This window comes from Barbus barbus (genome assembly GCF_936440315.1).
Source record: "Barbus barbus genome assembly, chromosome: 1".
NCBI classification, from domain to species: Eukaryota; Metazoa; Chordata; class Actinopteri; order Cypriniformes; family Cyprinidae; genus Barbus; species Barbus barbus.
In genome coordinates, this window is record NC_136729.1 from 12,240,378 (window position 1) to 12,372,021 (window position 131,644).

The 131,644-nt window shown below is 37.4% G+C and overlaps 5 protein-coding genes across 14 annotated transcripts; 4 read left to right on the top strand and 1 right to left on the bottom strand.

Annotated features, from left to right (window-relative positions):
* Positions 1-3,365: 3,365 nt before the first annotated feature.
* LOC306870740 (B-cell CLL/lymphoma 6 member B protein-like) lies at positions 3,366-10,110 on the top strand. The gene is made up of 12 exons (XM_079418166.1): positions 3,366-3,483; positions 4,050-4,114; positions 4,398-4,620; positions 5,358-5,588; positions 6,035-6,181; positions 6,305-6,500; positions 6,951-7,174; positions 7,452-7,564; positions 7,649-7,789; positions 8,120-8,250; positions 8,475-8,612; positions 8,713-10,110. Exons 3-12 carry the CDS (start codon positions 4,406-4,408, stop codon positions 8,860-8,862), a joined length of 1,686 nt encoding a protein of 561 aa, XP_079274292.1. The 5' UTR covers positions 3,366-3,483; positions 4,050-4,114; positions 4,398-4,405; the 3' UTR covers positions 8,863-10,110.
* A 2,690-nt stretch (positions 10,111-12,800) lies between these two features.
* Positions 12,801-23,798, top strand: LOC306874379 (monocarboxylate transporter 13-like). Of its 6 annotated transcripts, none has more exons than XM_079424379.1 (7): positions 13,803-13,827; positions 16,540-16,590; positions 16,720-16,961; positions 17,068-17,211; positions 17,298-17,554; positions 19,160-19,685; positions 20,903-23,798. In XM_079424379.1, the coding sequence occupies exons 2-7, from the start codon at positions 16,544-16,546 to the stop codon at positions 21,157-21,159; spliced, it is 1,473 nt and encodes a 490-aa protein (XP_079280505.1). In that variant the 5' UTR covers positions 13,803-13,827; positions 16,540-16,543; the 3' UTR covers positions 21,160-23,798. The 6 variants fall into 6 exon arrangements, with proteins under 6 accessions (XP_079280504.1, XP_079280507.1, XP_079280505.1 ...); XM_079424380.1 differs by having other exon boundaries at positions 13,822-13,827; positions 16,540-16,603; XM_079424378.1 differs by lacking the exons at positions 13,803-13,827; positions 16,540-16,590 and adding an exon at positions 12,801-12,931.
* Positions 23,799-23,920: 122 nt separating this feature from the next.
* On the bottom strand, positions 23,921-43,485 carry LOC306868888 (arf-GAP with coiled-coil, ANK repeat and PH domain-containing protein 1-like). 2 transcript variants are annotated; one of them, XM_079415346.1, is made up of 23 exons: positions 42,645-43,485; positions 40,626-40,683; positions 39,708-39,827; positions 37,988-38,041; positions 37,790-37,848; positions 37,465-37,648; positions 37,079-37,123; positions 36,866-36,961; positions 34,743-34,817; positions 34,529-34,641; positions 33,923-33,974; positions 32,115-32,215; positions 31,776-31,887; positions 30,721-30,920; positions 30,576-30,645; positions 30,364-30,458; positions 30,089-30,282; positions 28,545-28,592; positions 28,275-28,447; positions 28,043-28,152; positions 27,042-27,152; positions 26,867-26,922; positions 23,921-25,222 (listed from the first exon to the last, which is right to left on the bottom strand). In XM_079415346.1, the coding sequence occupies exons 1-23, from the start codon at positions 42,695-42,697 to the stop codon at positions 25,128-25,130; spliced, it is 2,274 nt and encodes a 757-aa protein (XP_079271472.1). In that variant the 5' UTR covers positions 42,698-43,485; the 3' UTR covers positions 23,921-25,127. The 2 variants fall into 2 exon arrangements, with proteins under 2 accessions (XP_079271472.1, XP_079271471.1); XM_079415345.1 differs by lacking the exon at positions 23,921-25,222 and having other exon boundaries at positions 25,590-26,922.
* A 3,146-nt stretch (positions 43,486-46,631) lies between these two features.
* Positions 46,632-66,972, top strand: LOC306872136 (arf-GAP domain and FG repeat-containing protein 2-like). 3 transcript variants are annotated; one of them, XM_079420553.1, is made up of 14 exons: positions 46,632-47,481; positions 47,919-48,012; positions 50,006-50,121; positions 50,274-50,424; positions 51,243-51,369; positions 51,601-51,705; positions 53,101-53,133; positions 55,415-55,603; positions 55,768-55,855; positions 56,032-56,078; positions 56,459-56,542; positions 63,883-63,993; positions 64,200-64,270; positions 65,274-66,972. In XM_079420553.1, the coding sequence occupies exons 1-14, from the start codon at positions 47,315-47,317 to the stop codon at positions 65,319-65,321; spliced, it is 1,431 nt and encodes a 476-aa protein (XP_079276679.1). In that variant the 5' UTR covers positions 46,632-47,314; the 3' UTR covers positions 65,322-66,972. The 3 variants fall into 3 exon arrangements, 2 of the variants coding, with proteins under 2 accessions (XP_079276679.1, XP_079276680.1); XR_013784401.1 differs by having other exon boundaries at positions 46,811-47,481; positions 63,753-63,993; positions 65,274-66,408; XM_079420554.1 differs by lacking the exon at positions 63,883-63,993 and having other exon boundaries at positions 46,762-47,481; positions 65,274-66,873.
* A 571-nt stretch (positions 66,973-67,543) lies between these two features.
* LOC306862702 (insulin receptor substrate 1-B-like) lies at positions 67,544-117,702 on the top strand. 2 transcript variants are annotated; one of them, XM_079405621.1, is made up of 3 exons: positions 67,544-68,238; positions 83,037-86,420; positions 116,675-117,702. In XM_079405621.1, exons 1-3 carry the CDS (start codon positions 67,890-67,892, stop codon positions 116,680-116,682), a joined length of 3,741 nt encoding a protein of 1,246 aa, XP_079261747.1. In that variant the 5' UTR covers positions 67,544-67,889; the 3' UTR covers positions 116,683-117,702. The 2 variants fall into 2 exon arrangements, with proteins under 2 accessions (XP_079261747.1, XP_079261748.1); XM_079405622.1 differs by having other exon boundaries at positions 67,574-68,238; positions 83,037-86,414; positions 116,675-117,696.
* Positions 117,703-131,644: the final 13,942 nt, after the last annotated feature.

Consider the following 131,644-nt stretch of genomic DNA (forward strand, 5'->3'; position numbering starts at 1 on the left):
CATTTCACTTTAATTTAAGAAACTGACTGAAATTTGAGAAATTTCAAATCATTTGCATGTATTTGGTTTTAGTTATTTTCATTTGTAATTGATTTAGTTCTAATTTTAAGTACGTTATATATTAAACATTTTCTGAACAGTATAATAGATTCTACACATGACCAGTATATTATAGCCTACTAAAATATACTTCACATGTAACATCAAAATATTTATCTTTATTTTAATAAAATGATCTGAATGCTTGAGATGGTTGTGCTCATTCATTCACGAGCCATTATCTATCAGCAAGTGGCTTATTTGTAGTGTTTTAAATCATTCGTTTTCAATGCTGCAAGTTGATTTGGGTATCACAGCATTATAATGTCCATTGTTGAAAATGGATATTTGTTTTGAGATATGTTAAATATTACATTCAACAGTGTTATTAAAATTATTAGTGTTTCTAAATATGAATGTTCAATGATGGCTAGGCAATCAAAATAAAACAAAATTGAATTCTGGCCATACTAATATGTTATGCAATTTTAAGCCACTATTGCCTGGTGGACAATGAAAAAGTGAACTAAATTTAAATGATTAAATGTGAACAATATTTAGCTGTATTATTATTTTCTTAAAGTTTTGTACATTTTAAATTTTTTTTAATGGGTTGCCAAAAATTAAGCAAAAACAGTATGTTATATGAAATGTTATTACAATTTAAAAGAATTGTTATATTTTTAATCATTTGAGCATCTATTACTACAGTCTTCGGTGTTATTAAATTACTAGTGTTCTATTTTTTCTTTTTTTGTGCATGTAATGATCTCAAAGGTAATCTAAAAGTGTAAATGTCTATGCTCAATTAAATATCAGCTGATAGCAATAAACTAAAATAATCTATAGCCTTATACTGGCCAATAGCCATTGCAAGTTAAAGCAATCATTGCCTTGTGCATGAAAAAAAAAAAGGAAGGAAAAGAATCTGAACCATATTAAAGAGCAAAATTTCATATAGTCTTAATTGTCTGTGTCTTTATGCCCATTGGTAAGTTTTCCCTCCAAACTCTCCATGAACCGTGAGTGAAGAAGGTGAGGTAACTTTCCGCTTGTTTTTGAGCTACTGGAGACCTACACGGGCCCCCATATCCCCTGTCTCATTCTCCTGCCTGCTTTATTGACGGATGTCCTGCGCAGGCGTTTCATCCCCGTCTCTGGCTCTGTGTGTGTGTGTAATTGTGTGTGTCTCACAGGAAGCTTTAAGGGGGGGCTGTGGAGTGTGGTGGAGTGTGGGGGGGTGGGGGGGTGGGGGTTCCATAGTTCCTGCACATCTGCAGGCTGCATTTCGCTAGGTGTCGCTCAGTTGTTTTTCGGTCGTGAGAGAGGGATATCACCCATATCACTTTTTTTTTTTAACTCTCCTATTTCCTTCCGCTCATTGCCCATAGCAAGCTTCCAGAAGCGCACACACACACTCTCCTGTCACAGGAAGCCAGACAGAGGTTTCCGGCAACCCTTGAGAGAGGCAGGTGAGGCCTAATTTGGCTGTACCTGCTGACCTGGCTGCATTCACTGAGTTGCTTATCTTTGGTCTGAACTAAGGTCGTGCCCTTTGTTTAAGCCATGTTTACTGTGCAACCTGGTTCAATCAGTCCATTCTAAATTACTTTTAGGAAATTAACTCTCCAGACTCGTTTCAGATGGCCTACTTAGATTACTAATGTATCCTCAACGTACTGAAGTTGATTAAGTTGAGTTAAGTTTAGACTTTGGTGCAAAGTTTGTGCTATACAGTCATGGAGATATGGATATATTTTTTTGGCTAAGCATTTTCTAATTTACATTTGTGGATAAAATTATGTAAAAAGCTGTTAAAAGTTGAGACTAAAAAGTTGGAATTTTGTTGGATATAGCTGATATATAAATAAATGAATTTATTATTTTGTCATTACCCCTGTAATTAATTACTTTAAGTTGAATGTTTTAAAAAAATAATGATATTATTATATTTTCAGAATTCCAATATACAGAAATAATACTTTAATTTAGCAAGGATGCATTCAATTGATCAAGTGTCAGCAAAGACATTTACTTTGCTACAAAATTGTTGGGTCACACTTTATATTAGGTGGCCTTAACTACTATGTACTTACATCAAAAGATAAGTACAATGTACTTATTGTGGTCATATTGTATTGCAAAACACTTATGCTGCTATTGAGGTGGGATACAGGTTTGGTGGTATGGGTAGGTTTAAGGGTGGGATAAGGTGTAAGGGATGGGTCAACAGTGTAATTATAAATGTAATTAAAGATGTAACTACATATAGGTATTTTTAAAAATATAAGTACAATGTAAAAACATGTATGTACACAATAAGTGCATTGTATCAAATGGTATAATTTAAATGTAAGTACATAGTAGTTAAGGCCACCTAATATAAAGTGGGACCAATTGTTGAAATAAACGCTGTTTCTTTGAACTTCCTATTCATCAAAGAATCTTGATGAAAAAAAAAAATCACCATTTCAACAAAAGTATTAAACATTAAGTGACACTGAAGCCTGGAGTAATGATGCTGAAATTCAGCTTTGTTATCACATGAGTTTTTAGATATTTTAATATTTCACAATACACATTGTGCATATATTATGCACATTATAAATTTAGCTCTGACTATGGTTTTAAGTTTGCCAGATTAATTTAAAAATGTATTCTGCAGCATTAGATTGCACAGTTCTACTCAATCTTATTTTGCCTTGTCATCGCTCTCACTCCATAAAAGACAAGCTTGTCAGATGAATTCTTATGACAAAGTTGATGTATTTGCAAAAACTTCCTCTGAGATCGTTTCCCTTGTCCTGGACAGAGACTGGGTCATGCATGTTTGCTTTGGTTAGCTGAACTCCTGGACAGTGTTGACAGGACATCTGACCCATTGACAATGCTCATAAGCTCACGCAGGCCAACACACCCTACACACTCTAACACACAAACCTACATTCCCTGAATTCTTCAGTTCCACACAAACATTTGCAAAACGCACACAACATGCATAAAAAAGCACTCTATACCCACTTTCCTGTCATCATTAAACATAAAAGAGCTCTAATACACAACTATAAATACTGACACACGGGGGCCTGGAGCCTTTTCCCACTGAGCTTCCAGCGCGTGGGCAGCATAGGGGGATTTGGCTTCGTGTTTCTTTCCCCTGATCAGAGACCATCTAGATCCGGACCTCGGTCATTATAAGAAATGCTACAAAACTGACCCAGGAGCAGTGTGAAAAGGCAGCTTCTACTAACACAGGAAATAAACACCCTGACTGAATGAGACTTCCTGCACAGTGTTATAAAGGATACTCTCTCCTAGGTCAGACTGGTCAGTTTTTAGAGACACATTTGAGTGAGGGAGGTTAGAGCGTGTGTGTGCAGCTGGGATCAGAGTAGAGAAGCTGTAAGAACAGGGTGGTGTGTGTTCTCGTCCCTGCTGGTCGGGGTGAGTTTTCCCATTAAATCTTTTTTTATGCATTTTTATAGATGTTTTATTTTTAGCATATGAATTCACATTTCCATTCAGTTACTCATAAATGTGATGCTTTTTGATTGTTATGCTCAAACCACATGTAAAATGTGTCTTTGATGGATCCTTACTCAGCTAAAAAGGTGTTATGAATGAGGTTTCATCGTTTTTACGGGAGGAGGCCCTTTGCAGGCAAAATGCGATGAATGAATATATTTTTGTTATATTTTTGACTCTGAATTATTACAATGCATTTGCTAAAGGTGGTGTGGAATTTAGTAATTTTATGATTTTTTTTTTATAAAGATTTACTTAAATTTACTTTACCCATTAGACTTTCACTACTAACTGGACTAACGCAATACTCAGTGCATCACACTTATATTGTTTATGATATTTCAGTTTTGCAGAATACTTCTGACACCTGCAGATGTGAAGTTGTATCAATGATGTTGTTTAGAAAATGACATTTTATTTTAAAGTTGTTTTATTTGATGCATGCAAGTTAGAATTATTTATTTTCTTTGTTCTTTTGATGGCAGGTACGAGTAGGGAGCTGGCCTCCCCAAATATACACTTTTGAATCTCATTTCATCATCTTTGTCAGGTATTGTTTTCTTTGTCAGCATATTTTCTGAAAAAGCTTCACAGGACCATAATTAATTTGACTAGACCATATTGTTATTTAATTAACTTTTGGTTTATATTTTTAATATTTGATAAATATACAAATTAAAATAAAATTTTAAAAATACCTTTAAATATTAGTTGACTTTAGTTAAGTATATATATATATATATATATATAATTTTGTTAAATATACATATTAAATTATAATATTATTTATAAATACCAATGCATATTTTATTTATATATCCTTTATCCAACAGAAAAATTAATGCAAATGGAAGAGGGATACCGAAGCTCCTCTGAGCACGCTGCAGCCGCCCATGTGATGGAGGTGAAAGGCTACATTAAGGAGTTCACCCGTCACTCCAACGATGTGTTGCTGAACTTAAATGAACTGCGGCATCGGGACATCCTTACAGATGCCACGCTGCTTGTAGGCACTGCCAGGCTGCGTGCCCACTGCGCCGTGCTCATCGCATGCAGGTTGGTCAACAGGGAGTGCCATGATGTACAGTCATTCACTTTCTCCCACCCTCCCTCACGTCTTCTTTCCGGCCCCCCTCGGCCTGTTTTCCTGTTTGTGCCAAGATTTGTCTTTGTCTGAAGACATTAGCTCACTCCTGCATGAGATCATATTCTGCCTGCGGCACATCTTTTGTCTCACAAGTGTATTGTATCACAGTAAATGCAATTTTTTGTTTGTTTTTAGTCAGCTGAAACTTTGTTTCTTTGTTTGTCTTAAGATCTTTCACTGTTTCTACATTCAATTATTTTAAAATAAAAATACTAAGTAAGATAAGCCTTTTTTGCAGTGTGGATTACAAATTTTGTCTTGTTTCTATATAGTCCAAAAAATATCTAAAAATTTATAAGCAAAGTGACGTAAGATATTTAGTCTTGTTTCCAGGGGAAAAACTACATTATGTGCATTTTGCTTAAAATAAGTAAAATTATCTGCCAGTGGGGTAAGTAAAATATTCTTAACGAGTATTTTACTTATTTTAAGCAAAATGCACTTAGTTTAGTTTTTTCCCCTGGAAACAAGACTAAATATCTTACGTCATTTTGCTTATCTAGTAAATGCATCTTAATTTAAGGTTTTTTAGATAGTTGTGAGTCGAAACAAGACAAAAATAGGCTTACTAAGTAAGATAAGCCGTTTTTGCAGTGCATGTTTCGTTACCTTTTCTTGCACCTAAATAAACATGTGTTTTCCACAGTGGATTCTTCTACACTCTCTTCTCTCGTCGAGCGGCCGGTGCTGGCAGTGAGCAGGGGTTTTCTCTCACTCTGCCAGAGGGGCTGGACGCATGCAGCGTGTCCCTGCTGCTGGACTTCATGTACACCTCCTGCCTCCCTCTCACGCCCCGGACAGTATCTGGCGTGCTCGCCTCTGCTACCTATCTGCAGATGGAGCATGTCGCTGACACCTGCCGAGCATTTATTCACAGGTGAGAATGAAGACCAAGGCAGAGGAGGTAGCAGAACACTGCAGTCGAAAAAAAATGTCTGAACTTTGCCAGAAAACATTCCCTGTTATTTCTTAGAAAAAGGTACAAAGCTGTCACAGAGGCAGTAGCCTAAGATACAAAAGCTGAAAGGCACATCTTTGTATTTTATGTACCTCTACATCAGGGGTGTCAAACTCAGTTCCTGGAGGGCTGCAGCCCTGCAGAGTTTTGTTTCAACCCTACTCCAACACACAAACCATCTAGTTTTCAAATAAGCTTGAATGACTTAATTAGCTGGATCAGGTGTGTTTAATTAGGGTTGCACCCCTGCTCTAAATGGTACATATTAGTACTTTAAAATAAAATATTAGCAATTAAAGTGTCAGAACACCCAACTTCAACTTCACCCAACTGTACAGACTGAAAGTTTTTTCTTTTCTCTGCAGTGAAAGGATCTCTGTGAGTCCTTCTTTGATGGAGCCAGCCCCCAGAGCACCCCTCGGTGGAAGGTCACCACCTGCTCATCCCACCATCTTCTCCTCACCCTCCAGGCCTACCGCTGAGGCAGAAGATCCCATCCCAGACCGAGCCAGGTAAAAGGGTTATGGAGGGAAGGTCTAATAATAAGTATTTGAATTGCATTTGATGCTTCAACTGTATCCTATCTCAAAAAATTGTTATCAAAAAGGCATACAATTCATTGACTGTATCTACAGGGTTCCAAGTGAAAGCTTTGCCTCGCCAGATCTAGAAACTTGCCTGATTGCTATCCCCAAGTCTCAGACCCTAAAATTAGAGGAATCTTCTCCTGCAACCCCATCCACACCATCCCCAGACAGTCCTTCCCATTCCAGCGGGCAGCCCAACTCACCTGCTGAGTCCAGTGGCTGCAGTCTGTCTCCCCAGTTAAAGGTGTGTTTGTTTATATGAACTCTACCTTGCAAAAATTTGGGGCCAGTAAATTCTCAGTAATGACTTCTGAAGGATCATGTGACAAAGACTGGATTAATGGTTGCTGAAAATTTAGCTTTGCCATTTACATTTTAAAATAGATTAAAACAGTTATTTTAAATTGTAATAATATTTTCACAGCATTACCATTTTTCCTGTGTTTTTGATCAAATAAATGCAACCTTGCTGAGCATAAGAGACTACTTTAAAAAAAACTTAAAAAAACTTCTTACCAAACCCAAACTGTTAGAAAGGTAGTGTGTAGCAATATATGCAAATTGCTTTCAATCCATGGAGACTGCATTAAACATTTCAGAATTTGTTTTTCTTTATGCTTTAATGTAAATCTTCAATGTTTTGCTGAGCCTTAATAAATTAGTATTTACTAATTACAATATTTCCTCCTTACAGAAGCGATCTGAATCCAAGCCTGCTCCTGACCCAAAGGCCTGTAACTGGAAGAAGTACAAGTATATTGTCCTCAATCCTCTCTGTGCCACACCTATAAAGGAGGAGGGGCCTGAAGAGGAGCAGCAGCCGCAAAGCTATGCTTCTATTGACAACGATAGGATGGAAGTCTCATCTAAGACAACGAATAACATTTGGACAGGGGAGGAGCCTGGTCTGAATAATAGGTATGTTTTGGCCCTTTTCACTTAATTCAGGGCTGTCCAAACTCGGTCCTGGAGGGCCGGTGTCCTGCAGAGTTGAGCTCCAACTTGCATGGAAGCTTCTAGTATGCCTAGTAAGAGCTAAACTCTGCAGGACACCAGCCCTCCAGGACCGAGTTTGGACACCCCTGACTTAATTGATTAAAGAACTTCTGACGTAACTGTTTAATAATATATTGTTATTAAGGAATTAACAAAAATTTTCAATGTAATGTATTGACCATTGTTCTGTTTCCTCTAGGAAAACCTTGTCTCTTCCATATAACACATCACAGCAAAAAATATATTTTAGTCCCCATCATGTTGTGGACAGCAGTTTGCAGCCCCTGCCCCTTTCGATCAGTGAGGATAAAGGTGAGTGAACATCTCTTAGCTTTACTCTGAATAGATGTGCTACAAAAGTTCACAGACTGATCTTATCCTCTTCATTTTTAAAAGGTCTCTGCAGTCCTTATATTTGTACCCAAATTGCCAATCAGAGTCATTTACTGGGCCAACACTCAATCAAGTTTGAGAACCTCTCTACACAGCTCAGGTCCCCTGTAAATCAAGCCATAAACACAAAATCCTCCTGCTCAGGTGAGGCTGCTGACTCAACAGATAATGTTGGCTGAACTATGTGACCTACTTATATACAAATTAAGTTGTGGAATCTACTTCCAGTTGCGATATGTGAAGCAAGTCACTTAGTATTTTTAAATCTTACTTGATAACTTCTTTATTTTGTTTTTTATGTAGTTTCATGTATATGTTTGTATTATTGTTTTTATTATGTAAAGCACTTTGAGAAGGTTCTTTTAAAGGCATTATATGAAACATAATATATTGTAATTATACATTTAAATGTATTATTACTAGCTCTGACCTCTTTCTCATTCATTTCACTCTTTTATGCTTCCGCTGACTCAGGAGACAAGCCTTACCGCTGTAATGTGTGTGGAGCACAGTTCAACCGGCCTGCAAATTTAAAGACTCATTCCCGCATCCACTCTGGAGAAAAGCCCTACCGCTGCGACACATGCGGAGCCAGATTTGTCCAGGTACATCTGCACAGAATCGCATGTATCATTCTTATTTTCAAGCATTTAAAATATATTCTTGAGTATATGTAGGTGCAGAGGGTTTCTTATATATAATTATCACACATGCATACATATGTCAAAATAAATGTTGATTTATTGTCTTTTTCCTTTTTTATCTATCTTGTTGAAAAAGAGTTAAACTAAAATGATGTTCTTGTAAAATGTGTGTATGCGTGTTGTAGGTAGCTCACCTGCGTGCTCATGTTCTGATCCACACTGGGGAAAAGCCATACCCATGTAACACCTGTGGAACACGTTTCCGCCACCTGCAGACTCTGAAGAGCCACCTGCGTATCCACACTGGAGAGAAGCCTTACAGCGTCAGTTATATTTGAACAAATATGTATATATACAACTACATACCTCCATACTGCAAAATGATGTTGAAATCGCACTCTCTGCTCTAATCTTTTCTTCCAGTGTGAGAACTGTCACCTGCACTTCCGTCATAAGAGCCAGCTGAGGCTTCACCTGAGACAGAAACACGGCGCAATCACCAACACCAAGATCCGCTACAAGGTTCTGGCTGACCCGTACCAACCTGGACCCACCCTGCTACAAGCTTGCTAAGAGGCATGTCGAAACATCTCAGGCACTGTTGCTATATGCTCTTTCTGCAGATAGGTCAAGATCTAAACTGAAGATTTAGGCTGAAGATTGATGGATCTATAAAACAGTATTGTAAAGCGTTTAAAGAGGTGGAGTGCTGCCTTCGAGGACAGCTTGACTATAAATGTACCAATGAATGTAGTCTTCCAAGAATGCAGCACTCCTGCACTAGATGTGCTGACTACTATCTTTATTATTTGTTAAAATATTTTTATTTATTTTGATTTGCATTCTTTATTTTCCTCATGCTATTTAATCAGTTACTTTGTTGTCATATTGGCCACTTTTTCTGTGGCAGGAAAAATGGTTAAAATCATTGTCAAAAACTATATATGGCCCTATTCAGATGGTAATTGTTTCTCTTGGGGGATATAAGAGTATTATGACAAGATCCTAAACAATCATCATCCATATAGGGCTTGATGAAAACAAAGCATGTTATTTGAAAATACTTTAATAGATATGGAATTAAATGTAATTTGTTTTGTTTCTGTTTGCTGTTATGACAAAGATGGTTTGTGGCAAAGTGTGAAGGCATTTATTTGGAGTTCAGATTTGAGGTGCAAGTGCTGAATGAAGGTAAAAAATGATAGAATATATGGAATTCTGCAAGAAAGTGGGAAAGATAAGAAAGATAGATAGATAAAGAAGAAAGGAAGTGTAAAGAAGGAATTAAGCATGTTTGAGAGAACAGACATTTGTATGATTTTTGTTTTAATTAATATGATGTCATTTTATTTATTATTTTGTTTTGCCCAAAAGTATTGCTCTTATTTGTTCATAGATTTTTTTCTGGTGTTTGTACTATATTCTGTTTCCTATTTAAGAAGATAACAGAATAACCAGAATGTAAAAACTCAAATATAACCTCTTAGTTGTTTATTTACCAGTTATTCAGTATGTTAACGTACTAATTTAAAAGGCCTGGAGCCTATTTAAGTAATAAGAATAAAATTTGCAGAGGACTAGCCTCTCTGTGTATCGTCTTAATGATACTTATTTTTGAGAGACCATTTCATGATTTTAATGGTGTATTATAGTTGCTGAGAGTCCAAGCAGGTTGAGGACTCACACTAGCCAAACTAATATACATGTAAAGATTGATGATGATGATGAGGATAATGATGTCAACAATAATATGTTGTGCTTTTTTGCTGGACAAAGACAAGACCTATTTTCTATAAATTAAAGTTAAATTAATTTCTCATTAAATTGTGTGTGTGTGTTTATTTGTCTGCTAGTGTTGTTTTTAGTATTATGGTGATATTATTATAGTTTTTATTTTCTGTTTTAATTTTGAAGTGTTAGTAATTTTTTGTGTGTTGATTTTTAAAATGTGTTTATACAATTTTTATTCATTTTTATGTCAGCGAAACATAATAAAAATAAGAACCTTGGTCAGCTGTTCTCATACAATCCTAATTCTTTAAAATCACATGAAGAGTGGGAAAGTCTTTCACTTATGGAACTGTTAAACCTGAAAGTAGTAAATCAAGGTACTTAATAGTAAACTTAAATGTTTCAAATCTAAATTCAATGTCTGATTCCTGGAGCTCAGAAGAACAAAGAATTCACCTCTTAGCCCTTCCTTCCTCCGATTAGCTCACAACTTAGACCCGACTCAACCTAAAGTGTCTCAGCTTCTCTACGGGTGGTGCTGGAATAGGAACAATGGAGCAGCTGGCACCTGTTTCCGGCTTTAGACAAAAACTGGCCTCATGCACACACTACCTGTCTGTTCATACGTATGGAAGTTTTCCTCTTAGGTTGACTATAGGAGGAGCACCACCTGCTGTTTCTTATTTTATCAATGATCAAACATTGGAAATGCTCACAGATCACTGCTCTTGTGTGCTGACCTGTAGTTCTGAGGTTTAGTCCTGTTCCTGCTTTCATCTGCTCCTGAAGGCAAACATGTGGCATGTGGAGATCATTGTGTGGCATTTTAACTAGATCACAGCTCACAAAATTTTATACAGAATCAAACATCATGTTGATAGTTGTTTAGTTTGGTTCTGTATAAAACTTTGTGAGCTGTGATCTAGTTAAAATGCCACACAATGATCTCCACACATCCCATATACAGTTAGGTCCATATATATTTGGACGCTGACACAATTTTCATAATTTTGGCTCTATATTCCACCAGAATAGAATTAAAACGAAACAATCAAGATGAAATTGAAGTGCATATTTTAAGCTTTAATTCAAGAGGTTGAACAAATTATACCATAAAATGCTTAGCAATTACAACCATCTTTATACACAGGTTCAAATGTTATTGGACAAATAAAAAAATAAAATAAAACAATGTTAATTTTTTATATTTTGTTGAGAATCTTATGCAGGCAATGACCCACTAGAGACTGGGCTTCCTCCTTTGTGATGCTTTGCCAGGCCTTTGCTGAAGCTGACTTGTTGTTTGTTTGTGGGTCTTTCTGCCTTTAGTTTTGTCTTCAGCAAGTGAAATGCATGCTCAATCGGGTTGAGATCAGGAGATTGACTAGGCCAATGCAGAATATTCCACATTGCTTTTGATGTTTTGGGACATCATCCATTTGTACTATGAAGCGCCGCCCAATCAACTTTTCCATTTGGCTGAATCTGGGCAGACAGTATATCCCTATACACTTCAGAATTCTTCTGGCTGCTTCTGTTTTCTGTCACGTCACTAAACACCATTAACCCAGTGCCACTGGAAGCCATGCATGCTCTACTCCTCCATGTTTCACCAATTATGTTGTATGCTTTGGATCATGAGCTGGTCCAAGCCTTATCCATACTGTTTTCTTCCCGTCATTCTGGTACAGGTTGATCTTAAATTCAGCCATCCAATAAATGTTTTTTCCTGAAGTGGTCTGGCATTTTTAGATGTTTTTGTCAAAGTCTAATAGCCTTGTTTGCATCTTGTGGTGAACCCTCTATATTTGCTTTTATGAAGTCTTCTCTTGATTGTAGACTTTCACAGTGACATGCCTACCTCCTGGAGAGTGTTCTTCTCTTGGCTGGATGTTGTGAAATGGTTTTTCTCTGATCATCTACTACTGTTGTCCTCTGTGGACATCCAGGCCTTTTTATGTTGGTTAGCTCACCAGTGCGTTTTTTTTTCTCAGAATGTGCTAAACTGTTGATTTGATGTTCCTGCTATCTCTCTGATGGATTTGTTTTGTTTTTGAAGCCTAACAATAGTCTGTTTCACTTGAGAGATCCTTTGACCGCATAATGTGGGTTTAGAGCAACTGCATCCAAATGCAAATGGCACACTTAGAATCAACTCACCTTTTGCCTTCTTAACTGATGAAATAACGAAGGAATAGCCCACATCTGTCTATGAAATGGCTTTTGAGTCAACTGTCCAATACTTATGGTCCCTTAAAAAAAAGAAAGAAGGGGAAGTCCATATTAAAGAGCTGTAATTCCTTAACCTTTCCTCCAATTTTGATGAAAATACCCTCAAATTAAAGCTCAGAGTTCATTCATTATATAACTTGAATATGTTTTGGTCAACAGAAATTGTGCCTGTGTCCAAAAATATATACAAAGAGGTTGTCAAGAAGATGAGAGTAGCAATGAAGTGTTGGTGAGAAAATACTGTATACAAACATTAAAACACACACAAACTTTCAAATAAGTCTAAGGTGGTTTATCTTAGCCACCTAAGGGAGCGTAAACCAGATACCCACCAGACAGTACAATTTAGAAGAGTAAACAACTTTAGGCTGCTTTACGTGTTGTAAAAAATAAATAAAATAAAAAATAAAAATGCTTAACTTAATTTACCGCTAGTGGCCGCTGTGATCCCATAGTAGAATGTTAATAATCACAGACACTAGTTTTAATGTATGACAGCATGTTCAATGTGCTCTACGGATGCCTTGAACCTTAACATTGCACGCATAGTTTATAACTAACATACATTATATTATTGTAAACAAATGAAAACTGGCCAGCTCGTGAGCGCGCTCTAGATGCGGAGCTTTGCGGAAATGAAACCAGCACGTGCGAGAAACAGCCGCTTCAGCAGGAGCAGGTGAATAAGTAGAAAGTAGCCATCGACGATGTGCTTAACAATATATGTTGAATATCTATGTTTATTTGATTTGACCTAATGTTGACTCAACAGGAAAAAGCGTAAGCGGGTTATGGGTAAGTAATTACCAGGGTGTTCCAGACACATTACAAATGCATTTTCAAACTTATTTCATTTTGCTTCGAATATTTTATGGTATTTTCACAAATTCGGGGTCGTATATTGTATGTCATTCCATTTGTTCGTGTCATACTGTTTTGTCTAAAAGGCTTTAGTGTTTCATTTTACTACATTGTATCTGCTGACAGTGTTTGTGCGCTACATCCACGATAAAAAATAAAATAAAAATAGGCTATTCTCGTTTGTGGTGCTACTTAAATGCCATGAATGCATGACTAAATCGTGACATTGTCACTGTCATGTTACAGTGTGCTGAATATCATCAATGCAAGATAACGAGACAGGTTTGTTATTTGAACAACAAGACTGATCTCATGAATATGACTTAACTCACGCTCAGTAATAGGCGTCACGTGACCTAATTAATATTTATGAGCCATATGCATGATTTTCATTGGACGTATTTTTACGTCTGACCTTTTTTAACATTACCATATAATTGTTATTAATTCGGTGATCTAGTGTGTTGACCGGTATTTTAAAACTGAAATTTAACATGAAGCTACAAAAGAAAATATTTTAAATAATTAATTTACATCGTTTTCAAATGTGTACGAGCACAAATTAACATCTGAAAATATTTTCATAAGTCTTCAAATTTTATAGTATATTATAAGCACCTGTAAAAGCACATAGGTTGCGTAATGATGTGTTGCATGGACATGAGACGTCTGTTTCGTCCTAAAGGCAGACGAGATTGATAGAGAGGGCAAAAGGTAGGTGCATCATGCTAGTTTTTATTTTAGTAGTTATTATGTTTGCTATTCCTTTTGATTGTGCCTATTTATATGCGTATAGGTGCACATTCAACATTTAAAATCGAATGTTCTTGTTTGGTTGTGTCAAGAAAATTACAGTGTATACTCAACGTTTTAGTAGTTTTAATGAAACATGCTAAATTAAATATGTTAATAAAAATATTTTTAAAGTAATGAAGTATGAAGTATAATTAGTGGAGAAAATTATATTTAGGGCAGTTTGCATATTATTATTTTGTAAAATATTATTATTTTTTACAAGCAATACTTATCATTTAGGGAAAGGAGCATTCACAAAGTCCCCTGTATGAACAATTATAATTTGTTTGTTTGTGATGAAACATGGTCCTGCAAAATAATGTTTATCTTTCCATCTTTATTGCACACATCCCACAGATATAAAGTCCAGATATAAAATTAAAGCTTCTATCCACTAGCAAGTGGTGAGGTCAACAATATCCTTAATAGGCCTATATTAAAATGTTTTACAGTATAACTCTGGTATAGCATTATAATAATAAAGAAGAGCTTTTGAGGCAGCTGTACTTGAACATATAATTGGTATTTTAATATATAATTAGTTTTTCATATAAAGTAGTTCAGCAGGTTTTTTGGAGGCTTGTCATGTTACATTTACATTTAATCAGATTTTATCCGGTTTGTGATATTCTTCTTTATCAGCAGGTATTGATTTGTGGACTAGTCTCTCTGGAATAATTTTCTTTACCAATAGAGTCTAGAATTAGGCTATGGAGTTGTTTAGGTTACCATTAAATGTTTTAATTAATTTAATGTAAATATACAGCTTTTCTAATTTGCTAGAGACTAAAACTCAGCTGTCTGTGCATGAAAATACTGTTAAGGGTTAGTTTGGTTTGGGAATATAGCCTACATGTGCTGCCTGGTAGAATGTGTTTTAATACATTTATAACTAATAGGTTTTAATGCACTGCAAATGTTTTAATGCATTTGTTAATAGTACATCCTGTTTCTACCAATGTTTTGATGTTGAAGTTAGCTCATTCTGAGAAACAAAACAACTAATTTTGTTGATCACCCAGCGGTCATCCTGACCTGAGCAATCAGATTTTGATTGGCTCAAATTTTCAGACCATTGGTAATGACAGTTCAGAGTCCACCTCATGATCAACTCATGATCAACATTTTGTTTCAGGACTAAATTAAAGACTTTACTTCTTCAAAATAACATACAGGTATATGTGTGTGTGCTAGAGGAAATTAAAGCAGGATTAGAACTGACACCTGACTTAAATTAATATAAATCAGAATCAGAATCAGAATGAGCTTTATTGCCAGGTATGTTTGCACATACGAGGAATTTGTTTTAGTGACAGTAGCTCCACAGTGCGACTGAATGACAGCAACAGGACAGGACACAGATCATAAAAAAAATAATGTACAAATATACAAAAATGGACAATGTGCCAAATAGCACAAACACAATATACAAAATAGACAATTCAGTATGTACAGGTATGTTAGGTACAAATTTGAAATGTAATAATTATGTGTGTAAAATAAAATAAAAAGTATTATAGTGTTGTGTGTTTCATGTTTATTGTTAAGAGTTCAAGTGTTCATGAGATGGATTGCCTGAGGGAAGAATCTGTTCCTATGTCTGGCCGTTCTGGTGCTCAGAGCTCTGTAGCGTCGACCAGACGGTAACAGTTAAAAGAGGGAGTGTGCTGGATGTGAGGGGTCCAGAGTGATTTTACCAGCCCTTTTGCTCACTCTGGATGAGTACAGTTCTTTGAGAGTGGGGAGGGTTGTACCAATGATTCGCTCAGCAGTCCGGACTACCTTCTGTAGTCTTCTGAGGTCAGATTTGGTAGCTGAGCTGAACCAGACAGTTATTGAAGTGCAGAGGATTGATTCAATGATGGCGGAGTAGAACTGTTTCAGCAGCTCCTGTAAATAATCTTAGTTTTAGAATTTAAACTGGTAGCTGTTTAACAGCACTGTTACACCGAGTGAACAGATGTGTTTACTTTCAAGGTAATGTTAAAGAGACCATGAACGGTATGATAGAGACCAGTTATTTGTCAAGAAACCGAGCCCTCTGTAGTAAATGGGGTTAAAAAAAAAACCCTAGAAGCAACCTAATTACTTTTATTGTTTGTTTGAAGATCTTATAATGTTGTCTATGACACAGTTAAAGGTTATGGACATTTATTTACTCGCGCTTAGGCCATCCAAGATGTGGATGAGTTAATTTTTTTTATCAGAATAGATTTAGAGAAGTGTCATTACACCACATGTCTAAATAGCTAATACAAACATCCCAATAATACACGTGACTCCAGTCCATCAATTAATGTCTTGTAAAGCTAAAAGACAAAACAAATCTCTCAAGGCATTTTTTACTTAAAACCATTGCGCCCAGCTAAATACGAGTCCTCTATCCATAATATTGCTTTCTCCAGTGAAAAAAAAAAAAAACTTCTCTGAATCAGGAGAGAAATATGCACAGATCAAGGGGATAACAGGGGATAGACTTTTTCACTGAAGGAAGCGTTATTATGGATTATGCATTGGTATTTTGGCAGTACCAGACATTACATATCTCTTGATGGATTTGTTTCTTACAAACATACAGCTAATATGTTAGTTGATGGACTGGAGTCATGTGGATTGCTGTTTTTTTCTCAGCTGTATGCACTCTCATTCTGACGGCACCCATTCACTGCAAAGGATCCATTGGTGAGCAAGTGATGTAATGCAGAAGTTCTCCAAATCTGTTCATATTAAGAAACAAACTCATCTATATCTTACATGGCCTGAGTCAGTTTTCATTTTTGAGTGAACTATTCATTTAATCTGTCTCTTCAGTGCAATCATGGAAAAGCCCCAAAAGACACAGGAAGAGCAGCAGTCGTCCCCACAGATGGCGGCACCTGATGGGGGTTGGGGCTGGGTGGTGGTGGGGTCTCTTTTCGTGTCTTCTGCCCTGGTGTTCGGGCTCATCCGCAGTCTGGGCCTCTTTTTTGTGAAGTTTGTGCAGTACTTTGGTGAGAGTGCTCAGGCGGTGTCCTGGATAACATCCATTGGCTTGGCCGTGCAACAGCTAATGAGTAAGTTAATTCCTTCTTTTGTTCATGTCTATATCAACAAACACAACTGGGTAAAACAACACAGTTTGGCTTCAGCATTCAATTGATTACATATGCCTGCCTACAGGTCCAATAAGTGCAGCCGCATCTAATGTATATGGAGCTCGTCCGGTTGTTATGATGGGAGGATTCCTCTCAGGCCTGGGATTCATTCTGGCTTCCCAGGCAACATCTCTTTTACATCTTTACCTGACCATGGGATTCATTTCAGGTGGATGCTTTTGTAAATAGTGTCTTTAATTTCAACCAGTGTAAGGATCCTGATTCTTGTTTTTACTCTGTGTTTATCTCTGTTAGGTTTAGGTTGGGCGCTGATCTTCACCCCTACCGTTGCGTCAGTGATGCAGTACTTCACCTTGCGGAGATCTCTAGCCATGGGCCTGGGCTTCACAGGCGTTGGACTTGCCTCTTTTGCATTCTCTCCACTTTTTCAGTATCTAGTAGAAGCCTATACTTGGCGTGGGGCCTTGCTTATACTCGGAGGCCTCAGCTTCAACATGATTGCTTGTGGAGCTCTCATTCGGCCTCTTGGGAAACCAAAGGTTGTGGTGAAGGTATGTATTTTGATATATACAGTATACAGTAAATACTATATATATATATATATATATATATATATATATATATATAAAACGTCTCCATTTTTCTCAGTAAATACATTTCTAAAGGTGCTGTTGACTTGAAATTTTCACCAGATGTCGGTAACAACCCAAGTATTCCATACATACAAAGAAAACAAAGCAAATAAATTCAGAAATTAAGTTCTGAGTAATAAAGCGGAACAACACAGGGAAAAAGTATTGAACACATGAAGAAATGGAGGTGCAAAAAGGCATGGAAATTCAAGACACCAGCTGAAATCTATCAGTAATTAGAAAGCAATTATTGCCCCTAGTCATTGGATATTAATATTAGCTGGTTCAGTCCCAACACCTACAGTACCAGGATGATGAAGATGAAACAAGGGTGGACATTTCAGCAAAGACAATGATCCCAAACACAGCCAAGGAAACTCAGTCAGTTGGTTTCAGAAAAAAATAATAAAGCTGCTAGAATGGCCCAGCCAATCACCTGACTTGAATCCAATAGAAAATAAGAACTAAAGATCAGAGTTCATCGAAGAGGCCCACAGAACCTTCAAGATTTGAAGACTCTGTGGAAGAATGGACCAAAATCACACCTGAGCAACGCATACCACTAGTTTCTCCATACAGGAGGCCTTTTGAAGCTGTCATTGCCAACAAAGGCTTTTGTACAAAGTATTAAATTTCAGTAGTTAATTTTATTACACAGAACTTCTAAACTTATTTGTTTTGTTTTATTTGTATGTAATGATTACTTGGGTTATTACCGACATCTGGTGAAAATTTCATGTCGACAGCACCTTTAGAAATATATTTACTGGGAATAATGGTTACGTGTTCAATACTTATTTTACCCACTGTAAATAAATGCTGTTGTTTTGAACTTGCAGTTAGTTCCCCAAAAATATTAAGCAGAACAACTGTTTATCAACAAGCATGCAGAATTTTGCAATTAAATAGTGACAGTAAAACATTTATAATATCCTAAAATATATATTTCACATATATATTTCTATTCATCAAACAATCCTGAAAAAATGTATCATTGGTTTCCACAAAAATAGTAAGCAGCAAAGCTATTTTCAACATTGCTATTAATAAGAAATGTTTCTTGAGCATCAAATCAGCATGTTGGAATGACTTCTGAAGGATCATGTGACACTGAAGACTGGAGTAATGATGCAGAAAATTCAGCTTTGCCATCACAGGAATAAATTACATTTTAAATAGTTAAAATAGAAAACAGTTATTTAAAATTATATTAACATGTCACAACATACCTATTTCGATTTTTAATCAAATAAATGCATCTTTTCTGAGCATAAGAGACCTTTTTTCAAAAACTTATGGACCCCAAACTTTTGAACAGTATTTAATAAATAAGTATTTATAATATTTAAATTAATTAAAATATTAATTTATTTAACAATTGATGACTAATATATATATATATAATGATACAATTAAATACATTTATATTTCATCAAAATGTATGATAATGATTGTTCTGCAGTTTAACAGAATATAGGAGGCTTAATAACTATATTGGTTTGTTTCTTTTTGTGCTTTTCTCAGACTGAAAACTCGACCAAGCTCAACAAATGTTCTTCTTTGTTCTCCCGTATCTACGAGGGCTTTGACCTCTCTCTGCTTTCACACCAAGGCTTCCTCACTTATTCCGTGGCCATTACCTTATTCAATGCCGGCTACTTCATCCCTTACGTTCATCTGGTTGCCCACAGCCGTCACATTGGTTTCACTGAGTACCAGGCAGCCTTTATAATCTCTGTAACCGGTGTGGCAGACATCGTGGGCCGCGTAGCCTCCGGCTGGTTCTCGGACCTGGGCAAAATGCGGATGCAGCACATGCTGGTGGTGTGGACTGGGTTACTGGGGCTCTCTCTGATGCTCATTCCTGTTGCCGTGGTTTACTCAGGACTGTTGGTTGTCGGTGTGGTCTATGGGTACTGCGCAGGAGCGATGACGCCGCTGGCGTTCGCGGTGATGCCGGAGATCGTAGGCATGGAGCGAATGCTTGGAGCCCTTGGCCTTCTGCAGCTCATAGAGAGCGTTGGAGGGCTGCTGGGAGCACCACTGTCTGGTAGGAGCTCATGAGATCATCACAATAGTTTTATTTACTTACTTTACTTACTTTACTTTTGTCATTTAGCAGACGCTTTTGTCCAAAGCGACTTACAAATAAGAAAAAGTAACTAAAACTAAAAAGTTACAACTCTATATACTATCTACCCACATATTTAAAAAAAATAAAGAAATTAAATAAAATTGACACATGCATATAACAAAAACATTTCAATAATAAACATATCAATGTAATAAAAAGCTGCCGGTGTCCCTGCCCGGTGGAGTCGCGCGGTAGAGTCGATGGTCTTTACACTCTTTACTTTTTTACTTTTGTCATTTAGCAGACGCTTTTCTATTTAAAGGAAAAGTTCACCCAAAAATGAAAATTTGTTGAAAATGTAATCACTCTCAGGGCATCCAAGATGTAGATAAGTTTGTTTCTTCATCGGAACAAATTTGGAGAAATTAAGCATTGCATCACTTCCTCACCAATGGATCCTCTGCAGTGAATGGGTGCCGTCAGAGTGAGAGTTCAAACAGCTGATAAAAACATCACAATAATCCATAAGTAATCCACATGACTCCAATTTGTCTTGTGAAGTGAAAAGCTGCAGGTTTGTAGGAAACAAATCCAACATTTTAAACCAAAAAATGTTGCTTCCCACTAAAATATGAGTCCTCTATCCATAACATTGCTCTCTCCAGTGAAAAATTGTCTTGTTTGAATCATGAGATAAATATGCTCAGATCAAGTACTGTTTCAAGCAAAAACAGTTTTAAACAAATATGTTGGTAAATTTTGATGTGAGTGGACAACAGGGGATGGAATTTCTGGAGGAAGCATTATGGATTTTGGACTCATATATTAGCCAGAAAGTACGCTTTAAAGTTAAAATGCCTCAAAGATGGATTTATGAACACAGCTTTTCACTTCACAAAAAATTAATTGATGGAATGGAGTCATGTGGATTGCTTGTGGATTATTGTGATGTTTTTATCAGCTGTTTGGACTCTCATTCTGACGGCACCAATTCACTTCAGAGGATCCATTAGTGAGCAAGTGCTATAATGCTTAATTCCTCAAATCCGTTCCCATGAAGAAACAAACTCATCTACATCTTATATGGCCTGAGGATGGAACTATTCCTGTTAAAGGCCAACAAAATTGATTCTGATCTTTAGGTTTACAATCAGCATTAAAATTATTGTTCCATCTCCATTTTTTCCTCCCAGGCTGGCTGAGGGACTATACTGGGACATACACGGTATCTTTTATCGCTGCTGGAAGTTTCCTCGTGTTAGGTATGTTAGTTACAATGACTCTTCCCTATTTCTGGTCTTGTACAGCCCCTCCACCCCCATCACCTTCAAAGAAGTCGTCTCAAGATGAATCCATTGAAGATGGACTTCTCAAACAAACTCTGTCCTCAAATTCTGTACCTGAGATATCCTGTCCCTTGGATGATATACCCTACTCGGATATGGAGTAAAAGGTGTGTTGGAAGAGTGATGTTACACATCTAGTGAAAGAATGAGAAGAAATACCTCAGGAAATGATGCATCATACTAATTTAGGGAAAATATGATTTTTTAGAAGGATATTTTGCATTGTCAGACAGGACGTAGGCAACTATTGGCATTGGAATCACAAATTGTCTTGCACTGAATGGTTTTATACCTCATTTTGTAGTAAAACTTTTTGTGGGTAATTTCAGTTAGTGAAATGTCCCCCATGCCAAAAAAAAAGTGAAGTTAGCTATTAGTGCTTTTCACCTAATAACAAGACAATCAATTTGATGGAAGTTCTCGGGTTGTAAGAGAGTTTGAAAAGCAATAGTAAGTTTACAGCTCAAATTTCCAGTTGGCCTAGCTTGTATAAAGTTCAAAACAAGTCTGTCTTAACGTTAAATCTGGATTATTTAATCATTCCTTATATATACAAGTAGGCACACGTGTTTTTGGACATGCAACAAAAAAATGAGTGTCCTTCAAAAGTTGTATAACAGGACAATAGCAGCATAAATCCTTATCATGATGTAAATGCAATAAAGTAACTTTGCAGTTATCAAGACCAGCTTTTCTTCTTGATTACATAATAATGGCAATATATGGTTGCCACTGTCAGACACCACAGCTGCAGCTGTACAGTGTTGTTTTAGTATAATTTAGATATACTATTATAGTTTTTATATTTTCAGTTGTCATTCTATAGGTATCCTTACTGAAACTGCATCCATATCCTAATGTGGAGCTAATTTTTCTTAGACTTTCGAATTATGCAAAAAGTTTGCATCTGGAAAGCTGTCAGTATTCGTTTTAAAAAAGCCATTATTCTGCTTCCAATCTTTACAGTTGTACAAATAATTTTAGAGATACTTAGCTCTAGTATTTTTCTGTTCTGAAATCAAGATCTTTTTATTAAAAAATATTAGATTTAATTAAATTATTCATTTAAATCAAATTTTTATTTTTTTTAAATATTGTCATTGTTTTCCCTTGCTAATTCAAAATCACCATCAAATAAGGATTTGTGCTGATATTGTCCAAACACCCCACTTTGACTTGACCATTTAAAAAATGAATTGAGGGCACTGTATATTAAATACCATGGTATAACACTGCACCTTGGTACTGCCATATTACTATTTCTAAGAGTATGCTGGCAAAATACTATTTATTTTAAATGATTGTTTTTAATATATTGTTACAATTTTTGTATTTTTAAATTATTGTGACATACTTGATGATGCACAAATACAGCTTCAGGGTTTGGTGGAAAGACTGATGCTTGTGGTTTTTGTTAATCATAGTTACTGAGGAGCATTCTGTATTCATGGCTAGTAAAACATGAGAGCTGCTAGCAAGAGTTTTCTAGATTCCAAACAAGCTTTTAACTGCTTAGTCGTCATCACATATCTGTTGTCTCATCAAGCAAAAGCTAAAATTAAGGCAACGCGTTTTGCCAGTATGTTTGGTGCTGGAGGCTACTTTACAGTATAAAAAAAGCAGGAAGGCAAGCTAAATGCTAACACAATGCTAATCCTGTTCTGCTCCTCATGTAGAGCATTTTTCTTTCACTTTTTTTACACAACTTGCTGTACCTTACCTTGATTACAGCTGGACTGTTCTTGAGTTGCATATGGTGGAATACGATGATCACATGATGTTATTAATGTTACTAGCATTGTCGGAGGCATGGCATTTTAATGTTGTCCTTTCAGGGTCAAACTGGACCATGTGATTTGTGTATTACATTTGAAATATTGTATGATGGGAATCTTGCCCAACATGAAGGGCTTTTTCTGTGATCTTCAATATCACTGATCACTGACGTAAACAAATTCACTTAGAAATCATTGACCAAACATGTCACGCACCAAAGTCTTTGTTACACATTACATTCTTCAGCACCTTTTAGTTTTTATTTTAAATGTTTATTTCACTTAGTGCAAGAGCTTTACTGTGCACAAACTGGTGTAGGTTCATTTAAACCTTGTTAATTCTGTACTTTCCGCTGGAAAACCTTGAATACTAGTCACTAATGCTGTTTTAAAGATACACTTCTCATAAAACCAAACTTGTGAGCCTTAATCTTCTTAGACTGAGAGTCAATGAGCTCAGCTACAGCTAGACTTTGCTTTCTCATGTGAGAGGCCCTTATTGCTTTGAGATTAACAGCACTGCCTTTACACACAGTTGTCTTTAAATGCACTGTACTAATGCAATTATACATGCTCTTTAGCCTGTTGACCTCAATATGATTTCATTATAGTATCAGAACTGAGACTTGGATTAATTTGGATCAGTTAAGTCATATTCTAAGTTTATTAGCTTTGGAGTGCCATAGCAGGCATTTAACAATTTTTCATCTTCTGGTTCTTTGAACTTTATAGCTTTAGATCTACACTGTACAGATCACTTGATCTAATTAAAGATCAAATTAAAGGTCGGGTAGTTTTACCTTTTACTTTTAACCTGGTTACCAGTCCATGTCTTGTGCGTTATGTTTTAATTTTCCAAGAAGCGCACAGCATGGCAAGATGGGTTTTACTGAAACAGTACAGTATAAAACTGTTTTAGGTAGACAGATTTGTGTTTTAATGTGGTTAAATAAAAGGCTATTTCTGTTTTTATTGTACTATTGTTTTCTTGTTATATTTTATACACAGTTATTCCTAAGTTCTAATATTATGATCTTTTATGAAAAGTCATGGTATCATTTAAACTAAGATATTATGACAATATTTGTTTCAGAACTATTTGATTTAATAGAAAGTTCAAAAGAATAGTATTTATTTAAAATATAAATGGTAACACTTCACAATGTGTCATTTGTTAACATTAATGTATTAACTAACATGAACAATGCATTTATTACACTATTTATTAATCTTTGTTAATGTTAATGAAAATACAGTTCATTGTTTTTTCATGTTAGCTTACAGTGCTTTAACTAATGTGAACAAACACAACTTGTGATTTTAATTATGCATTAGTAAATGCTGAAATTAACATTTAAGATTAATAAATGCTGTATTGTTCATTCTTAGTTCATGTTTACTAACGTTAACTAATGAATCTTATTGTAAAGTGTTACCATATACATATTTTGTAACATGTCTTTACTGACACTTTTTGAACACTTTACTGTGCACTTGATGAGTAAAACTAATGAGGGAAAAAAATACAAAAATCTTACAGACCCCAAACTTTGATTGGTAGTGAACAGTAGTTTGTGTTAATTGTGTTTTAGGTTTTATAGCAAAATGCTCAAATGCAAGTCACAAGTCATGAATCATTTATTTACTTAGCTACACATTCTACCGTTTTCATGGTAATTCATTTATACATGTTGTTTAGAACATTGCATGCTCACAAAACACATTTGACCATTTTCAAACAGGTTTTGTTCTTATAAAAAGAGATACTAAAATTATAAAGAAAAAATGAAATTATACAGGGGAACCAAGAAAATAGTGATCTCTCACCCAAAGTAACAAGTACATTCAAGCTGCATTAACACTGTGGCTCACAACATGGTCAATAAAAAGAAGAAAAGCAACTTGTCCACTAAAAATCATCTGAATGAGGAAAAATTCATCGCCATCTAAATGAGAAACACTTAAGCGTCCATTCCACTTCTACAATCTGGCTTGTTGTCTTGCTTTCATACCATTTGGAATGTAAACTTGCTCAAATGATAAATTATTCAGCAACAGAACATCTGTTTAAAAAGAAATAACCAACAGGAAATGCCAAATGACTGATGACATCCTAAAGCCTAAACAGGGATAAATACGCAGAAACCTAGATGTTCAGACCCACACTCATGTACGCCAGACAAACCAAATGAAGCAGCATTTAATTTTGTCTACTGGAGTGTGTGTGTGTGTGTGTGTGTGTGTGTGTGTGTGTGTGTGTGTATTGGTGTATCATTGACAGCTAGTGGTCAGGTGGTTCATTTCATGTCAGCGCTACGGCGCTTAAGCTTCTCTGGGTTGTTGGAGGCCATTTGGGAGAAATCCCTGAAAATGTCATGATAGGTATCATCACCTGTAGGAGGAAAGAAATACAGAGATAAAAAATATTAGCTGAACAGTGTCTGGGGAATAAGCAGCACAACATATATGCAAAACATCAGGTTTTTTGTTGTTGCATCCTTTACATATTTGTTGCAAGATTCTCTGTTCACATGATCACATTTTACATCATATTCTGTATGAGAGTGGAAATTATACCCCTGTGTGTGGAAAGTGATTGAAACCTGGAGTCTAAAAGAGTTTAACAAGGTCTAAAAAGATGTTTAAATCAGCTTGTTGAGAACACTACCACCCAGAGGAAGAGCTTTGATTTGTTTTTATAATTGTACATAAGTGCAGCAGTTATGCATACATAAAAGCATAGGGAAGCAGTAAATTACCTGTAGCACACACTGCAAGCAGTAGACACCTGGCCACCCGTCTCAGGACATGCACATACACGTATGCACGCACGCACAAACAGATTTGTATACAGAGACACAGATGGACAAACTGCCTTAAACAAGCCCCACAGCTAAACAACAGATGCAAAAAGCATAAGCACCACAAGAAAGCACACCTGTAAACATCTGGCATTGCAATAAGAGTATCAGATTCAGAGTAACAGAATCCTACTGGAAAGCCAAATATTAAAAGTGATCATAACAAATGATCACCATGAACTGAACTTTAGACTGCATTTGCAGTTTGAAGTTTTGATTATATTTATGATGGTCAATTGTAAATGTGGGTTGAATGGTGAGGATACCCCAAACAATGCCAAATATCCATGCCTATCCCATAACAGCTGAATCATTTGCATTTTCTGAAGGAATTACTAGTGCTTGCAAGGCAACATCTTTAGATAAATGGTATTATTAGTTAAGACAATTTTGAGGGAGAGGAGGATAGATAGATAGAATAATAGACAATGATAGGACAATAGAACGTTAGAATGGTAGGTAGGTGGATGGCTATAGGTTATGTAAAAAAAAAGTGGGATCTATATGTGAAACAGTTCAAGTTGAATTATGTAATTGTAGCAAACTAAAGAAAAATTACAAGAAGAGAAATTTCAACATGCTGATGTCTTGCAAGCACTGTAACGACTGGCTGTGGAGTTTTATCCTTTACATTGTTAAACAAAGTTGTAATGGCAGATCAGGTCTGAATGGACATTAAATAAATCAAATGTAACTTGTTAGTGGAGCAGTACTCAGATTTTTCAAACATCTAAAGCCTAAAACAGACATAGAGAAACCACTATACATTCCACTTGAGGTGTTTCTAATAGCTCAACAAACCCCAGCCATACAGATTTGTAAATGCAAAATGTCACATTACTCATGCAAAACCATTCTCATACTACATACAAAACATTACCATAGGTACTAAAAGCACTGAACAAAAGTCTGCTTAATTTCTTGCTACTGATGCGTAGTGTTATCTATTAACATTCAGTGTTTCTATACATTTTAAAGTGCTTTATCAAAGTGCTCAAATCCACATACTGTCCTTTTCTTAAATTCTCTGTTAAGCTCAGTTTTCAATTTTAAATTTACTGTCGGTTAATTCTGGCCACCTGGTGCCCGACCACTGAGATGGTTCTTGATAGTTTGAAAGCTTTTCTTAGACCCAGTCCCACCCACACCACCAGAGCCCCGCCCTTCAGAATGACCTGATGGAGTGCCATCCATCTCCCGCATCTCCTTATTCATCTTGGCTATCCGGAGTCTAGGAGGAAAAGTACAGTGAATGATATGTTAATTGAGTTATTAGCAGGAAGCACCTCATCAAATGTACTGTAAGCTAATTAGTGTCCTTTTCAGCTGATACTCTTTAAGACTACTTACAGCGTGACGATGTCAGCATTGGCGTTATCTATGGCAATGCCGATTGGGTCCTTGTCATCAATGTCTTTTGCGTTGTAATCAGCTCCTCTCTTAAGAAACAGACACACCAACCTACAACAACACAGAGAAACGTTTGAGTAACACGACTGACAGTTCATGTATAACAGCAACACTGAGTATTGATACTGATTTGATTCAGTTCGTGATTCATTTTTTTATTCTGATTTTATATAGGTTTGATTCGATTCTGATTCATTTGGACATACAGTATAATGTCCAATTTGCTTGCATATGAAAAAAATTCTAAGGGACCTTCAAATTTGGTACATTACAAAATGATTGATTTTCAAAATTACTAACAGGACCTAAACTATGCAGTACATTTTCTATTATTTTCATTCTGTACTTTTAATAGATAATAATCAACAGCCAAAAACTGCTGTGTGGATACTAACTGAAGTAAAAATGAAATTGTACTACTTATGTATAACTGTCAATATAACAATATGTAAATTATTATTAAATTATGAACTGCAGTTAAAGAGTATAAAAAGTTTGTTTTATTACCCCCCCAAAAAACCTTTAAAAGAGTCACTCAATGAATCAGACTTCACTAGTAGTGCTATATTATAGTGCTTTTATGTCTCATATTCTATCAAATAAAAATTTAAGGTATGCATTTAATCTTCTTTAGGTTTTATTTTTTTTTAAGTCTTTTTATGATATACATAAATAACAGGGCCCAAACAGTGCAGTTCATTTCTATTTTGACATATACATATGATATTTTGCAGTGAGGCTTTAGATTCAACTGCAATATCATATATTCAACAGCAAGGTGCACCACTGCTGAAAAGTGTTGCAGGAAACACTGACAGAGAGTAAAAGATCAATCTTAGGATTTTAAGAATCAGTATCGCAATTGTTCAAATGAAGAACAATCTGAATTATTCAGAAAAACTACATTTTTTACCCAGCCCTAGTATCTAAGCCTGTGTTACCCTGTATGTCCCAGTATGGTAGCATGGTGTAGTGGCCCCCTCCCGTTTAAGTCCACCTGGTTAACATTAGCACCGTTCTGTAGGAGAAACTCACAGGCTGCCAAGGAATTCTGCAGAGAGAAATACACAGTAATTATTCACTGTAGCAATTATGCAATACACACTCAGATCATGAACAACGGATTCGTTCTCTTTCTCTCTCTCACACACACACACACACACACACACTTACAACCATAGCGGCTTGTATTAGTGGAGTTTTGCTGTCTTCAGCCACATTGACCCAGTTGACATCAGCGCCGTGCGCCAGAGCATCTGCCATGAGAGGGAAATGCTGCATTGCCGCAGATCGATACAGCAAAGCTCCGGGATGAAGACCACTCAGATCCTCCTCTTCATCATTCTCTGTACATAGACAGTGAGAGAGAGAGAGTGAGGAGGAGTTTGTATGGTCAAATGAATTTGTGAACATCATATCTGTGTGTGTGTGTGTGTGTGTAACCTTTATGAGAGCTGGAATTGGTCTTCATTATGTCACTTGGGTTCAGGCCTGTAGCGGAAACATCAAGCAACAGCCCACTGATTACATCAGTAGAAACTGGAAGAGACACTTATTTTCATTGTTTCAATGTACTAGTGTCTTCATGCTTGTTTGTGTGTCACAACGACAGTTACCACAGTTTTGCATTTGTTCCTATTTTTAATGAAATTTTCAGATTTACTGTATATTTCAGTTTGTTTATTATTTTTGATAGTGACCGTTTAGGTTTTATTTTATAGTCATATTTCTATTTAGTTTTCATATATTTTTAAGTGATAACAGTTAAGCAATCAGTCGGGGAAGCAACAAAACTTTATGAACTTTGTTTTTTTCCAGTCGTTTGTGACAAATACAGAGGTTACACTCACGTTTTCTATATTTATACTCACAATAGAAATTCCAGTGACCTTTTAAAATTTTATTAATTTCCATGATTTTTTTCCATTAACGTTTTTTAAAGACTGTACTAATTTCCATCATTATTTTTTTTTATTTCCATGACTTGCAGATTTTCCAAAGCTTAATGTCACTAATGCAGAATTAATTTACATTGAATTATTACCCAGCTGCATCTTCAGGATTTCAGTTGTATCATTTAAAAACAAAACCACAAGAGGATACAGTTTCACGAAACCGAACTTGACTCAGCATACTTGTGAACTCTTGACAGCAAGCTACATTAAAGTTTGTTTATAACAGAATGCAAGGTTCTCTCTGTGTGGTATAACTAGTGTCCATCTTTGTTATCAGTATCAGTAACTTTACTGGCATCTCATTGCCATCTGCATGTAGGATGTCTTCCCACACAGACACACAGGTCAGGTTATTCCATGTGACGAGTGCTTGAGGACTACTAAAACAGTTATTTGTGTTTAGTTCATTTTTCAACTACTATTTTTAGTTTAGTTGCACTTTAGTTTTTCATTTACTTTACATTGAAGGAATAATTAATAAATGACTCACGCTCTGGCCATCCATGATGTAGGATCAGAATAAATTTAGAGAATTTTAGCATTGTATCACTTGCATACCAGTGGATCCACAGCAGTGAATGGGTGCCGTCAGAATGAGAGTCCAAACAGCTGATAAAAACATCACAAGTAATCCACACCACTCCAGTCCATAAGTTAACTTCTTATGAAGCAAATATCTGCTTGGACTCTTATTCTGACAGCACCCATTCACTGCAGAGGATCCATTGGTAAGCAAGTGATATAATGCTACATTTCTCTAAATATGCTCTGGTGAAGAAACAAACTCTTCAACATCTTGAATGTTCTGAGGTTGATTAAATTTTCAGCAAATTTTCATTTTTGGGTGAACTATTCCTTTATTTTTTGTTATTTCAGTTTTTTTTTTTAACTCAATAGTTCCAATAATATACTATGTGTTTCTATGCTGAATTGTAGAGTATAAACAAAAGATAAATACAGTTTCTTGGGCGCATGACTGTGCATGTATACGTGTAAATTCTAGCATGTTTTTTGGCATGTGTGTCTGTGTACCCGTGAGTCGTGGCAGAGTGGATCGGTTGGGTTTGGGTTTGATGGCAGGGCGTGTGTTGGGTCTGTCCTGTGTGGTGGTTCTGTTCCGTCGGGCACTGGAGCGCCGCAGGACAGTTCCTCGACCAGTCTCCGGGAGCTTGTGGATGAATTTCTTCTCTACATATTTAGAACGAATCCAAGACTCCTTATCTTGTCTGAGAAAACAGTCATACACCGATTATATTTAATTATAAACATTTTTCTGTGATTACTATAATATATAACACTTACTGTACCTTGGACTGGAGGGGTGGGGCTTCTTGATTGTGATCTCATCAATGCGCGCCTCATAGATCTTGTTAATGGCTGTGTTTCCTAGCTCACACATTAGCTAGAAAGAGCAATATATACAAAAAGAGAGAATGTGTAAAAAAGGGTAACTAATCAAAGTGCAAATTTAAAAATTGTATCTAATATATGAACATATGAACATGACGTCCATGCTTACTTTGATGAGCTCTGGCTCCCATGAGTCGAGTGTCAGGGATCGTACCTTCGAGAAGTGGACACCTAAACTCCTGCAAACACAAAAACTGATTCAGATGCATGTTCATGTGATACATTATATAATTATGTGTATGCATGTGTGTTACCTGTGTATGCCAGAGCAGGTAATGCACAGCGTAATGCCCAGATTGATAGAGGCCCAGTCGGGTCCAGGCTCCCCGCAGTCACAGCACTGTCCGTTCCCTGAGATGGCCTGCACCTCCTCCAGAGCCTCCCGACCTGACGGTTCCGGCTCCCCTGCACTCAAACGCACACTTCCTGCAGACACTGAGCTACAGCGATCTCTCTGTTTAACACACACACACACACACAAACACACACATCCTTTTATAACACTCACATTTCCTTCATTAAAACACAGCATTTTAGCTAATTCTGCTTAATTCAACACACTTCTGGGCATGAGTGTGTAAATGGAAACTTATAAATTGCTTAATCTAAAAATAATAAATATTATTTATTACATAAACTTAAATATATTTGAAATAAAATTAAGCAAATCTAACATTAAATGCTGCACCTACTGTACCTCTCACTACAAAAATCATACAAATTTTTAAAAAATATTATTTTATATTACATTATATATAAAAGAATGAATATTCTTTAAAGAACAGGCAGCGTAATGTTGGGGTTTACAATAATTCACATTAATCAATATTAGTGTAATTTTAAAACTAAATTTAACATTTAAATTAAAAAGGTAAAATAAAAAAATAAGCAAAATATGTAATAGCTTTTCTCATAATAGTGTAGTTTGATTAATATTTTAGACAGTGGCAGGTCTACATTTACACTACAGGGCTTAAGGCACAAGTTCAATATTGTTATATGTGTGTGATTTATTTGCCCCACCTGTTTACATTCACTTAAGACAAATCAACTGTGCCGCCAAGATGCAAGGCATTCTGACCAAGAAGCACATTTGACCATAGCAAAAATATGATTATTTACAGAGCATCTAAATATGCATGTGAGTGCTGCAGACAGTACTAACAATACTGTAGAAAGATTGTTATCATTAAATTATTATTTATTTTAGTGTAGACTTGGCGCTTCTGACATACCTAGCCTGTAGTAATATAGTCTATGGTATCTCTACAGTTAGGTGTTCAGTTAAATGTGAATGTGCATGACATACAGGGCCAAGATTGTCATCTCTTCTGTCTTGGAATGCTGAGGCGATGCTGTTCTGGACAGCGCTGATCCAGCTTTGCTGCTGTCGCTCTGAATCAGCCTGTAATAAACAGCTCCTACACAAACACACACACACACAGATCCTGTTATTTGGAGCATGGGCGGGTTATGCACAGACTTGTCTAAATGCAGAATAACATATATACAGGACTGTTTACAGTCTAAATACAGCCAGAACCCAAACACAAGAACAGGAATCAGAAAAATGTTGCATGCTCAAAAATACACATACACATTATATTCCAGTTCTGACAGATTTGTGTACAGACACACAGAGACTCACTTGGAAGGAGAGACAACCTCAAAGCAGAATCGCCTGTCTTGTTCACTGAAGGGCTTCACTGTGCATAAACGCAAGTCCTCCACAACAACAGTGATCTGCTCCTGAAACAGAGAGACAGAGAGCTTGTTTAAATAAAATGTGGTCTGCATGTGCGGTGTACAGGTACATCTAAAAAAATTAGAATGTCATGAAAAAGGTCAATATTTTGTGTCACTCATTTCAGAAAGTGAAACCCATATATTATATATATTCATTACACACAGAGTGAAATATTTCAAGCCTTTATTTCTTGAAATTTTGATGATTATGGTTTTACAGATAATGAAAACCCAAAATTCAGTATCTCAGAAAATTAGAATATTACATAAGATCAATAAAAAAAGGATATTTTAAACAGAAATGTCAGGCTTCTGAAAAGTATGTTCATTTCTATGCACTCAATACTTGGTTGGGCCTCCTTTTGCATGAATTACTGCATCAATGCGGCGTGGCATGGAGGCAATCAGCCTGTGGCACTGCTCAGGTGTAATGGAAGCCCAGATTGCTTTGATAGCGGCCTTCAGGTCATCTGCATTGTTGGGTCTGGTGTCTCTCATCTTCCTCTTGACAATACTCCATAGATTCTCTATGGGGTTCAGGTCAGGCGAGTTTGCTGGCCAATCAAGCACAGTAACACCATGGTCATTGAACCAGCTTTTGGTACCTTTGGCAGTGTGGGCAGGTGCCAAGTCCTGCTGGATTTCCTGGTAGATGGCTGCATTGACTGTGGACTTCAGAAAACACAGTGGACCAACACCAGCAGATGGCATGGCAGCCCAAATCATCACTGACTGTGGAAACTTCACACTGGACTTCAAGCAACATGGATTCTGTGCCTCTCCACTCTTCCTCCAGACTCTGGGACCTTGATTTCCAAATGAAATGCAAAATTTACTTTCATCTGAAAAGAGGACTTTGGACCACTGAGCAACAGTCCAGTTCTTTTTCTCCACAGCCCAGGTAAGATGCTTCTGACGTTGTCTCTGGTTCAGAAGTGGCTTGGTAGCCCTTTTCCTGAAGACGTCTGAGCGTGGTGACTCTTGATGCACTGACTCCAGCTTCAATCCACTCCTTGTGAAGCTCTCACAAGTGTTTGAATCAGCTTCGCTTGACAGTATTCTCAAGCTTGCGGTCATCCCTGTTGCTTGTGCACCTTTTCCTACCCAAATTCTTCCTTCCAGTCAACTTTGCATTTAATATGCTTTGATACAGTACTCTGTGAACAGCCACTCCTTTCAGTAATGACCCTCTGTGGAGGGTGTCAATGATTAACTTCTGGATCATTGCCAAGTCAGCAGTCTTCTCCAATATTGTGGTTTCAAAGAACAAGAGATACCCGGACTTTATACTGTAGGGATGGGCATTAATTGAAACTCAAATGTAAATATTCTAATATTTTGAGATACTGATTTTTGACTTTCATGAGCTGTAAGCTCTGATCATCAAAATGAAAACAAACAAACTTTTGAAATGTTTTACTTTACATGTAATGAATCTAAAATATATGAAAGTTTCACTTTTTGAAATAAGTTACAAGAAAAAACTTTTTCACGATATTCAATTTTTTTTAGATGTACCTGTATAATGTCACCAAAAAAGAGAACAATTAAAACAGCCTCTCAATTCTCTATAAATTTCCAATTTTCCAACATTTCGTCTGTGGTTTGTGGGTGTGTAAATGCATCAGTATGTGTGTGTGTGAATCAATGTGTCATTACTGTTATTGGTTAATGCAACGTTATCCTTTTGTTAAACAATCTGATACTTACATTATGTTTCTTTTGGTAAACCAACTGGTTCTTCTGAATGGAGAACCAGCGCCTGCAGTATGAACACACACATAGACACACACATCATGGCAATGCGAGGTATTAATAATGCAGTCAGACATATGATTGTAATTCATCTCAGAACTCACAGACTCTGAAATCACACTCAATGAACAAATGTGCAAAATGGAAAGAGTCAGAAGAGCAAATGTATCTACTACAGGAAACCATCAGTGTAAAATATAAATGTAAACAAATACATAACTTTAAAACTGTATGCCAATAATGAATTCAATAAAATTGAAAAGAAAAATTGTTTTCAAATGGGCTAATTCAGTCACAAATAACTGCATGAAGAGAGACAGATAGAGAAACACTTGTAATTACTCAAAAAGTTGCATATAAAATTATTACTCATAAAATAAAACAATTGTCATTTATTACAGCTTTAAAAATATAGCTAAAGAAATAAATGAAAAATAAGTAAATTTCCTTAATTTTGTATTAATTTAGTTTTTTACTTCATCAATTCATGTATTAATGTTAATTATTTGTTTTACAATAATAATTTCTGTGATTGAATCACAAATTGCTGGAGTGCTGTACCTGCTCCATGTTTTGAAAGCATTGCTGGCTCTCTTGTACAGGTAGCCTTCCATCGCGATGCCGTTGGGTGCATCTGGGCTGAAGTCCATTATGGAGTCATCATATGACACATCCTAAAGACAGACACACAAATATATCTTCCCTTAGATGCATGTATAGTGTCTTTGTGTACAGATACAATGGTGTGTGTGTCTGAGAGAGAGAGTCTTACTACCTTTTTCTTGACAGCACCATGTCTCTGCTCCATATCCCTTTTCTCTCTTGCAGAATTCAGGACTAGTTGAGTATACTGGAGAAAGAGGAGAAAATGGCAATCATATTTTAAAGATCAGTATTGTATTTGTGTCTAAATCAAAGTCATACGGGTGATGTTCACACCACAGTAGGCCCAATTTCTGTGTGTGTGTGTGTGTGTGGATGAAGTGCAACAAGCAAAAGTCACAGTGACCTTTAAATTCTGGCCTGGGTCACTTTCTTATATGTAGAAATAAATCAGATTCTAATCAGATTTTTGCTTTGTGGAAAGTCAAGTTGGAATGAAGTTATTTGAATTTACATCAATCTAATTTTCATCATAACTGCATGCTTGATATGTCTTCAATGTGACCTATAAATAAAACTAATCATGAATTGAACTATTGAAGATTTGCACAGAAAGGTATGCAATAAATAAAATATACTTAAATTTTAAATAAATTTACATTCCAAAGTGTGTGTGTGTGTGTGTACTTTTTCAATTTACATTTGTTATATATATATATATATATATATATAATATATATATATACACATACACACACATATATATATATATATATATATATATATATATATATATATACTAATTACAAGTTTTATGTGTTACAATGGTAATTATCGCATGCAGTCAAGAAAACATAGCCTGTTTAGACAACTATCTTATATAAATTTACCAGGTTTGAGCTGAAAATCTGAATTGGGCATGTGAACATTATAGGATAGAAAATCCTGGAAAGATGGAAACTCTTTGAGACTGAGGTTTGGACCATTTAACTAGATCTCAGAATGGAAGTTTAATTGCATGTCATACAATTATAAACACATGCACGGAGGCTCAGTCTAAATCCCCACTGCTGTGTATAGTTATTATGTGACTTTTCCAGTCAAAAGTTGTGATGATAAGTCTGCTATAATTGTAGTCTATCTGGGGTACGGTGGGTTTTTGGACCACAGTTAGAGTGAAGAGTCAAAGTGCACGTGACTCAGGGCTGAACTGAATGAGGAAGGATGTAAGGCATGCTGGCACTTGCTCAACTTCCTGACCTATATCAAGGAGAGGTCATGAAGATCACCTCCACATTCGCTTGTTATCTTCCACGGACTTTCCTGTTCTCTCCCCCTCTCTTTTCCACTCCCTGTTGTCACTTCATCAAAACACCACATTTCCTCTTGTCTTGGTTCTCAAACACTAAATCTGTAAAAACACATCTTTATCGCAGCCAGCTCTGTATCCCAACAATGTTTCCATCTTCTCATTTTCAATCTGTATATGCTCTAAAGAACATCGCTACTATGAATAGGCTTTAGAGATCTCTCTTGACATTTGTCTTGCTAAGCTTTTCACCATTTCCTGTGCTTACAGGAAACTATGAGCAGGTTTTGTGGTTTTCGCAGGCCAGTAGAAGGTGAGTAAGTTTCCTGTCTAAAACTTACTACATTTCAACGTTATGCTCCTCAGTAACATCAAGTCATTACTTTGTCAAAACATTGTTGCATAAAAAATCTATCTTCAACAGCTTTTAAACATCAAATGAACACTTTTTGATCTTGTCGGTAGAATGAAAAGAACAAAGATATTAACAGATCTTAGAATTTGCATGTGACTTTTAAGTCCACAAACTGCAGTTGGTGTTTGTTTAAAAGTTTTGAGCTGTTTTTCAGGCAATTGTACAGTTCTGCAAGCACAAAAGTGTTTGCCAACACACACAATACCCGTGTGTGATACATACTGTTTCCTGTTGTTGCTCACTCTAGCAGAAAACTTCCTGTCATGATAGGCCATCATGTGATCTCTGAATGTACCATCACATTCCTGTCAGTAGACCTTCTGTCCTCTTTTTCAATTCAAACTTTACACTTCTGATTTTTTTACTTTACAAAATGATCAATTTGATATGTTTCCCCCTCAAAATAACACTTGCATTTGTCCTAATTGTCCTACTTCACACTTTTACTTTCCTTCCTCTTTTTTCAGTCATGTGTCCAAGCAGCTTTACATGATTTTGACATACATATTAGCTGATAGATAGATAGATAGATAGACGGTTGGACAGGTAGACTGACAGACACATTTCTTACCTCCTCACTCAGTTGCTTGCGGTAGCTTTCCAGTTCTGTGAGTGACTGGTAGCCTTGCTGGAAGAACAAAGCCTGGGCCTCCATAAGAGAAAGCATCTGACACACATTCACACAGAAGACAAACACACAAGCAGAGAGTGACTTTAAGTTACCATTCAGTCCTGATCATTACAATAAGATTCTCAATTATATATATTACATTATGACACATACCGCCATTAGAATTTCAGTCTTCTTCCTGGACTCAAAGACATTAATCTAAAGTTAGGAGGAAAGAGAATGCCAATAATATATCTTGGTATACAAAAAATACAGTTTGATTTTCATTGCATTAAATAATAAATCAAGTCTGCAAACAATTGGTATGTGATAACCAGAAAATGGCATAATACTGTTTTCTTTTTAATTTTGAACAATATCTGCAGTGTTGTTTTATAGTTTAAACCCTAATATATTTTTTGCATTTTTTGAAAAAGTGTGTTCAGATAAATGGCAGTTAGTTTGATACTGTAGTACAGTATGCAATGCAAAGATATTTATAGATTTAAATGTGACTCAAGTGTCCAAATAGATTCTTAGGCCACTGTATATGTTTGTACCTGCAGCACATAGTCCAGTGCCCCTGATCTGAAGGCTCTGCGTGCGTTCAGGAGGTTATTGCTGGCTTCTTCCACCTCATGCTGTTTTCCGCGTGGAGCCTGTGCGTTCCTGCTCAGCGCCGTCTCCAGGTTCTCACTGCTACGCTCAAACTCCTTCCGTACATCCTTAAAACGCTTCACATCCCTTCAGGAGAGAAGAAGTTAATAAAACGGTTCTTTCAGACGGGTCAGTAATAAATGGCAAATTTATGAGATTTATACAGAATAGAAGATTTGATACAGAAAATGTGCCTTAGTGAAGAGGCAGAGGAAGAAAACACCTTACTCTTTCACAAAATTCTGTAGCTTCAACTTCACAGACTTTTGTGTGGTTTCAATCACCTCCTGTGGGGAGAGGCAGAATTCATGGAATGGGATACATGCCAGAAGAAAAGTACAAACAGGAACAGGATCTCCAGAGAGATTGTTGACACACTGGTCACCAGTAGTAACAGTAAAAGTAAAAAGAAAGAACTTGACTCACCTCTTGAGCAGTGACAATGTCTGACAGCTTTTTAGAAAACTTTTCTAAACAATCCTGAAAGAAAGAAGCGCAGCCTCTATTAGGATTCTATTAACTTTCAATCATTTTCAACTCATATAACTACACTCCAATTTTATTTTCAATTCAGATTACACACAAGTATTTTTTGTTTTTAAAAAATGTCTCACACTTACCAAGGCTATATTTATTTGATCAAATTACAGGGAAAACAGTAATACTGTGAAATATTATTACAATTTAAAATAACTTTTCTATTGTAATATATTTTAAAATGTCATTTATTCCTGTGACGCAAAGATGAATTTTTATTCCAATCTTCAGTGTCACATGATACTTCAGAAATTCAGATTTTTTTAATTATAAATGTCTTTATTGTAAATTTAATGCATCCTTGCTGAACAAATGAATTTCTTTTTTTTTAAGTAATCTTACTGAACCCACACTTTTGAACAGTCATATATACAGCTATGGAAAAAATTAAGAGACCACTTGAAAATTCTCAGTTTCTCTGGATTTACAAGGTATAAGTTTGAGTAAAATGTTCCTATTTTTTTAGTCTATAAAGGTCTAATAACATTTCTTCCAAATTTTAAATACAAATATTATAATTTAGAGCATTCTTTTTCTTTTGCAGAAAATGACTGCAAAATAAAAATAAAATAAATCATTTGTTTCAACTTTCAATCAACTTTCATTTGTTGTGATTGAAAATCAGGGTTATTCCACCAAATGCTGATTTCTTAACTCTGAAGTTGAAACATTGTTATTGTGTTGTCTAAAAATGAATATAACATGTCTGAAAACATGGCATCTTTTTTGTTATTTGGTAACACTTTACAATAAGGTGTCATTTGTTAACATTAGCTAATGTATTAACTGAAATGAACAAACAATGAACAATACATTTATTACAGTATTTATTCATCTTTAATGTTAGTTAATAACAATACAATCATTAATTGTTAGTTCATGTTAGCACATTAACTAATGTTAACAAACACAACTTGTGATTTTAATAATGCATTAGTAAATGCAGAAATTAGCATTAACTAAGATTAATAAATGCTGTAGAAGTATTGTTTATTCTTAGTTCATGTTAACTAATGAACCTTATTGTAAAGTGTTACATGTTATTTTGACCAACTGTCATTTAATGCTCTAAATGACAACATTTTATTTAAAATTCAGAAGAAATGTCATAAGTAGTTTGCAGAATAAAACAAAAATGATGTTTTACTCAAACACATAGCTATAAATTGAAAATCCAGAGAATTTTCCAGTGGTCTCGTTATTTTTTTCCCATAGCTGTATGCTATATGTTTTCTTTTTTCATATTGTCTAGACACACATATGTTCTGTTCTGTTAGCACTTACATCAGTATTTTCAAATCTTTGTCTCAAATGCTTAACTCTTCCAACCTCTATCAGACCATCAAACATCTCCACATCCCATATTTTACACTAGACTGGTCATTTTTGTTGTTTCTCATATTGATCTGGAATCTACTGTACAGTCATATGTGTAATCATACAGTTCTGGAATTTACAATAATGTTGTATCACTTCCTTCTTATTTTGATGCTATTATGCGTGATCAAAAGTTCATTTACCGTCTCAGGTACCAGTTAGCCCACGTGGGTTTTGTGTACAGTAAGTAATGCTCATTTGAAATCCATTGCAGGTCTGTTGATACACTCACCCCCATGGTTCGGTCCTCAGAACAGTGGTATCCCAGCTCTTTGAGGCCATTTACAAAGCTCTTACTGTTCTGGCAATAGGCACGGCCTGCATCCAGCATAGTGTGGCACTGTTTCACCAACTACACAAACACAGGTTTTTTCCAGGACGTTAAATAATGTCATGTTATTCATAACATACGCATAAACCTCATGAAAACGTCAGAAACAAATTTTGTGAGCAATTGTTAAACAAATAATCATGAATAATGTGGTTTGAAACTGTCCAGTCTAATAAATTCAAGGGAAATTATCTTGAATTGTGGTTAAAAGCTTTTCAATTGGCAATTCCTCTTTGTAGTTCCTCTGCATAACACTATATCTCTTCACAAGCCCATAGAGCGGGAGACGCACGCCAGAAGAGAGGAACAATGACTTTTTTTCAATTTAGGGAATTGAGCATTGAAGGTCAAACATGTAAACCCTGCAGCAATGATATTTGGGTGTCTATTTTGTATTTATGGTGTGAGTCTAAATATGAGACTGTGTTCTGTTATGGTTTAAAACAGTAGCAGAGACTTTTTTTACATATTCTGAAGAAAACATGAGTGGGTGTGGTGCTTGAACATGCTGTGGACAAATAAACAGTGGCCCAAATCTCTAGATATGACATCAATATAAGCCTACAGGATTTTTTTTTTCACCTGTTATATGTTTTATCATTCACAAGGTGCAAGGTCATAAGTTTGAGCACTTAGAAAAGTAGTACTTCTTTCACTTTTCTCCTCAACAAGCCACACGTTTTGAGCTATCAATGATGTCCGTAGTAGAACGAGTTACATTCTGACATTTAAATCTAAGTGTTTGTGGTTTGTTCATAAGTATGAACATTAGTCAGAGTGATCCTGCACTTAATGATGAGTCTCTCAGCATTTCCTCACCTTCTCAAGTCTCGTCTCCAGCTCATTAACGTTGAACTCCACCTTCTCGATTTCTGCCCTGTTGAAACAAAGCACATGCTTTTTTTACACACACAACTGAAAAAAGAATGATATCCCATTTAACTTAACCTGTTAAAAACGCTACATTTGCTTGCACAAAACACAACCGAGTTAGTCAAGGGAACTATTATTATTTCATTCAGTAGGGCAGATGGCTGTGTGACTGTGTGCATATATATCTGTATTCAAATGTGGGTTGTATCAGTGACTCTTCGCTTATGTGTGACAGACTTTCTCAAAGAACACAGAGAAAATTAGCTCAGATCTTTGTGGTTTCCCGCGTTTTCACACATACAGTACAGACAGACAGAAATATGATGCTTATATTCTTCAACTCAAAATGTAATGTAATTATTAACACAGAAACAGTAGGCTAAATGAGGAATATAATATTACAAAAAATGCTCAAATAAATGGGCTTTTAAAAAAAAAAAAAAAAGTACCATACTATGTGTTATTTAAGTAAAGCCTGGAAAACACTATATGATTTTTGCTCCAATTTCAGTCTAGGTGAGTCAACGCTAGTTGCTGAAAGTCTGCAAAGCTGACCGATTTCACAGAAAATCGCATAGTGTGTAATGATCACAGACTCTGATTTTTTAGCTTCAGACAATGATTGTATCCAGTTGGAGAATATTAAGCATGTTTGAGATGTCGAGATATTTTTTAAACACATATTGCTTTCACTTATCATTATCTTCTAGCAAAGAGGACTGTGTGATTTTGTTGTGGTCGACATGATTTGAATTTGTGTGTCATGTAGTCTATGATGCCCAGTTTCTCTAACCATTAACAAAGTTGGCAAGTGTATAATGCCTAGTGTTTTAGAATCTGTAGTGCATTCCAGCCTTAATGTGAACTTCCATGTATGCGTATGCATCATAAACACACTTTTTTGTGCATAAATGTGTGTGTATTGAAGAAAAAGTTGTAGCTTCCGAAGCAATCCACCCCAAAAACACACTTCCTGTCTCCTGTTTATCATTTCAGTATCTCTCGTCTCACTTCCTGCGCCCCCACCACTACCAGGCCATCACTTAGCAACCGGAGGCAGCCACAGTCTGAAGTAAACTAGGCCTTGAATGTGTTCAAGCCAGTGACCTTCTTACACCTTCATGCAATCTTTCTTTTCAGTTGCTTTCTGTGTATGGAGGTCAAAATCAGCCATGCTCGGCTGTACGTTTGGTGTAGATGAGTTCCACATGTTCTGTATGTTTAGTTACAGACAAAAAAGGATCTTGTGTGTGTTTATGCAAGTAAATTTCTGAGTGGTGATGACCTAGTTTTTGAACTCATTACACCCTCTGAGTCTGTTCCCTCTGCAGCCACTAAAACATGGCACTCAAACTTTCCATTATGCTGCCCACTAAAATCTAAAGCCAAACCAGAGAAAGAAAGAAAGAAAGAAAGAAAGAAGTCGAATAGTGATTTTAAAACGTTTTACAATATCCTTTAAAGAAATTATTTTCTAGTCAATATATAATAGCATTATATATTCACGTAAATGGTAAAAAAGGCCATCAGAGTGAAAAATTCCCCTCCTACTGTCCACAGAGGCACTTAATCATCCTCCCATTCATTCCTTCTGTATGGAGTATGGACCAAAGCAAATTCTTTCCAGTGCTGTGCGCTACATTCGACGCTGATCTGAGATCAGTTTTAATCAAGCACGTCTGGGCTAAAACCATTAAGATGAACTCTTTGACCTGATCCTGGAACTGCTTGGAGAGAAACCTGCTACGTCCTCCCTTCTGCACATGACAGTGAAGTTTATCATTTTAATGTGGTGCACGTGACCAATCTTTAGTAAAATATCAATATTAATACATAATGTACAGTCGATATTATATTTATCATTTAGCACAATAAATCATTTTATTATATATTATTCTGCAATTAATTTGTGTTGCTAAATATTTTCAGTGATATATAAATATATATAAAAAAAGAGTAACTTACCTGAATCGCGGGGAGTCTTTCAGGCATTCTTCAAAATCCAGTTTGACAGTCATTTTGGTAAATACGAAGAATATAGTCGATGCGAAAAGTTCTTTTAATTCCTCACAGTTCTTTATGTGGTGCCCTACTAGAGTTCCTTTACGCTGTAAACACCCAACGCTGAGACCACTGACAACATCAGGATTCGCTTAGAAAAGATGAATTAAACCAGTCGTTTCCATTGGATGCTTTCGCTATAAATACCAGTCGGGTGTTGCCTTGTGAAAGCAAAAAGCATCTTTTCAAAACTAAACCCAAGTTTGTGTTTTCCGGTAATTCAAATGAACGACTAGTCACAGAAATAAAATAAAATAAAAATAATCCGTGACTAATATAAATATAAAAAGAACGAGTAGCTACTGGTATTACTAACTTTTCAAGAGCACGCTTTCATAACACTTTCCATTCTGCGCGTTTCATCCATTTATTATACGTCGATGTGTGCTTCGGCTCATCAAACGGCATGTCCGTGTATGTTTCCCTTGAGAGACTTTCGAGAGAACTTTTTTTCTCTCTTGAATTTGGCACAGTTGGTCCACCCCCCTTTGCGCGAGCGCAGTTTATTTCCGGGTTTCGGTGCACCGACAAACTAAAGCAGGCTGTTTTCAGGAGAGATTAACGTTTATTTAGTATGCTTCTAATGTTATTACTGATTATTTATGTTGTAGGTGGTCTTTTAAACAAATATCGTGTTTTAAGTATTTTGCTTTAGTCTTGTCTATAATTAATGTTTATTCCTCCACATCCCAGTTTCAGATGAAGGGTTTTTCAGGGAGTGTTCCCCACAGTTTCTAACATCACACAGTGGCGGAGCTAGACTTTTAAAACAGGGGTGGCAAAGGGGTGGCAAGGTATTATTTTGGGGGGTCAATATACAAAGTGTTCAATTACACTAAAAATTAATTATTTTCCACAAAATGTATACAGATTAATTAAAGTTGTTTATTTTCCAAAATTTCTTTCTTCTGCTGAACAGAAAGGAAGATATTTAGAAGAATGTCAGTAATCAGACAGTTTTAGATACCATTGACTATGGAAGTCAATGGTATCTAAAACTGTCTGATTACTGACATTCTTCTAAATATCTTCCTTTCTGTTCAGCAGAAGAAAGAAATTCATACAGGTTTGAAACAACATGAGGCTGAGTATATGATGACAGAATTTTCATTTTTTGGTAGAGTATCCCTTTAATGTTTTTTGTACATGGCTACTCTACCTACCACTTGGTCCTTTTGGTGCACATGTGATGCTTGAGCTGGGTATGGGGAGTTCAGTGCATTGTTCTTCTTTTTCTATTAGGTCTGGCTCACTGTCTTCCTCATCACTGGTAGAAATAACCGTCTCACTCTGGTCTTCTTCTGAATTTGAATTCATTATAAAATTATCATTGGATATTATACCATAATACTTTGCACAAAAATCATCACACAATCTGAATTTAAGACACAATTTACTGCCTCTGCTCACTGCTCTGACCTGCTGGTGATACACTGGGTTCTTGTGTGTCATCATCTTTCTATTCTTGACTTCCCTGTCCACCACCTACATATGGTTCACTACAACAGCTGACACTGGGATCTGTTTGGCCCTGATCTGCACCTGACTTTTGCTTCTTTAGAAAGAAGTTGGTGATATCGCTTTTTCTCTTCATTCTGCTGTCCCTATTCAAAGGAAAGCTTGGTTACACACCTCATGAAGAAACCAAAATTTGGAACAATTTGCTTGTTATTATTTACCATGAGTACACCATTACTACAAATACTAAAGTAATACATTACGACAAAATGTGAGTATATTGAGGTCTAGCCTATTTGACAACACAAGGAAAATTGCTTAAAGACGTCTAGACATGTTATGTTAAGTGCTAATAAATTGTATGTCTACACAAAGTTACTTCAGTACATCTCTACAGTCACATCTATTCAGGGATGCAAACACATGTATGGTCAAAAAAAGAGAGAGGTTATTGAAGCCCTCGCCCCGCGGCAAATATCCAGATACTTACATAATTGTGATGAATTTAATCCTTTGTAAGTTATCATTTTGCATTGTAAGATTACAGTTAACACCTTTAAATATTACATAAATGTATTATGTATTTTTATTAAACTTAGTGAGTATATAAATGAGCAGCAAAAAGTAATTCGAAAAAGTAAGCGATTGAGGGAGGGAGTGAGAGTGCGTTCGCGAGCGAGTGTGTGTGACTGTGTGTGTGTGCGCGCGAGAGTGAGTGAGTGTGTGTGTGTGTGTCTGTGTGTGTGTGTGAGAGAGAGAGAGTGCGTGTATGTGAGAGAGTGTATGTGCGAGTGTGTGTGTGTAGGCTATATGAGTGAGCTTGTGTATGTGCGAGTGAATGAGTGTGTGAGACAGCTCGCGATGACTGGTCGGAAAACAACGTGTAGTCTGACATGTTTCTTGTCCACGACGTGACAAAATTTTTAGGAGTCAAAATCGTGTAATCTGACACAGTGACAATCGTAACAGACAAAAAAAATCGATTCGAATCGTAAATCGAGTTTTTTATTTAAAAAATCGCAGATCTTCCTCGGTCCCGTGTGTGCTGCCGCGATGTTTTGGAGCCGTTTGGAGCACGAAAGAGCTGCGTGTCAGCTTAACCAATGAAAAGTGTAGCAGCAACAGCACGCTGCACGCTTGTGCGTGCTGTGTAAGGATGCATTCACGTCCGCTGGGAGATTTGAGAAATGTTCGTAAAAATCAAACAGTGTAATGTTTTCAGCGGGGTGGCAACAGGGGTGGCAAGGACTTCGTCTGGGGTGGCAATTGCCACCCCAACTAGCCCTCTGGCTCCGCCACTGACATCACATCTGCTTTTGTCACTAAATCTGCTAGCAGTTTATCTATACTTGTGCCGGTTAAACCTGTTGTTCCTAAGAAAGCCCCACCTGACACCAAAACCGAAACACAGGCAAAAGCTGCGAGTCTGAGTCAGAAATTAACATTTAAAATAATCCTATGCAGCAAGCGTATGCATATTACGTCTGACATAGGCTATGTAGGCTAAATTAAACCGTAACCTACACTGATCTCTCTCTCTCTCTCCCTGTCTATTGATGTAAACAAAATAATAGCAAGTCCTCTACTACAACTCATTTGACATATTTTAGCATAATAGTAAACTAATTTGTACAGAAACATAAAAAAACAGGGTTTTATTGAGGTACATTTACATTTCAAAGAGCTTTTTAAAGACCAAGTTAAACAACAACAACAATATATTGAAGGCAACACAACACGTCAATAGCTACTCTAAATGTAAATGTTTATGGAAATGAGTTTTAAAATTGTATAAAATTAGCAACATTTTTTTTAAAGTTAGAAAATACCACTTCCGACAGATTATGTTTTTACATTTTTCAATTACTTAATTAAAAAAGCCTTGAGTGTTCCCAACCACTAAAATATGGAAATAACTTTTACATCCTCCTGAACACCTTGCAAAAAGTGTTTTTTCCCTTAGTATCCTTGTCTAGTGCAGATTCTTAATCAAGATACATTTATATGAGAGGCAAAATGACATAAGAAGCCTTGTTTTCTGTGAAATTGATCAAATTAAGTAGGTTTATGATTAAAACAATAATAGTTCAAAGGGAAAACATATGTTCATACCTCATCGACATATATTTTTCTTGTTTTAAACTCACTTAATTTTGTTTAGTTTTTCAAGACTATTTAAGACCTGCAGAAACTCTGGGAAATACGGCAATTGTGGTGACTTCACAGATTACATTTCTGTTAAAGAATTACAGCTAAATCGGATGTTTGGTGAAAGCGCTACCTCTGCTGGTTGGTCGTCGCCACTGCAGTTCACGTATCCTGTGTTTTCACTCACTGCAAGCCCAGGAACCAGGCCAGCATTACATCAGTATAACTGCTGAGATTTCTCCTCTAATGTGATTTAACACAAGCATGTGTCAACAGGATGCACTCACTTCAAATCCATCTAAAGCGTGCGCCATTTGATCGCTACACTATTCTTTTTCAGTCGCGGTCCATGAGGGGCACTTCATGTAAAGAGTTAATAAACACACGAAGGACAGCATTTTTTATTTCAAGCGTCATACAGAAGGGCGTGATAAACCCTACCCGCATCCGAGATAAAATCTCACGTTGCTGGGTAACACTGGAAATAAATAAGCACATAATAATGCGCACGCAGCCATCATAAAGAAAACATTGTTAAGCAGATTAGTCCCCGCTGCGTTCATGCGCGCTCTCCAGAAGCTCAGAGATGCCTCCTTCGCCCTCGTCTATGCTTTCTGTTCGCAATCTCCCCAGAATCTGTGAGAGGAAAAACGGGTCTGAACGGTGTGATACGGAGAGGAATCAGCAGATTCTGCGCCCATAGGAGAAAAATGCAGCTATGAATAAATAAACAGGGCGGTTGTAAAACTCCGTGCGGATCTGCCAGTCGTGACACGGGAGACTACGCATGTAAGATCGTTTCATGTCAATTCAAGTAACGTTAAGTCAGCGCATGAGAAGACCTCCAGCCGCATAGTCGCTCTCAGGATGCGGGCGTGAGAAGAAACTACGGCGGGGGAATTAAAGTGCAAGGGGGGCGAGTGAACGTCTTGAGGGCCAGGGGGTGTACGCGACTGCAGGACACCAGCATGTCGAACCGAAAGCCCCGGGACAACCAGGAGATATGCGCCCGAAAGGTCCGACAGCTCGCCCAAACTGGAGTGAACAGGCACTGCTTCGAGTGCAGCCAGCCTGGGGTGACTTACATCGATATCACCGTGGGCTGCTTCGTATGCACCTCATGCTCTGGAATGCTGTGAGTGATAATGCATGTGATTATTACAGCATAGTGTCAAGATGTTTATGTTTTGTTCTGGCTATTCTTCTGCAAACGCTGGAATATACGTGGCTACAATGCAGCGCCGTCAGCGTGACTTGTGTTTACTCTCAAGACAGTTGGTAATTAACGTTACTACTTTGTCGTTTTCAGGCGTGTCCCAGTCTCGCAGGTTTGACATTCATATAAGCGTGTTTTCTGCATGCCAGCAAATTTCAGTATGCAACTGCACTCACGAACACTGAAGGGTTCCTTCATGGTTTTGTAATTTGCTTACTATCACGTTCACGGCCCTGTCACGTCCTGCACCGTTTATCTCACACGTTCCTACTGTTTGTGTTCATATAAATGCCAACCGGTTGAACGTTTCTTCCCAGTTTCGCGTTTAATAACCACGCAGTTTGTTTCTGTTTCAGGAGAGGGCTCAACCCGCCCCACAGAGTTAAGTCAATTTCCATGACAACCTTCTCCCAACAGGAAGTGGAGTTTTTGCAAAACCATGGCAACGAGGTGAGTGACAGGTCTACTAGTACATAAATGATGCTGTGCGAGTTTCTGAACGGGAGACAGCTGCTAACCAGTTGCCTTTTATTTTTGAGGTAATGTAGGCTGAATTCAATCTCTTTCTTTAATTGTTTTTTTTTTACAATTAAAATATTTTAAAGATTAATTTTTGGCATATTTGCCTTTTTATTATGATAAGAGAGTATATGAGACAGGAAGTGAAGTGGGAGAGGGAAAAGGGGGCACAGGATGGGAAAATGTCAGAGGCTATTAACGCCAACACATTTAAAATGTTTAATATAATTTAACGTAAAGTGGTAGTTTGTCCCATACCTTGCATTCCCCCTTTTTTACACACTTAATGCATGCACTTTTCCATAATAAAAAGAGTACATGCTTTTTGGCAAATTTGTATTGGTGTTGTGCAAAATCATATACCCTCCCTGGACCCCAAAGTAAATAAATTGATTTGATGCCTGATTTAAAAAAAAATACATTATTGCTAGTTAATATATGTCAAGTTAAGTTAATCATCAAAATATTTTAATTCATATTTTAAATTGTATATCATATACCATATTATATAATCAAAAACAAATGATCGTAATTATAGATAATTGCTTGGAAAAATGTCAGAATCAGAATATAGGGTTACCTTTGAATGAACGTTAATGGGGAAACTTTTTTTTCATAATGGTAAAAATTCCTGACCCCCGGACTAAAGAGTAAACCCAAAGCTCAAAATAAACATAGCACTGAACTGCTACTCTTGCAATGGATGCGTTTACATAGGAGTCTTGAGCAAACATTCAACACCGACTAACATTAAAAGGGAACCTTTTATATACATATACATATATAAAGATTATATAGTGCTAAAACTTAATAACAATATAACAATAGCCACAAAAAGTAAAAAAAAAAAATGTCTCATATCAACAACCTCATAAGTAACATACTCTAAATTCTATTAATAGAAAATACCACATGTGTAAGGGATGGACTTTCACAGTTTATTTTTGGCTGTATTTCTTAAGGTGGGTGTGTGTTCACTACTGTGTGTACACTTGGATGGGTTAAATGCAGAGCACAAATTCTGAGTATGGGTCACCATACTTGGCCACACACCACTTTCCTTTCCCCTTTTCCCCTAAATGGTGTGTGGGCACAGCATAATACATATAGATTTTTTTTTTTAGTACATAATATACTGCGGTTTTCCCATGAGCATGTGAGCAAATCTTGTGACACTGCTCTTTCACTCCCCAACCGACACACACATACTCACATTCACACCCTCGATTGGCACTACAGGATTCTTGCTCATTGCAGTTGAAGCCAACTCTGAATGTTCAGAGGGTGGGTGCCGTTGCTTGTATAACACTGGCAAAAAATTCATCTGACTCATTCCTCCTCTTACTGTCAGTAAAGCATTTTGAGTATGAGAAGGAACAGACAGGCACAGCACATATCAATGCTAGTGATGACATTGAAATGCATGATAAATGAAAACCACAAGACTAAATCGTTACTAATCCATACACAGATCACAAAGTGTAACTGAGCCTGATAAATTGCATCTAAGCTTATTCGATGCTAAAAATGTGTGCATTTGGACTCCTTTTTTGTCATTTATGTCACTGAGCATATGGGTCAAAGTCTAATTTGTTAAAGTACCTCAGAAACATTGTATTAGGATAGAGAGTTTCCTTGTAATGCAACAAAGAGTAGCAGTTTGAGGTTTACATTAATTATTAATGTTGAGTAATAATAAAGCTTTTAAAGTTAATTGCAAACACAACCACCAAGATGCAACATGCTTTCTAAGTAGTGCTGCACAATCTCAATTTTACATTAAAATGCTAGCAAATATCTCCTCTGAAGTCTCCAAGGAAGTACTCTGTGCTATATGACGATTAGCCTGTAACAGGCTGTAAAAACTTTGTTAATGAGGCTTTAAAAGGAGATTAACTATATTCTTGGTTTATGGGGTCGTTAGGTTGGAAGGAGGACCTGGCTCTGCATATTTGACCCCAAAACAGACGGCTGTTTTGACACACGTGACACACAGAAGCTGAAAGAGTTCTTGCAGGACAAATATGAGAGAAAGAAATGGTGAGTGAGAAGAAGTGTGGTCATAAAGGCAGTTTCAGTGTGGATCAAACTGAATGATCAATACATGCCCTAAACCATTCTGCTTTTTCTCCCTGCATTATCTTTTATCTAAAGTCAAAGAATGCGATACTAAGAAGTGTCTTTCTTTCCAGGCATTTCTCTAAAAGCAAGATCCGCAGGGATGTGAATGAGTCACCATGGGCTCCATGGGTTCAGGCTGTTCCAGCTCCACACGGACCCGCTCAGAATCAGCCTCCACCTGGACATCCTCTGAACCCCACAGCCCGGCCCACCCGTACACTGGTGAGGAAAACACGAGGAAAGCTCAGGAATAAAAAAAAAGAAAAGAAGATTTGATTAGACAAAAGAAAATGAGAGAGAAATTACAAAAAAAGTTCAATGTCTTATAAAATTTATTTTGTATATTGGTTTATTAAATTAGTATTATTATTATGATAAATGATCATTTAGCATAATACATAATTTTATTATTATTGTTATTATTAATATTACTATTATTATTAGACTAACAGAGCAAAAATATTGGTCATCAGTCCTTAATGTAATTTATTTTCCATTAATATTATGATCAATAATTATTATTATAAATGCAAATTACAAAGGATTTTAGAAGGAAAATAGATTATATAAATAGGTTTAGTGTCAGTAAAGTTCTAAAGCTGTAATGTTACTTTAAAGAGTTAATAATATAACAATAATGACAATTATCATTATTATTATTATTGACAGAAAATCATTAAATGATTTTACGAGGAAAAATAGAACATACAAATTGGCTTATTGACAGCTTTAAAACTACAATTTCACTTAAATTAACTAAATCATTATTGTTATAAATGTAAGAGAAATTTACATAAAATTATTTGACAAAGAAAATATAGTAAAACAGGCTTAGCATTTCACTTGTATGAGCTAGATCTAATAATGAACTAATATAAGCACATTTCTGAGGTATTGCTTGATTTGAACTGTGAGAGTGAGAGAGGGTTTTGGATGGAGCTGTCTAACATGCTTTCATCTCTGATCTGAAAAGCAGCCCTAAAATGTGTCACACCGAGGGTGCTGTTCTGATTTTTAATACTGTGTGTGTATTCCCACAGTCCCAGTCCCAGTCCCAGTTGTCAATATGGGACAGAGCTCCTGCTGTCTCCCCAGCTGATAGCCGTACTGAGGTTTTCACTGCCAGGCCAACTCGCTCACAGAGCTTCAGAGATCATCCCATTAAAGGTACAGCCTTCAAACTCTCTTCTCTACCCATCTGCTCTTCTTTCCTTTATTCAATCAGTTTTTCTTCCTCTTTTCCGGTCTTCTCTTCCCCTCCTTCTGTCTTGTCTACCTCCCTCCTCTCCTGATTATTAACATAGATGTACTGTACTGTGAGTCATCATTAGACTATGATTTATTCTTTTGAACTTTTATTTAAATGTTTAAATGTATGTTCCTCGCTCTCTATCTAAGACACATTGCTAAGTGGTGTGGAGAGACAGAGGCCAGGAACAATTTCTTCTGGAATGGGACACCAGAATCATCCCTCCTCCTTTCCAGCCCTTCCACGTCCTTCAGGTACAAAAACACAAACACACACACACACACACGTTTGTTTTTGTGAAAAGTGGGGGCATCCCATATAGGCGTAATGATTTTTATACTGTACAAACTGTATGTGCTATGGGCCTACACCTAAACTTATCCCTCACAGGAGACTGTGCATTTCTACTCCCCCCCCCCCCCCCCCCCCCCCACAACTCACTCTTTATGATTTATAAGTGTTTTGAAAAGTGGGGACATGGGGCAATGCCCTCATAAGTCACCTTCACCTTGTAATACCTATGTCATACCCATGTCATTCTACAAATCTATGTCCTCATTTGTCACAAAAACACACACACACACACACACACACACACACACATACACATACACACACACACACACACACAAACACACACACACACACACACACACACACACGTTTGTTTTTGTGAAAAGTGGGGGCATCCCATATAGGCGTAATGATTTTTATACTGTACAAACTGTATGTGCTATGGGCCTACACCTAAACTTATCCCTCACAGGAGACTGTGCATTTCTACTCCCCCCCCCCCACAACTCACTCTTTATGATTTATAAGTGTTTTGAAAAGTGGGGACATGGGGCAATGCCCTCATAAGTCACCTTCACCTTGTAATACCTATGTCATACCCATGTCATTCTACAAATCTATGTCCTCATTTGTCACAAAAACACACACACACACACACACACACACACACACATACACATACACACACACACACACACAAACACACACACACACACACACACACACACACAAACACACACACACACACACACACACACACACACAAAAACACACACACACACACACAAACACACACACACACACACACACACACACACACACACACACGTGGATTGTGTTTTTCACATGAAATACATTTCTGTAAGTATATAATGGGTCCAAAAAGTCCACATTGAAAATCTGAGGCATCTTTTTATTTAAACCTTGAAATAAATAGAATGTTTTAAACACTTAAAACAAAGAGTTTTGTTTTAAATGTTATGATTTAAAATTAAAAATAAGTTATGTAAAATTAAAAATAATATATTCAATATAATTCAGATTAGAAAGTAATATTTCTGTATTATTTATAAACCACTAAGCAACTCTAAGCAAATTTGTGACATTCAAGTAAATGAAATTCGTATGAAATTCATGTACTTTTTAGAGTTACTTTTCACTTAAAAATTGATAAAACTTTTTATATTAAATTAGAAAGAAGCACTTTAATCTACAGTCTCAAAATTATGGATTGCAATGTATATCTGCATTTCTGTAGTGTTTAAAAATTCATTGTCCCTCAAGTCTTTCTTCATTATTGAGCCATAACAGTTTCCTTTAATCTCATCTTCCTTTCCTTATCCTTTATTTCACAGCAAGTAGCACTTTCAAAAACAGCTTTACATTAGGTAAGTCGCTGAAATGATATATGTGATTATGAGTGATTGCACAGTGCAGACACTAGACAGCTATACCTCAGACCATCTGGCTGCAATGCTGAGTGAGCCAGCCATGACAAGCAAAAAGAAAAAGCATTCATTAGTGTGCAGATATAATGATTGTGCATATATGAGCATATCATAGAGAAAGAAACAGAAAGAGGCAGAGGAAAAGCTTGACGCTATGCAGAATTGAACCCCCATGGAATAATGCTGTTAACAAGAAACCAGTGGAAAGGCTATGGTTAAGATCAAGATCAAATGACCAAGCTAGTCTAAGTGTAGGATAAATACATTCAGGATGTCAGCAGTTTGTGGCCACAGTATTATATAAGACAGTACAGTGAAACAAGCTACAAAAGCTAAGAAGCTATTTTAAAAAACAGCTTAGCTCATCACCCAGTTCAGTACAGCTTCAGAGATGTTTCTCACTGCAGTGGCCTCAGACGGAGTTTCTAAATACCAGCAGTGCCATGCTAAAGTCACAGAATGATATTGAATGTGTCCTGCGCCCGTTCCAGCCAGCTACTTCAAAGCCCTACATCACAGCTCTGCCAGGTCAAGGAGAGACAATCTGTTCTTTGATAATGAAAAAGGCACAGGCTTTAAAGTAAAGGTATATTTAGAAAATCGCCCAGACCAGCGCCTGCTTTGTCTGTACTCACACATAACCTGTTGATGTGGAAGAATGTGTAGAATTATTTGTAGAATATACTGGAGTTTTAATATTATAGGTCACACTTTATTTTATACGGAAGCGTATTGCATTCACTTGAGGAAAAAAAATCTACTCTGTTTTTCTGAATTAACGAGTTAATTATCTCAGAATTACGAGATAATTTTTCATTTAAAAAAGTTTTTGCTCTGTTTTTCTGAATTAACGAGTTAATTATCTCAGAATTACGAGATAATTTTTCATTAAAAAAAAGTTTTTGCTCTGTTTTTCTGAATTAATGACTTAATTATCTCGTAATTCTGAGATAATTAAGTCATTAATTCAGAAAAACAGAGAAAAAACTTTGTTCATGAAAAATTATCTCGTAATTCTGAGATAATTAAGTCATTAATTCAGAAAAACAGAGCAAAAACTTTTTTTTCATTAAAAATTATCTCGTAATTCTGAGATAATTAACTCGTTAATTTAGAAAAACAGAGCAAAAACTTTTTTTTAATGAAAAATTATCTCGTAATTCTGAGATAATTAAGTCATTAATTCAGAAAAACAGAGCAAAAACTTTTTTTTTCATTAAAAATTATCTCGTAATTCTGAGATAATTAACTCGTTAATTCAGAAAAACAGAGTAGATTTTTTTTTTTCCTCAAGTGAATGCAATACGCTTCCGTAATTTTAAGGTCCAGTTCTTGCTATTAACAAACCATCAGCTACAAATTTTGCCTCAATAAACTACTAATTTGCTGCTTATTAATAATTAGTAAGTTAGTTGTTAAGTTTAGGTATTAGGTAGGATTAGGGATGTAGAATATGGTCATGTATCTATAAAGTAACATCAAAGGACTGACATGAGCCACATCTAGAGACTAGAATATCATAGAAACTCAGGGGTGAGACCTTTTGACTTGGGACGTAACAGTGAGCAACTACCTAGCAACCGCCCAGAATACTTTAACAACTACTGAATGATGCTTCTAGAACAAAAATAACCACATAGAAGCAGCATCACTCTAGCATTGTGTCACCGAGTTTTGCACTTGAATGTTGAAAATTTTTCATAAAATGTTTAAATATAGTATAGAATTGCCTGGGTGTCTGCCTTTTTCCTTTGAATCTGAACATGTGTATGTTTAAGATTTAGATACTTTTCAGAATGAATAGAGGTTACATTCTTAAATCGAAAAACATTTATGTCAATAATATTTTTTCATGCATTTCAAACAGTGTTATATACTAATATAGTATTTATTAAAATTTAGAATTAGCTGCTAGTTTTAGTCATTTTATTATGTGCTTTTGGCATTCTTATTATTATTGTTTTTAAGGATTTTTCTGTTAAAATTAATTGATTTTTTATTTCAGTTTGAGTTTTAGTCATTTTTGTGCTTTAACTTAAACTTTTATTTAAATGAGTTGCTAAAGCAACATTTCTCATGTTCATTAAAGTTTTTAATCTAATATTTATATTTTATTTAAACTTCATTTCAGAAAATTATTTTTAATAGTTTTAGGTAACATTAACACTGTCTTCAAAAGCATTTAGAGCACAATAACTGATGGCCTTTATGATTGGTTCAGGTCGCACTCTGTCAACTGGGGGTGGAGCTCCATTTAGAGCTTTCCCTAAATCGCTGAGTTTGGATTTTGGGGGTCTAAGCCACGCCCACAATACTCTAAGTTCTGCTGCTCCGCCCCCTGTCACTCAGGATAAGTATGCAGCCTTATCACAGCTTCATAAAGTGTTCTCAGACAACACACCTGTCACAGGTAAGAAAGAAGGTTCTGGGTATTATCTATGCTTTTTTTTAATAACATTATTAAGCCAATCCATAAGATAGTTCCAAACAAATTCTCAATATATCAAATAACCTTAAAGATTTTGTTTCTACATACACTATGTAGATTTGACCATCCCTTTTACACTTTTGTAGTCATTACAACAGCTCCCTCTGATGGACCGCCTCAGTATAGCACCTTCTTTAGTAACCGACTGGAATCCTCCAGTTCCATCCCTGCAAGGTAACACTATCAAAAAAATAGAAATTATTGCACATAAGCCAAAACTAATTAGAAAAGCAATATCTTCCAACCCACATTACTGTTAAGATGTGTGTTAACGGCTAAAGACATTTCTGTGAACTAGTGTATTTTCTTTTTCTCAGTTTTTCTCATTCAGTCTATTTTCTCTTTTTTAGCTCCCCAGGTGTTCCAGAGGCCACCTCTGGATCTCAAACTTTTGCAAGTGAGCAGTTCAGAGTAGTAGTTTATCTAGATAACCCACCCAGAACTGATTGTGATGTACAGTATAGGCACTGCCTTTCAGTTTTCAACTTTAACTTAAGTCTTTAAAGCAGTTATTTTTGAGTAAACAAGCAATATAGTAGATTGAAATATAGAGATTTTGAACTATCCCATTTCCCAGAGTTTTTCTAAACAGAACTGTAGCTTGGGTGTGACATGCATCTTAGAGCATGACCTCAAAAAATCTCTGAGATGGAAACATATGTAAATTCACAATAATTAAGTCAAAACAGGGATTGGATCCAAAGTACAATTTATGCTAATGAGAGACCTTCTGCAGTGTGTGACACATAACCGCAGTTTTTTCCCTCTCTGATTTAGATTTCCCAAACCCCTTCAATTCTACAGCCAGTTGCGGCCAGCACGTTCTGTCTCCCAGTAACCCCTTCAAAAGCACAGTCTCAGGTAAGAGATGCGCGTCCGTGTTCACTTCATAGTTTGACTTTTAGAAAACAGGAAGACTGCAATTCAGCCAGAGGTGGAAAGAGTACAAAAATATTTTACTCAAGTAAAAGTACCATTACATTAATTAAATTTTACTTAAGTACAAGTAAAAGTACCAGTCTAAAAATCTACTCAAGTAAAAGTAAAAAGTAGCTCATTTAAAATTTACTTAACTGTTACTTTTTAACAGTGGGAGGGACGCAAAAATGGGATAGGCCAAGGGTGTCAAACTCAGTTCCTGGAGGGCCACAGCCCTACAACAGTATAGATATATAACCCTAATTAAACACATCTGATCCAGCTAATCTAATCATTTAGGTTTATTTGAAAACTACATGGTATGTGTGTTGGAGCAGGGTTGGAACTAAACTCGGCAGGTCTGCAGCTCTCCAGGACTGAGTTTGACACCCATTGGATAGGCCTATAAATCTCAAACTAGTTGTTTTTAATTAAATTAATCAGTTATTTAGAATAATAAGACATTTGGGCTGTTACCAGGTAAATTAAATCAATATCAACAAAATTCATCTTTGCAGTGCAGAGGAAACACAGAAGCTTCATCTGAAGTGGCATTTAGATGTATTTACACACTGTTTAATGCAGGACATGAATGCATTTATGAGCGCTCATGAGCGCTCATGATATGAGTGCTCTCTCCACCCTCAATACCATGACTGAGGTGCCCTTGAGCAAGGCACCGAACCCCCAACTGCTCCCCGGGCGCCGCAGCATAAATGGCTGCCCACTGCTCCGGGTGTGTGTTCACGGTGTGTGTGTGTGTTCACTGCTGTGTGTGTGCACGTTGGATGGGTTAAATGCAGAGCACAAATTCCGAGTATGGGTCACCATACTTGGCAGTATGTCACTTCACTTCACTTTAACCTGCAGTAACAAATGCAGAAATAATGTTTTTATATATAAGACATGAAATGTTGAATTTACACGCAGGACGACACGCAGTGACAGATGAGAAGAGTGGCTTTTAACACCTGGCTGTTTTTACATTGTATAACGTCTATAATACACGAGCGTTTGTAGGATTATATATGGACAAATCATAGAAAACACATAATTAGTCAAATATAGAAAAATAAAAAATAGCATTAGTATGATGAACAACTTCTCAGCTATCATTTTTAACTACAGTAGGTAATTATTACCTTGCAAATTGGTTGTTTATTAGCACTTAAGCACATATTAATTCTGTATTCTTCATGACCATATTCTGCATCCCATAATCCTAAACTTAACAACTACAACGACTACCTTACAAGATATTAATAAGCAGTAAATGAAGAGTTTATGGAGGCAAAAGTCATAGTTAATAGTGAATATGTGTCATTCTAAAGTGTTAAAAATTAATTTAGGATACAAATGATTGGTTATTGTCCAGCAGTAATTAGTTATTTTCTTCTGTATGCCACTATTCCCTGTATGTAGATGTTTCAAACACTACTTTATTTGCTGTAGACAGAGGCAGAAGTGAATTCACAGTTGAGAGTGTATGAGGCAGAAGGTTTCAGTGAGGCTTCAGAGGTAAAGATTATTTAGAGCATTGTCTATGATAAGATATGTCTTTACCTTTTAACATAGACTAATCAGACTAATGTATAATAGAACAGAACAGAATAAAGAAGTATGTGAATGTGCAAGTATCCATTACTGTGTGCCATGTACTGTACATACAACACACACAAAATACAATCTGAAATATATAAATAATAGTACCCTTATAAGGACATCTTTGTAACTTATACTCAAAAAGGTGCATATTAGTACATTAGAGTACCAATATGTACAACTATGAAACGTTTTGGGGTAAATAAGGTACAAAGATGTGCTTTTAAGGGTACTGTCCCAGTGACAAGCTGTTGTATTTCTTTCTTTTTCTTTTTTCTATCTTTCTTTCCTTCTATTTTATAATCATACATAATAATATAATCATAAAGCATATTAAGCAAAAAGGTATGATTAAAAATAAAACCTGCCAATTAGACAAGGGTTAACTGAAAAAAAACAACAACAAAAAACACAGGTATAACACTAGACATCCCCCCCCCCACTTTTGAAATGATGGCTACGCCCCTGATCTGAACAGCACATCTTTATGCGTAAAGGAGCAACCGTATCTAAAGTGCTAGAAACAAGAGAGGCCATAGTTTCTGTTACATCATCAAGTTTTTCTGCACTGTTGGATATGCTGAGGAATTGAGATAAATCAGGAGGATTACTTACGAAGCAGTTCTTTGTGGTAGAGGTGATGGTTCTATCATATTTGTAAGAAGGTTGAATTTACAGTTTTAGCTATATGGAGTTTACACAAGACTAGATAATGATCTGAGATATCATCGCTTTGCTGCAGAATTTCAACACCATTAACATCAATTCCATATGACAGTATTAAATCTAGAGTATTATTTCTACAATGAGTAGGTCCTGACACGTGTTGTCTAACCCCAATAGAGTTCAGAATGTCTATGAATGCTGATCCTAATGCATCTTTTTCATTATCGACATGGATATTAAAATCACCAACAATTAAGACTTTATCTGCAGCCAGCACTAACTCTGATAGAAAATCAGCGAATTTTTTTAATAAAGTCTGCATGATGCCCTGGTGGCCTGTATACAGTAGCCAGTACAAACATCGCAGGGGATTTATTGTTTTCTCTAGATAATGTTATATGAAGCACCATAACTTCAAACGAGTTATACTTAAAGCCTGCCTTCTGTGAAATACTGAAAATGTTGCTATAAATTGTAGCAAAACCTCCCCCTTTGCCTTTTGGATGCGGCTCATTTTTATAACAGTAATCTTGGGGGGGTAGACTCGTTTAAAACAATGTATTCATCTGGTTTTAGCCAGATTTCTGTCAAACAAAGCACATCTAGTGATCAGTGATCATATCATTTACAAAAAGCGTTTTCGTGGAAAGGGACCTGATATTCAATAAGCCAAGCTTAATCATTTGTTTCTCTGTTATATGCATTTTTCATTTGTTGAACATCAATTAAGTTGTTACTCATAAATTGGTTTGGACGTTTTCTATATTTTCTAGCTCGGGGAACAGACACAGTCTCTATAGTGTGATATCTAGGTGAAAGAGTCTCTATGTGTTGAGAATTAACTGACTTCTGTGACGTGATGTGGCTAGCAGACGGTTGGTTTAGCCAGTCTGTCTGCTTCCTGACCTGGGCCCCAGTTAGTCAAGTACGAACTCTAAGACTATGTGCCATAGTTATTAATTTTTGCCCTTTAACATGTCTGATCTTCTGGAGCATAGATGGCTTTTGAGTTTATGTTTTATTCATTTCCATAAATCATGTACTGTGCTTTGAAAAAACGAGTGATTCTAAACCAGCAAGCCTCAAAATGGCTTAAAATGACAAAAACAAGAAAAGACTATTAAAATAAGCTAAAACCACTAATCTCTTTCTAGTTATACCGAAATATTTATATAGCTGTAACTCTTCCTTGGAGTCAAAAAGGTTGAGATCCTCTATTCAAGCCATTCCAGTGCACAAACTGAGATTTATATTAAATATTGCCAAAAGGCTGAAATATACTATTTTTATTTTATTAAATATATTGTATTTTATTATAGTGTATTTTATTTATTATTGTTTTTCCAATTCTCAATTGCTCAGAGACATTGAGACATGTTCTGTTTATTACCATAAACGTACGGTAAAAATAAATTCAGTGTTAATTGAAGTGCCGTCTATAGAGTGTGTTTTTTATTATTATAAATCAGAACATCCCTTGCTTCCTGTTTCAGATTTCTTCATCTATATGAGGACACAATGGTGAATGAATCCCAATAATTACTTTAATATTATTAACCTGTTGATTGCTAAAAAATAAAATTAGTTTATCTAAAGCCTTATACTTTATACTTTATAATTATCCCATTATTTAATTCATTAGCTGCAATAACTGTGTCATGGACAGGTCAAGCCAAATTACTCAAGAGTTGATGGTAGCCATTTGGTTTGGGTCATTTATGCTTCAAGAGCCGAGGATGTCATACCAAATGCTTCTTATTTCATCAAATGACAAAAACAGGTTTTGACATCCAAGAACTGTTTATTAGAAAATACTCCTCTGGCATGTTTCACTGCCATCCATTATTCATACGACCCTATAGTGATTATAAAAGCCATATGTCCTCTGGAGTTCAGTATGGAAATATAATCAGATGCATAATGCAATGTCTGTGATTAGAATCATACTGCATTTCTACCCAGTTGTCCTTCAGATTTCATTTTAAGACTCAAGCCACAGGGCGTTGACATTGTCAAATGAGATTGAGCTGTGTGACAAGCTCCTAAGGGCCCTTTACACTCCATGGATACAATTTGTTATTGATCTGTTTCTGATTCCATGTAAACCTTAAAAATTCATTATGTGCAACGCTATGAACAACACATACACTTTGCTTCAAAAACAGTTTAGATATAACCCTAATTAAACACTTCTTATCCAGCTGATCTAATCATTTAGGCTTATTTGAAAACTACATGGTATGTGAGGTAGAGCAGGGTTGGAACTAAACTCTGTGGCTGTTACCAGGCACATTAAATTAGTATCAACAAAATTCATCTTTGCAGTGCAGAGGAAACAGAAGCTTCATCTGAAGTGGCATTTAGATGTATTTACACACTGTTTAATGCAGGACATGAATGCATTTAATCTGCAGTTACAAATGCATAAATAATGATATATATTGCTATATAAGACATAAAATGTTGAATACTCATATTTGAAATTATTAAAAAAATTTAAATAAAAAAATCACGTAAATGAGAAATTAAAACCGCCAGTAGGTGGCAGCAAGTCACTGTTAATAAGTGAGTCATTGCGATTGAACCAAATCATTTAAACTGTTGATCCATTCAGGAACGACCGTCATTGCTCAGAGACGTAAAACTGTGCTGTGGCTGTGTTTGGGATTATTTTTGTTGTCGAAAAAACAGGCAACATGGTGTCTAAAATGCAAGTGTCTTAATTAACTTCTTGTTTATTGAACTGTTGTAAAAAATGTAATGATGCTGATTTTTGGAGAATAAATGGGCACTCTTCATGTGATATTGATTTACTATATGAAATTATATAAATATATACATTTACTGCCCCTATAGCTTCAATTTTGTGATCATTCTAAATGCATTTTAACAGACTGAAACACGCAGTGAAAGAACACACTAGTCTAATCTACCAGACTTCACAGCACTCTGTAGAAGTGTTTTATTTGGTTTGTGCAAAATACTGATAATGTCAAATCGCACATTGTTATAACAACAATTACGATATTAATATTGCACACCCTGCACCACTGTCTTTTTGGAAAATTTGTGCAAAACCTTTTGATAAACTGTAAAAGCTTCATTTTAACAACCAATGTTTTACGTGCTTGCAAAGGGTTTATGTCCAGATTTTATTAGCTGCTAGTTTGGTCTCCCTAGGCAAACAGCTTACATTGCATAATAGAGCATAAACATGGCCAGGTGTTCACTTCCTTTCCTTCGAGTTCAACTTCAGTAGAATACGACGGGGTTTGGTTTTCAGCTGGGTCTGCACCATAACCCCTGTCTTGTTTCTTGTGATTTTAGCACCAGTTTGTTCTCCTGCCCATTATTTACTGCAGTAGTTTCTAGGAAGCAATTTTTTTTTACTCAGTAATTAATGTGTTTTAAAATGTAGCGAAGTACAATACTTCAAACAAAATATACTTGAGTAAAAGTAAAATAACAGATTTGAAAAATTACTTTAAAAAGTAGAAGTACACAAAAAAGCTACTCAATTACAGTAGTGCGAGTAAATGTAATTTATTACTTTCCACCTCTGAATTCAGCACAATGCAGTTTTTGAAGTTTGATGTTATCAGCTCTTTTGGAAAGATAGGATAATTTTTTTTATCTTTAATATATCAAATAAAGTATGTTTATGGACTGAGATTATCTTAAAAACTGATTGTAAATAAATACATGCAATCCCTATAGTCTCTTGACCGCAGATTTACCAAGCCTTCATTTTATCAGTGACACATATGGACATTTCTCACTGAAAGGTCTATGCAGCCAAGAGTCAGCGTTAATCTGATTGTGGGACACAAGCCCATAGTTATGTCTTGTGAAGGATACTTTTTTACAGTGCTATAAATCTGACAGAGACTTGGTTTAAAAGGAACTTAATCCATAAAGCAATAATTGGATATGCTGGTGTTCCTGTGCGGAGCTATTGTTGCGGAACTACTTCTAATAAATCAAATAAAATGCTTACTCCCACAAATTCTGTAAACCTAGTGGTAGATCTCAAAGCCAGCAAAAACAGTGATGTCACCTGGTGAAATTCCAATGCAAAGAGAGTGGTCTGTTGGATTTATCGTTGGCTGAATTCCAAGTGTTAGAGGAAATAATACACTTTGTTTTTAGCAGTCTGCACATTTATCTTGATTTCCTGAACACTGAGTTCAACACTCTTTTCAAACATGCAAACTGTCTTTTACATCCAAAGTAAAACACAACGCTATATATATTGTCTGACTGTATATCTGCTGATCTACACATACATATAGGCATAAATAGACAGACAGACAGACGGACGGATAAATAGATGGATAGACTGATTGATCTGGATAGAAAGCAGCCATATCACCCTGTAGCCCAAGACTGGTTGCCCACTGAAGCTAAGCAGGTCAGTACCTGGATGGGAGACCTCCTGGGAAAACTAGGTTGCTGCTGGAAGAGGTGTTAGTGAGGCCAGCAGGGGTGCTTACTCTGTGGTCTGTGTGGGTCCTAGCGCCCCTGTATATGGGGACACTATACTGTAAAAAGCAAAGCACCGTCCTTCAGATGAGACGTTAAACCGAGGTCCTGACTCTCTGTGGTCATAAAAAATCCCATCAAAAATTTGCCCATCGGCCTCTGACCATCATGGCCTCCTAATCATCCCTATACACTGATTGGCTTCATCGCTGTCTCCTGTCCACCAATAAACTGGTGTGTGGTGGGTGTTCTGGTGCACTATGGCTGCCGTCGCATCATCCAGGTGGATGCTGCACACTGGTGGTGGATGAGGATATACCCCCCTTACTATTTAAAGCGCTTTGAGTGCCTAGAAAAGCGCTATATAAATGTAACAAATTCTTCTTATTATTGATTCAATCAGATGTCGGATGGATGGATGGATGGATGGATGGATGGACGGATGGACAGACGGACAGATAGATAGATAGATAGATTCACGTTTGTTGTATTTAACTGCAATGTTCAAAACATCATGTCTTTCTGACTGACAGATGATGCCTCCTCCTCCTCCTCAGCCGTCTTTCCTCAGTCTGTCTCTTTTCCTGCACCCACCACCCAAAGTGCTTTTTCACACCAACAGTCTAGTAACCAGGAAGCAAACGGTAAGTATAGCAAGCTTAAGTCTTTAAATCTGCTTAATGGCAGTGAAACCCGTGTTCTTAAAATAGTCCATTAATCAATTAAAAGAGTCAGTCAGGAATTAGGGCTTAAGAAGAGACTGCAGAGTGAAATCTCCAGATGACCGTGGAGAGAGGCTGTTTTGTTGACCTGAACTGAAATGTGTGCTATTTCTATCTTGTTGGCTTAGGTTTCAACTCATTTCCTGCCCCTGAGTCTGCCCCTAAAGTCCCACGACCAATGTCTGTCAACCCTTTTACTGTAAGCATGATCTTCTTTCTATGCTAAGATTAAATAAATGGAGTGTAGTAAATAACCCTGTTTAGTTTTTAGTTTCAACTGAATGACAGACTGTGTGCCTCATACAGTGCTGGGAAGTAATTGATTTTATGTAATCTAGATTACATAATCAGATTCCAAAACATCAATTACTTGTAATTAGATTACATTACGTTTGTCAGGTGGCTACAATTAAAATTGGGAGGCCACATAGCATAAATTAAATATTTTGTCTATTTTTATTGTTTTACTTTGTTTTTATTTTAAAATTATTTATTTCTGTTGATTTACAATTTTTAAGATTTAAAGGAATAGTTAACCCCAAAAATTGCAGAAAATTTACTAAACCTCTGGGCATCTAAGATGTAGATGAGTTTGTTTTTTCATCAGATTTGGAGAATTTTAGCATTACATCAATTCCTCACCAGTGAATCCTCTGCAGTGAATGGGTGCCATGAAAATAAGTGTTAACAGCCAATAAAAACATCACAATAATCCACAAGTAATCAACCTATCAATTAACTTCAAACTGTTGCTTCCAGCTAAAGTATGAGTCTTCTAATATTCTTTCTTTAATGAAAAAGTTGCCTCGCTAGAATCAGGAGAAAAATATGCAAAGAACAAGCACTGTTTACAAGCAAAAACAGTCAAAACAAATATGTCAGTGGATGTTGATGTAAGAGGAAAACGGGGGGGGACCTTTTCACTGGAGGAAGTGCTATTGTGGATTATGGGCACATATTTTGGCCAAAAGTGATGGTTTAATGATTAACATTTTAATGATGGATTTGTTTATTACAGACATGCAATTACTAATTATTAGCTTTTTATCAATTAACGAATCCCCTTCAGTTCCTTCACAAACCCTAGTTTGGGAAACCCTGCCTTCATGTGGTGTTTAACTAGCACTAGTCTTTTTATTTCTACAAGCACATAACATTATGTGTGTGTGAGGGGTTAAGAGTGTTTCTATGACTTTTCTTAGGGGAATGTTTACCCGAGTAGAGGAGCATCACTGAACCCTTTCATCTGAACCACCTCGGCCATGGAGAAAGGAGAGAGCGAGTGGAGCTTGTTTACTTTGCCATACCTACAGAAAACACCCAGCACTTCTGTGTGTGTCTTCATGTATGTTTAAAAGTGTGTGTGTGTGTTTGTGTTTGTTAGCAGATATTGTACATGTAACTATTTGTACACGCTTTGTTGTATGTGTGTGCGTGAGTGCGTGTGTTTGTACGTGCCCTTTTATACCAGATGCTATAAATTAAGCTTTGTGTGTGTGTGTGTTTGTGTGTACATTTGCGTGGGTTCTGCCTAATATCAGAGGGATTTTTCTGATAATAGGAGAACTTCAGATGAAAGGTGTTTATGAGAGCCATTAACACTCACAAACACACACACAAGCTGCTGCTTTGACCTTTCCACACAGAACTTCTCGTGCCAATATTGCCCTAACCTGAGTGCCCACTTACTTCACTCAATCACTGAGGTCGACACATTACAATAAAATAGTAGCTTCAGATCATCTCAGTAATGCATTTCTCCTCAGTGCCGATTTGGTTTAATTGATTCATATGCATGTTAAAAAGACGGCATAAACAAAACAGGCATTTCCTTCACTTCTCTGTCTGTGTATGTATGCCGGGCTTGTTTCTATTTATTTTGACGTCGACGTTTCATTTCAAACGTTAATAAGTATTTGTGTGTACATTGTCGAACTGCATGCGCTTCTCAAGCTGAGCAGGAAGCTGCTGAATGTACTGCAGTTTCAGTTATTATGAGGGAAAAATAAGTTTCTTGTATGGACCAAAAATTGTCTAATATCGTCAAGTTTTCTGTATGACGTAGAGATGGTTTCTTTTGCAAAAGGATTCATATAGAATGTCTTTGTATCGAGTTGTATCCATATGCATAAAGCTATCTATAACTGTTGTGCCAATGTGTATTCTGTGTGATGCAAATCAAACTGAATTTGCTGCTTTTGAAATTTAATGCAATATCTTTTTATGACAGCATCATTTATATTTTTCTGTGAAGATCATTATTGCATTTCGAATGTATTTGCACTCTATGATCATTAGGGCTTTCAACTGAAAATTAAAATGAAAAGTATAAATTTCACCTCACCTGACCTAGTCAAATTTTTATGACTGATAGACTGCAATGCTAAACTTAAATCTAAAACTTTTTTGTATATCTATCTATTCATTTATGCACTTCTAAATATTACTTTGGTGAAACACTGCAGCTTCTAAAAATGCACACATAGCCATATACATTTATGCATATAATTTGTATTAAATTTTGAATCTAATATCCAAAAATTCCTGTTCACGTTGTCAAATACCCAGCTGCAATGGACCAATTCATTCACCAGATGTCGCAAGTAATCCATCCAAAGTATTTAATCAAGAATTTGAAGATTTTTTTTATTTTATTTGATTTTATTTGACTTTTTAGAATTATGTTTTATAATGTAGACCTGCATTACTAACTTATTCATACTGTACAGCCAAACCCATTTTTTTCTCCTCACGTAAAGCCAAAAATATTTGGCATCTTCTGAATGTATTAAAGGATGATACAACAGTATTAGGTCTGCCTTATTTTGAAGTCGTTTGCCCATTGTTCTCCTCCTACTGTCACTCCTATATTTATCTGCAATAAATTAAGAGATATATGACGACAAGGGTAACAATGAACATTAATTGCTTCAAACTAACAAGTGTGTATTTTATGTAGGCTAACTGTAGTAGCCTACTTATTCTACTTGGTAGCCTACTTGTAGCCTACTTATTATTTTGCTTTAAAAATCCCTATAGAATTAAAAGGCAAACGAAATCTGTAAATTGGTGCAAACTTTAGCCTATGTTAATTCGAAAAATGATTAGACGCAAATTAATAAATACTATCATGCACTGAATATACTTAATAAAACGGATACTAATTAATACTATTGAGTACTAGTGTCTAAACAGTAAAAGATGCCCACTATCGAATTCCTTACTACTACTACTAACAAAACAGATACTAGTTTTTAAACAAATATATATTTGCCACCAAGAGCTAGTCTAACCTTTTAAAAAGTGAAATTTGTTTAAGGCAGTGTTGAGTCAAGACAGTCCAGAAGCGAATGAAATCCGATTCTAATCCGCAACCTCGTGCTCTACACAGCTTTAGCTCTCTCTCTCTCTCTCTCTCTCCCTCTCTCTCACACACACACACACACACACACACACACTACAGAAGACTGATGAGTGACAGAGCTTCACAGTAGCAGTGAGAGGAGGGTTGACGGGGAGCTGTCAGATGTACGCTACCGTAATGAGATTATTCAACTCCTAAAGCTTCTTCTAAATAGTAGTAGTTGCGCTGTTTCTCGCATGTGCTCGTTCTGCTCGACTCCAGCCAGGAAAAGCGCAGCGTTTAATGACATTATTTTTGGAAAAGAACTGATTGTTGGAACCTCTCTCGCCCTTTGCGCACATGACTTTTCTGAAGCAACAGAGGTGGACGGAGGTTACATTTGTTGTCGTTTAGTACTTCTAAGGGTTTAACTTTTTTTTTTCAACGTGCTTGAACAAAACAGACCCCTAGAGTCATGGAGAACCACACCGACTCGCAGAGCAGCACAGAAGACGTCCGTAAAAGCGGGTATCTCCGCAAGCAGAAATCCATGCACCGGCGGTACTTCGTGCTACGGACGGCTTCGGAGCGCGGCCCGGCCCGACTCGAATACTACGAGAGTGAGAAGAAATTTAGAGGTAAAGCGCCAGTGCCTAAAAAGGCTTTGGCGCTGGAGACGTGCTTCAACATCAACAAACGGGCCGACTCGAAGAATAAACACATGATAGTGCTCTACACGCGGGCTGAGAGTTTCGTGGTGGCGGCGGAGAACGAGACGGACCAGGAAGAATGGTACCAGGCGATGGTGGATCTTCAATGCAAGAGTAAGTCTGGCAAATAAAGCATCAAGCAATTGCAAAAGAGTGGTCAACTTAGGTGTTAAAGTGGCAAGCTTCGTTTAATTGCATATTGCATGTCATTCCCTCCAGTATAAAGCAATACGTTTGCAGCATGGGAAATTGTTGATCAGAGCACATCCACCGACTTTCTCATTGCATTAGTGCTGACTTTGGATCTTCAGCTGCTGGTGGTGTTGAAACAACAGTGTTTTTCTTTTTCTCCAGTAAAGTAGAAGGCCCCCAAGTTGGGCAGAGGGGCCTCCTTTGCTGTTGAAAAAGGGAACGGCTGTTACTGAAGTTCAACTGGCTTCTTATCCACGCAGCCACCCGAGCAAGTGTTAACATTTCCACCAATCTTTCTGTCAGGGCAATCGGCAATGCATGTCGTTCCACTTTCCATTTATATCTGTTAAATAATATTTAGAATATCCTCATGTTTAGGACAGATAGTGTGCAAATTATTCTGTTTTCAATCTGCTAAAATTTGGTTTAACTTTTCTAATTGCCAGTAATTTTCAATCTGTTGAGGTTCATCTCAGCAAACCAAATTGTTTGTTGATTGTCCTTGTGAAGTTAACTGAACGTCAAGGCGATTTAAACAAAACAAACTATTTTTGTGACATATACCCTGCTGAAAAAAACCCCCCAATAGAAACCATCCAGGAATTTGTAATAGTTTTACTGGGAATTGTATTAGTTTTAATGGAAACTGTAATGGACCTGTTGGTCTCTATTGGTAATAGGTCACCTTCTATTGGTGGCTTGTTAAAACCACTAAATCCTAATGGAACATGTCCCAAAACACACTACAGGATTTTTTAAAATGGTTTTAATGGTTAAAAGTTGATTTGTTTGTAATTGTATTTGTATTGGAAACCATTAGAATTTCTGTGATGTTTTTGTTCATCAGGGTAATGTATAATAAATTCTAAATAATGATATTAGTTAATGAAAAGTGTTGATTGCAACATTACATTTATGGTAGATTTGTTCACGTTGCATCAGATTTCTTTTTACACCCAATTTGCAGTTGAGCATTACAACCAATCACACACGTTTCTGTTGAGCTTATGAATGCAGTGGCCAATCAGAAACACTTTGATTCGTCTCTGCAGAGAACGCTGGAGTTGTTCAGTCAGTGCGTGAGGTCACTGTCTGAATTCTCTCATCATCATAAAACAACAAAGTACAGAACCGATGTAAGTAAAACATTCATTCTGCAGTGTAGACCGCTTCTGTACTAGACTGAAATTTTCTAATCCACAAGATGCAACAAACAAATTCATAAACGGTTCTTAGCTTGTTTTCTGCTGCCAGAATATGCCATGCTCTTCCCCTCACGGTAATTAAAGGGGACCCCTTTAACTGTCACGGTGCACACACGAGGGAGGAACAAGGAACACGGAGACGAGGACGTAAACTCAAATAACATGTCTTTAATGAAGACATCACGGCAAGGCAAGGCAGACACAGACAGGAACACCGGGGAGTAACGAGTAGACCAGACGAAAACTAACAGAACAGACAGGACTAATATACTCAGTTAAATCAGACAATTAAACAAACACGGCTAGACAAGAATTAACTAATGATCACATAAGACGAGGACAGGAAACAAACCAAATAAGGACACAAGAGCCAGGAACACATGACAAACACGACAGAGGACTGACATTAACTAAAGGGATCATAGTCTTCCCCACACCACAGTACAGCCAAAATAACTAATGCAAATACACAATACACACAACCCTGCAAATTTACAAGGTTTCTTTGTTGCAGTTTGATGCTACTGCAATGCTTTTTTTAATTCATTTATTTTGGCCCCTCTATGCCTATACAACTTCCGCATTTCTGTATTATTCTGCTGTGACACCTGTGCGGATAACACAACTAAATATTCTCTATTGATGCTTCATAAAAGCTGCTAATTAAATCACACAGACAATTTCTCTACATATTGTGCATTTCAAACGATATTGGATATTATATAACCCCACGCTCCTCTTAGAATAAACTGTGCTGGCGAAAGCCAGGTACACTTGCAAAGAGTAAACAGATGAAAAGGGCAGTGACCGTGACTCCTACAGCAATTACACAGCCCCGCATGTTCCTTGGCTCTGGGAGATACCACTAACATATCCAACAACCCTCACAAGCCAATATCAAGAGTCCAAGGTGCTATTACTGCCTTACACAATGAGTGCATAATGAAAGCACCAACCATATGTCATAACATATATACTTAATGTCTCATAGTACATATACACAGAAACATATGCAGATTCTGAAAAGGTTCTGTTTGCAACAAAAGAGTTGAATTTCATATATTTACTCTGAATGCAATGCAAAGCCTCTTTGAATTTACATGGGATAAAGACAGTAAGGCAGAATGTGTGTGTGTGTGTGTGTGTGTGTGTGTATTAAGGCACTTTGTGGTGGTGAGTAAAGGAGGTGACACTTTAAGATACGAGACTCCCTCCAGTTGACATCTATAAACCCCCTAACTGGATAACAAGCTAAACAAACCAGTCTACTGATTTGGCTGGTTAAACATTTTGACATCTGTCTTACCTCCATAGTTGCTTTCTGGTTGAGGTTGACCTTTTGATGAGATGGACAACTGTGAGATGACCTGTGGGAATGTTGTCCATAAGCACTTTTACACGTCTTAATGCATTTACTCCCAGTCTGTATTCTTTACAAGCATTACTAGCCATGATGATTGAGAATCTGTCCAACAGCAATTTGCCCCCTGCTGTTCAAATTACACTGGGGATGAAATTTCAGTTGCCGCTTTCATCTGCTTTGATTCATTCATTCGCTATTCATCATTGACTTATTCCTTTAAACATTTGTTTGCTTTACACTGATCTTTTTCATGTATTCTTTCATTCATTCTCTTGCATGCATCAGTTATCGACATATCGACATAACTTCACTAACCACTTAGGCGTTAGATATTGTATTTATTAAATTTAACAAGGCTTTTAAAATATGGATCTTTGCTTTGATGTTTACATACAACTGAGATTTAACTGGTAATTACAACCTTGGATATTTACAGAAAAGCACAAGAATTTTCACCCTGAACAACTATTGCATTGTGGCTAGGGAGTTAAGTGATGCAAACAGTTGCATATTTTCCCTTTGACTAAGGTTTTGGACTTGCAGCTGTCTATTTTGTTGGTATATTTTCGACTAACCACTTACTGAACACAGAGACCACAGTCATTAAAAGCATCAACAGTGGAAAGTTTTGAAAACAGTAAAGAACAATGCTGAACAATCTGGTCTAGGGGCTGAACTTAATGAAATATCCAAGCACATGTACATGCAGACAAAGCTAAATACAGTCGGTTTTAACTATTTTTTTCACATAAAGGAAGTGTTTAGAGGAGTGTTTATCAGATGGGCCAAATAAACATGCATTGCACTTTAAAGGTTTGGGGTTCAAAAAAGAAATATTAAGCAGCACAGCTGTTTTCAGTAATAATAGGAAATGGTTATTAAGCATCAAATCAGCATATTAGAATGATTTCTGAAGGATCATGTAACACTGAAGATAATTGATGCTCATTCAGGTTTTCCATTACAGGAATAAATTGCATTTTAAAATATATTAAAATATATATTTTTTATCAAATAAAATGTTGATCACGAGAGCCTCCCTTCAAAAGCATTAAAAAATCCTACCGACCTTAAAACCTTTTAAAGGTAATGTATACTTTATGTGAAAAAGAGGGTCCTGGGAAACCCACCTGCATTCCTGATGTTGTATGGATTTCTAATGCCAAATTCAATTGAACAAATAGCAAGCAGACTCGGCGCTGTGAGCAGATATTCGATGTTCTGTATTTGTACAGTTGAAAACAGCAGTAAGAAATTAGGTTGTAGGAACTGGTTTTCTCACCATTGGCACCACTGGACGCATATGGGCATTACTTGCAGGTGATACACACTGCACTATACAAGGTGTCTGGTGTTTTGAGATCAAATGTACCTTTCTGATCAAAAATAATAATTAAAAAGGCCTTTTAGTCAGTTAAATACTTGGTTTAGTTTGTTACAAAGATAAAGTCAAATCATGCATGTAGCCTATTCTGACTAAATATGAAAACAGAAATGACCTTTGTGAAATCAAACTAATCTTTCTTTTTACTTTGCACAGCACCTCACTACATTGCCGCTGCTGTTTCAAGGAAAACAGTGTGTTTGTGTATTAGTCTGTGTGTATTTGTACAGTATGTGGCTGTGATGCCAGTCTGGCTCATGGTCAATGCTCAAAGGTTAAACTTCCCTAAGCCTCACTCATCTCCTTAATGTGCTGGTAATTATTGTCTCTGTGAGATTTTGGACACACACACACACAGCCAACAGCAGTGAAAGCTTGTTCTATTTTAACTGCTAAATCTGATGTAATGAAGCAGATCACAGAGTTGCCTATACTACTGTTTGACCCCAATGTACTCCGTATTACAACTTAGCCTGTCCTTAAGTGCTGTTAAACATGACCAGATCCTGAAATGTAAGCCTGTGACAAAAATATCCTTTAGGCTCCTCCTTTAGTGCATATAAGTAAATTCACAGGACTAGCCCAGCAACAGCTTGCTTCTGACTGTATTATTAAGTTGCTTTGAATACAAACCTTAAGATTAAACCTAGTCCCAGACTAAAATGTAAATCTGAGCTGTTTCAGCTCAGACTTACATTTGTTTGTGCGTTTGTTAGTGCGTTTGTTTTGTCTTTCAGCTGAAAGAAACTTGCACTGACTGATCTTTAAAAAATATCAGTGCGTTTGTTTTGTCTCAAGATGCACATCAGTAATGTTTTTTCTAAGGCATGTTAATAAAAAATTACTTAAATTTCCTAATTGAACAATGGCCTAATCCTGGCTTAGTCTAAGCCCTGTCTGTGAAACCAGGCCAAAGTCTGCTAAATAAATACACTGTATTTAAGTAACACATATTTACATTATGATAATCATATTTACATTATGTAAATTTACATTAAAATTAAATACATATTTAGTAAGATTTTTTGGTCATTTCAGAATAAACAAAATATGAAAAAAAGAAAAAAACTATGTTTTATAATAATTCTAAGAATATTTGCCAGAATCTGTTAATCACAGTAGCGATGGTAACCACATGCAGCTCTATGCAACAGTGACAGTCAGTCATGCTGGTTTATGGTAAACATTTAAAATCAATGATACATAAGCCTAATAAGTACAGAGCGTTGAATGCAAATTAGCACAGAGATTAATATGTTAGCTATTTCAGCCTGTTTTCTCACATTATACACACCCTCACACATATGTTGTGCCAAAGTTGACTTAATTTTATTTCTTCCTGATTTACTTAGCTGTGTTGTGAAAATATGTCTATTGTTTTCTTTTATGGTTGACTTTTGAGAATTGTGAGTCAGAGAAAGATTGTTGCGTTCACTTGTTCAGGACTAGAGCAATATTTCTTAAATATACAATTCTAGACTGAGCCTAAAGAGAATGGATTAAGACATGGCAGCAGTAGTATGGTGGCAATCACTCAGCCGCTGAATCACCACTTAGCCTGAAAAGACTTCTGGGAAATCAATGATTGTAGTTCTCATGACTTAACAAATCAGTGCTTTCGTGGAAATCTGTTTCTTATTTTTATGTCTTGTTTTGAGTAAAAATGGCTTGTTTTTAAGGCTTTTTATCTCTAACTGGTAGTGGCACAGTTCACAGTGTACCAAACAGCACTATCATCGGCGTCATTTACAGTCCACAGTCTTTACAGTCTTTCTCAAACACAGAAAGGAACTTGCAGTAGGCTACTAAAATCACAAAATGTAATGAAAAATCCTCTGATTTACTGCTGAAATTCTGTTTTATTGAAATAAAGAGTTTAGGGTGGATAAGGACCCAAACAGCTAGACCACTGATTTATGCTTAATAATTACATTAGTTGCTTAAAAATGTACAGTGTGAATTTAGTTTCCAAATTGAATGTTATATAATGATTGACACATAATATACACAAACACTAGTCCATTTGTGTATTATCTTACTCGTGCCTGAGGGATACTGCGATGCCACCTTCGAGAGTTACACAAGCTCTCAGTATTTTTCAAATCTCTCACCTGTAATTAATAACTGTTGAATTACAGGTACGTCATCTTACAAACATTGGACGATTTTCCCTCACGATGTATTCATTTTGGAGCACATCATTGCTCACACAGCAGTACTTCAAAAAATACCATGACATGAAAAGTGACAGGAAGTCTGTGATTTCTGCACCATAGCGGCATCAAATGGAATCACAATCTGTCTGAGTGTTTGAGGGAACATAACACGAGTCTCCTCGTTGTTTTCAGTTCTGCTTGACATTCCAATGAGTTGAAATTCTGTGTTTAACTCGTACTTGTGTTTTATAACAAAATGAAAACATATACACTAAAAATATCAAGTTTTGATCAAACTGAGTTGGACCCTCACCACCAAACTTGACATTGTAAGTTCTTGCTGTTTATTAAGTAGCTCATACTAATTTACTAAAGTTAACTTAAGTTCTTATGCAATGTCAACTTTTTCTACATTTAATAGTAACCTTTAAAATAGAGTTTGCCTGACAAAATGGAAGTTGGATGTTTTACAATGTGTGCAAGAATTGGAATGGGCTTTTAAATGAAATCTGTTTAAGTAAGTGTGTGTGTTTGTGTTTGTGTATGCGCTCATTGGTCAGTATCAGCTACTGATGTGGACAGCAGACTCTTCCTCTCGCTTGTTACATCTTTCATCACTCCAACTCTGGTTTGGCAGAGCTAGAACCACTAATATGCTTCCATATGGCACTGAAACCAAAAACCACAAGCAGATCTGGAAACTTCATGATAATGCTGACCAGCAAAGGGTTCATCTGGGTTAACATGGCAGTGCCAGCATTTGTGTGTTTTTGTGTGTGTGCAGTGATAACAGAAAACACATGTGTGAAAGGAACTTAAAAGATAGTGTGTTTGTGGGTAGGGGACGCTTGTGCATTCCTGGTGGAAAAACTAGATAAACTATTCTAAAGGTTGCTGGGTCAAGCTTTTTTGTGAAGGTGACAAACTGTTGAGTCTTCTCAGTTTGATCAAGATCACTCCGTCCTCAGGAATCACGAAAAATATTTTCTTATGTAATATATAATTATATATTTTTGATGTGTAAATGTGTGAAGGAATAGTTTACCCAAAAATGGAAATTTGATGAAAATGTATTTACACTCAGGCTGACAGTCCTCTGTCGTGTGTGTCATGTGTTCCTGCCTCTTGTGCCCTTATTTGGTTTGTTTCCTGTCCTTGTCTGATGTAATCATTATTTATTCGTGTCTAGCCATGTTCGTTAAGTTACCTGTGTATTTATAGTCCTGTCTGTGCAATGTTATTTTGTCTGGTCTACTCGTTACTCCCCGGTGTTCCTGTCAGTGTCTGCCTTGCCTTGCCTTGATGTCCAGTAAAGTATGTCATTTGAGTTTACCTCCTCGTATGCGTGTTCCTTGTTCCTCCCTGCTGTGTGCACCGTGACACAGGCCATCCAGGACATAGATGAATTTGTTTCTTACATCAATTGCTCACCAATGGATCCTCTGCAGTGAATGGGTGCCATCGGAATAGAGTTCAAACAGATAAAAACATCACAGTAATCCACACGACTCCAGTCTAATTAACATCTTGTAAAGTAAAAATATGTGTGTTTGTAAAAAAACAAATTCATTGTTAAGATGTTTTTAATTTCAAACCATTGCTTCTGACTAAAACCCTCTATTTACAATATTGCTTTCTCCAGTAAAAAGTCGTCTTGTCTGAATCACGAGAGAAATATGCACAGATTAAGCACAAACAAAAACAGTTGGACATCACAAGGCGTTAATTTATGAACTGGAGTGGTGTGGATTGCTTGTGGATTATTGTGATGTTTTTATCAGCTGTTTGGACTCTCATTCTGACGGCACCCATTCACTGCAGAGGATCTGTTGGTGAACAAGTGATGTAAAGCTAAACTTCTCCAAATCTGTCCTGTTAAAGAAACACATCTACTATATATCTTGGATGGCTTGAGGGGTGAGTACATGTTCAGCAAATATTTTATTTTTGGGTGAACTATTCCCTTAATATTTACACTATGTTTTCGTGTAATTGCTTACAATTTGAAAATGTGGAAAATGTGTTTCTACAACAGAACTGCATAGCATTGTCTATTTAGTGGAATTTGTTTTGAACATTTCTGACTGTCTGTGCAGCTGACATGCTCTTGGCTAACACAGTAAAATTAATGCTGTTGCATGCTGCTCTGCTTTGTGACCCATTGAATAAACTTTATATTATTTATATATGTTTTTGATTAATGTAAGACTTGCAAATAACAAACAAAATACGTATGTAATTATTGTTTGGAATAGATGTTTTAGCTCTGTTTAATGCTTTTGTAAATGGTAAATAGTTTTGCATGAAGTTACTAGTATTCCCTTTGGTGAGTGTTCCGTAATGTTGGTAGAACAAAATGTTCTCAAGAGTTGAGCCACTATCTCACCATTGACACCCTAGGAAATATTTTGTGATTTGTGTCAAATTGTAAGTAAGAGTTATCTACATATAGAACGCATATTGAACTTAAAACCACAACAGCTGCTTGAACTTACACACTTAAGCTTGTTTGAGTTAGTATGCATTTAAATACATATCTTTAGCATCTTAAAGTGTTTCACAACCAAAACTGTAACTTAGATGTGACCTTGAAATTCTTTAGCGTTTATGTGCGAGTACTTCTGTTTGCTGAGGGCAAAGGCAGTAGGGGGAGACTTGAGACAGACAGGGACACTTGGCTGTGAGTGGCTCTCATACACACAGCTGTTTCTCTACTCTGCTGCATTCTGCTTATCTTTCAAAGCACCAGGAGAGAGAAAGATATGGACTGAACTTTGGCCCTAAAAAGGCCTTATTTTAAAACCCTTACTGTATGTGCTCACATGCACACAAATCTCAGTTGAATTGCTCTTTTGTTGAAGCGATTGTTCATATTACTGCCCTTACGAAAAATAAGTTTATTCAATTGTGCTATTAGTAAACTTCTTTTAAATTAAATATAGGAAAGTCTACTTTTAGATACCCAGGTGAAAATCAAGTACACTTCCATAATGTACTTAAAGTGCTCTTAACATACTATCTTTGTATTTAAAAAATGTATTTAGTTACCACTTGTAGTACACTTGAACCCATCTTTCATTTACTAGTACACTCAAGTGTACTACAAGTGGTAGCTAAATACATTTTTTAAATACAAAGATAGTATGTTAAAAGTGCAATTTAGTTCATATTCATGGTGTCTCAAAATAGCCCAGTTGAGTACACTTAGATGATCTTAAGTTTATCTTAAGAAGTACTAAATGATAATTTTTAGTATATTAAGTACAAAATTAGTGTGCAAAAAAAGAGCACTTTAAGTACATTATGGATGTGTTCTTGATTTTCACCTGGGTATAAATCATCAGATATAAAACAGCATCAAAACTGTGTAATGTTATGGAATAAAATGTTGACCAATGAAGAGGTAATAATAACTGTCGAGCTTTGGGGTGTTGATTTACTCCATCTACGTTTTGATTATCATTATAAATCCAATTCATAGTCTTTTGTTTTTCAGCTTTTTGTTCAAAATGTTATTTATTTTTAATTTATGAAAGTTACCCACATTCAAGTGTTTAAAAAAAAAGAATGCATGAAGCTAGAATAAAATGTTTTTGTTTACAGCAGATACCCTGTTCTTTCTGTTGACGTTTTTGTATGTTCAGATATTCATATAACAACATATATACAAATTAATACCTAAATTGGGACATAGTAGTATACTTAAAGTATGATGTAAAGTTCACTTAAAGAACTTACGAGTATACTTGCGGTATAAAACTACTAAACTAGTAGTTTACTGAGACTACACTTCAAAGTGTACTAAAAATGCTACAAGAATTTAATTAGTAAACTATCAGTATACCTATAAGTTCAACAAGCTACAAACTGGTTGTGTTTACTACTGTTATACTTAAAGTATATTTAAAAGTATACGTTTATATACTAGAAAATGGGCCAATTTAGTCCCAAGGATTATTGAAATAGTACACTTACAAGTATACTACTAGTACACTGATATTTGAATACTTACTACATAAAGTATACTTACAAATATACTTGAACTTTAATTAAGTATACTTAATAAAATAAACTTGAAGTTTACTACTTTTTGGTAAGGGTGGCTGTCACACCTCTTTAAGCAGTTAGCTGTTAAAAAGTTAAAACGAGTGTATCCAGTCAAAACTAATTTTATTTGCATAGCATAATGTATTCAAGTTGATGCAGTCATAATAAATAATACAATTCACTTGACTAAAACCAGTTCATTTAGATTTTCATGTTCATTATTCGGATTTTACGTCAACGTGTTTATTTATTTACAGACAGCTGCGATTTGTGCTGCGTCTACGCTTCAAAGCAACGCTTATGTAACAGTGCCTCTTCCCCTCAAATCCCCCGATCTCCCTCCATCCCGTCCCTCTGCTGGTGTAAGGTAACACGCATACCGCCAGCACGGCTATGCTGGCCTCCTCCTCCAAAACACAGAGTGAGTATGATGACGGCAGACTTAAGCTCAGATGGAGCCACAACATTGGATCAAATATGGTTTATGGTTCCAAACGAATCAAGATTAGAATTTTTTTTTACTAATAGCATATGATTAGATATGGATGTGGCCTCTAGCTGAATATAAGGTCATTTTGTTGGTTTGGTTTGTGCCATACACTGTGCCACAGCTGCAGTGATCTTGCCAGTCTTCACCGCATTGTTATTTGTGGCCTACTGTTTGTGTGTGTGCTGAACAATTATCAGTGTGTCAGTATCCATTCGGCCTGTTTGTCTATATCTAGATACCTGAAAGCAGATAGGTAATGTTTATTAAGCAAGAAAGGATTAAGCTTAAAGCTCCAGTAAACATAAACTATAACAGGCACGATACACACAGCAGGGAGGATCAAGGACACGGAGACGAGGACGTAAACTCAAACGATACTCTTTAATGTCGACATGGCAGGACAAGGCAAGGCAGACACCAACAGGAACACCGGGGAGTAACGAGTAGACCAGACGATAGCTCACAGCACAGACAGGACTTAAATACCAGGGATAATAAACGAGCATAAACTAATTACATTTAACAAGGACAGGAAACAAACCAAATATGGGCATGGAAACACAGGGAGCACGTGGAAACACAAGACACACACAACAGAGGTCTGACAGATAGTGTCTTTTTATCTGTGTTAGTGATTAAAATTACAGGACACTATATACAGTGTGTGTGTTTGTGAGTGTATTATATATATATATATATATATATATATTTATATAGTGCGCTTCTTATGTTTATGTGTGTATACACTACCATTCAAAAATTTGGGTTCATAGTTAATGAGAATTGGACCTTAAAGTAAAATCTTAACGCCTACAAACTTTTGAATGGCTATTTGTGTATGTTTGTGCATGTGTGTATGTGAGAAATACTGCCATAGCAGGAGAGATAGACCAGGACAGGAGGATAATTAAATGGCCATATTTAATCTGATCTAGAGCTAAGGTAGATGACCATCATGCAAAATCAGAGGGAAACCAAGGGCAGTGCAATTAGATTAAAATGATAAAAAGAATATTTGCCTTGTCTCCCTTTGTGTAAGAGCAAGGGTGAGTGTGTGTGAGGTTTGAAGGTGCTCTGAATATTTAGATACTGTAAGCTTGGTTGGTCTGTTTGACCATTGTTATGTATTTATAAAATAATTGACTTTTTTCTTTAAAAAATTTTCATCCCAAATTCTCGAATGGAAAAAGCAGTGTTTTCCAAGCACCACAGTCCCATTGTGTTATACTCCTTATAAGCTCAATTTACAAATGACTTCTAGTTATCTTTGCATATTAAGCCAAATTAAAGGGAAGCATTTTAACATTTAAGTTCATCTTTAACTGATTTAAAGATGCATTAAACGTATTAGCTATTTTTGGTTTTCCCATAAACACATGCTGACACAACTGTCTTTCTTCTCATGAAAGCTTTAGTAAAATGCTAATTTATGTATGAGCCTGCTGCCATGTTTTTTGAAGACATCACTATACTGTTTAGCAAGGCCCTCGTAATTTTAGATGTTCTGTGAAATGCTGTTCTCATGAGATCAGCAGCCAGTTGCTTCCTAGAATGGTGCGAGCATTCCCACCTATTCTGGCGCAGGATGCACAGTTGCTCAAAGTAGCTGTTAAAATGTTGATCGTGTTCATATGTGATTTATTTATCACAATATCAAAGAGAGGGATTTGATCGGAACGGAACGTAATGTTCAACAGATCAAAGGTACGTGGACCACAGCCAGCCTCAAGTGGTGGGTGGTTATGTTTAAATAAATTTGAAGCAAGTGCTGATTATGAACACCAAGCATTCTGTTAAAGGAGTCTTTGAAAGAACGAGGGGTGGCTGTTTAGCATGGTCTTATGTCAAGAAAAATCCATGCACTGAAGAAGAGACCCAAGACATATCTAGTAATATAATACAGACTTGCAGGTGAGCTCTTTTGATCTTGTCCAACTTGTAACCATCTAGCAATCACCCAAAACAATGTAGAATCCATCTAGAAATGACTGGACACTCAGAACAGAGTTTTTCAGAAAATCTCTTTATTTCAGTTACTATTATTACTATTACAGTTACTTCAATGCTCTCATTTTCTTGCTGTTCAAAAATTGTCCAAGAGCGTAGGACCGGCAAAGAGAGAACCTTGTTTGAATAGTCATTAAAAAGTCATGTGCGGCTTTGTCTATGACTCATCTAACGCAGGCTACCAGCCTCACTTAAGTTCACACAAGCATCCAGGGGGGCCCACATCACATAAAATCACACACACGTACAGTGGGGCAAACCACCTTTGAATGAAGCTGCTCATTCTTCAGTTTAAGTGAAAGAGCAGAAAAAATACACACAATTTTGTGACCACAACAGAAATATTCTGGAAAGAAGGTGTCCCTTCTTCCGCATGCTTGGTGTGCTTTTTGTGCATATGGTTGTAATTCTCTCATTTGTGTTGGAAGCATTGTGATGCTCAGATTCACAGCAAGATACTGGGTACAATGATGTGTTTTTGAGTGTGTATTTCCAAGCAATATGTACGCACACTCAAGAACTCACACATTTTCTAACATGCTCTTGTTTACTAGGACACTAACAATCTGACTATATTTAGTGTCATAAACACATAAATATGAATTATATAGTATTGGTATAGTAGTATTTAGTATTTTACATAGTATAGTAATGAGAAGTTCATCTTGCTCCAATATTTCCAGATGATAGTGGGGTGTTGACACAGTTGGTACAATTATCCAAACTGTTGGGAAGCAAATTTTAGCCTAGAGAGTTATGATGGAGGGGGGGGGGGGGGGGGGGGGGGGGGGGGGGGGGGATTTAAAGAACGAGTTCCTTCAGGATTGTGAGCATCTTGTGTGTTTTCACAGAACTGTTGGTTGTAGGACTTCGCCAGCTGTTGTGCTAATAGATAGTGAGAGAAAGAAAGCCTTTACTAATAGTGAACACCTCGTCAATCTGTCGTCTGATTTGCACACTGTAACTTTTTGTTGTTAACCAGGTACTTCATGCCTTACCTTTCAGATAACAAACAAAGGAATTGTTGAAATCTCATGTGGGTGAACACAGCCTGCCGAGAGGAAAGTTGATGAATTGAAGATGGCATGCTTTCTCAGTAGGAAAATTCAAGAAGTAACCAAGCTAATGGCCTCAATGTAAAGGTTTTTCTAAAGAAAATAAATGGGACTGGAGAAAGTTTGGCACTGCCAACCACATTGTTCTCATAATTTTTCAACCCATGGCTATGCATCTATATCTTTGTTGAAAACCAACAAAGGCTTGTATGATAGAATGTTTCCTTATCTTATATCTTTATGACTGTACATCACAACAGAAAGGCCCTGTCTCTGACTTGCCTACGGCATCAAATGAAGGTGCTTTATTCAAAATGCTAAGCACCCCATAAGGGTGGTGTTTGGGGGCAGAAGGGTTCTGTGAGGCGTTTCTCTGGCTGTTTGCATATTTTTTTACGTATATTTGGCAAGCTTGTTGGTGTGGCCAACATGCAGTATAAGTAAGCGCTTATTCCAGAATAAGCACTTACTTATCAAAGCACTTACTTAAAAAGCATCTTTTGCAGCTCATAATTATTTATGTGTGTATGTAGGACACAAATTGTAATTAAAAATGTTTTACTATATGGGAGACATTGCACACACTGCAATTTTGACTGTTGACTCACAGCTCATCTCAGATGAGTATTAAGTGTTCATTTGCAGTTTATTAGTTATGGTCTATTGACTTGAGTCATTATCAGTGACATTTGTGCTCCTTGTTTGCACTTTATCTAACAAACCACTTCTAGTTTTAAAATATGAAGCTCTCTGCTTACTCAGGCATTTCTAGAATTAAGTGTATATTTGCTAAATTGTCTTTTGGTTATATTCACATTCTCATTGGTGTTACATGATGCATCACATGAATTACAAAAAGATTGTTAGTTATTTGTAGATTATTTATACCTTATGCATTTTTTATTTAAATATCTTTATTAAGATGTGCTTACTTTCAGTTTATAAGATGGGTTGCTAAATTTACCTTGTGGTGTAAGGTTATACTTACATGTTTGTTTTCTTTCTCTCTGTAGGTAAAGCACTCTGTGACAGTGCGAATGGGGGAGATTATGGTGTACCATCCCCTGGCCCCGCCTTCAAGGAAGTCTGGCAAGTAAAAGTTTGGCCTAAAGGTCTGGGCCAAGCCAAGAACCTTGTTGGCATCTACCGGCTCTGCCTGACTGAAAAGACAGTCAACTTTGTCAAGCTGAACTCTGATGCAGCTGCTGTCGTGCTCCAGCTTATGAATGTGAGGCGTTGTGGTCATTCTGAAAACTTCTTCTTCATGGAGGTGGGTCGCTCTGCAGTAACTGGACCTGGAGAGTTTTGGATGCAGGTGGAAGATTCTGTGATAGCACAGAATATGCATGAGACTCTGCTGGAAGCCATGAAGGCCCTGAGTGAGGAGTTTCGCCAACGTAGCAAGTCTCAGTCAGCTGTCGCTGGAGCGGGAGATGGCACCACTGCATCAAATCCTATTAGTGTTCCCTCTCGACGACATCACCCCAATGCTCCACCCAGTCAGGTTGGATTCACAAGACGCCCACGGACTGAACCACCAGGGACTACTGGAGGCTGTAATAGCACTTCTCCAACCTCTCGCCACAGCTTTCCACGAACACGAAAGTTCAGTGATGGTGGAAAAGTTGATAATGGAGGTGGTGCAAAAGCTGGAGGGACTGCATCATGCTCAGGTACCACGACTAATGGGTCATGTTCCAATACCCCAATACTGAGATCAACATCTGTTCGCGCTCCAACCCCAGTCAAAGTACAGCATGCGCTAATGAGATCCACCTCAACCCCTGCTCCTTCAGCTGCACCAAGTCTGCCTTGTGGCTCAGTACATGGATCTGAGTTTTGTGCAGTAGGAACTGGGACAAGCAGCAGTGGTGTGGGTGGTAATATTAACATGTACAGTCGAATACCTCTCCGACAGCCCTCTGTCTCTGGTTCTCCTAGCGACTACGGTTCCTCAGATGAATACGGCTCCAGCCCTGGAGAGCACTCTCTGCTAACCCCAACAATGCAGGCAGGGTCTGCAGACAGCTCAGGTGGGCATTCTGTTGGGGATGAAGAATCCAACTACATCGTAATGAGTCAGAGAGGAGCATCCAAACCTCAGCCTGGCCAAAATGCATTGCCACAGACCAGGAGAGTTCTGAGGCGCTCCTCTAGCAGAGAATGTGAAGCGGCGCGCAGGATAATGAGCAAGCGGGCTTCCCTGCCACCCATGGCCTTGGAGAGACTTGCACCACACCGTCGAGCTGGGGAGGAAGCTGTTGAAGAGGACGACTATGCAATTATGACTCACACCACCAGCCGAGAAACCTTTGGATCAAGGCAGGATTCTGGAGCATCAGCAAGCGCAACAGGATACTTGGAGGTAGCTGCAGAGCTTAAAGGTGATGCTGGTAGTGGTGAAATGGGTGTCCCTGATGTCATAGGAGGAGCCAATAGAGCAGTGGATAATGGCTACATGTCCATGTTGCCAGGAGTTACAGCTCCCCCAGTATCCCTTTCTCATTCCCTCACAGTAACAGTTTCAGATCCAGACTCAAAGTCTGCTGATGACTACATGGCCATGACCCCCAATAATAGCATTTCTCCCCCACGGCAGATCCATCCACCACCTTCTGGCACAGATGGCTACATGATGATGTCTCCCAATAGTAGCTGTTCACCAGACCAACGAGGGGTCTCTACTGCCTGGGTCGGCAGCAGCAGTGCTGACAGCCGAACTGGCAGCGACTACATGAATATGTCACCTATCAGCGCCCGCTCTGCCAATAGTACCCCGCCACCAGCTGAGCCCCACAATCCATCTGACCAACATTTTCAGCAGCCTCCACCTAAGATGGTATTTTCTTACTATTCTCTACCCCGCTCCTACAAACACAGTAGTTCAACATGCTTTGAGGAAGGGCCAGGAAGAAGGAAGCATTTGGTTAATGGTGGCCGAGGTCTGGGTGGAGGTATGGGGCTTGGTAATAGCAAGTCCAAACATCAGGAACCTCCCGTTGGCCGACATCTGTCCCTTTCATCGTCGTCCTACTCCTCCAGTTCTGCTAGCAGCGAGAGCCTAGGTGAAGGTGAAGAAAAGGCTGTCAGAGTGGCAGGAGCAGCAGCAAGTACTCCAGCAAAAGATGCTGAGCAAGGACACTTGCAGCAAAGGCAAGGGTGTGGAAGGGTAAAGCAAGGACATCCTGGTCAGAGGGTCAGGCCTCTTAGCCTGTTTGTGGATGTCTCTAAAGCAAACACTTTACCCAGAGTCCGTGAGACACCCCTTCTTCCTGAGCCTAAGAGCCCTGGGGAGTATGTCAGTATTGAGTTCAAGGGTGAGAGTTACCTGAAGGCAGGAGGTAATGGAACCAGAGGATTTCGGCACGATGCTTCTCTTCCACCCAGTACCCACCGCAACTTACCCAGGCCTACCTCTTGTGTTGCTGGGTTCTTGCCTTTCTCGCATATCTCCTCCACCCCCATCCCTCCATCAACTGCCTCTGAGTATGTCAATATGGAGCTAGGAGTTTCCCCATCCCCGTCACCTATCTCCCTCACGTCACTTGGATTTCCCCCATTCCCCACTCCTCCTGTCACGCCTGCAGCAACCCCTAAAGCTCATGATGAGCACAGATCGGCAGTTCTAAATGATGATGATGCAGAGAGTGAGATGGGACATAGAAAAAGCAGGCAGGTGTCAGAGCCGCAGCCAGGAGACTCACCCATAGCATGTGGTGACTACACAAAAATGGCCTTTAGCCTGAACTCAGGCAGCACGTTAAGTTCTACATTACCAAAAGCCTCTTTGCCAAACCAGCCTGAGTCAGTAGTTCCAGCCTTGGGTTTGGGACTAGGACTAGACTTTCCACTTGCCAAAGTCCCAAACCCAGATCACGGGGCTAAAGTAATCCGAGCAGATCCTCAAGGTCGTCGACGCCACTGCTCTGATACGTTCCAAGCTCCTTCCTCGCTTCTTTTTTGCTCTGCAACATCATCTTCTTCTGCATTCCCTGATCACACCCAAGTGGCCCGTCGGCTTGGTTTTGAGGGTATGCTTTGGGGGAACAGTGGCTCAGCAGACATCTCATCTCAGTACGTCAACACTGGACTACCCAGTCTATCTGTTTCACAGACATCCTCCATGGAACAGGGCCTCAATTACATAGACTTGGACCTGGCTAACAAGGAAAGCTCCCACACTGCCACAGATGAACAAGCAGCTGTCCACACACCTGTCGCCCGTATCTTTTCCTCTGTGCTGGGTGGAGGAGCAACAGGGGGTTCTGTAGGATCTGGAGGTTCAGGCGGTAGTGCTTCAAACCTCAACATGTACGCTAGCATTGACTTCTATAAGTCAGAGGAGCTGCGGACACACCAAGGTAGCAGCAGCAGCAGCAGCAGCAAAGAAGGTACAGGTAAGATCAGCTTGAATTTCAAAATGAGTTTAGTCTAAAAAGTATGAAATCCCGAATCTCACAGTCTAAAGTTTATTCATATCTTCTGCAAACTGAACAGATTTGTCATACAATTTAGTGCATAAGTTTGCATGCTCCTTTTACCTCCTTAGTTTACAGTATAAATCACTTGCAGAAGAAATAGCAGTCTTATTTTTTATTTAGTACTGCTCTTCAGAATATTTCATGGGATATTTCCCACAAGAAGAACAAAACAAAATAATAAAATTTACACAATCGTCCTGTTTAAAAGTTCACTTCTTTGGTTTTAAATATAATTTTCACAAAACATACAGTCATTGATCATTGCAAAAGCTGAACTGTTAAGATGTATACCTTGAATGCAGTGTAAGTTACTGTGGATAAACGCATCTTCCAAATGCATAAAATGTAAATGCACACACCACAATAGAAACCAAGGTGATTTAAACTTTTCAAAAGGATAATTTGTGCAAAATCAGTTGTTATATTCTCTTGTGGAACATTCATATAAATTACATGAAATGGCTTGTACACTGAGGTCTGTAATCAATAAAAAAAATAATTTTTATGATCCCTCTTATTTTTAATAAATGAAAAACATCTTGCAGATTCTGCAAGGAGTATGAAAACTTTTATGCGCAACTGTAATATATTAGCACACCATTAACACACCTATTAGAGTGACAGAATCATATGTCTGATTTCCTGTGTGGCTGTATTTACACTGTTTTTATCTCAGCTTTAATTCCACTTTAGTCAATAACAGGTTGTGATGATACACTGGAACCAGAGTACAGCCTGTTCCATAACAAAACTTTATGAGGCCATGGTTCACTTTTGTTCTTTATTCATTTCCATCTGGTGCCTCTAGATACAGGAGCCACCTGTCTGCCAGGCATTACAATGCCAACAATACTGATCAGAGAGCCATGGAAAGTTCCCTTTCGCAAATCTCATAACCATTGGTTTTGTCTGCTGCCTCTGTCATTCCCTGGGCTCCTAAATTTGATTTATCATTTTAAATGTATTTTAGAAATTTCCAGTGTTTATCTTTGAGCTGAAACATTAAAGTGTCCTCGATAGTTATGTATATAGAAGGGTTACAATGACAGGGTATATGGCTAAATACAGTCTTTTCATTCTGTCTGAGTTACCGTCTTTTTGAGTTCCCTCTGTGTGCTTAAAATGTGCGTATGAGTTTGTGGCTAGATTGGGGTTTGCCATTCAGTGACGGGATGCTTGCGTAAATCGTCTCTTTGTACAAATAGTGAGAGAGCAGGCTGACCACATATGTCTGAAGTTCCGTGTTCATTATACAAGAAATCAGACTAACTATTATGCAAGTTTATGCAAGAAAACAGTGACTCTTGTGGAATAAGAGAAAGCTTTCAATGGTTGTGTGTAGAAATCTCTGATCTGACTATCTCTCTTTTATTTTCTTGCTAAAACGGCCTGGATTTGGTGCCTGATCTTAAATCAAATGATAAGATTATCACAGAATGTAAAGTTGGACTGAAAACTAGAGAAAGATACTGGCTTATTTTTGCAGCAGTGAGTGAGTCTTTTGCAGTTAGTGGACAGCATGGCATCGGCATTAGGGGGGAATGCGGCGAGCTGGCTGTGAATATTGAGAAGGGGCCAACTCTGCACTGGTCCAACATGGTCACAACCGCAGCACCCCCTTTTCTACATGTAATAAATTATCCTTTTGTTTGTGGCTTTCCTCCCTGGCTGCCGTGTATGTGTGTGTTTCTGTGTCTGTGCCCTTGCGTGTGTGTTTCAGCTCCAGTATGCTTGAACTCATCGCTCCCTTGCTCAGTTTTTTCCCCTTGCGTTTAATTTAAAAGTTTCTGTCCGAGTAGAGTAAGTGAGCACAGACAAAAATTTATTTTTGGGAGAGAATGTAGAATGGGAAGCCCCCCCCCCCCCTTCCCCTTCAATCTGAGAAAGGATTAAAGCAACTGAGAGGAGGAGGGAGAGATAGAGAGAAAGTGAGAGACAGACAGGCAGTGTGCGAATGTCAGATGGTGAAAAGATGGAAAGAAAGTCAGAAGCTCAGAGTCGGATCGGGTTTTCATGTTTGGTGGTAGTTGAGGAAATCGTATGAACATTTCAGGGTTCATTTGTTTAGATTTTCAGTGCTTTTGAGGGGAACAACGATGAAAGCAGTTTCCCTGGCTGGACTCCAGATTGGGTCTCACTGGCCACATCCAAACTCCCACTAGCAGTCAAGGGAAAGAAAATAGAGAATGCGATGAATTAGAGGTTGTGATATGGAAGGAAAGTGGTGGGAGAGAAAGTTGAGGGTGAAAGGAATGGCATCAGAATGCCTAAGAACTATAATATCTCTGACTTAGTATGGTATATGATATAGTCTTTTTCTTTTATGTGCATGAGAGGGAACGTAATCTCCTACCAGCAAGGCAAACGCTTAATATATGTAGCTTAAAGTCTCTCAAACACACAACTACATGCCTGTACACACACTGAGACTGTTTGAAGTTATGGCAGGACTCTGTTTCTTGCTGTGTAGTAGTGCCACGTGTATCTAAATCTGCCGACAGAGCAGTGGATTTAGACCAGCGCAGCTACTGGCACCAAGGGAGGTGAATTCCTCTACTGTGCCAGTTTGTTAACAAGAGAGAGTGAGAGAGATCATTCATCCATATCATAACCACAAGACAACATTTACCTAAATGGGTGAAGTGAAGCTGAGGTCATTTTTGAATCTCTTAATCCCACACACAAATACTCATAACCACATAATACAACACAGAGACACTTCAGCAGTTTTGTAATGTCCCCTACACTGATATTGTTGTGTAATAATTACTTTTTTTACTACTCATGTGGGTTTTGCTTAACTGGATCATAGTTTATATTTCCACCACAGTCTGCACTCATTTGCACATGTTCGGACACACATCCATTTATTCAAAGAATGTCATTTGTTGTGCACTTATGCGCCCTAAAACCTATGCATACTTGTAAATGCTACTCTTGGACTAAATTTATGCTTTGCATTGACAAAGTGCGTGCACAACCACATCGGGCTACACTGATTTTGAGAGGCCCGAATATTTAAAGCAGTTTTACGAGTTCAATACAAGTTATATCAACAGCTACTGTGGTATAATGTTGATTAACATAAACTATTTTCAACCTGTCCCTCATTATTTATTTATTTATTCATGCAATGCAAAAAAGGTGAGATGCTTAAAGTGGCAGCAAGGAGGGCAATTTGCAAATGTTAAAGTACTCACCTTTTAAAGTGTAACCACAAGACGTAAACAGTACATGTTAACATGATGTTTTAATTGTGAAGAAAAAATTTATTTGTGAAGTTATTTCCAAAATACAACAACACCCAATATTGTTTTCATGACATAATTCCTAAAATCCTAAAACAACTTCATAGCCCAAAAAATATACTATCCTCATTCTAACAGAAGAATTGGGACCCTGGACCACAAAACCAGTAATTAAGTAGCACAGGTATATTTGAGACAATAGCCAACAATACATTGTATGGGTCAAAATTATCGATTTTTCTTTTATGCCAAAAATCATTAGGTTATTAAGTAAAGATCATGTTACATGAAGATATTTAGTCAATTTTCTACATATTTTGTATTTTTTACATTATTTTCAAAATATATCTCAACTTAATTTTTAATTACTATGCGTTGCTAAGGACTTCATTTGGACAACTTTAAAGGACGATTTTCTCAATATTTAGATATTTCTTTGCACCCTCAGATTCCAGATTTTCAAATAGTTGTATCTCAGGCAAATATTGTCCGATCCTAACAAACCATACATCAATGGAAAGCTTATTTATTCAGTTTTCATATGGTGTATAAAACTTTTTTTGTGGAATTGGGTCACAATTAATGCAAGTGCATTTATAAAATTATAAGCGTTACATTTCTACTTTAAATCATTTGAAATTGTCACTGTTAACCCATATACCTAACTAACTTTTCTTTTTTGGATTTGTCAGAAGCAGTTATACTGATTCATATTTATGTGGAAACAGTGATATTTTCAGAATTCTTGATGAAGAACAATTTCAGTAGCGTTTATAAAGCGTTTAAAAAGTCTTATGTAACATTTTAAAAATCTTGTATTGTCATTTTAAATCAGTTTAATGCATCCTTGCTGAATAAAAGTATTAATTTATTAAAAAGAAATCTTACTGGTCCCACACTTTTGAAGGATAGTGTATATATTTTCAGCAAAATGCCAGTAATGCTATCAATTAATCTTAACTTCTGTTGAACACAGAATATTCCTTTAAATAACCTGTAATCTACGGTGGCCGAGAGAGCTCAACGCGCTGCAAATAGAAAAAACACCTGCAAATTAAGAAAACAACTTCCTCAATTTTACAACGTACACGCTGCAAATGCTCACAACACAACCAAACAAAGAAACGCACTGCAAATAGAAAAAAATGCCTGCAAATTAAGAAAACAACTTTCGTCAATTTGACAATACACACGCTGCAAATGCTCACAACACAACCAAACAAAGAAACGCACTGCAAATAAAATTTATTTGGTTGTATTGTTATTGCAGTGTGTTTCTTTATTTGTTTATGTTGTGAGCATTTGGACCACCTGCTGTCAAACTGATCAAGATGTTTTCTTGATTTGCTGGTGCTTTTTCTATTTGCATATGTTTTCTGAAGTTGCAGCGCGTTGAGCTCTCTCGGCCATCGTAGTAATCCCACTTTCACAAACACTGATTCATAACACTACACACCAGACACTGATCCAGAAATGTTTTTTTCCTCTCAGTTCTGCATTGGAAACTGTCAGCGATACTTCAGCTAAATGTAAAAATCCATGGACTGGCCAAACACAGCTGTGTTTTTGATTCTTACAACTGACTCACGCAATTCTTACCAGTATGTTTATCACTGTCAACATTTTCCAAGTTTATTTATAGCATCCCTTACAGATGAACTGGGTACCCACATATATCTGATAATCTCGTCTATAATGATTAGTTTATTATTACTGATAGCTGTCATAAAATTGCATCAGTGAAGACTGAGTCAGAACTCCAGACGCCCAGTAGTCTTGAAGGACCAAATCTGGTTGTAGCTGGTTTGATAGCAGTCAGCCAGAAAGTGAACGCGAGAGATGGAAAGTGTGGGTATGCATGAGAGAAAGAGAGATGGAAAGAAAGATACAGCGAGAGACAGAGAGGGATTAAAGTTGATAGCAGTTAATCTGTGGTTATTTATGCATGTCCACGGGGCGGAGTAACGTATGGTCCCATAGCAATCCAAGTCCCAACAAACCTGGAGAGCTGGAGAGTGGACAGGCGAATGCGCCAGTTGAACACGCAGTTCTTAATGAATTATCTGAGTAGAATTATATGCTACTCAAACAGCCGTAATTGTGTCTGCATTGCTTTGACGCAAAAGCTGTCGTTCTTCAAAAAGAGGAATTTTTTATTATCTTTCACTATATACTGTATGACTGAGATTTAATTGAAGTCTGTGAGGTGCCCTAGGTTTATAGTTAGTCTGATTAGTTTTAGCTAAAACGTACTATATTTTGTAGCTATAGTTGTTAAGTAGCACTGGTCCATGAGGGCAGAAAGTAGGACAGGCTTGGTAAGGTAATATTGGATGTCCTTGTAGAACAGATGTAGCTGAGAGAGATGAACAAAGGTGTCCGTTTCTGCAGAAATGCCCACACCTGGGCTCTATAGCTGCTCATTTCCTCAGGACTGTTCTGATATCAGTGCCTATAACCTGAGAAAATATGGGTTAGTTGTTCATTTGAATACTTTGAATAGCAAAGTGAATGGGAATTTGAGTGTGGGCTGTAGAATTGCTCGGGTAACAACTTTTAGAAGGAGCTGTGAGGATTTTTTTTGTTAAAATATTTTTTCAATCCTGGTTTTATTTGCTGGGACAACCATAAATAAGTCAGTTGTTGGTAGGCTTCTATAAAAAGTGCAAACATTGTGGCTCTATGGTGTGATCAAATCATTGACTATATCTGTAATAGAGCACTACTGTACGGCATATGGCGTAGTATTGTATAGACTACTATTTAAAAAAGTATGTGAAACAAAAAATTATTAAAAAAGAAAGAAAGAAAATATGCTACATTGTCCTTATTATGTTAATTGCAGCAAGTTGCATCCAGTTGTCTCGGAAGTAAATGCAGTTAATTTTGTAAAGAAAAAAGGATTGTTCACCCAAAAATGAAAATTCTGTCATCATTTACTCACCCTCATCTTGTTCCAAATCTATATGACCTTTTTTCATCTGTGTAACACTAAAGGAGATGTTAGACAGAATGTTATGGACTGACAGCCTCGGTCACCATTCACTCTTCTCTTTTTTTCATACAGTGAAAACAAATTATGACTGTGGCTGTCATTTTGCTTAATGATGTTTTTGTGTTCAGAAGAAAAGAAAGTCATAGAGGTGAGGGTAGATAAATGATGAACACAGAACTTTAGTTTTTTATTTTTATCCCTGTTTTCAAAACCTTTTTGATTCAACACTACCATCCAATTGTTTTTTGTTTGTTTGTTTGTTTTTGAAGCAATTAATAATTTTATTCAGCAAGGATGTATTAATTTGATCATTACAAAAAATAAATGTCTAATGTTACAGTACAGACCTTTTAATAAAAAAAAAAATAATAATAATAATAATAAATATATATATATATATATATATATATATATATATATATATATATATATACTGTATATTATATGTATATCTTATGCTCATCAAGGCTGCATTTATTTGATATATATATATATCCAGCCTTGGTTGGCATTAGACACAATATTCAAAACCCTTATGTTTTTGTAATTTTGTTACTACTACTACAGAAATGACAAACTTAAGATTTAAATACTGAATTAGGTGTTTGTGCATGTGAGTGAAGTGAAAGGGCTCAGCAATCCTAATTTGAAAGACTAAAGCTTCAAATCTCTTTACAGTCCAGGTAACTGTGTGAATGTGTGTGTGTGCGCCCAAGTGTGTGTTTCTGTATATCTGGTGGCTGCTTGTCCAGCTTTATGAATGGAGCTGTTATGTTTGGGTTTTAGTGATTAGAGACCGAGTGCTTTGACAAAGGTTTCCGATTTAAGATCTGTTGACGTGCCTTACAAAACCTACAATGCTATCCTTCATCAGTCTATAAACCATCACACTGGTGTGTGTGTAATATCCTTGGCCGTTTGCTGCAAATAACATTTTAATATATTAAACGCTAACCCACTTTTGCACACACATGTGCATAACATACTTTTGCACACAGACACACTCACACACACACACACACAAACACACGCATATATATATATATATATATATATATATATATCAGGTCCAGGTTCACTTTATTTGTACCCATAGGTAGACTAGGTTTGCAGTGTTATGAGTTCTCACATCCTTCACATTTTACAGACACCACAGACATTAAACAACATATGTGATGGAAGTACCAGCATCACTAAAAAATGCTTGGACTAAAAACAATAAAATAATTAATGTACAAATGATGTAAAAAAATTACAATAATAAATAACAATTATAATAATACAATAAAATAATGTTCCTAAGACCCATGCTTATTCAACTGAGTGATAGCTGCTGGCACAAAGCTGTTTTTATACTGCTTAGTTCTACAATACGGGATTACAAATCTACATCTAGATGGCAGAAGTTTAAATTCATTGTTCAAATTGAGTTAGTCATCCACTGTAACTGTCTGGTATACAGGGATGCTGGACTAAGCTGTGACTCCCCAATCAGTTTACTAGACCATTGTTGGAAACTCAGAAGTGAAGACCAGGAGACTCTTGGGTATCTTCAGCAGAGCTCTTTATTGAGAACGCGCTGCATGGCGCTGCAGACATCAAAAGCCTAGGCAGTGTTACCTTCTAGTTTATATACATTTAGGGGGCAGTGCTTAGGAATGGAGTCAAAGCACCTGGGTGACGACCTTAAACAAAGCATGCAAATGAAGTATTCAGGTATAACAACCTGCCCCATTTAACCACTCCTAATCCAATCAGCATAACTACACCAAAGATTGGGGCAGGTGCACCAAGAGCCATTACAAACAAAAGGTGAGAGTCTCCGTTATCTGGATCATTTGATTTACAATAAGAGAACAGGAACTGGCAGGAACCTCTTGCTACAAACTTTGTTTAACAGAATCGTTCATCTGATTTCATAATCTTTACCATAAATGCTAAATACAATGTATTTCACTTGGTATGGGATCGTGCGCTTGCCCGTGGACTTACAATGATTTAAGGCTAGTTCACACTACAGGATTTTAAGACCGATTTAAGCCCGATTTGCAAGTTAACGAGCTCGCCAACAGGTCGGGCTATAATCGGGGGGGGGATCTGCCGGTGATCGGCGCTTCGCGATCTTTATGTGTGAACTACCAAAGTATCAAAGTAACTATCAAAGACGCTCGCTGACGCGTCGCCGACGCCAAACAAATATCTAGCATGCCAAATATCGGCCGACTCGACATCACGTGGTGTCAGGTGTCGTGATGAGCTACAGCCAATGAAAGAGCAAGGCATGGGTTGAGGTCACAGGAAGAAAAACAACAGCAACTTAACTGAAAGAAAATGCTTATATTTTTGCACACAAGCGTCTTTCACAGGCTTTTGGCTGCTATATTTTTTATTAACCACCAATAGTTACTGTTGCCATGACTGACAAACACTCTCACTACTCTATCTCACGCAGTGAAAAACACATCGCAGAGCAGAGAGGAAACACACACCGACAGAGGAGACAGCAGGTTAATGCTGATATGAAACAAGGTCTCAGGACTCTCAGCTTTTAAATCGAGTCATTTTTAAAGAAATTCAAGCAATAAATACCTTTTTGTGGCTCTTCAATGTGTCGTGACAGATCACTGTATTGCCTCAGTTCAAACACGTGAACTGATCGTCTTTTCATATTTACTTAATGCGCGAAATGAACATGAATAAACATCAGAAAGTGTTTTATTTCAACCGCGGAACACACCATTTTAAGTCCACCGAAGTTAATCTACTCCTGTCTGATTTGGGGTTAAGGCTAGAAGGGATACAGCTGCGGCTACTGGGCATGCGCATTTACATATTTTCCGAGCCCACAATATAACGTGAAACCAATGAAAATGGTTTTAAAAACCACATAGCGCCATAGTTTCATCACTTTGCCAGTGTCGCAGTGACCGTCTTTTTGCAGTAAAGGACCTGTCATAGTTTAATGAGTGGAAGATGACATGAAGCTCGCGGTTAACCTGCATTGAAAACAGATGAGGGTGCATGTGTATATACAGCTCCCATTCGGGGCAAAGTTCATTTTGTCCACAGAATGATAAGATATTATTTTATTATTTAACACTCAGCATTTAACTTTAGAGCTGCAAGCTATGCATACAGTGCATGAGCAGATTTTCTGGTAAGCAAAACAAGCACTTTTAAATACCTCAGCTTATTGCCGTTACCGTGGCAGCCAACAACAGCACAGCTTAACCCTCAGCACATATTTATATTTAGTTATATTGAAAAAGTTTCAATTCAGTCGATCTTTTTCACCCCGTTTTAACGTATTTCTGTGAAGACTGGCCAGCTGTCAGGCATGTTCTGATTGGTCAGATCACCTGTCAATCAAGCTCTTTGCGGACGGTCAATTCTCGCGTGTTTTTATGACAAAACGTGGTTTAGGGACCGAATCTAGTAGTTGGGTGACGGAGTTGTTGTCAGCTCATGTAGTGTGTAACCCCTGGTAGCAGATAATTTACATAGAGTCACTTAGTGTGAACACCACAACGACTAAAAGACAGACAATCAAGTCATGTAGTCTGAACGGCACAACGATCTGCCGACATGTAAAGTCCTGTAGTGTGAACTTGGCTTTAGAGCCCTGCACGGGCCTCAAATTTAGGCCCTAGCCCGACCCACGTCAGACAGCTTATTAACCGGAGCCCGTCTTTTTTCTCCCTTTCTCCTAAAACAGTTTATACTATTGTTTCGGTTATTAAAATAGTTCAGTTTTGTGTGTAATGGCAAAATTATTATTTTTCGTTTTGTTTTTAAGTTAATTTTGAAAAACGTTTGGAGCATTTTTGTTCGTTATTTTTGTTCGTTCGTTCGCCTATAAGTTTTTTATTTTTTTGTAAGGACCAAGCGGCCAGCGGCGTGAGCTGATCATAGTTTATGTTTGATCAATTTAGTCTTCTCATATCATCACGACTTGCCTAAAATAAAATCTATATATATACTAAAACAGTTCAAGTATATTACAATGTTTAAACGTTAAACCTGCACTATAATAATAATGTGTGCTAGCCTATATCTGTTTGTGTGGAGAGTGGAAGCTAAAGCGTGCTCTGAAGGACATGGAGGCACCAGCGCAAACACCTGGATTTTTTTCAGTGGAAACATAATTTTTTAGTTTTAGTTACTTTTTCTTATTTGTAAGTCGCTTTGGACAAAAGCGTCTGCTAAATGACAAAAGTAAAAAAGTAAAGAGTGTAAAGACCATCGACTCTACCGTGCGACTCCACCGGGCAGGGACACCGGCAAGGGATAGTAGTAGCTTTTTATTTAATTTTTTCATTGATATGTTTATTATTGAAATGTTGTTGTTATATGCATGTGTTAATTTTATTTAATTTCTTTATTTTCTTAAATATGTGGGTAGATAGTATTTATAGAGTTGTAACTTTTTAGTTTTAGTTACTTTTTCTTATTTGTAAGTCGCTTTGGACAAAAGCGTCTGCTAAATGACAAAAGTAAAAGTAAAGTAAAGTAAACAACTTAAAATAGCCTACGCCTTCATTTTTTTATTTTAATTTTTTATTTTTTGATAAAGGTAAGAGTAATACATCATTCAGACCTGTAAAGAGTCTATGTATTTGTGTGCACTCACAATACCAACAAAAGGTAGTTCTTTTATAAAACAAAGAAAACGAACATGATGCACTTTCTGCCGTCTTGAACCGGAGCACTTCATAAAAATGAACCGAAGCTGAGCGAATACATGCCTCACAGACATGATAAATATATCTAAAGCTTTAAATTATTACTTAACGAAATAAAAATAATCGAAAACAAAAACTCTTATTATAATCTTAATCATAATCAATAAAGATGCATTTCTCTCTAAAGGCGCGTCTAATGAGGAGACGGCGAGTCAGGATCAGCAACTTCATCCTTGCGACACAGACTCAGAAAACATTAGTTTATTAGTAAATAATTCAAATATCTCCTTACTATTTCCCGCAGACACATTCATGCTTATGTTTGCTGGGGTTTTGCAGCAAGCTTTAGCCTATTGCGTGCATTTGAACGCAGAACTATTCAGCTGCGCTGAAGTCACTTGAGCACCTGCTGCTGCGGGACACTAAACACCATCGAGCTGCTCTAATTGGCCCGAAGCCCGGTGTTCTGACGATCTGTCCTACCCGCTCAGGATGTGCTACCAGTAGTTCAAGCTGTTGTGCAACTCTAACAACATGAGCTTCTTTCTCAGAATGAACTACCACCTTAATAAACGATGGAGAAACAGAAGTAGCACATCTTGTCAGCTGTAAACTCCTATCAGAATGAACTACCACCTTAATAAACGATGGAGAAACAGAAGTAGCACATCTTGTCAGCTGTAAACTCCTATCAGAATGAACTACCACCTTAATAAACGATGGAGAAACAGAAGTAGCACATCTTGTCAGCTGTAAACTCCTATCAGAATGAACTACCACCTTAATGGTACCTTAAGGTAGAATAATGAGTAGAATATTTTGTCAGACAAAGATACTATTTTATTGTCACAAGATAACTCATTTGAATTCAGCATTAATTAATTCCTTTTAATTGAGCATTTAATGCTCGAAAAGTGTAAGAATAGTATATTATGGAAAGAAATGTAATTAAAATCTGTACACAATAATACACTACATATATCTATGTACTACTGTGTTTTTGTTTTTTTTTAGAACAAAAAAATGTTTATTATAAGATGGCTATTTCTATCTTTTGCTTTAGTGTGTCAGTGTAATTATAATTATTACAATAAATGGAAAAATTATTGTTGGGAAATGCTTTTTTACTGGCTCACTAAAGCAAAAGATAAAAATAGCCATCTTGAAAATAATTAAACAACACTAGACTATGATTTGCAATGGTTGCAATTGTATTTTGTTGAAAGATCCTCTGTAGTCACGACACCAGGGGTGCAAGTTAGGTGTTCCCACCGTGAACCTATAAAGAGTCAAGTGACTTAATTAAATCAACAATACATCAAGTATGTTCAAGTTTATCCTGTGAACATAGTGTGAATCTACATGTTATTTACCATGGTAAAGCTGTCAGAGATATTGTCTGGGTTTGTCTTGTTGCAAGCTGTGCAGATGGAAGAAACATCACCTTGTGGGATAAAGAGATGGGCATTTACCAAAAGTACTTTATCAATATGTTGCACCTTATCATTAAATTGTGTTTCGGTAGGGAAGCCTTATAATAAAGGGTACTAGCAATACAGAGTGTATGCTATTGAAACACAAACGAACCTCAACAGACCATCATACCAGTCTTCATGCACACAAGAAACACAACATCGACGTATAATACCAGACATCAGAGACTAGGAAACATGCAGTGGAAAACTAAAAAAGACCCAAATATACAAAGAGTTACAATAATCTAAGCAAGATGTAATAAAAGTATGAATAACCTTAGCCAAGTATTAAAAAGAAAAAAATTAATGACATATTAATATATAATTAATATATAATTAATTAATTACCCATTTCTCAACGTCGACAGTCATCCCTGGCCAATAATACCTGGCACACAAGGCATTGCGAGTTTTAAATACCCCACTGTGGCCTCCCAAAGGGATGCTGTGGAATTCCTCGAACAATGCCCTGCATTCGTCCTTGGTTTTAACTGCCTTCCTTCTTCCATAATACAGCAAACCATCTGTAACATTGACTAAATTTACTAAATATGTAATATAAATTAACCTTAGAGACCTTTTGGAAAACACTGCCTTCACACTAACCTGTGACTCTGAACTTTGATGAGTATCGCTTCAAGTTTTGACGTTCAGTTTTAGTATATTGTGTTGGGTACACATTTGTAGAGAAGAAAGCGATCACCTCTTCATATCTTCTCTCCATGATACTATCTACAATGCTTTCAGAAGAAAAGAAAATAATTCAGAAGCAGACAGATTACTCACAGTTATTGTTTTTTATTGGTTATGTCACAAACGTTACTAAAAATTATACAATAACCATGAAACAAATACTATAGTAATTTATAGTAAATACTGTAGTGTTTTTTAACCATACTATAGAAAAGTACTTGAATTAATCTGTTGTGGTAATTCTATAGTTGCTGTGGTAATATAACAACTATAGAGTAACTATAGGGCCCTAGAGGTGTAAAAAAGTCGGGCCCGGGCAGAAATCCAGGGCTCTACAATGACTTCTTGCGTTGTCATCCCGGCGGGAGATGTGCTAACAGGGCTTGCAGCAGGTGATTCGGTCGTGCCATTAAACTGCCTTGTGTTCTTTTTGCCATGGTGGCTATATGATGCTATATGATGCTAACTGCAGAATGGATTTCAAGGACTGCGCGCACAGATCTACAGCCAATGTTGAATGCAATGTTTATATTTTTCCTACGAATCTTTGAGTTAACATGCACTAAACATGAGTGGAATGATTGCACCGCAGCGCCCCCACACCTTTATGCTCATGACAAGAATAGCATGTATAGTTATCTTTATTGAAGTGAATTACTGGTAGGATTAAATCGACGTCATGCATGAATGAATATTTTTGCAATTTTACACATAATAATCCAAGATGATCACATTACACAAAACTGAAATTGCACGTCAAAATAACACATTGTCAATATTTTTTGAGACCCCCCAAAATTTAACAAATCACGTTTTCAGGGGAGCCCATGTCTTATTAAGGGGAGCCGAGCTCCCCCGCAGTTCCCCGAGCTCTGACCGGCACCCAGGGGGGTTTGCTCATCAACTACCCAATCAGAACCTAAAAGTACAAAAGTCTCTCCAACATATATATATATATAAAACTTTTTTTAAATAACGTTTGTTTATTTTTATTTTAAGTTTGTTTACGTGTATTTTTTTTTTTTAGTTTAATTCCAGTGATGTGGTTATGTAATGTTTGTCTATGTAGTATTGCGTCATATATGCTCAGACAGTGATTACTTCAAAGTCGCTTCATCTGTCAGTAATACTGTACTGACCCCGCTCCATCTGCAGCTATACCCACAATCCTTAGAGGCCAGTAGCCCAGGGCTACTGTCTTTTGACGCTTAATCTCCCATTGACTGTGCAGAGAGAGAGGAAATGGGAGGATTTTAGTGCGTAAAGGATGAACAGACAACTCAATACCTGTTTTAAGCACAGCAAGGGAGAGGGAAAGGGAAAAAGAGAGTGAGATTTATGCCTAAAACATAAGGATGTCATTGCAAAGGCTTCTACATATGCAAGCTTTATTTTATGCATTGATGTAAAATATGTCACATAGCACCTCGTGAAAATAGCTAAGAATGCAATGTCTTGTTCTACACTGTAAAAAGCTATTATTGGAGTACATTTTATAAAAATACTATCCGTTTTTCGTTCCGTTCTTTGTGTTGAAGCAGCAGTGTGAATAGAATCTTGCTGAGCAAATTTGTTAAATTTAGTTGAACTGTCAATAACACATCTGATTTATAGGGATAGTTCACCCAAAAATGAAAATTCTGTCATTAATTACTCACCCTCCTGTCTTTGCAAACCCATAAGACCTTCGTTCATCTTCAGAACACAAATTAAGATATTTTTGATGAAATTTTTGACCCTCCATAGACAGCAATGGAACTACCACGTTCAAGGCCCAAAAACGTAGCAAGGACATCATTAAAATAGTCCATGTGACATCAGTGGTACAACCTTTATTTTACGAAGCTACGAGAATACTTTTTGTGTGCAAAGAAAACAAGAACAACGACTTTATTTAACAATTTCTTCTCTTCCATGTCAATCTTTGCTGTGTGTTCACGAGAGTAAGATATTTCAAAATATATTATATTTGTGTTCCAAAGCTGAAAAAAATGTCTTATGGGTTTGGAATGACATGAGGGTGAGTAATTAAAGGTGGGGTATGTATTTTTTGAAAAATGCTTTAGAAAATTGAGTCGGGCCAAGTACCAAAACAAACTTGTTGCCAATCAGCAGTATGGGGCGTGTCTACTCGTGATGCAGAGGAGAGAGCGCTCAGTGCACATGACGGACATTAGCCGAGCTGAGTGATGACAGAAAGATAGAGATGGTGGATAAAAAATAAGAGGAAAACGTCTGCCGCTACAGCTACAGTCTGTCTACACTGGACGCGACAAAGTGACCATTGAAAATCATTTGAAATTTGTCAATACGTCATAAATAGAATGTGGCAGCAGTTTATTGTCGGGGATTTGTCGTGTCCCATCCAGTGTAGACAGCATCACTGATTATAATGAGTTCTATAGTTGTTTTAGTATTTTAGTGTTAGGTTTAGTATTTTGTCGCGCCGCACTGCACCGCACCGCTTGCGTCTGGTGTAGACACGGTGTTACGATAAGGCAAGAGGTAGGACCCATGTAAATATCGGATCCGCTTTCCAGCGCTGGAAAATAGGGGCGAGACCCTTTTGGAGTGGGGGCGTGTTTGTTTTGGTGATTTGAAATATCAACATTGGCTACCAGAAATCATTTACCACAACATTTTCATTTTTGGGTGAACTATACCTTTAATTGCACAGGTAACTGAGCCCTGAGGTTTTCTACCACAGTAATGCAAAAACATAATTTTGTGCAACAGGCTTATGAACTAGCTTGCATTTATATTTGAGCAAATTTGAGAAACTGCTTGTGGATACATGGGTGAATCATGTCATATATTCACCCTTTTCTGTGGGAGGATGTTCAGTTGCATTTTCTAGAATTGAATATGCATTTTAAAGTCCTGCTGCACTTTACCTACCGCATTTACCCATTCAGTTTTATTTCAATAGTTCTATTGCACAATGTAAACCAAGGCCAAACAATGGCTCACGACATGGCAGTAAGGAGCCATGCATTATTTCAATGTGGAGTCAGAGAGAAAGAACAAGAGTTAGTGTTGTCAAGTTTGATCTGCCATATTATTGCTTCAAAGAAACAGAGATAAAGACAGTTACCACGGAGACGCATATGACCATGCCTCAGTTTTTTTTCTTCTGACCTCACAGAGAGTTTTTGCTCAAGTTTCACTGCCGTTTTATTGGTTGTTTCAGAACATCTTGTCTATTTTTGTGCAATTTTTTCCTCTGGCTCTTTTCTTCACCTCATCATTTTTCCTCTTTCTTTTGTCATCCATCCATGCAATCTTTTTTATTTTTATTTCAGGGCTTATATATATACAGGTGCTGGTCATAAAATTAGAATATCATGAAAAAGTTGATTTATTTCAGTAATACCATTCAAAAAGTGAAACTTGTATATTAGATTCATTCATTACACACAGACTGATATCTTTCAAATGTTTATTTCCTTTAATTTTGATGATTATAACTGACAACTAATAAAAGTCCCAAATTCAGTATCTCAGAAAATTAGAATATTGTGAAAATGTTCAATATTGAAGACACCTGGTGCCACACTCTAATCAGCTAATTAACTCAAAACACCTGCAAAAGCCTTTAAATGGTCTCAGTCTAGTTCTGTAGGCTACACAATCATGGGGAAGACTGCTGACTTGACAGTTGTCCAAAAGACGACCATTGACACCAAGGAGGGCAAGACACAAAAGGTCATTGCTAAAGAGGCTGGCTGTTCACAGAGCTCTGTGTCCAAGCACATTAATAGAGAGGCGAAGGGAAGGACAAGATGTGGTAGAAAAAAGTATACAAGCAATAAGGATAACCGCACCCTGGAGAGGATTGTGAAGCAAAACCCATTCAAAAATGTGGGGGAGAGTCACAAAGAGTGGACTGCAGCTGGAGTCAGTGCTTCAAGAACCACCACGCACAGACGTATGCAAGACATGGGTTTCAGCTGTCGCATTCCTTGTGTCAAGCCACTCTTGAACAAGAGACAGCGTCAGAAGCGTCTTGCCTGGGCTAAAGACAAAAAGGACTGGACTGCTGCTGAGTGGTCCAAAGTTATGTTCTCTGATGAAAGTAAATTTTGCATTTCCTTTGCAAATCAAGGTTCCAGAGTCTGGAGGAAGAGAGGAGAGGCACATAATCCACGTTGCTTGAGGTCCAGTGTAAAGTTTCCAAAGTCATTGATGGTTTGGGGTGCCATGTCATCTGCTGGTGTTGGTCGATTGTATTTTCTGAGGTCCAAGGTCAACGTAGCCGTCTACCAGGAAGTTTTAGAGCACTTCATGCTTCCTGCTGCTGACCAACTTTATGGAGATGCAGATTTCATTTTCCAACAGGACTTGGCACCTGCACACACTGCCAAAGCTACCAGTACCTGGTTTAAGGACCATGGTCTCCCTGTTCTTGATTGGCCAGCAAACTCGCCTGACCTTAACCCCATAGAAAACCTATGGGGTATTGCGAAGAGGAAGATGCAATACGCCAGACCCAACAATTCAGAAGAGCTGAAGGCCACTATCAGAGCAACATGGGCTCTCATAACACCTGAGCAGTGCCACAGACTGATCGACTCCATGCCACGCCGCATTGCTGCAGTAATCCAGGCCAAAGCAGCCCCAACTAAATATTGAGTGCTGTACATGCTCATACTTTTCAGTTGGCCAACATTTCTAAAAATCATTTTTTTGATTGACTGCTCCAGCACATACCCTCTCTGACTGCCTCTTCTCTTTATATTTTCTTGATCCTGTTAAATGGCTTAAAGTTCAAATTGTTTAGATTTCCGGTCTTAGATTATGTGTGTTTGTGTGTCTGAGTGTGGGTTTACAGGTCTATAATTAGATTATACTCACCTACACCTACACAATAAGTGTCATTGAAAAAAACAAAAACATTACTACATTTCTTTAAACCCAGTTTTTCCCTTTCTCTTCTGTATAAATGTATCAAAAGTTATTATACACTATTACTGTATCAAAAGTTATTATATAGACTATTACAATTTTTTTCTGGACATTTAATAAGATACATTAATTCTAAAACAATTTGAGAGGCTGCTGATACTTTCTTGCTGAAGATGCAAAAAAGTTACAGACAAACCACTCCTTTAAAAATTCTACAGCATTTAGTTTTTGTTTGTTTGTTCGTTTGTTTGGCAGCTTTCAATTGTTTTTCGTTATCTGAGCAGGTTTTTCATAAACTTGCAATTTAAGTATACAAAATTATTGTTATTTCTTATTGTATTCTTTTCTGTTCTGATGGGTTTTGAGCACTTGTCAACTGAGAAAGCTGGGAGAGCAGCGAGGTCAGTGCTTGGAAGACCAGCTTGGCCAGGCTTTTAGACCAGCAAGACCAGTAAAAACCAACAAAAACCAGCAAACCATCTTATAGCAATATGATTGGAAGTTTTTGTTATGAACATTAATATCCCTGTGCAGTACATCGTGACTCTCTTTAGCTTGAGCAGTTTTTATTTCTGTTCTTTTGCAATGTTTGATATTTCTTAATGTTTCTAATTCTGTTTCAGAGTTCAGTTGCTCAATTCTGTCTTTGTCCATGACCGCCCTCCTCAAACGTATGCTCATACTCTAGAGATGCGATCTGGCTTTCTCTGCACAAACACACAAATGTGAACACTAAACACGTGAGCGCACACACACACACACACACACACACACACACACAAACTAACTAACTATATACTTTTTCTTGCTGTTCAATTCCATTTTAACTAGGCTTGTGTGTAAAGAGCTTATGTTTACTGGGCCTTTGGGAAACAAAACTGATTAAAGTCTGCTAATGAATAATTTTTCCCACAGTCTGGTGTTTAGTGTGTGTGTGTGTGTGTGTGTGTGTTTGTGTGTATGTGTGTGTGAGCAAGACAGCAATGCAAAAAGTACGGTAAAGTTATTTTAATATCACCGAAAAAAGCATCCAAACTGAAAATCTGCAATTAATTTGACAATTTGTTTTTGCTTTATTACTGTTGTAGTTAATAATAATACTAATAATAGTAATAATTGAAAAATAAAATATATAATAATAATAATAATAATAACAACAATTTATATAAAAATAAATTATATTATATTAAATTAATTATATTATTTTATATTAACGATTTAATATAAAAATAGATAATATAACAAAATATGTATTATAATATTATTATTAATTAACTATTAATATTGATGCTGTAATATTTTTTAACAATACATTTTATGTATGCATTATCTCTTGTATATAATTACCATTTTTATAAAATTTTGTTGTATATATTGTTTGTTTTTGTAAATTGTGAAATATTGTAGACAAGATTACATTTTAGAAATGTAATGAATTATTGAATGTTATCCTAATCTTAATTATACCAATCAAAGCCACAATAATCTAAACATGTATCTGTGCATGCTCATTCCTGCAGCTACAGTAGATAAGTATGCCAAGTTGTACATTGTGGATTTGTAAAACAGATTGTGTTTTGTGATTGTAACCCTTGAAGACTGGTTGAAGCTTGTTGGAAGCTAAAAGAACAGACTGGGCCTCTGGCTAAATTATGTAACACTCCCATACATTTAATTAACTAAATCAGCCTGTCTCTCCCCAGCACTCCAGTCCGAATGTGACAGTCTCACACACAGAAGCTGCTGTTTTCTCAGAACTCTGGCTGTTTGCACAGTATTTAACTGTTCAGAGTGTCAACCTGTCAAAGACTTAAAGGGATAGATCACCCAAAAATGACTTCTGAATAGCACCCTCATGCCCCTCTAAATCAACTGTTGTTTTTTAGTGGTGCACAAACTAGACATTTCTGGAGGAATCTCACAGCTCTTGCAAGACAATCACAGTGTGTTGTGATTGGGGTACTTCAAAAAAAAAAAGGGGGGGGGGGGGGGGGTAATTGCTTATGTTATTTACATGATTCTGACAACTTTGTGTGATTGAAATTGAAAATTTTTGCATTTACACTGTACATTGTATATTTAAATTAAGTCAGTACGATATTTAAATTGAACTTTTTAAAATTTGAACTTTTCATCAAAGAATCTAAAAAATGTATCCGTTTAAACAAAAATATTGCATAGCACAACTGTTTTCAACATTGATAATGATAAGAAATGTTTCTTGAGCAGCGAATCGGCATTTTAGAATGATTTCTGAAGGATCACGTGACACTAAAGACATGGATACTGAAAATTCAGCTTTGCCTTCAGAGGAATAAATTGCATTTATTTATTAACTGCAATCAAAGCTCACATCTAGCTATGCCCAAATTAAAAAACTACAGCAAAACGGCATCAGTTGAAGTGTTGTTCTACATTCTCTTTCAACACTCGCTTCATTTATTTGTAGCTCTTTTAATCTTTCAGCCATCTTGGTTCTCCCCCACTCTATTTCTGTCTGTTCGTCTCTCTTTTTCTATCTCTTTTTGCTCTCTTTCTCTTTCTGGTTTGAATATGCAGTGACCGAAGGGCTTGAGGAGTGACGTACAGATGTTCAAAAACATCAGCTAGCTTACCTCAACATGTGTGTCAGCATTGCTCATCCCTTATTCCTTTCTGCATGCTCTCCATCTTTACACCTCCCTCCATAATTACTGTCCACACTCTCTCTAAAAAAAGTCTTGTTTATGTTTTTGTGTGCATGTTTAGTTTTTTATTTAAAAGGGAACAGGAAGGCTACATTTTCTCATACGCACAAACTCACACAAACAAACTGTCAGACATGCACATACTGAAGCGCACGCAGGGTTTTAAGCCTCCAGAGGGATAAATGGCTTTGCAGCATCTCATCATCACTAGCTAGATGAGAAAAAGTGGAGATTAAAAGTGTGTGTGTGTGCGCATGTGAGTGCATGTGAAAACAAACACTCAGCACTTTTACATATTATATTAAACATGCCATACCTGGGCTGATTCTCCTCATTGTGTTTTTTTTTATTTGATCGATGTGACAGCGTCTCTCTCTCTGTTTCTGTGAATGGTGTCTGTGTCATTCATCAAGTGTTTCTGTGTGGGTTTGTGTGCTTGTCCGTGTGTGTGTGTGTGTGTGTGTGTGTGTGTGTGTGTATGTGTTGGCAGGTTAAATACTGGAGGGCTTATGTGACATGCTTTACGAGCCACCCTGAAAAGACAAAAAACAAAAAAGTTCTTGTATTACCTCCCAGCCTTTTGGTCTTTCGAGCTCTATTTTCAACATCCAGCAGCCCCAAATAGTATCTGAGCACTTAAGCCACACTTTAAAAAAAAGTGAGAGTCTCTATTTTAAATCTATATTTTAGATAAATGCTGTTCTTTTAAACTTTCTATTCATCAAAAAATCCTGAAAAAATGTATCATGATTTGTGCCAAAATATTTATCAGGACAACTGTTTTCAGCATTTATATAAAAATAAGAAATGTTTTTTTCAGCAGCAAATCAGCATATTATAATGATTTCTGAAGGATCGTGTGACACTGAAGTAATGGCTGCTGAAAATGTAGCTTTACATCACAGGAATAAATTACATTTTAATATATATTAAAATAGAAACAAATGTTTTAAATTGGAATAATAATTCACAATACTGCTGTTTTTTTTCATCAAATTAATGCTGAAAAGAAAAAAAAGAGCAAGCACACTTTTCGTATGTCAAACTAAAAACATGGTATATATATATATATATATATAATATATAGGATAAATAAGTATTTTTGTCTTAATTTAATGTAAAGTTGAGATTAAATCCACAAAAATGCCATTGAGACAAATTGGTTAGTTTAGTATTCAAGAGTTAATAATTTAGTTCTCTTGTTTGATTGCACATGGTACTTGTTTTGATATTTCATTAATTGAGAAAATGAATGTAAGTGTGGCTTCAGTGTCCAAATGCTTGTTTTTCTATACGTTCATCCATCCATCTGTTTTCTAATCTGCTTGTCATACATAGGATTGCATGGATGCTAGAGCCTATTGTGAAATCAGTGAAATCATGATACATGTCCAAAATCTTTGTCTAATTGTGTGATGCCTGTTAAGGTGACAGATAGGTGAAAAGAAAAGTACAAGCAGTGGAAGAAAGACAGAATGTATTGGTTGTTCATCACTCATTTAGAGATGAGCCAAGGACGACACAGTCTTTTCTGTTTGTTCATGAATAAATATTTTCCGCTGCCTGTTGCCCTGTGAGAATGTGTGTTGACCCGACAGCACTTAGCCACAAATTTTTGCTGAAGCTCTTCAGAATAAAGTTACAGAGTGAAACGTTAAACTTGCAAGGGAAAGGGGGAATGACAGTGAAAGAGAAAGAGAGGAGGATGGCAGGAAGGAAAAAAACCAGAGAAGCAAGTGTCTATTAATAATTAGTCATTTGATCAGGCAGCATTTTGGATCTGTATTTTGGCATGGCTTTCAACGGTATGTGCCTGTGTGTGTGTGTGTGTGTGTGTGTGTGTGTTTATTTAGCTATACTTTGGGGACAAATTGAGCTAAATCTGACCAAACTTCCTTTCAGGGTTCTCATTTGGAGAAATTATTAATATATAAACCAAATCATGTTGTTGTTCTAAAAATTCAAAATCTGTTTGGTCTAGCTTTTACTAATTGAAACATATGTAAAGCTAAGTAAACTGTAGTGAGTGTGACACTGTGTGTGGCTCCAAAAGCTGAAACTCCAAAACTGAAGCTCCGAAAGGGCTTAGTCAGCATTGCTCAATAAATGTACCGCTTGCTCTTGGGTCCTTTTAATACTCAGAGCAAAACTCTTGCTAACTGTGAGCACATATTCTCTCTCACACACACACACATATGCATGCACACACACACACACACACACATTTTCTTAGCTGTCTAAAGTACCATAGACTTCTAGTGTTTTGTATAATGTTAATTATGATTACTACATGTAAGATTCTAATCATTTAAGCAAGTTATTTACAGTGAAATTTTGCTGTCAAAATGTCATTGTCCGTAGTGTAGCAATGTATAACCAGGCAGCTTTTTGTTGATTAGCTTGGTTAATCCACTTGACCAACTTGAATCCGATGCATGGAGATGCATATAATCTGCATGGAGAAATCTTTTGCCCTTACGTAAAATTCCTGATCACATGGATTTCTATTGAAAGGGCTAGAATTTGTGTGCAGAAATTCTCCAAACAACAGTTGTTGTTGTTTTATTCTTAAAGCAACACAATAGTTAAATTTTATCACTTGTATCTTTAAGGACATCTCTAAAAAGGTGTTTGATCAGACTTATGGCGCTTTTCCACTGCGTGGTTTGACTCGGCTCGGCACGGTTCAGAACAGCACGACTCGGCTCGGGTTGTTTTTCTACTGTAGTTTAGTACTGCTTTAGAGTGGGCGGGAGTATTCATATGTCATTATTGTTGCGCCGCCTCTACTGCTGCGACTCCTGAAAAACTTTTTAATTACGCGTCGCTCCATTAAGCTCTCGCTGGATCCGCTCCTCGGCTATCAACGAGAAGAACGTCTGTACTTCCTCAAAAGACAACGAAACAGCCATTATTTGGTTATTAAAAGAAAGGTGTGCTCATTTGAAAGTTGTGTTCGGTCCTTCGCTGGCTGTGCTGATTTGAATCTAGTCTGTTGTGTCTCGTGCTGCAAGTTCAATGACGCAGACAATGACGATTTTCTCCGGCCAATCAGTGATCAGCAGAGTTTACACGTCATGTTTTGGTAACGGTACGGCTCGCTTGGAACCTCGGCCGAGGTGGTACTAAAAAAAGTAGGAATGAAGCAAGCGCTGGCAGGGATGCCGGAGGTGTGGCCTCGAGACGCAGTGTCTGACTGTGAGCTCTGACTCCCATCGGCGAGGGGAGCTGAGAGGACTCATAGGCAGTGTTAATCGCGTCCACTATCCACCTACCGAGGGTCTGCTTTGTAGCAGGAAGACCCCTCTTAGGAGGACCATAGCACATGCAGTTGGTCCTCCTTTCTCCACAGGGCAGCTCTGTGGATGTACGTGCCCAGTGCTCGCACTGGACACATACAATTAAGCTTCTGCTGGTCTGGCTCCCTGAAGGGAGGAGGACAGAAGGCCTGAAGTACGATGGGCTGTGGTGTAACAGAGGAAACTTTAGGTACATACCCCGCTCGAGGGTAGAGAAAAACTTTGTCCATGTCGGGCGCAAAGTCAAGATAGGCAGGGGCCACTGAAAGGGCCTGAAGATCACCAACTCTCTTTAGAGAGGAAATAGCCAGAAGGAAGGCAGTCGTAATAGTGAGGAATCTGTCAGATATCTCCTCGATGGGCTCAAAGGGAGCCTTGCAAAGAGCCTCTAGCACCACAGCCAGGTCCCACGTGGGGACACGTGAACATACCGGCGGCCTCAGTCTCAGCGCACCGCGGAGGAAACATGTAACGAGGGGTTGTCTACCCACTGACTGACCACCGACAGGAGTGTGGTAGGCCGCAATGGCCACCACGTAAACTTTAATGGTGGAGTGGGTTAACCCTGCAGAGAAACGGGCCTGCAGGAACTCCAGCACTGTACCAATCGGGCAGTTAACTGGGTCGAGCTGGCGGTCTCCGCACCATGAAGTGAAGAGTGTCCACTTCAGGGCGTACAGTTTCTTGGTAGAGGGAGCTCTAGATTGGAGGGTGGCCTCGACAACCTCGGTTGAGAGACCGGAAGCTATGAGCTGTGCCTCCTCAGTGGCCACACCCACAGCTTCCACAGCTCCGGGCGAGGGTGGACGATTGTGCCTGAGAAATCAGGTCCGAGAACCATACTCGGCCCGGCCAGAACGGCGCTACCAGTAGTAGACTGACCTCGTCCCGGCGCACTCTCGCCAGAACTCCCGGGAGCAGAGCGATAGGGGGAAAAGCATACAGATGACGCCTCGGCCAAGTCTGCACCATAGCATCCAGTCCTAGAAGAGCTGGAGGAGTCAGAGAGAACCAGAGGGGACATTGAGCTGACTCTATAGTCGCAAACAGGTCCACCTGTGCCTGGCCAAACACTCTCCATATCTGCTTCACCACCTCGGGGTGAAGCATCCATTCTCCAGGCCTCGGCCCCTGTCTCGACAGAACATCTGCTCCCAAATTGAGATACCCAGGAATGTGCAATGTGAAGTACGCGTCCTTTAGATCTATCGTGACAAATCTCGAACCTGATTTGAGACACGACATGTTTGATTGTGAGCATCTTGAACTTCAGTCGCATGACTGAGCGGTTCAGCTGACGCAGATCTAAAATGGGACGCAACCCTCCATCCTTCTTTGGAACTATGAAGTACCGGCTGTAAAATCCGGATTGTCTTTCGTGAGGAGGGACTACCTTGATGGCCTCCTTCCTCAGCAAAGTCTTGACTTCTTGCTCCATCACCAGAGCCTACTCGGGGCCGACCCGAGTTGGAATGACCCCGTTGAACAGCGGTGGCGGAGCGCCAAATTGAATACGATAGCCTCTCTCTACCGTGTGCAGGACCCAACGAGATACATTTGGTAGTAGCTTGGGTGGTGTTAACCGCGCCGAGGTGTCCTGCCAGCGGATGTGAATGTGCCAGCTGCAGGATAGTCTCAGTCTTCGAACGCAGTACCACCAACAGTTTTTTTTTTTTCCTCCCCCCTCCACTGGGCGACACAATAGAGCAGGCCGTTCTCTACGACGAAGTGGGGGAGAGGATGAGGTTTTGGCCGTGTGTCCTTGCCCTTTAACACACAGACCTGTGTCCAACAGTGTTTCAGCCATTCATCCTCCCTCTGGGCACGACCAAAGGAGCCCCCTCCCGTAACTTGTTGGTAGACATCATAGAATAGGTTAGAGCTATGGGAAGGGGACTCACCATCTCTCCCACTGTCGGAGGCCAAGAAAACGGGGCGGCGGCTGGTCCTTGTCGTTCTAGGGCTGACAGGCTGTGTGGTGGTGGTTAACAGGGCTTTGAAGCCTGGCCAGTCTCGGCCCAGCAACACAGGAACTGGCAGACCCTTAACAAGCCCCACCTCTACGGGCCAGGATCCCGGGGCTGCGGAGATGGTGACGCACCGAGCGGGTACCTGTCACGTGTCCCCATGTATGCAGGTGATCGGTATTATGGTCTTGGTCTCAGTACGGGGAGGCAGAATCTCTGCCTTGACGAGACCTGACTGAGCTGCCTGAATCAAGCACCGCCTTGAACGGTCGGCCGTTGATCTTGATCTTAGCCTCCGGGGCTTCCCTAGGCACCTCCTGGTGCACCACACAACCTGCCATCCAAGCCCGATCTTTGGGAGAGGAGGGCGCTGTTGGCATGGACTCATCTTGGGGCTCGGGGGCCGCCGTCCTGTCTATCTGCGGCGAGGTGCCCTCCGGCGTGTGCTGCTCTGGAGCCACCCTCCGGGGAAAAGGCGGTACTCGCTCCCCAGCCTCCCGTCGGTGGGCCGCCTCGGCCAACTCGATCACCTCCACAAGCTCCAACGTGGTGGTGGGGTTTCGCATGCCGACGGCCTGACGGTAAGTGTGGGGCAGGGCGTGGAGTAGGCGATCGATGACCACGCGCTCCGTTACCTGGGCCGCCGTAGGGGCTCCATCCATCAGCCAGTGCTGGGCTAGGCGAGACAGTTCTGTGGCTTGAGCACGTGCGGGACGTCGAGATTGGTATGTCCAGTCATGGAAAAACTGGGCCGTGCACACTGGAGACAGCCTCATGCGGGCCAAAATTTGCGGCCCAGTCGTCTGGGTCCCATCCCTCTGTAGTGGCGGTGTTTTCAGACATTTGTAGGTAAATCTCGACATTGTCGTGGGAGGTCATTTTGGGTAGCAGCTGGGCTGCTTGTATCCGCGGATTCGGTAACGGAACGCGCTGGCGGGTGGCCGTGCGGAGGGCTGCGATTTCCTGGTCAGCCTGGCTCTGACGTGTGGCAAGATGTTCCACAATCTGATGTTGGCACAGGTTGACCTCCGTTAATTGCCGGAGTAGCTCTTCCATCCTGAGGGGAGGAGTAACCGCCGGTCTGGAAGGAACGAAAAAAAAAAAAAAGGTGAGGATGCGGAGATCACTTGTTGGTGAAAACTTCCACTTACTCTGCCCGCATTCTCCACCACTGTGACGGGGTGGAAGAATCATGCGACAAGGAGAGCTCAAATAAATACCCCGGAGGGTGGATTTATTAACAATAAAAAGGTGCTGAGTGAAGAGTGGCTCGCTGAGGTAGTGCGGTGCTCTCCGTGTGTGATTTCCTCAGGTGTGGTGAGTCGGTGCTGTGCTCGTGGCAGGGTTGGGTCGGTCACACGCTGGTATCTGAAATCAGTCAGAGATAGCACGTTAGCTCTTAGCTTCATGGAGACCAGTCTCCCCATGTATGAGCCTCACGCGGCTTATATAGCTGCGGGCAAATGGGCCACAGGTGTGGCCGATCCAGCCGTGATGAGTGAGTGCAGGTGTCTCGCTTTTTTCTCCAGGGCAACGCTGACACTCACACTACTCACAATCACACTGAACTAATGTATGCTGACCCAGACAGACAGATAAAACATAAAACATGTCACAGAGCAGACAGTGAGAGAGGGAGAGAGATGTCCCAGAGGCATTGTTAAATTGATCAGTGTACTCATGGCAGGATACGTGATGGAATGAGAGAGATGGATGGATAGATGGATGGATCTGTGGTCTCATCTCATTAAGCCTCTTAGTGCAGGAAATGGCTTTCTACCTGCAGCACTGTAGCTGTCATGGCCAAACTAGTGCTGTTGGCATTAAGTAGTTAGTGTTGTGAAGAGAGGAATTTTTAACAGTATGCACACTTTTCTACTCCATCGGTTATTTACATTTACAATTATGCATTTAGCAGACGCTTTTATCCAAAGTGACTTACATTGCATTCAAGTTACAGTTTTTACATTTTAATCAGCTCTTGCTTTCCCTGGGAATCAAAGCCATGATCTTGGCGTTGCTAGCGCCATGCTCTACTATTTGAGCTACAGGAAAGCTACTGTGGTTATTGAAGCGCCACCATTGATTATAAACTGAGAAATGTATAAAGGTGCAAATAAGTTATACAATACAGTATATAGTTATACTATATCATTTATTTTAATTGTACTACACAGTAAGTAGTATAATGAAATCTCAATGTTCTGCTTTTGCTCCAGAAAAAGGTTAGCATGACCTGTCACCAGCATAATTTGTGTTTTAGGTGCTAAATGTTGCATTGCCAAATGCTGGTGTATTGATGCTCATCTGATTTCTGCCTTCTCTCTCTCTCTCTCTTTATGATTGAGTCTCTTTGTGTTCTGGAGGGACTAAATATAGCTGTGCACAGTGAGGATCAAAACACAATGAGAACAACAAAAATTGAGAGCAACAGAAAATTGAGAGCAAGGAAAAGGAACATTGCTTAATTTTCAGGTCATCAATAATAATTTTGTTTACTTCCCCTTTGTCAAAACATGTATTTTTTTTTTAGTACATCAATAACAAATTAATATTGAAAAAAATCACATACTGTTGATATTTGATTTAGCTGATATTTCACCTGTTGGTTTATGCTGTCATAGTCATGTTTGTTTTTTTGTTTTTTTTTGGGGGGGGGCAGTTAACACAAGGGTTTGAGTTTAGAAGACGGTACAGTCCATACACATAAAACCTCCTCCATTAGTCTACATTAGAAGATGGTTTTATATAGAATGGGTGTGGTAAATTTGTGAATGTTAAATATTCAATGTTGTATAATGTCTCTATTAGTGATAGACCATTATATCAGTCAATCTGATTAATTTATTTGGCAATTTTGAGATTATCAGCATCTGCCAATAACTGTTTAGTGGCCAATTAACAGATCATAAACCTACTGGCATCATCAGTAGGTGCTACATGTCTTCTGTTTGTATTATTTTTAGTGAATTAGGAATAAATGCCATGTAAACAAAATGTTAATTTAATCTAATAATTTTGTGTATGTCTCATTTGCCATCAATCAATTAATCAACATTTGTAAAGTGTCTGATTGGTTCAGGACTGTCCTTATAATTATTGTACTGTAACGTATTATTATTATTCCAGTGTATATTTATTCATACGCTGGTGCTTTTATGTAAAGCAATATATGTACCTGTAGTGCATTAAAGGTATACATTGGTTAATTTTATGTGTTCCCTTAGAAATTAAAACTAAAAAGCTATTGGACCTCTTAAAGCTGCACATTTAGACTTTTTTTTTAAATGTTCAGTGTTCACTCTAAATTAGTTGCTGTCTCTGTTGTGCGTATTTATCCAAATGACTCTGACTCTTTACAAAGAACACAATAATGGATGGAAATGAAAGGATACTAGGCAGAGGGAGAGACAAGCTCATCTTTGCTTTTATGAATAAAGGCCATCAATTTGTTGTTCTGCAGTGATTGTTTGTTATGCCAGGGGCCACATTTGTGGACCAAGAAGTGACGCACACTGGATTGATTAAGTGACTTGAACATGCATATTTTGTCTTATGCATGTATGTGAGTGTTAAACCTGCATGTGACCTTGTTCACCTCTCATAAATGCATTTCCATTTCCATGGCAATATGGTCTTATTATATATCATCATGACATTAAGGCCATTTAACCCTGTACAACTCAATGCCATGATGCATATGCAAATAGTTATTCTGATAAGAACAGCTGCAATAGAACATAACTACTGATTTTCCTGCAATTGCACAAATCACTGAACAGTGTGCAGTAACAAGACCTCTCATCCAGAGTTTCAGTTCGGCTTATTCTTAGACTGCAGGTTTATTCATGGCAGACATCAAAATGTAGTAGCCTCAATGCATTTTATATTTGTACTAGAATTTTTTTCTTCTTCATTTTTTAGCATTATTCTTAAAACCAAATCTCCCCTGGTCAGGTTTATCATCGTTAACCAAAACTAAAACCATAAAAAAATAAAATAGATAAAATGTTAAAACCTAAAAAAATACATAAAATCTAATATAAAAACACACCAAAATTATTACAACTTTAATGAAAATTAAAATATGAAAACACAAAATTAAAAAAAAAAAATAATCCAAAATGTTATCAATAACTATAATAGTATATCAGTAATACTAAATTAACACTACCGCTCATTTGAATTAGAATATTCAACATCTAATTGTCTTTTTCAGAATGTTGATGCTGCAGCAACATGGAATTCTGGGAAACAGAACGCCGGCGCTCTCCCGTGCACCTGAATGCAGAGCAGAAACACAGAGTAAGGTGTGTGCACAAAGCTCAACAATCTTCGCAAGCGCTTTCGAAAGACATCTGCTGTGATTGGCTGCTGCAGCCAACAAGAACATGTGCCAAACGAGAAGAGCAACAACTGCCTGTGCTCTCCGGACTCTCAACAGACAAGCACAATAACCAATCAGAGAGGAGAATGAAGACAGTGGAGCTAATGACAATGACATTTTGACCTTCAACAGGAGCTTGAACAGTTTGTGTCCAGTATTCAAAAAAGGATTCAATGATTCACAATCGTTGAACATATTATGTGAACACAAAAAGTGCCTCTTGTTTTTGATTGTCGCTTTCTGAATATAGACTTTCAATTATTCAGGCACTGATTGACGTGCTTGTTCTTTAATTTTATGTAAAAACAGACTGGAAAAGAGGATTTTTGAAAGCGTTGCGGCAAGATGTCAACAGCGCTGATGGTACTGTTTCTAGAGAAAATTACGAAGATGAAGTAATTATGACTCTCACGTGGTGTTCATCATGGAGTTTAGCTAACCTAACATCACACGTGTTGACTGACTAGTTCATCGTCCTCCCTGTTCCTTTCTCCACCCCCTACACACCATGCGTGACATGTTCTAGCCATGCATTAGTACTTAAGTGCCTGCCTCTTTTCTGTCTCTCTTCCTTCTGCTCTCTTCACAGTAGCGTCCTGAAAGGAACCAGTAACATTTGGCTCTGTGACACTAAGCATCTATTTTTACTCTATGGGTGGGGTGCTTCTGTGATGTGTCCTGCGGTAGCTTACCTCCACTGGTACGCAAGGATGCTAGCTGACCCAATCCACACTGGACTATACCAATGATAGTCCAGAATGGGGGAGTGTAAAGGATATAATTTGGGAATCATCCCCACACACTGTATCACAGTGACACCCATTGCTGGCCAACAGTGGTAAAATAAAAATAGGAGTGTTAAAAACATGATTCTCTCGTGTATCTATTTTTTTACTTTATATTATGATGAGTATATCTTTTAAAAATTTTCTTCTGAATTAATTTAACGGAATAGTTGACCTAAAATTTAAATAATTGTCATTATTAACTCACCTTCATGTTGTTCCAATGTAAGTGGTAATCCGACTTACTTTCTTCTGCACAAAAGATGATATTGTGAAGAATATTTGTAACCAGTTGCCGGTAGCCATTGACTTCCATAGTATCAAAAAAAATACTATGGAAGTCAATAGCTACCAGCAACTGGTTTCCCACATTCTTCAAAATATATTCTTTTGCATTCAGCAGAAGAAAGAAACTCATACAGGTTTGGAACAACTTGAGGGAGTGAACTATTTCTTTAAGAAATGACATATTTTGCTTAATATGAATGTTTATGATTTTAAGTGCCTGACGGTTGTGTTTGCACTAGTGTGTGCATATATAGTATGTTTGTTCCTGACTCTTTGCTAAACTGTTTCAGGATGTTCCATCCTGAATTGTGATTGCTTGGATACAAATGTAACAAATAGTGTTTATTGAATCCAGACTGAGCTGGTCGAACACACAGAACAACCTCTAATACAAATACACAATGATCATAACCAGTTGCTCATTTTATCAGAAGGGAAATCTCATATAATGATCATTCAAATACTATAGGATAACACATTTCAACGATCAGACTGCAGGTTAATCACATCAAGCTGAAGAGTATTACTAAATAATACTTGTTTATCCCAAAAACATTCAGAAAACACGTTTCCAATATCAAGTCTTTGAGAGGTTGGATTTACAAGGCAAAATGTGTTGACCTTTATTAAAGGGATAGTTCATTCACAAAGGAAGATATTTTGAAGACATTGAGATCCAAACATGAACTTTCATTTTATGAACAAAACATGATGTGTATGTTAGGCTATACATTTAGCCTGATCCTGGGGTTGGTTTACCCTTTGCCAATGTTGCAAAGTGACGTTATTTCTCAGAATTTAAATTTTATTTCTTGCAATTGTGATTTACTTTATTTTTTATTTAATTTTATTTCACAATTGCCTTTTTAATTGTATATTCTCTGAGGTGGAGCCAGTTTCCATAGTAGCTATGTGTGTCCTGTTCTCTCTATAGACAGATAGGCTGGGAACAGTATCTCTCAGCCTATACATCTATGAATAGCAAGCTGTCTAGCTTTACTTAGAGCTGATACAGTATACAGTCTAAAGGGTCATTCCACAAATTTTTCATGCACGTTTCACCAACACAAAAGAGATCTTTATGTGGAAGGTCTGGTTTCAACATGTTGTGCGCACACACTGACATCGGTAGAAGGCTGGGCGTCTAGGATTGGAAGTGAGGGCACATATTCATGGGTGGCCTATTACCACAGGAGTACTTGTATTATTCAGAACACACAGTGGCCCCGGGACAAGGTGAGTTAAACCTCAAACCCTGTGCACTGAGAAACACTTGCTATGCAGCAGCATTTTATATTCTTGCGCACATCAGCAGCACTTGCAGGAAAAACCTGATGGCTTTTGCTCTGATGACACAAACACTCTCATCTACAGGACAAACAGAAGTGAAGGTGTGCTCCACACATGATCTGCTTGTAATTAACACAAGTCTATAGTTTCACCGTCTGGTCCCCAGGGTCTGTGGCTCAGCACACTGCTGAAGGCTGCAGGAAAGAAATGCGTCTTTTGAACTTTTGACATGAAAAGAGGTGACAATGATGACAAAAACCTGAATGTATCAGCAGCTGGCAGCCACAGTCACATGTCTGGCAGCAGCAGATATACATGTATGTGTATGTGTGGGTGTGTGTGTGCGTGCTTTAGGGCTACTTTAACTCTGATAAACAGGGTTTCTGCAATTCTTAAAAAGTCTTAATTCGGCCTTCCACAAAAGAAGGCCTTAAAAGGTCTTGAATCTGAGAGAAACTCAGTCATGGCATTGAATGCTGCAAGCAATGCAAGAAATTAAAATTAAAATACTATCTTCCCAAGTATTTTGGTTTTCCAGTACAAACACCTCAACATCCTAAATGAAAATGTATTTACTTGAATGTAAATTGAACACAAACTTTTATTCTCTGAAAAACTAAACCAACATTTTAATGCTTAGTTTATGCTTAAAACATCAAAAACAAAAAAAAAACTTTTGATCAATTTCTCAAAACAAGGCTTATTTGTAAATATGTCTTGATTTAAGAAACTTTAGACATTGGCACCGAAAAACAAGACAAAAAGCTATTCGAGCCATAAGCTTTTATTAAACAATTTAGAGAGAATATTGACATATTGTAATCTATTCAGTTCATTCCTTAAATTTATTTAATTTATTCCTGTGATGCAAAGCTGAATTTTCAGAATCATTGCTCCAGTCTTCAATGTCATCTTACAGAATTTTAATATTCTGATATTAATTAATATTCTTATCAATGTTGAAAGGACATAGGAACAGTTTCTTCCCTCGGGCAATCCATCTCATGAACACTTGAACTCTTAACAATAAACATGAAACACTATCATACTTTTTATTTTATTTTACACACATAATTATTACATTTCAAAATTGTACCTAACATACCTGTACACACTGAATTGTCTATTTTGTATATTTGTACATTATTTCATTTTTATTTTTGATTTCTTTTTTTTTTTACTATCTGTGTCCTGTCCTGTCGCTATCATTCTGTCGCACTGTGGAGCTACTGTCACCAAAACAAATTCCTCTTATGTGCAAACATACCTGGCAATATATGGAATTATTTTTGTGTCAATAAAAATGAACATAACTTTATAAAAATGAACATAACTTTATAAAAACAAACGTAACTTTTCCAGAAACGATCAAAAATATGCCATTACAAAAGAAGAAAAACACAATGAAAATGAAAAAAATTAACTCAGTGGCACAAATGTAACATGCTCTTCAAATAGGCTTAATTCTTTGTTAATGATTTTCATAGATTCGTTTTCGCAAATCGTGGATTCTGAATGCGTTGCTACAGATTTCGCTTACGCTTCGCAAATTTTCGTTTGCTGTTTTGGCACAAACCTCTCGTGGGGGCGGGCTTAGCAGCGATCCACTCTGATTGGCTAGTGAGCTTTTGATGGACAGCTGCTCTCTGACCTGGAAGCACGGAGCGGCATCACCTCCTCAGCTTGTGTGGGACAAGCTGAGGAGGACGATGATGCCGCTCCGTGTCTCTCCTGAGAGCTCATCTTAATAATAATATAAACCAAGCACGACGTATTGCACACAAATCACCGCGGCAGCTTTCCAATATGCACAATTTTTCCCCTCATAGATGTATTCTATGGAATAATCAGAATGTGCTGCATGGAAAAAAAATTATCTTTATGAAAAACTGGTTTGACAAAGGTGTTATTTTTGTTTTAGATTTGTTAAAAAAGGATGGCAACTTCTATTCTTATTCAGAATTTTCAGAACTATTTGAATTGGAAATCTCACCTAGAGTGTTTGAACGGGTAATTAATTCCATTTCACCCAAATTGTTACATTTGGTTAGGGCAAATTGTTACAGTTCTTTAAAATGTGAAATCCCAAAAAAAATTGATTGGAGGTCTGGAGCTTTGTAATATTAAATGTAACAATTTCTGGATTAGAAAAACACTTGTTAAGAAATTTAGTTCTAATCCTAAAGCATTTTACAAGTGGAAACTAAATTTCCCCTTTCTTTCTACTATTCAAATTTGGGCTGGTATTAACAAGTTTCTGTTACCTAACAAGATAAAAGAACTTCACTATAAAATTCTTCATATGTACTATCCCTGTAATTCTCTACTTTCAAAATTTAAGTTGGATATCTCGTCACAATGCACATTCTGTAATTCTAATTTGGAAACAATATCACACTTATTTTTTGAATGTGATTATGCACAGGATTTATGGAAAGAAATGTCTTGGCTTGTGTTTTCAGCTTACAACAAACTTTTTAATTTTGAAATAAGTAATGTACTGTTTTTGATTTGGGAATCAAGATCAAAGGAGCTGGATGATATGTTAAAATTATTAACTCTTTGTGGCCTATTTCATCTTCATAAATCTAAAGTTACTGATTGTATGCCCAATTTTAGGATTTTTTGTATTGATTTGAAATTATTTTATGAATCCCTCTGCTCATCACTTAATAAGAAAGCTGTTAAAACAACTATTGATGAAAAAAATAATTACTTTGTTGTAAGGATTACCTCCTGAGTATTTCTTGAAGTTGACATTTTATGTGTAATTTTTCATTTTAGTTATAGTTTATCTTAATTTTTCTATAAATTATTTATTTATTTTAAAAGATGTTTATAGTAACTATTATTTCCTTTTTCCTTTTTTTCTTTTCTTTTTTGTTACTACTTTTATTCAGGTAACTAATGTTTTATATTTTGATTGTGTGTGTATTGCTTTTACTTTGACTGTATCCCCTGTGAATGTTATTTGTTAAAAAAAAAAAAAAGCACTTAAGAAGCTGAGGAGGACGATGATGCCGCTCCGTGTCTCTCCTGAGAGCTCATCTTAATAATAATATAAACCAAGCACGACGTATTGCACACAAATCACCGCGGCACGAATCTATGAAAATCATTAACAAAGCCGCTGACGTCTGTACTTCCAGGTCAGAGAGCAGCTGTCCATCAAAAGCTCACTAGCCAATCAGAGTGGATCGCTGTTAAGCCCGCCCCCACGAGAGGTTTGTGCCAAAACAGCAAACGAAAATTTGCGAAGCGTAAGCGAAATCTGTAGCAACGCATTCAGAATCCACGATTTGCGAAAACGAATCTATGAAAATCATTAACAAAGAATTAAGCCTATTTGAAGAGCATGTTACATTTGTGCGACTGAGTTAATTTTTTTCATTTTCATTGTGTTTTTCTTCTTTTGTAATGGCATATTTTTGATCGTTTCTGGAAAAGTTACGTTTGTTTTTATAAAGTTATGTTCATTTTTATAAAGTTATGTTCATTTTTATTGACACAAAAATAATTCCATAGCAATAAAGCTCATTCTCATTCTGATTCTGAAAACAGCTGTGCTTAATCTTTTTGTAAAAACATTGTTTTATAATTATTTTATAAATAGAAAGTTTCAAATAACAGTACTATTAACAGTACTTATGTTGTACATCACAAAACGTTCAGAATATATACATCATTTTAACTTTACGCACAGATAATGCTAATCACTTAGTTTGTGTAGTCTTACACTAATAATATCAAAAAATGCTGTTAAAATAGACAGCAGATATTATTTCAAATTATTACTTGTCCAAAACCAGTATTGTTCAGCCTCAAATAAGTTACTTTCACCTTATAATTTTATATGACTGCTAACAGCCAACATACACTCTTACAGCTGAGCAATACAGCAGGAAGTCTTCCTGCTTTATTACTTCCCTTTTGGCTCAGCAAGGCAGGAAGTCCAGTGAATATGTGCACATGAGAGAGAGAGTGACACAATACTAGTCTTGGTTATCACAAGCTAATTCTATATATGTACTTTCTTACAGTCCTCTCCTGTCCTCACAGATTGAAATGTGGCACAGTAGTCAGTAGATTCAAGAGTCAAGATTCAAGATTTTTATTTTTCACATAGGCTACACAATTATACGGAGTATAACCAGCAGTGAAATGTAAGTCAGGTCCGCTCCAAGGACAGTGCAATTGTATAGAATGCAAATATTAAGAAAAAGAAAAGTAGAAAAAAATAAAAAGAATAAAATTAAATAAAAGATAAAAAATATAAATATAAATGTGCAGGTCAGTACAGGTCAGTATGTTGTTGACTTAAATAGTAATATAAGAGGAATGTACAAAAGAATGTGCAAAAAGTTGTCCAGGGTATTTAAATAGCAGCATATGAGGTAGAAAAAAATATGAATAGCTTATTAATATGGTGATATTTACATGGAGTCATGTGATGTTATGACACAGAGTTAGAGTTTAGGAAACTGATGGCCTGGGGGAAGAAGCTCCTCCTAAGTCTCTCAGTTTTTGCCATCAGGCTACAGAAGCGCTTACCAGATGGAAGCAAAGTGAATAGATGGTTACCAGGGTGATTTGAGTCCTTGATTTTGACAGCTCTATTTTTGCAGCGTTTGAGGTAGATGTCCTGCATAGAGGGGAGAGCAGACCCTGAGATGCGCTCAGCTAAGCGCACAACTCTCTGTAGTGCTTTGCAGTCCTGATTGGAGCTGTTTCCATACCACACTGAGATGCACTGAGTCAATACACTTTCTATGGTCCCTGAATAGAAAGAACAGTAATGACTTTAATCCACAAGCCTCATTGATCGCTCAGTCGTTTGAGTGGAAGATCCAACCAAAGTTCAGCAGACGCAGGTCAATGGGGAACAGTAGTTTTGCTGTGTGTACTCATCGCCCACAGCGTGGAGGGTAATTATGTTTTAATGCATTTTAATACCCTATCATTATTGCTAAACAAAAACAGCTTTCTTTCTAACCCTATTCTCTTGCCAGTTTCTTTCACTCCATGTATCTCTATTTCCCATTCGCCCAAAAAATTTGGCCATATTTAGTATGTTTATGTGCTAGTGAATCTGGCCTAGACAGAGTGACTGAGTCAAACTGAGGTTTCTTTTGAAGCTCAGATGAGATTTGGAGGTTCTATCTGAATGCTTGTGACTGAAGCTATCCGAAGTTGGCTTCATAACCGAACAAAAAGACTCCCTGTACCCTAGCAGCACCCTAAGACTAGCTGTACAGAGTGTGAATAGCAGAGCGGTGAGAGAGCAGGGAGGGGTCACGTCACTGCAGGGCCTCTATATTTTATTTTCCCCAAGAGCTGCCTGAGAACCCATAGACACATGCTACAGAATTCCCCCACAGCCCGAGAGAAAGAGGGAGGGAAACAAGGAGACTTGTGTGAGAAAACGACAGAATGCAACGTGTTCACGCAGACACAGGCATTTTTCAGTATTTTTGTCTTTTGGTCCACCTTTAGGCTACTTATTAAAATAAACTGCAAATGGAAAATTGTTAAAAATAGTAACATTTTACAGCTTTTACATGAGAAAAGCTTCAGATTCCCACTTCAAACTTACTGGAAGTGGAATGTTCTAGCATTTCTAGGGGAAGTGTGGTAATCCGTTGTACAATGTATGTAGTCATGATTGACAGAAAGCGCCTGTTTTTTTTCTGTGTCCTGGCCTCATGCTGGGTCAGTGTGGATGGGGCGTAGACAATGGGATTTTTTGCATAGGCCCGTCTAATGGGAAAAGGTTAGGGGTCATTCTTACAATGTGGTGGTTAAGGCTTTGCTATTCCGCCATTGTAGAAGCAAGACTCGATGATTATTATGTTTTTGATCAGAAATTATTTGTTCAACATGGTGATTCATTCAAGTGAGTCATACGCTTGCAAAATTATGAATAACGTGATTTTAGAATTTTGTGGTTTTTAATACAATCTGTTAGAGTAGTCCTGCTAGGCTTTTTGCAAAACAGTTCAGAGTAATAATTATGTGCGCACACACGGCAAGCTTGCGCAAATACACATGCCATTTCAGGTAGTTTCATTTGGCAGTTCAGTCCTAATTAAAAAACAAAATAACTCCACAATGAACTGGAAGAACCCAGTGAGATCATTCTGACAGAGCACACGCTCCATCTGGTGGTCATCTGTGGAAAACGCACTGTGAAAATACTGGATCGACCTTCCTAATAAACGGGTTAAAAGTCTAATTATTTCGTTTTGTTCGGCTCTGCCATTTCTTGTCTTCGTTGCTTATCTTATTTTCGTGTCATCTTCGTGTGTCTTAATAGCCTATATTGGTGAAAATATTAAACTCAGTAAAAAAAAAATACATATCCTAAATAAAAATATGAAAATCATTAGATGTTTTTTATCTCAATATCACAATTAAGTGAATGGGGTAGTGAATTTTAAATAATTCCACTTTGTATAAGCGGATGTTCCAATTCGTTTTATTCATTCTGAAAAAAAAAAAACAATAGAACACTGAAACACAATAGAAAATGTAATGGATTTAATAGTTATAATGGGAATTGTATTGGTTTTAATGGAAACTATAATGGTGTCTACTGGTATGTGATGGATTCTATTGGTGGGATGTTAAATCCTATTGGAAAAATGCCCAAAACACACTACAAAAAGGAATTTTGTAATGGTTTTGCTGGAAAATGGAAAGCATTGGAATTTCTGTGATGGTTTCTATTGGGCTTCTATAGTTTTTTTTTTTTTTTTTTTTGCAGGGTTTCCTTTTCTTTAATCCAAATGTTTCAACAAAACATGTTCACTCGGCAATTTAGCCTGTATACCCATGTTCTTAATTTCTCTTTAAACAAAAAAGACCAGTCTCAAATGACATCTCAATGACATCAAACCGCAGGAAGTGACATTGTTTTGGTGGGAAAACAACAGCACACACGCAAGTAGGCCTACGTTTTGGCAATAAATTCTGATTGATTCTGTTTTGTGTTTCATATGTTTTATATCACAGTTAACCAAGCTTACATCATCAGTTAAAACAAACTCGTAAACTAACTCTTGGGTATTGTTAAGGCCCTTATTTCTCTCCTGATCATTTTCTTGGCACTGTGTAAATAGTCATATTATAATAAATAATGTTTTCGTCTCATTTAACCAGAGCTTATTTATTAAGTATGGTATTCACTTTCATATAAATACTTACTTAAATAGAGTTTAAAAGTTACTGCACATCAGGAATGACCTAAAGAAAGATCTCTTGAATCCTTAAAATGTCTACATATTTCAGAAAAATTTAGTTTTAAATAGCTTTCTATTGGCCTGAATAATTAAAGTCATAGTTTGCCAATTTTGAAATGTCAGTGACATTTCCAGCAAACTGAATTCAGATCCATGGACTTTTGAGACTGAACTATTGAGAAACAAAGTAAGAGTAATAACAATCGGCAAGAAAACAAAGTGTGTTGGCATATGAATCCATCTCCACATCAGTAAGCTATTTCATTCAGATTGATATGACAGCTTAATAAACTTCATCTCCACAATAAATTCAGTAATTAATCCGATTTCCCAGTTTTCTAGAGAGCTGTCAGCAAGGCTCTATGAGAAATTTTTGACATTTTGTTCCCCCTGGGGATGTAGTTCCCCCTGAGATCATAAAAGCAGGCTTTCCAGTAATTGGACCCAGTATCCAAGTGTTGATTAACTCATCCTTGGACACTGGTGTGGTTCCAAATTGCTTTAAGCATGCGGTTGTTCAGCCTTTGCTTAAGAAGCAAGGTTTGGATGAAAGTTGCTTTAACAATTTTCGTCCTGTCTCAAAGTTATCCTTTTGTCAAAGATTTTAGAAAAAGTTGTGCAATTTGATATATTGATCTCGGTCACCACTGAATCTAGATCTGTCTCTATCAGAAAGAGATGCATTAACGAGAACACTAGTGCGCTATTTATGGAGGCAATATCATTAACACCAAGCATTTCTGCAGACTCTGTTGATCTTCTCCTGGAGTCATTTAACTCAAAAATTAAGAATGTTATTGATGATATTGCCCCGATAAAGGTCAGCTTGAAGACGGGGAAACAGAAATCAATTTGGAGAAAATCAACAGCAGTTCAGAGCATGAAAAGACAATGCAGAAAAGCTGAGCGGATGTGGCGGAAGACGAAACTCGAAATTCACTATAGCATCTATAAAGACAGCCTTCATGCTTTCAATGTGGAACTAGCCACAGCTAGACAGGCTTTCTTTTCAAACCTTATAAACAGTAACTTAAACAACACCCGCACTCTTTTTGCGACTGTTGAGAGACTGACAAACCCCCCAAGTCAGATTCCCAGTGAAATGCTCTCAGACAGCAAATGCAATGAGTTTGCTTCCTTCTTTTCTGAGAAGATCAATAATATCAGAAAGGAGATTGGCACATCCTCAAGTTATGCAGAGGTCACACAGATTCGACCGCAATTTCAAAAAGAAGTGACAATGTGTGTTTTTAAAGAAATTGATAACAAAATTTTGGAAGAAATAGTACAGCACCTTAAATCTTCAACCTGCTATCTTGACACACTTCCGACATCCTTTTTCAAAAATGTGCTTAACTGTTTAGAAGCGGATCTCTTAGAAGTGGTGAACGCCTCACTTCTTTCTGGGACTTTTCCAAACTCCCTTAAAACTGCAGTTATTAAGCCCCTTCTGAAGAAGCGCAATCTTGATAACACCATCTTGAGCAACTATAGACCCATATCAAATCTTCCTTTTATAGGTAAGATTATTGAAAAGGTAGTTTTTAATCAGCTGAACAACTACTTAAAGTCAAATGGATACCTGGACAATTTTCAATCTGGTTTCAGAGCACATCACAGCACAGAGACAGCACTCATTAAGATAATAAATGATATTCGCGTCAATTCTGATTCTGGCAAAATATCAGTGCTGGTACTACTAGATCTTAGTGCTGCGTTTGACACTGTCGATCATAACATACTTTTAGAGAGACTGGAAAACTGGGTCGGGCTTTCTGGGATGGCACTCAAATGGTTCAGGTCATACTTAGAAGGGAGAGGTTATTATGTGAGTATAGCAGAGCATAAGTCTAAGTGGACGGCCATGACATGTGGAGTCCCACAAGGCTCAATTCTTGCACCGCTCTTGTTTAACCTGTATATGCTCCCACTAAGTCAGATAATGAGGAAGAACCAAATTGCCTATCACAGCTATGCTGATGATACCCAGATTTACCTAGCCTTATCTCCAAATGACTACAGCCCCATTGACTCCCTCTGCCAATGCATTGATGAAATTAACAGTTGGATGTGCCAGAACTTTCTTCAGTTAAACAAGGAGAAAACTGAAGTCATTGCATTTGGAAACAAAGATGAAGTTCTCAAGGTGAATGCATACCTTGACTCTAGGGGTCAAACAACGAAAAATCAAGTCAGAAATCTTGGGGTGATTCTGGAGACAGACCTTAGTTTCAGTAGTCATGTCAAAGCAATAACTAAATCAGCATACTATCATCTCAAAAATATTGCAAGAATTAGATGTTTTGTTTCCAGTCAAGACTTGGAGAAACTTGTTCATGCCTTTATCACCAGCAGGGTGGATTACTGTAATGGTCTCCTCACCGGCCTTCCCAAGAAGACCATTAGACAACTGCAGCTCATCCAGAACGCTGCTGCCAGGATTCTGACTAGAACCAGAAAATCTGAGCATATCACACCAGTCCTCAGGTCCTTACACTGGCTTCCAGTTACATTTAGGATTGATTTTAAAGTACTTTTACTCGTTTATAAGTCACTCAATGGCCTAGGACCTAAATATATTGCTGATATGCTCACTGAATATAAACCAAACAGACCACTCAGATCATTAGGATCGAGTCAGTTAGAAATACCAAGGGTTCACACAAAACAAGGGGAGTCTGCGTTCAGCTATTATGCGGCCCGCAGTTGGAACCAGCTTCCAGAAGAGATCAGATGTGCTAAAATATTAGCCACATTTAAATCAAGACTCAAAACTCATCTGTTTAACTGTGCATTTGTTGAATGAGCACTGTGCTATATGTCCGAACTGACTGCAATATATTTTATGTATAATCATTTTCTTTAAATTTATCTTAAATCATTTTCTATATCATTTTAAAATTCCTTGTTTTTATTATTCTTATTTCCATGTTTTTATTGATTTTAATGTCTATTTCACTTTCTTTTATGTAAAGCACTTTGAATTACCACTGTGTATGAAATGTGCTATATAAATAAACTTGCCTTGCCTTGCCTTGCCTTGCCTTGCAATTACAGTTGATCATATTCTTAAATACAGCTAATTTATTAGAACCTTTTCAATCTGGTTGCACTGCTTATCACAGTACGGAGTCTGTCTTGCTTTAAGTGTTCAATGATATTTTGGTTGCAGTTGATGCCGGTAAAATTGCGGTACTGATTCTACTTGATCTTACAGCTGCCTTTGATACCGTGGATCATAATGTTCTTATTGGGTGGTTAGAACATCTGATCGGTATCAGGGGCTACAGCCTTACAATGGCTCAACTCTTATCTAAAAGACAGGTTTTTTTTTCTGTAGAGCTAGGCAAGTTTTCCTCATCATCTGCCCCAATTATTAGTGGAGTACAGGTGCATCTCAATAAATTAGAATGTTGTGGAAAAGTTAATTTATTTCAGTAATTCAACTCAAATTGTGAAACTCGTGTATTAAATAAATTCAATGCAACACAGACTGAAGTAGTTTACGTCTTTGGCTCTTTTAATTGTGATGATTTAGGCTCACATTTAACAAAAACCCACCAATTCACTATCTCAACAAATCAGAATACTTCATAAGACCAATAAAAAAAACATTTTTAGTTAATTGTTGGCCTTCTGGAAAGTATGTTAATTTACTGTATATGTACTCAATACTTGGTAGGGGCTCCTTTTGCTTTAATAACTGCCTCAATTCGGCGTGGCATGGAGATGATCAGTTTGTAGCACTGCTGAGGTGGTATGGAAGCCCAGGTGGCTTTGTTGGGTCTGGTGTCTCTCATCTTCCTCTTGACAATACCCCATAGATTCTCTATGGGGTTCAGGTCAGGCGAGTTTGCTGGCCAATCAAGCACAGTAACACCATGGTCATTGAACCAGCTTTTGGTACCTTTGGCAGTGTGGGCAGGTGCCAAGTCCTGCTGGAAAATGAAATCAGCATCTCCATAAAGCTTGTCAGCAGAAGGAAGCATGAAGTGCTCTACAATTTCCTGGTAGATGGCTGCGTTGACTGTGGACTTCAGAAAACACAGTGGACCAACACCAGCAGATGGCATGGCAGCCCAAATCATCACTGACAGTGGAAACTTCACACTGGACCTCAAGCAACATGGATTCTGTGCCTCTCCACTCTTCCTCCAGACTCTGGGACCTTGATTTCCAAATTAAATGCTAAATTTACTTTCATCTGAAAAGAGGACTTTGGACCACTGAGCAACAGTCCAGTTCTTTTTCTCCACAGCCCAGGTAAGATGCTTCTGACGTTGTCTCTGTTTCAGAAGTGGCTTGGTAGCTCTTTTCCTGAAGACGTCTGAGCGTGGTGACTCTTGATGCACTGACTCCAGCTTCAGTCCACTCTCACAAGTGTTTGAATTAGCTTTGCTTGACAGTATTCTCAAGCTTGGGGTCATCCCTGTTGCTTGTGCACCTTTTCCTACCCAAATTCTTCCTTCCAGTCAACTTTGCATTTAATATGCTTTGATACAGCACTCTGTAAACAGCCACACCTTTCAGTAATGAACCTCTGTGACTTACCCTCTTTGTGGAGGGCATCAATGTTCGTCTTCTGGATCATTTCCAAGTCAGCAGTCTTCTCCAATATTGTGGTTTCAAAGAACAAGAGATACCCGGAATTGATACTGTAGGGATGGTCATTAATTGAAACTCAAATGTAAGTATTCTAATATTTTGAGATACTGATTTTTGACTTTCATGAGCTGTAAGCTCTAATCATCAAAATTAAAACTTTTGAAATGTTTTACTTTACATGCAATGAATCTAAAATATATGAAAGTTTCACTTTTTGAAATAAGTTACAAAAAATTAACTTTTTCAGGACATTCTAATTTATTGAGATGCACCTATACCTCAGGGGGCGTTACAGAAAGTTTCTTATCTTAGGTCTTAACTTAAGATATGATATGTTAAATTAGGATTTTTCGCAAATTCGTATTACAGAAGCAAATCTTAACTTGATTTGGGATTCTTATCCTATCTTACAAAATAGTATCTTATCTCTAGTTAGGAAATCTTAAATGGCATAATCTAGCTCCACAATCCACTCTCAGGTCTGTTACCAAGCAACCAACACTGCTGATGAGGTAAACAAAAGCTACTTCACTTTGAAAATCGCCTTTTGCAAAAAAAAAAAAAACATAAGGCATTATTCACTTGCACTACAACCA

Excerpts from the sequence above, each read along its gene's own strand:
- LOC306870740 (XM_079418166.1), top strand. The coding sequence starts at position 4,406 with ATGCAAATGGAAGAGGGATACCGAAGCTCCTCTGAGCACGCTGCAGCC. Across the intron at positions 6,182-6,304 it reads CCCATCCCAGACCGAGCCAG|GGTTCCAAGTGAAAGCTTTG; the intron begins GTAAAAGGGTTA and ends CTGTATCTACAG. Across the intron at positions 6,501-6,950 it reads GTCTGTCTCCCCAGTTAAAG|AAGCGATCTGAATCCAAGCC; the intron begins GTGTGTTTGTTT and ends TCCTCCTTACAG.
- LOC306874379 (XM_079424377.1), top strand. The coding sequence starts at position 16,502 with ATGGACTGGAGTCATGTGGATTGCTGTTTTTTTCTCAGCTGTATGCAC. Across the intron at positions 17,555-19,159 it reads AACCAAAGGTTGTGGTGAAG|ACTGAAAACTCGACCAAGCT; the intron begins GTATGTATTTTG and ends TGCTTTTCTCAG. Across the intron at positions 19,686-20,902 it reads GCTGGGAGCACCACTGTCTG|GCTGGCTGAGGGACTATACT; the intron begins GTAGGAGCTCAT and ends TTTTCCTCCCAG.
- LOC306868888 (XM_079415345.1), bottom strand. The coding sequence starts at position 42,697 with ATGACTGTCAAACTGGATTTTGAAGAATGCCTGAAAGACTCCCCGCGA. Across the intron at positions 40,684-42,644 it reads AAAGACTCCCCGCGATTCAG|GGCAGAAATCGAGAAGGTGG; the intron begins GTAAGTTACTCT and ends TTGTTTCAACAG. Across the intron at positions 36,962-37,078 it reads AGACTGAAATTCTAATGGCG|ATGCTTTCTCTTATGGAGGC; the intron begins GTATGTGTCATA and ends AATGTGTGTCAG.
- LOC306872136 (XM_079420553.1), top strand. The coding sequence starts at position 47,315 with ATGTCGAACCGAAAGCCCCGGGACAACCAGGAGATATGCGCCCGAAAG. Across the intron at positions 50,122-50,273 it reads AAATATGAGAGAAAGAAATG|GCATTTCTCTAAAAGCAAGA; the intron begins GTGAGTGAGAAG and ends CTTTCTTTCCAG. Across the intron at positions 51,370-51,600 it reads CAGAGATCATCCCATTAAAG|ACACATTGCTAAGTGGTGTG; the intron begins GTACAGCCTTCA and ends TCTCTATCTAAG.
- LOC306862702 (XM_079405621.1), top strand. The coding sequence starts at position 67,890 with ATGGAGAACCACACCGACTCGCAGAGCAGCACAGAAGACGTCCGTAAA. Across the intron at positions 68,239-83,036 it reads GGTGGATCTTCAATGCAAGA|GTAAAGCACTCTGTGACAGT; the intron begins GTAAGTCTGGCA and ends TTCTCTCTGTAG.